This window comes from Tympanuchus pallidicinctus, unplaced genomic scaffold, assembly GCF_026119805.1.
Source record: "Tympanuchus pallidicinctus isolate F22 unplaced genomic scaffold, pur_lepc_1.0 scaffold1, whole genome shotgun sequence".
Taxonomy (NCBI): domain Eukaryota; kingdom Metazoa; phylum Chordata; class Aves; order Galliformes; family Phasianidae; genus Tympanuchus; species Tympanuchus pallidicinctus.
Window position 1 is genome coordinate 31,517,742 of NW_026294618.1, and position 144,179 is coordinate 31,661,920.

A 144,179-nucleotide genomic window follows, 5' to 3' on the forward strand; every position below is an offset into this window, starting at 1 on the left:
TTCTGTAATTCCTGCTACCTACCCTCATACCCTGACATCCACTAGAATTCTTGAATCAGCATTAGATTTGGAGAAACAAAGGCTGCTGGCAATACAAATTCCCTATCTTTTTACATGCACTCATCTATCAGTCAGCCTGGTTAGCACCACCATACCAACCGCACCCTCTCTATGCTGTGTAAAAATCCCCTAGTTGTATCTAGAAAAAAGCATATTCCTTTCAGACAGTTTAGAATCAAGGCTCCCAAAAGAGTAATTACATTTCTTGTCTCCCTGGTGGAATTATCCTGGCCTAGGGTCTGCCTCCAGCAGTCAGATCTAGCTTGACTTGTTTTAGATTAGAGATAGAAGTACAGATGCAGTTACAGTGAGAGATCACTTTTGAAGAACTCCCATTAGGGTGAATATATATATACTTCTTTCTTTTTTTTTCTTTTTTTTCCTTTTTCCTCTTGACAAAAGGGTTGCACAGAAATTAAATCTGAAACAGTCTTGATAAAAGCAGTGCTCTCTGTTTGTAAGTAATTTAATAACTAACTAAACAAAGCTCTTGACAGTTCACAGTGGGAAATAATTCTAATACAAAAAGGGTGGAGAGAATGGACTGACACGTCTTTATTTCAAGACATGTATTAAATTTCACCAAGTAAAAGCATTATTGTTCTCTGCCACCTAATGGTGTTAGTGAAAAATTACAAATCAGTAAGACAATTCTCAGGTTCTGCTCTTCCTAATAGACTTTAAGGAATTTAGTATGAAGTATGAAGAAAGAACAAGGGTATAGATAAAAGTCTGAATTACCACAATCTTTCAGTGAGGTCCAGACTGCCTAATATACTCTGAACTCTGCGTGTTGGTGAAGAGGTAAGTCTAAATTAAATGCCTGTGCTGCCTAAGGACTCACACACCGAGGCCGTGGTGCCTTCTATGCGATTTCATTCATAAGGTACAAACTTAAGCAGAATTTTATCATATGTCATAAAAAAAATCTTTATAAAAAGGTTAGGAAGCATTACTGTGCAGCAATGGTTGACTCAAAAATGTTAAAGCAAACTTTGATTTACTCAGAACTGATGAAATCCATAAGCCAAAAGGGCACATAGGAAGATACATTCTTTTTATGTTAAAAATTAATTCATCTACAGTTATTTATTTTTATTTTATTATTATTTTATTTTATGGGATAAAGGAAATGGATTGAGTGCAAAGGGGAAGAATTAATGATAAGTAGCACAGTTAACTTCGTGTCTGCATGCAGGTGACTGCATTGTGCAGACACCTACACAGCAACAACTACAACAGTGGAATCTGTCTGTGATCCAAAACCTCAACTCTCTATAAATCAACCTAGGAAGAAAACGCCTAGATCATCATGTAATGGCAAAGCTCATCAAACCAAGAGTGACTGGTACATAGAAAGGTAAAAACATCAACAGAAAAGGCATTTAGATTAGATGTTGGAGAATTGTCTGTCTTCATAAAGCCAGTAGCACAGGCATCATAGGATCACAGAATGACCAGGGTTGGATGGGACTTCAAGGATCATGAATCTCCAACTGCCTGCCACATGCAGGGCCACCAACCTCACATTTAATACTAGACCAGGCTGCCCAGGGCCCCATCCAATCTGGCCTTGAACAGCTTCAGGGACGGGGCATCCACAAGCTCTCTGGGCAGCTTGATCTTACTCTAGGCGTCCCTAGCGTAAGATCTATGCTTGGGTAGCTTTGATTACTCACACTCTGAGTACTTTTCTGGCTTCTCATGGAGTGTCGGCCTGAATATCACATTGACTCATGCAGTACTGCCTACCTGGCTACTGATACTGGTTGAAGAAGTGGGTAACTGATATACAGAAACTGATGTCTCCAGTGGAGTACAAATTGTATACGTTCAGTTTACAGAAATTGCTATTAGCATCATGGGGTAAAGTTGATTATTTCTGTAACTGATAGCAGCTTCTGCTCTAATCAGCAATGCAAGGTCAGTGACAAGGTGAACGGAATCTCAAACATTTATTTAACCTTATGGAACACATTGCTTTGTACACTGCTATCTCCAGTGCAGTACCTGCTGATGGCAGACAGCAATGCAGAGGAAAACTGCAGGAAAATCATGCGATCCAGAGGAGACTTCTTCAGACCACTTCACTGTTTTTTAATGCCAACTTTTGTCTGCTGACAAAAGACAATTCATGGGCTGTGGATTTCCCCTTCTATTCCATTTTTGTAATGCTCTCTTACTTTTTATACGTAGATGATATAAAGTTTACTGTTTTTATTTAAATCAAAATGAACACTAGCGGTCTGAATGAAATAAACCATTAATACTAACAACAGAAAAAAAATGCTGAACAAAGTTAAGATATCCATAGGGGACAAAATGCTCCACAAAGGCAGCACATTTAAACAGGCATAGGAATTGTGCATGGGAATGACAATAGGGAAGGGAAACATGGAAGCTTTGGCTCAGTGGATTCCAGGCACCAGTGGATCCATCACATTCTCTTATGCTCTCCTTTTTAACTCCAACAAACCATATTATAAGCAGGTGCATGAACTGGCCGATATGTGGTTGCATATAATAAAAAATATTAAAGAGGCATTCTAGTATGTTTGTGTATGTTCAGCCAGATCTGCAGCATGTATTCTACAAGGAAACCTCATTTCTATTTGAAGAACAGAAGCAATGACAGTCCAGCATGTTCTCTGGTAAACTGTTCCTACATTTAATTATTCTCAAGATAAAAATGTTCACTTTATTTTTCATACAAATTGAACTTCATTATCTTTTTCTTTTTTCCTTTTGTGAGCATGTGTGTGTGCGTGTATGTACTAGAATTATAAGGTGTCAACTACTAGAAATCATTTCTCTATGCAAGTACTTCTAACTGAGCCACAGTAACGTGTAGAGCTAAATATTCTCTGTGTTTTCAAAACCATTTAAACTGATTCAACTAAACAAGGAGAGTGGGGTTCTCCTCTGATAATTATGAAACACTACAATCTTTTATAAGGAAAAAAGCTGAATAATATCTCTGCAGGTAGCCCCTGTTGTTTCTAGTATTGCTTCACTTAACATTAAGAAATACTCATGTCATTTAAAAATGGAATTGCCGATTATAATTAGGGTAGGAGGAAGGGAGAAAACAGCAAAGAAAACAAGAGAACAGCAGTGTTGCCAGGACATAGCAATAGGGTGACAGAAATGCTCACCAGCACCTCCTGTAAGAGGGGGTGGATCAGTTTACTGGGGTGGAAAACATGTTACAAAATTCCTTCTATGACCCACAAAGCAGAGAGAAAAGCTTACAGCAAGACTATAGCATGAAAGACTGTACAAGATAAAAACACTGAAACTATGATCAAAGGAATGTAAGAGAAATCCTGGATTTCTCTTGCACCATTTACAGAGGCACAGTGTAAACAAAGCAATACATACTGGGAAATGTAGGAAGCTTGTAAGGAGTCTAAGATTCAGCTACAGGCTATGTTCAGATTTGGGAGATTTTGCAGTAGAATAACAGTCCTGGGGCCATACGCTCATGTTGGAGTCCAATACTTGCAATTAGTTCACAATTAGATTAATGTAGATCTTAAGTAATATCGTGGACTTCAAAGGTGTTACATCTGATAATCTGGTCAATGCCAGCAGAGCAAGCAGTCACCACCAGAACCTCAAGTGCATATTCGGAAATAGTAGTAATGACTACCAGAGTTCTTTTAATGGTTGTCAACAACACAAATGATGCTCATAACTACATATATGCACAGATGAAGAACACAGTTGATTTCAGCTCCTAAAGTCTGGAGTATACATTTAGCAGAAGTGGTCGGATGTGAGTGAATGACTTGCAATTAAGAGAGCTGATCGGAGTTGCTGGAATATATCAGAAATGATGTGGATCTTATTACCCTATCAGAGCTGAAAGTCAGGAATCTGGGACTTATCTCCACTAACATGCTGGTCAGCCAAAGTAGATTTGGATAAACCCCTTTGATCGTCCATTTCTATTTTCAGTCCAGTGTAACTTTCCAAGGCCATGCGAGTACAAACTATCCTTTGCACTCAAAAGGCGGCAATACTTCAGGTGACAAGCCTCATCTCCAGGCACTATTTTCTCTTTCATGCAGGTACGAATGGCAGTACACAGGTCCTGCTGCAAGCATTTCCTCTTTGTGTCCTTCCACAAGAGATGCCAGAACTTCCTCTGTTACACGGGGCTGCATTCCTTTTCAAGTTCTGTGTACAGCAGCTGTGGGAGACAACGGCCTCTGAACGAAAGCAGCAAGAAGCATCCTTTATCGGAGCATCCTTTATCGGCCGGTGCTGAAAATGGAGGCATCTCCTGGGCTGTCTAACCAAGGCCATTGCTCTGTGTTATCCACTGCTGCATGTAGACCTACTGATTGTTACGGCTCGTGGTTTGAATTCAGCTATTTGCAGGTCCAGCAATGACATATTAACAGATGACTCCTTGTAGTGTTTTTATGCGCCGTTCTCCATTTGCAAGTGTTGCAGTGTGCAAATGCAGGTAAAATTGCTCCTACTAGAATACACTATTTTCTGAAGGAAACAACTGCCTGAATAAAAAACCAGATCGGAATAACCTACCCCATTATCAGGCACACAGGCATAAGGTAAAAGCTTAAATATACCTTCGGTTGTTATATCTTTGATGTATTATACTTTTTCAGGCATTTCACTCTCCCAATTCAACTCCAACACTCTTATTTTCCCTCTTGTTTATTATATTTCTCATTAAGACGCACTCACACACCGCCCGCCTCACAACACCATGCTCCCATCCCCAGCGACCGCCGCCCACCCGCCACGGCGCACGACGTGCTGCGTCACAGCCCTGGCCCCGCCCCCCGTCATGGCCCCGCCCCCCGTCATGGCCCCGCCCCCCCGTCATGGCCCCGCCCTTCAGGTCCCTCCTTCCCGCGTGCCTCCGCGTATAAACATTTCACCCTCTCCTCACTGCCCTCTCAATCCTCCCCACCCACCACGGAGCGTTCTCTGATTGGTCCGCGCCCTGCCGTCGCTGGCCAATGATGGCGCCCACCCGGAACCCCGCCTCTTTAGAGCGCGCGGCGGCCGCGGCGCCCCCCGATAGCGGCGGTGATGGCGGCGGCGGGGCTGGCGTGGGTGCTGCGCCGGTCTGGGGGCAGAGCGCGATGTTGCGGAGCGCTCCGGAGCCGCCCGACCCCCCTGCCGGCCGAGCCCCGCCGGGCCGCTGCGCACTTCGCTTTTGAGCCTGACCCGGCACCCAGCGCTTACGGTGAGAGAGGGGCCGGGGTCCTCCCTGCGGGCAGGGCTCTGCTGTCGGTCCCGCCCCCGCCGCCTCTCTGCGGTGGAGGGGAAGGGCGGGCGGGGCCTCCGCAATCCCGGGTGGCTCGGCCTTGGCCTGGTCGCGTGGCTGAGGTCCCTGCTTTTGCTCAGCGTAGAGCAGAGGAGCTGAGGGGAGGCCTGATGGCGGCTGCAGCTCCTCACAGGCAGCGGGGGGCAGCGCTGAGCTCTGCTCTATGTGACAGCAGCGTGGCCCGAAGGGCAGCTGGGGGTTGGGGACAGGGCATGGAATGGGCTGCCCAGAGCAGTGGGCACGGCCCTGAGATGCTGGAGTTCGAGGAGTGTTTGGATGCTACTTTTAGACATAGGGTTTGAATTTTGGGTGGTGCTGTGTGGAGCCGGGAGTTGGGCTCGATGATTCCTGTGGGGCTCTTCGAATTCCAATTCAGGATGTTCTGTGTTTGTAGCTAAGTCTGAGACAGCTCTCAGCCGTTCCCACGTGCTTTGAGGAGGCACAGGCATGCAGGGCTTCCGAGAGCAATGTCTGTGTGCTGCCGGCTTCTGCTGGAGAGTGCAGCGAAGAAGCCCTTGTGGGGCAGTCAGCCCTAATGCAAAGTGGAAAGCTAGGTCCCTGACTTAAACAAAACTAGCGAAAAATAACCCTTGGAGTTCTGTGAGAAATAATGGAAGAAAATAAATGACAGTACTGGTCTGGTTTTGATATTAATCCTGGCTTCACAGTTCACACCTGAAGAGCACAATTACTTTCTACTCTCTTGCTTCTGTAACAGCCTTTCGTTAGAAGCGGGACCAGCAGGTTGGGACAGTCAGTGCTAGCAATTTGGCAGTTGCTGAAGGAATAGGCATTTCCTTGTAGAAAATACTGAAATGAATGTGACCTGCTGAACGGATAACCTTGTGTGGGTGATTGAAAAAGGAGAAACAGCTGCTGTTCCCCAATTTCCACTTTGCAAATGTTGATTGCTTATAGGTTTAATACAGTTTGAATGGTTCCCGTAATGGTTTCTTACAGCTTTCTCTTAAAGGCTTCTGTAAACTATAACAAGAGAAGCTATTGAGCATGAAAAAATATAGGAACACAACTCTCTAGCTCTGTTGTGACTTGAACCATTATCTTGACCAAGAAATGCTAATTTCCAAGGGATAATTGGCTGAGTGATTGTTGAGAGATACCGTTTAAACAGAAGTCAGTTCTTTTGGTTACTCTTATTCCTCACATATGGCTACCACTTTTGTTTTATTTTCTGCCACTTCTTTCCTTGCAGTACAAAAAGGGACCTGCATTAGATCTTAATTAAATCCTTTTTTGAAGTTTTTTTTTAAGCTGTTCCATATCTAACTTCCCCCTGTTATTTTTTGTTGCTTCTAACGCTTTCTAATTGCAATCCAGAGAGTGGGCAGGAGGCATAGAAAACTTCTGATAGCAGCAGATGTCTGTAAATAGTGAAGGCAAGAGGTTAAAAAGTAATGATTGAGACACAATAAAGGAAACTTGCTGAGATCTGGTAAAACGCAGCAGAAGGTATCCCTGTCCTCAAGGCAGTAATGCTTGACTATGGGTTCTTTTTCCTTTGAAAAATGGAATTAAATTTTGTTCCTAGTATTTGAATAAGCTTTGCAAATCTGCGTTTGCAGCCATGGCTGTACTTCTTTCAAAAAGGCTGAGTAGAGTTATAGTCCTTGGGATTGCCAAGTATGCTGTACTTGGTCCCATCTATCCCATAAATTTAAGTTTGCTCAATAAATGAATCTTTGAGGGATTGTGCTTATGACTATTGGCTAAGCTTTTAGCAATGTTTTGCACTAGTGTTTTCTAATGTGTTGCGTATTTTGAACTGAATTAAATATCAAAATATTCCCTTTCTCACAGGGCAAACTCAGAAGATGAATCTCTTCCAGTCCATAACAAGTGCCTTGGATAATGCTTTAGCCAAAGATCCGACTGCAGGTATGCTCTACTTGTTAGCATGTTTTGCTTTCCATCAATTGCATTTGGTATTTGTGCACAATAGTGAATGCGTTTCTCATTGCCTTTAAGCTTTGTATTATGTTATTTTCTACATTTTGATGTTAAAAAAGGCTTAAAAATGCACTGGGATTTAAAACATATAAATGGAATATTAACAGATTATTAATGGATTATGTATTCTAACCTGTAGTTGTCTTCTCTATCAGCTTGTATTTTGATTGAAAGTTGGGACAGAAATATACGTTTATTAATGCATTTCTGCTATTTTAGGGTGGCCTGAGTCCCAGAAAAAAGTAAAGGAGTGAACTAAAAGTGAGGCAAAAAAAAAAAAAAAAAAAAATCCTCAACTCTCCATGCTCAAAAAGTGGCACTTTTGAAAGACTGCATATTTCTTGCTCTGTCATTCTCCTTTCTCTTCTTCCCTGTTCCCTCATACTTCTTTTCAGCTTTACTGATTTTGGGTCATCATTGTACATCATTGTACGTAGGTGAAGTATTGAAGCCATAACTGAGTCAGTTAGATTAATACTATTTCAAGGCATAGATGTGTTACTTCACTGATTCTTTGTTAGCCTTGCTTCTTCTACACTTAGGCTGTGTAAAGGAAGCACTTAGATGTCTAGATAAATCTTGAACTAGAATGAAGTGTTAAATGCTTAACAAAAAAATTGCTTCGGCCTTCATGGAAAAATCAAACACACTGGGATTACATTAATCTTCCTTTACTTTTTTTTTTTTTTAGTAATATTTGGTGAAGATGTGGCCTTTGGTGGAGTCTTCAGGTGTACAGTTGGCTTGCGAGACAAGTATGGTAAGCCACTGTTTATATCTGGTGTTACCTTCGTATCAACATTTGTTTTTCCTACCCTATATGGTTTGTGGGAGAAGAGAAGAATATGTATGAGAGAAATCTTATAACTGGAGTACTTTTTTATTCTATTTGTCTTTGAAAGTAGAAGTTTTGAATATGCTATCAGTGTAAGCTTTCAAAGTTACTGAATTTATTGACATTTCAATTGTCTTCTGTTTCTTCAAATAACTTTATCAATATAACTTCACATTTTTAACTATTCTTGGACTAAACGTTCATCATTTGGGCCCCATTTTATTTGTCATCAAATTATAGCCTCTTATCAATGATTCATAGTGATGCTTTTTGGTCTAATCTGCCACAAACTGGAAAGGACTTAACTTGAAATAGGTTTGAGTACTTTGTTAAATGTAATATTTTCTGACATGCCCTGGAAATATAGAAAGAAAACACAACATAGAAATGTTTTAAGCTTGTTCTTCATCTAGAATGGAACTGGTTTACTTGTTTGGGAGATTTGTGTGCAGGCATTCAGAGAAATAATGACATTGCCATTTACATAGGGAAAAATATACATGCAAAAATATATGAAAAAATGTGACACAATTATCTCAGACAGTTGAGGTGGGTTCAGGGGAAGAAAAATGTAGTTACTCACAGGATCTTTTAATTTAAAAGGCCACCTTAATTTTTTTAAAGTGAATTTAAAATAAGGAACTTTCTAGAAAGAATAATTGAATTGGAAGAAACCTTCAAAGGTGATGTAATCCATCTGAATTTTAAAAGCTTGCAGGAATTTTCAATAATTTCTTGCATTATCTGTGGTTTAAATTAATCTTTATATTATGTTCATTGAAGAAGGAAATGCTCTTTCTGTGGTGTGATCTTCTGTAGCTTCACGTCAGTGGAGATAAAGGTGTGGACTTTGTTACAATGAATAGTCTGAAAGCAAATCAGTGCCATGTTCACAGTTTTTGTTGGATAAAGTGTGTACTCAGTGATATCTTGTTGGCAAATTTGGAGGAATTCTTGTCATCACTGTTTTTAACTTAGATGTGATTTCCTTCTGTGTGCTTTTTGCCCCAGGAAGTGCTGTGGAATGCTACAAAAAATCACTTTTTAATCTATGGCATGCAATGTGATACATAGTGGTTTACCCTCTTGGAAACTGGTTGTGGCTGCAGTAACATGGTGGCTTGTTATGGGGGGGGGGACGGACACCTCAAGGATCATGAGGCTTCAACCCTCTGCCACATGCAGAGCCACCAACCTCCCCATTTAATACTGCCCAGGGCCCCATCCAACCTGGTCTTGAACACCTCCAGAACACATCCACAACCTCTCTGGGCAGCCTGTTCCAGCACCTCACCACTCTTCCTCCTGACATCCAACCTAAATCTTCCCTCCTTGATTATGAAGCTGTTTTCTCATTCTGCTGCTTATATATTAATATCTGTTTACATAAAGTCTGGTTGAAACTATTAGTAATAGTCATTATAGTTGCATGTTGGGATTGAGTTGGTTCTGTAAGTCTAGTGGAACATGTTCTCTGCTCATCAGATTTCATGTGAATATGAAGTCTCAGAGACAGCTAGCTGCTGTAAAAATGAGCAGCACAAGAATTCATTTAGGAAGTAAGCAAGAGAAACAGACGGCTTCATTATCAACCTTGTTTTTTAGTCAGCATCTCCAGTTTAAAATGAAAAAACAATAAACTTTTTACCGTTAGGGTGTTGCTTTGAGGATAATTCGTTCATCTCTTCTGAGGTAAGAAAGCCTTGCAATACTGAAGGACAGATACTACGTGGTCAGATGTCCTGGTGCTGTTCGAAGACTGTGACAGCTCCTGCCCCAGGGTGCAGGGGTGCTGTAGAGATGGGTGCTGCTGAAGTAATGCAGAGTAACTTGGTTGGTGTGACAAACAGCAGTCTCAGTGTAGTAGCAACTTAGCTAGGATTGAATTTATTTTATGAGTGTGCAATAAAAAATTTTGGTGAATTTTTGGTGAAAATTTTTGAGGAAGATACAGCATGACTTTGGGAATATTTGAGTGGAACTCCTTTAAAGCTTGACGAGGAAGATGGATGAGAAATTGTAACAGTACTTATATTAATATATTCAATAATGGCCAATGAAAGTTAATATTGATTCTGACCTTTTCCTAGTGAAAAAGATGATAGATTTTTATGAGGAAAAATTAAGCTCATATTTCTTGTGATTAAAATAAAATAAATGGGTACATAAAGTGCTGGTGAAACCAAATTGGCAAGATGGGAAACTGACTCTTCATGTCAGTTCTGACCACCGCAAGAATTGTTTTGACTGCGGATGATGTTAGTTGAAAAAGAAATTCAGAAAGGTTTTCTGATGTGTTTGTGCCTTAAAAGAAATATAATCTCTTATTTTCTTACATTATAGAAAGATCTCAAGTTCCCTTTCTGTCTTGCAAATTCTAAGATTTAGGTGTTGTTGAAAAGTGAACTGAAGATGCTGATAGTGACTGAGATGGAAGGTGGTAGTAGAGAAGATGTGACAGGAAAAATAAATGAGTTTTTATAATTATGCTGTTGGCGAGGTCCCTGTGAGTACATGGTGACCATATCTGATCTCACATTTGGAGAGAAGGTGAAATACGAAGGAGTTGTCCATAAAATGATAATTCAGCTTGGTAAGACAGGCATGGTGACACAAGTAACTTTTGGTTTCTTCACTAACAATGAAGCGTTATAGAAAGCATGCAGTAGCTTGAGTGAAAACAGCAAAGAGGAACCTCATGACAAACTGAAGGTGTTACAGTGCTTAGGAGAACTAGGAAAACCTGGAAGCACAAAAATTGAAGGAATCCAAAATTTCAATTAGGATGCATCTGTCTTAGGTCAGTGTTGTCTGAGACAGAAGATAAGTTCCAGTTGCAGCACTTGTCTTATGCAGAGGCTGTATGTAGTCTATTTTAAATGAGCAATTCCAGACAGAGCTGATGAGCAGGCAACCAGCCTCGTTGATCTTGCTTGTACAATAAAGATTACATACTTACTTACTGGCCTTTCTTTCCACACTTCAGTCCTGCAATTATCATTAGCATAGTAACAGGGAATGCAAGTAGCACATTATGTTGATATAAAATTTGATGAAATTGATTTTTTTTCCCATATTCTGGAACTGATTTTCCAGTTTTGTAGCTAATCAAAATCACTAGGTGGCAGTCTATGCCTGTAAGTAATTATTTTGCTATGTATTATCCTCCTTTTAAAGTGCATTAAAGAGATTGAGATCTAATTATCTAATGTTATAGCAGTGAGAACTCTGCACTAATATTCAGCAGTAACTCTATGCAGATTGTGGTTGCTATCTGTACTGTTACTCAAGTCTCTCTGGACAGGTAGTGAGGAGAAAAAAAAAAAAACTTTTAGAATAAATCATAATTAAATCTAAGACTTTTTTTTTTTTTTTTTTTTTTTTTGCCAGGAAAGCTACTTAAGCCCTGTGTTTTTATTAAAACACAGATAGAGATGTATACTAATAAGCAAAAGCCCAGCTTTTAGACTTCATATAAAAAAAAAAAATCTTAGTTGTTGATTAGATGAGTATGTTTTGAAATTGTTTAATTGAGGAAATGTATGTAAGCATGGCAGTATGTAGAATTTTCTTTGCTATGAGAGCTGTACCTAGGATATCAGGTTTCTTCCTGTGCGTCTTGTGTTAACATCTCAGTGACGTCAAAGCTGGATTCAGCCTTAGCAAATCATTATTCTTCCATGGATATTAGTAACTTCTGCATTAACTGAATGCTTAGAAGTCAGTTGCTGTATAATCCTCCTTCCTGAAAACATGTAGATTCCTGATTATTACTACTTTATTTTTATGTGGAAAGTTCCTGTTGAATAAGGGAGAGGAAGTCTTGTTTGTTTTTTTTTTTCCTTTTTTTGCCTCTCCCTTAGGTCTTACACACTGGATGGTGTACTCTTATCTTACTTCTTCTCTCCTTCCCCATTACCTCCTGCCAGGTCACCATTTTGCAGAGGTTGCATGCTCTAACCTGCAGAATATCTTTATTGAAAAGCAACAAATACCTGCTGCTCCATACTCCTGCTATCTTTGAAAGGTTTCTTGTTCCTTGTCTCCAGAGCAAAGATGTAAAAACAAATATTTTGTATCTGGTTCTTTTGCCTACTTTATTTTTGTAGCCTAGGTAGTCTATTTTCCTTTTTAAAGGATGCGTATTATTTTAGACTTTGGAGAAAATAATTGGCTAAAACATCTGTACACATTTGTCTTCAAGCCTATGGATGGATTTAAAAGGATGCTGGAGGGTAGATAATTGTGGCTGCTTTCTCTGCTTGGAATATGAAATAAAATTGTAGCATGGAATAATTAGCATTAACTCTTTTGCAGAATCATAGAATGGTTTTCAAGACCACACCTGTTCATAGGTCTTATCACTTACACACAAATGCCTTTCACAAAAATGCACTTGTGTGTATGTATCTGGATACCTTGTTTTGGTGAAGTTATGTTTTATGCAAATATTGGAAGTTTAAAGTGCTCCCCAAAGTGTTGGTGGGGAGATACGGTGACATGCTATAATTCTAGCCCTCTGGAAAGGAGTCTGGAGGCTCTGGCTGATGGGAAGCTGCATCTGAGCCAGCAGAGTGTCCTGGCAGCCAGAGGGGCCAACTGTACCCTGGGATGCACCAGGCCCAGGGTGCCACACCAGGGTGTGAGGTGGATGGGGAAAAAGATTGTGAGTAAAAATCAGAATCTGTTCAGTCTCTCCAGGATACAAGATATTTTTTTGCAAGCTGGAAAGTCACTGAAGAAATAGCACTTGTATAGAACCCTGTGGGTGCAGGGGGAGTTGAATTAAAGATTTCTCCCTGTGGAAAATCTCAATCACATCAAAAAGCAAGTGATTTAACTGCATATGAAACCATAGAGCAAGAAAATAACATCCTTATGTGAGGATGACCTAGCCACATCATTCGCAATCAGCTGGATGCTTTAAAAATGATTTTATTTATCACTTCCATATTTGTTTTGCTCTTCTTTCTGCCTGCCTTACAGATTTGGATCTCTGAAGGACAGGGTATGTTTTGGGACAGATAACTGCCAAGGCTGTTCTTAGCCTTCAGATATGGAAATTCTGTGGCTTCCCTACGCGCACTGTCCCAGCGCAGGATTATGTTTTCAAAGCTCTTTCTTATTGATCAATCCTCTCTGGACTCTGCTTACTGCAGCTGAAGATTATGGGCCATCCAAAGCTGAGTACATTACTCTACTTGGATCTTACTGAGTAAAACATGATTGCTTACAGCTTTCTGCTGATGTATCTCATCGTAATGCTAGCTTGTCATGCTGCCCTGATGTTTATTTCCAATGTCTGATCCGCTGTAATCCCTGAATGTTATTTTGCAGATTCTGTGTCTAAGGTGTAAGCTTGTGTGCGAGTTTTCAGAGAACACTTCATTCTCAGTAAATGACTGGTTTGTATATAGTCCAGCAACATAATTCAGGAGGTTTTGTTTATCTATCCAGGAGATGCCTGCCTTTGTAAAATTGAGGTAGTCAACTTTGGAGAAAAGTGTTTACTTAAACACACAAAAAATACTGTGTTTATGAGCTGCAGAAAACCACTGAAGGCAGACTGTTTAAGTGAAATGCCTATGGTATGTATGAAACACAGCAATAAGCTGAGGAGGAAAATTCATCCTAAAGTAGCATGAGAAATGAGTGATTAGGGGTTTATTTTATAAACGTTGCTTGAGAAGTAGTCTGCAAGCTTATTGGAGAAGCACCCTGCTACCCCTTTTATGGATATCCTTGTCCTTACGCACACAGTGCGTGTGCTTGAATGAAGCAGCTCAATATTTTTTGATTTGTCAGACTTCAGTTGGGGTTGGAAAACAGGTTGGAAAATTTCACTGAGTTAAAAGTGGTTTATGTATCTAGATGGGGTAAAATTTAAGAAGCCTGGAGTTTGGTTATCCTTGTATCTTTGTGAATAGATTTTAGCAGATAATTCTGCAGGTTTATTTATTTATTTTTTTCCTGATTCTTCCAGAGCAATCTGGCAAGACTGTGATTTTGTTCTGATTTATATAAATGCCTTTGAATAGGAACATCTGGAGAACGTGTTCCTTGCTCATTACACAATTGTACATTTTGTTCATTTTCATCTTAATAGCCAATTCTTTTCTTAGGATTTTCAGCTGAAAAAAGTTATTTGAGAATTTGATAATGGCATAGTAATGTACTTCTACAATCTGTATCAATGGGATATTGACATAAAGTCAATGTTTTTGCTTTGTTTTTAGTGTGTCTGTTTCGAAAGCAATGCGTATTTTGTTTGGGACTTACTGGTTTTAATTGTTTCTTCTTATAGATTGTAAATCTGTTTGAGAAGAAATAAAGGACTGATGCTGTAATATGGAACTTAGAATTGTAGATTGTCATAGAATCCTTGGAGTTGGAGGGGACCTTTAAAGGTCATGTAGTCCAACCCCCTTGCAAGGAACAGGACATCCATAGTGTTTCCCAGGGCCTGATTCAGCCTGACCTTGAGAGTCTTCAGGGATGGGGCGTCTACCACCTCTCTGGGCAGCCTGTCCCAGTGTCTCACCACCCTTATTAAAAACAAACAAACAAAAAAAGGCTTTGCTAATATCCAGTCTAAATTTCCCCTCTTTCAGCTTGAAACCATTTCTCCTTGTCTTAAGTATGTGCCATTCCTTGGATCATTTTTGTAGCTCTCCTTTGGATATGCTCTAACAGGTCTATGTCTTTCCTGTATTGGGTTCTACATCTGGACTCAGTACTCTGGACGAGGCCTCATCAGCACAAAGTAGAGTCCAGAAACCTTAGAGACTCTGTCCAGAGCTTTCAAAAGCTACTGCAATACATTTTAAAGGTAATTAAAGATATTTTTCTGAGCATAAAGTGTTTGCTGCTGAACTTCATCAACATGGAATTTTCTGTTTGAGAAAATCCTTGCTCTGAAGTGTTTAAAAAATAATATTGTAGTAATGAAGCATCAACAAGGATGAAACATTCAAGTATTAAGAATGCAAGATGGAATTTATGAATATTAGCTATGTCTACAGTCTGTATCAATACAAAGTTCAGCTGCATAATTTGTATGCCTTGGTTTAGATGTCAGTCCTCAAGCCTTTACAATTCCTTAAATGGAATTAGAACATTCTCAATTGCCTTGGTTAGACCTGTGATCAGCCTGCTCTCTGTTTCGTTTGTATTCATTGCATGGGACTAATTTAGCACGTCTGCTATTTTTTCTGCCTCTGAAGTTGGTGATGAGTATGTGATAATTATCACTACTTCAGTTTAAGATGATGTTGCAGACTTTATTGCAGGGGTACAACATTGAGTTTTCATGGGAATAATTTGTTAGAAGTATCAAACTGCTCAAGTCATAGAATCACCAAGGTTGGAAAAGACCTCCAAGATCATCCAGTCTAAATGTCCTATATTTTCCTACTAAACCTTGTCCCTCAGTGCAACGTGTGAGTGTTTCTTGAATGCCTTTGGGGACTGAATGCCTTTGGAGCTGCATGAGCTCCCTGGGCAGTTCATTCCTGTACTTGACCACCCTTTCAGAGAAGAAATTTTTCCTAACGTCCAAGATGAATCTCTGCTTGTGCAACTTGAGGGCAGTCCCTCTAGTCCTATTGCTAGATACATGGGAGAAGAGGCTGACTCCCACCTTCCAGATCCTCTTTTCAGGTAGTTGTAGGGACAGTAAAGGTCTACCCTGCACCTCCTTTTCTCCGGATTCAGCAATTCTAGTTCTTTAAGCTGCTCCTTATAAGACTTCTCCTCCAGACTTCTCACCAGCTTTGTTACCCTTCTGTGGACCTACTCCAAGGCCTTGATGTCTTTTTTTGTAATGAAGGGCCAAAAACTGAAAACAGTGCTTGAGGCATACAGGAGGACAGTTGCCTTCCTTCTCCTGCTGGCATCACTATTTCTGATACCAGCCAGGATGCCATTGGCCTTCTTGGCTATCTGGGATACCTGCTGCCTCACGTTTAGCAGAGCGTCAACCAACACCTTCAGATCCATTTCCTCCACACATTCTTCCAACCACTCTGCCCTGAGCCTGTACTGTTGCTTGGTGTTGTTGTGGCCAAAGTGCAGGACTAGGCACGTGGTCTTGTTGAACTTCATCCCATTGGCCTAAGCCCAGAAATCCAACCTATCCAGATCTCTCTGTAGGGCCTTCCTATCCCCGGAGAGATCGATGCTTCCTCCCTGCTTGCTGTCATCTGCAAACTTACTGAGGGTGAACTCAATGCCCTCATCCAGATTGTCAATAAAGATATTGTACAGAATGGGTCAAATATCTGAGCCATTTTGGGGTCAAATATCTGAGCCATTTTGCAATGGAAGCACTTTGAGGAGAACGTTAATCTTAATTCAGTATTGTCTTCTGGTGACTAGCATGACTTAACAGACTAACAATTACTGAAAGTCTCCTTTATGTTACTTTGTTGAAACACTATATCCCTATAATCTGGCAGGGATTTTTCCCTATTCTATGGGAGCACTGCATATAGATCATTTTTTTCATTTTCATTTTCAAAGTATTTTCATAATACTTTGCATTATCTGAGATACGTGTTTTTCATTACTGCAGATTCTTGGTAATTCAGTACTTAATTTTTTTTAGCGGCATTAAATCCATGCTGTTGTGTTGAACGTGGTTGCTTCACAATGCAGACTAGAGCCAGCTTGCTTTCAGACTGTCATAAAGTATTTCTACGCTACTGATTCTAATGAGTAAAGAGAAGCTGCCTCTGTTTCTTCCCCAGTTTGTCACTCAGATAGTCTACCCAGCCTCTCGTAGCAGAGAGGCTATGATTTAATACTTAGCTTTGGTAACTGTTGTGCATTTTCCTGTTGGATATCTTGTAGTGCTATGTAATATCTCACATAGTCAGAAAATGTGTGGAACTGATCAAAGTTGGTATATTATCCCACATGTAAGTGTTTGGTGAGTGCTGAGTTTAGAGCTTGTTTTTTCAAGTGAACATTCTATCACCTGATAAAGCTTTCCTAGTCTCCGTAGTCAGTTAGGCTTTTCTGCAGGTGTGCTTTTTGTGCAGCAAAAGTTTGTGGTGGGTGGGCAAGGGATAGGATGAATCGTTGCTGTAAGAACACATGAATGCTGTGGTGTGGTTAGGCAGAGTGCTTTTTTCTTGAGTCTGGTATAATGTGGTGTATGAGCCAGGTGATCAGAATGAATTCATCGCTGAGTGGGCTGCCTGCATAGTCAGCAGCAGAAAGAAATTCTGGTGAGTAAATCTGCAGCTTTGATGTGAACTGTTGATAAAATGTTTTTCTAACAATTTGGAGCTGAATCAGCAGGGTAGGCGCAGAAAAGATGTTAGGACATCCAGCACGTAGCCCCGCGTGGAGCTGTTAATGAGCCATAGAATATTAAAGGTTGGAAGGAAGAGGCCTTGAAGGTCATCTGCTCCAAACCAATTTTCACAGTAAGAGTCCGTTTGGGTTGCTTGTGTTCTTATCCAGGAGAGTTTTGAATATGTCCAAGGAAGGAGCTTGAATAACTGCTCTAGGTAGCTTGTTTGAACATTTGTCTAACATCAGAGTGAATTGTTTTCCTTAAGTAATTATTTTTCCATTTTGCATCTGTTTCACATATCACCGTGCTCCTGAAGAGAACTTCTATGCAGTTGCTTGTCTGCTTTTCTAGTATGGAAGAATTAAATGACGTGCAAATTTACTGGCCGTTTCAAGTTAATGCAAAAGCTTTGCATTAGCCTCTTCTGACCTCTTCTGTTCCCACCTGCCTGCTGAGAAATGGAGAAAATTAGGTAACACATTTTATCATTTATGCTTTACTCTTTAGCTTTTGTGGGGATGCCAGTTTTTCGTAGATGATAGGAAATCTAGCATGGAGGACAGGGCAAGAAAAATAAGTTTAACTTCTGTTCTGTCAGTAGGCAGAGCTGTAAATAAGCAAATTTCCTGGGTGTTCCCTTACCCAGAGAGCCACAAGCCTGGCAGTTAAGTAAATGCTTAATGTTACTTCATGTTAGAAACAACTTCAAGCTTTTACTAGAAACTAAGTATCCTTTCTTTCCACACCTGCAACTCACTAACTGTGCAGACTTTAAGAATTGAGTAAGGTTATAAGAATAAGGTCATGGAGAGGGTTGCTCTTCATCCATGCTAACGATTTTTTTTGTGCTCCAGTAGTTCTCCTGATATTGAGATTCTTTGAGAATGATGATTAAATGGAAATGAATACTCTTTTCTCCTAAGGGACTCTTAGGGGAGAGGTAGAATTACAATTTGACTATAGGGAGCACTTGGGAATAAAACGTACCGCATTGAGCAAGGGAGCATCATGCTGAGAATGCTTTGAGCTGTTGCTACTTCACTTATTCAGATCTGTTTATATGTATGAATGCTTCAGAAATAGTAATCAGGGAAGACTTAGCAGCTGAAGGGGTATTTTTTCTACTTATAATTTCCAGTTTACCTGAACTACTCTTCTGAAAGGAACAAAAGAAATCTGGATAAACCTGTGAGGAATTCCTGTTCTTCATAGCTACCTGTCAGGATAGGTGTCCTTTCCTTTGAGCGACACTCTGGTGATCAATGCTTCAGAAGTATAGATTTATGTATTTATTTCCTAACTGAATCTTTTCTGAGAATCCTGTGAAGCAAATGAAACCAAGCAGTCATTTGATTGCTGTAAAGCTTTCATATGGAAGACGTCAGGATCCTTTGTTGCAGAGTAATGTTATAGCAGATTCTGCATCAATAGAAGAGGGAGTAGAAAATGTAGTTCAGTGCATGCAGGTTTCCTTTCTGACCTGGATTTCTGTCACTTGCAGTTTTCTTAATTTTTCTTTTTTTTTTTTCTTTCTTTCTTTTCTTTCTTTTTTTTTTTTCTTTTGACTTAGTTATGTCTAGATACCATGTCATGACTTGTTGGTTTAAGGGAAGAGCTGGAATATTGTTATGGGATTACCTGCTAATTAACCAAAATTCAAATGGATTTTACATTCATCCTGAGCTGTGGGATATATGTTTAGCTTTAGAATGTATTTAGCTTGTTGGACTCTTCTGACTTGTAATGGAGATTTTTAGTTGAAGCTACTGAGATCACAGGGCAAATAAAATGTTGCCTAGATAAATTGCCAATAATTTTATTATTGAAACAACCCAGTATTAATGTTTTTTTGTTTTTTTTTTAAGATGCCTTTTTTAACAAGAGTGATGTAGAAATACCCAAAAGAAAAGTGTCCTTAAGAAACTAACCAGTACTACACAAACTACTCAAATATTTGAACATATGCTCTTACAGAGCAAAATGCTCCAGAGTTGGAGCTTTGGGTCATATGTTAGTATAAAGGAGATTTCATATTGTTTGAACAACTCATTTTTAGAGATAAATTAAAACAGAAACATGTTTCACTCATTGTAGATATTGAAGGCTGAAATAGTTTTTTTCCTGACAGCTTGGAATAAATAAAGAAAAAGCAGGCCAAAACATTAATGCGTAATAATCGACTACATATGCCTGTAGACATGTGTTCTGTTAGCTTGCTATGAAGCTTTTCCTTTTGGAGCAGGAAATGGTTGTAAGGCTGAGTTAATTCCATTGCCCCTTAGGCAGAGTGTCAGTGACAGTTTGAGCACTGGTTGAGGTTCTTTTTGTTCAGAAAATGTCAGAGACCAATCTTGTTTTATTCAAATAAAAGCAGTTCACAGGTGGATGAAAGAACTGAATTTAAAAAAAAAAAATCAATCAGCTGCTACTTTTTTTTCTCAATTATTAATCTTTTCAGATTTACCTTTCTAGATGATGTATTTATTCACTTTGTTAATGTGCATCTAACCCTCCTTCTGAATTCCTGAGGTGGAGACATAATGAGAATCTTCCACTTTCCACATAGCTCTGTATGTCACTTGTTTAACTCACTGCATGGAGAAGAACACCAGTGTGTTCAGATGGCTGAAAGTAGGGATGCTGAGAAAGCTGGGCAGGCTGAATGAAAGTGGAATGTCTCCTCAGAGGATAATGTATGAGGGTTCAGATAAGGTAGAGGTGTCACTTCCTTCCATCTGTAGTGGAAATCTGAGTTTTTACTTGCTTGTTTTGAGCTGCTTTGCTTTGAAAGCCATGTTTTAGGAAATGTTTCTTCGTTGATACGAAGTGAAGTATGGAAAGATAAAATATCTCTGGATTATTAGTCTTGAGTTAAAGTTCAGCTGAGTGAATGGTTTCCAAAGGCTGATATGAATAACTCCATCAAAACAGACTTCCTTTCCGCATTTTGAAAAGTATGTAAACATACCTAAGCTTTTAGTTTTCAGTGTTTAATATTTGGTATTCCTTTTATTAATGGTTTTCAGATTGTGTAAATACAAATAAGAGGCTAAAAACATACCCTAACATTTCTAGTGTTCAGGAAATTTGCTTTATCTGATGACGTGTTATATCTTTTGTTCTGAAAGGCTAGCTTTTATGTAAAACAGGATCATAATGAAACTGTATCCAAGACTTGTTTTCCCATCTAATGAATAGAAAAGGCGTACTTTGGGCTTTGGTTGAAAGAGGGTCCTTATAATTGTTACACATCTAAAATTAATTCCTAAGTTATGAATCTCATATACTGAGAATTACCAAAATGTATTTACTGTTTCAAGCTGTAATACCTCAGGGTTACACCTTTACTTCTGAAAGTTATAATTTGTTTGAAGCACCTAATTACACTATAACTGTTGTGGTATATTTTATGTTTTCTTTCACTGATTCTTGTATCATTTATCTTATTGTACCCATTTATAGCATCATGCTGCCTCTAATTTAATCCCCAAATGATATTAAACAATTATTTTTGAAGTTCTTATAAATGACTACTCAAAAACTAATTTTGTGATTGTTCAAGTCCATTTAATTTTTTTTTTTGCATGATGATATTACAGTTATTTATAGGACCAATGCACAAAACTATTTCAGCTTACTCTGAAAAATCTGTTCTTAAAAGAGTAAGATCAGGTAAGCTTAGTATTATTTGATTGTTTCTGGGCAATCCATTTGTTTTCTTATGTGACAGTAAGCATTGCAGGCTTGTTTTACCTTTCCATCTATAGTACATCCATGAGATGGCTTCCAGTGCTCTGCCTGAGAGGGAAGAATTGTGACCAAAGGGAACAGCACATCTAAGAGAAACAAATTAAAATGCAAACTATGCCCTAATAACCCTTCACTTATGCTGCTGCTGGTTTTCAGGCCTTTAGAAGTGTGGTGAATTTAAAAAATACATTTGCTTGTATATGATCAGAATACCATGTGAGCAAATGAGGTGAAATGCTTTGAACTGCCTGTAAATGTCTATGAAGCAGACACGTGTAATATGATGTTACCACGTTGTAAGTTTGAGACAAAATTATTAAAAAAAAATAATTAAGAAAAGCAAACATTACATTTGTCATTGAAGAGAAGGGCTTCCTGACAGGCCCAGGTGGTGGTGAAGCCTTGGGCAGGTACACACATGTTCATGGGTGCTTTATGCTGCTTTTTCCTGGCTAAAAATTCTTTTGGCTGAAGAAAACTGGCTGTTCGTTGGATTTTACTGGCTAGAGGCCCTGAAAAATAAAAATACAAGTGCTAAATGGAGACTTGGATTGCTCAGGCCGCTACCAGTGGTACAGGCACCTGCAGCGGAGGCCTGTTGCACATTAGCAGAGGGGAAGGCTGTGGTGCCCCTCAGCAGAGGGAGACTAAGGGGGATGCATACAGCATATCCTCTGGGGTCAGAGGCAGCAGCATGTGCTTGCTCTAATTTAAAAATCATTCTATGGCTGTGTTATAGGGATTCTTTTGTCTTTCCATGGCATTTCTTTATTTCTCTCTCTTATGGGTTAGTTCACTGATCTACTGATTCTGCATTCTGCTAAACTGCTCTTAGAGCCAAAATTCCTTTTTCTGCATGTGGAAAGGAAAGTAGTGATGTGACTTAAACTGTCCCCATTAGTCAATTTCTAAGGGTAGACATAATTCCCTTTTGAAGCTTTTCAAACCATTTTTTCTTCTTGATAAATTTCTTGTCAATCATTGGCTTTATTGCCATCTGTCTGAAATTAGTATAATTTAATTGCAAGGACAATAAAAACAAACACTTTTATAAAGATCTATTCCGTGTGTGGATTTCCTAGTCTTTTTATGGGAATCTTTTTGGTTTGGGGCTATTTTTATGCAGTGATGCTGGTAGTACATGTAAAGGAAGAATAGAAATATGCAGGCTTGGTGTTTTACTGAGGCACGCTGGTAAGATAAATGCCCAGCAACAGTAAATGTCAGTGCTATGAAGTTATAGCCATTGTGATTTTCTGCATGTGACTTTTGGTCTGAAGAACTTTTAAACATGGTACCTTTAAGGATTATTTTTTATTCGGGACATGTGAAATGAAGTACGATTGACCCACATCTGGAAATTACTTTGGTTAGTTTGCTCATATATTTTGGAAATGAGAGCTGTTTGATCTTCCTACTTGTAAAATGTTCTGAAATCTGCAGGGTGATGTGATTCAGGAGTTGATCACGATAATATTCAGTGAATATTTGGCATATTGACAACAAGGAACTTATCTCAAAATGATTCTGTTAATCTGGAATTCAGTCTTACTTGCTGATTTAGCTATGGTAACATGTCTCCCATAAATGGCAATTCTTCTAAGTTCTAAGAAATTAAATCTTGACGTTTCTTGGAAATCAATTTCTAAACAGAAAGTGGCCCAGTGTGCTCATATCTTAAAAGTACTGTAGGTCACCGGGATTTGATACCCACGCTCATTTTTAAAGAATGAGTAGAAGTCATGGAAGTTCAGTAAACAATGCTTCCCTCCAGAAAAAATAATAATAAAAAAAATAAGGTGCTTGAAAATATTTTTTGTCTTGCCTGTGAAACTGTAACATCTCCTGCAGTTGTGCTAGGCGTTCAGACTTGTGATGACTTACATAGCCTCACAGACACTACTAACAATTTTAGTATTGTTGGATGGCATTCTTTTTTACTTGCCTTAAATGAGTTTGTTTGAGTGGCTGGAAAGCTGCCTGATGGAAAGGGACCTTGGTGTACTGATGGACAGTCGGCTGAATATGAGCCAGCAGTGTGCCCAGGTGGCCAAGAAGGCCAGTGGCATCCTGGCTTGTGTCAGGAATGGTGAGCAGGGTGAGGGAAGTCATCCTGCCCCTGTACTCAGCACTGGTGAGACCTCACCTCAGGTACAGTGTTCAGTTTTGGGCTTTTCAGTACAGAAAGGACACTGAGGTGCTGGAGTAGGTCTAAAGAAGGGCAACAAGGCTTGCGAAGGGCTTGGAGAATGTACCCTACAAGGAGCGACTGAAGGAACTGGGGCTGTTTAGTCTGGGGAAGAGGAGGCTGAGGGAAGACGTTATTGCAGTATTTGAAAGATGCTTACAGTGAGTGTGGGGTTGGTCTCTTTTCACTGATGACAGGTGGCAGGACGGGGGGAAATGGCCTCAAGTTGTGCCAGGGCAAGTTTAGGTTGGATATCGGGAGAAACTTCTTTACAGAAAGGGTTGTTAAGCACTGGAATAGGGTCCCCAGGGAGGTGGTTGAGTCACCATCTTTGGATGTGTTTAAAGACCATTTCAATGTGGTGCTCGGGGCCATGATTTAGCGCAAGGTTGTCAGTTAGGGTAGTATGGTTAGGTTGTGGTTGGACTTGATGATCTTTAAGGTCTTTTCCTACCTGAACAATTCTATGATTCCATAATTCTATGGTTCTATGATTCCTAGTGATGAACCAAATTCTTTAGGAAATGCAGTCTTTCTTTTTTTAAAAAAAAAAAAAAAAAAAAAAAGGCTGGTTAGACTAGGATCTGCTTATGGGGAGTGGTGGGAAAAGACAGCATACTGGAGACAGATGACGCTTGTAGGGCCATGTATGTTTGAGGGTGGACAGATAATTTTGATTGTCTGGAAAAAAGAAAGCAGTTGATGTAACAGTGTTTTTTCTTTGTTGTAACTTTATTAATGTTTGCAAGTATTTATTCCTCCTGTGTAAACATGACTACATGTGTTCGTTTGCATGTCATCGAAACAACTTATTATCCTTGAAGTGCTAATAAGAATATTGTAAATTACTTAAACTGTTCTTATCTTACATCTAACCCTAACCCTTGTTTTCCTCTGAATGACTGCAGATACCCATATCTGTAATGGATGTTTATGATTGATACACATAAAAAGCCTATCTAAAGAGCAATATGCTTAATTGCAGACAATTTAACTTGGATATTTCTGGTGCTAGGTTTTCCACTTTCAACTGATGCATTAAAGGAATTGTTCTTGTTTTACAGGCAAAGACAGAGTTTTTAATACCCCCTTGTGTGAGCAAGGAATTGTTGGATTTGGTATTGGAGTTGCTGTTGCAGGTGCTACAGCCATTGCAGAAATTCAGTTTGCAGATTACATTTTTCCTGCATTTGATCAGGTTAGTACCAATAATTTTGAATGAAGTAAAAAAGAAGTTTTATGAATTTGTTTTAAATATTCTTTTGTTGGCATTAATGCTTGGTAATACTTTATGCAAAAATAGCCACGGCTGTAATACTAATATTTATGCATGTACTATGTAAATAGGAAGGTACCAGTTCCAAGTTAAATGCTGATTAAATAATTTAAATTAGTTTAAAATGCCTTGAAATCCCCATCTGTGTTATTCCAACACCATCTCTTACTTCTTTGTGTGAGTGCAGGCCAACCATTTGTTAACAGGATAAACTGTGAATTTGAACTGAGCTGACTGTCTTCTGGGAATGGGGAAACCACTGGGCTATATGACAACTCTTGATAGAATCATAGATTCATAGAATCATAGAAGGTTGCAAACGACCTGCAAGATCATCTAGACCAACTGTCCTCCCATTACCACTGCTATCACAAGCCTCTAAACCATATCTCATAGCTCTTCATCCAGACATTTCTTGAACACTGCCAGGGATGGCGACTCTGCCATCTCCCTGGACAGCCATTCCAGTGCCTGACCATTCTCTGAGAGAAAAAGTTCTTCCTTATGTCTAACCTGAACCTCCTCTGGTACAACTTGCGGCCGTTTCCTCAGGTCCTGTTTGTTGCCTGGGAGAAGAGGCCAAGCCCCTCCTCATCACAGCCTTCCTTCAGGATGTTGTAGAGTGCATTGAGGTCTCCTCTGAGCCTCCTCTTCTCCAGACTAAATAATCCCAGCTCCCTCAGCTGCTCCTCATAAAACTTGTGCTTCAGACCCCTCACCAGTTTCATTGCCCTTCTCTGGACATGTTCCAGGTCTTCAATATCTTTTTTGTAATGAGGGGCCCAAAACTGAAGACAGTACTCAAGCTGTGGCCTCACCAGTGCTGAGTAGAGGGGGATGATCACCTCCCTGCTCCTGCTGGCCACACTATTTCTACTGTAGGCCAGGATGCCGTTGGCCCTCCTGGCCACGTGGGCACACTTTTGGCTCATGTTCAGCCGAGCATCAACCAACACTTCCAGGTCCCTTTCCTCTTCACACTCATCCAGCCACTCATCCTTAAGCCTATAACGCTGCGTGAGGTTGTTGTGACCAAAGTGCAGGAGCTGGCACTTGGCCTTGTTGAACCTCATCCCATTCACCTCAGTCCAGCGATCCAGCTTATCTAGATGCCTCTGAAGGGCCTCCTTACCCTCAGGCAGATTGACACCACCTCCCAGCTTGGTGTCAGCTGCAAACTTACTGAGGATACACTCAGTCCCTTCATCTAGGTCATCAATAAAAATATTAAACAGGATAGTGACCCACTTGTAATGGGTCACCAGCTGGACTTAGCTCCCTTAATCACTACCTGTTGGGCACGGCCCTCTAGCCAGTTCCTTACCCAAAGGAGAACATACCGGTGCAGGCCACGGGCAGCCAGTTTCCCCAGAAGAATACTGTGAGAGACCGTGTCAAAGGCTTTGCTGAAGTCTAGGTAGACTACATCAACAGCTTTTCCCTCGTCTACCAGTTTCGTCACCCAGTTGTAGAAGGAGATAAGGTTGGTCAAGCATGACCTGCCTTTCATGAACCCTTGCTGGCTGGGACTGATTCCCTGGATGCCACGCACATGTTATGTGATCTCACCCAAGATGATTTGTTCCATAACTTTCCCCAATACTGAGGTCAGGCTGACAGGTCTGTAGTTCCCTGGATCTTCCTTATAGCCCTTCTTGTGGATGGGAGTCATATCGCCAAGTCTCCAATCCTCTGGGACCTCTCTAGATAAGCAGGAGCACTGGTAGATGGTCAGTAGCAGCTTGGCAATCACCCCCACCAGCTCCCTGTTCTTGTGCCTTTAAGATTTCCATCATGAGAAGCATCCAGGCTTCCTGGATCCCTTTACCCTTAAGGAGTGACTCCCCAGGGACCTGTGCTACAAGCGTCCTGAACAGGTCATAGTCTGCCCTCTTGAAGTCCAGGATTGCAGTTTTGCTAGTCACCCTTCTGTCATCTTCAAGAATAGAGAATTCAACAATTTCATTGTTGCTCTGCCCAAGACAGTCCCCAGCCTTCACATCTCCCATCAGTCCTTCTCTGTTAGTGAAGAGGAGGTCTAGCAGAACGTCACCCCTGATGGGGTCTCCTGCTAGCTGCTTAAGGAAGCTATCTTCCGCACACTCTAGAAACCTCTTAGACTGCTTCTTCTGTGCTGTGTTGTATTTCCAACATATATGAGGGAAATTGAAGTCTCCCATGAAAATGAGTGCTGGCGTTTGCACGACTTCTGCAAGCTGCTCATAGATAACTGAGTATTTAACTTGAATCCAAATTAAATTACCAACTCACTTGCCTTGGAAAATGTTTGCCTTTCAATAGACTTAAAGGAGTCTTTTGCAGCTATTTTAGTCCTCTGAATTCTATGCATGGAGTAGATGATATAGATGCATCTTGTGTACTGTAGAGGTTTAATGATATATAACTAGAGGTATTGGACTAGATATTACTTTTTCTTTTTTCCCCAGATTGTTAATGAAGCAGCAAAGTATCGTTACCGCTCCGGAGATCTGTTTAACTGTGGAAACCTCACCATCAGAGCCCCCTGGGGTTGTGTGGGACATGGTGCGCTGTATCACTCTCAAAGTCCAGAAGCTTTTTTTGCTCATTGTCCAGGAATAAAGGTACAGTAATTCTTATGTTACAAAGATTGATTGTGAGTGAACCTGACTAATCAGACTAATAAATTTGAGTGCAGGCAGGGAAGGGAGGATGGAAGTCAATGTACACAGCAGAACATCTGAATGTGCTAATTAAGAACTCTGTTAGAAGCTTTCCATTAATAAAGCTTAAACTGTGTTGGAGAATTTATAGTCATAATTGAAACAACTTTTAGCAGGTATAGCATTGTGTTTGCTTTTTGCACTAAAAGCATACGTTTTATGTTTGCTCAGTATGCCCCAACATACTACAGAAATTAAAAACTAATGAATAGTGCTTTCCTTTTTTTTTTTTTCCCTGCATGTGTCCTTAATTGATTTATAAAATTCACGTATATAAATGACAGTGAATAAACAAGAGCTATTAGTTGCACACTCAAACGCAGGAGGTTCAGTCTGAAACAGCAGGAAGTACTTATTTAACTGTGCAGGAGACTGAGCCCTGGTTGCCTGGAAAGGTTGTAGAGTCTCCTTCCTTGAGAATATTCGATAGCCATATTAAAGTGATCCTGGACAACCTACTTTGTGTTTGAGCAGGGACTGTGCCAGGTGGATCCAAAGGGCCCTTCTAACCTCAACTGTTTTGTGATTATGTGAATGATACCTTGGGGCAAGCTTTCTGTGTAAGAAAGTGGCATTTCTTCAAAGTAAAGATTCTTAGTATTTAGATGGATATGGTTCTTAGTGAAGATGGAGTGGGGGGATCTGGTCAACTGAGATTAAGAAAACACTCTTTGCCAGCTTCCTGAGTAAATTCTGAATAAAGTACATTCTTTCTGAGTAAACTTAATGTCCATGGACTTGTACATTTGGATTAACTGACATCCAACCCATTAAGGGATGAATCATAGCTTGATTAATGGGATGGACTTGAATAAAAGCAGTATTTGTATGTGGAAGACACATGTTCATTATTTATCTTTTGTTTAAACTACTCCTTAATATGGTATTTGTGTACTGAAATGTCAGATATTACTCTTATACAGGGAGGCCATAAGCATTTATCCTACTTGTAAATAGAAGCTTCCTTTATTCACATTTTATTGTATGTTATTTGCATTGTATTTCATGATCCTTGAAAAAGGGAAATACATCTTTTATCTTTGGATATTCTTTATGGACTGTGAGGTGTTCTTATACTAAACTTGAAAATATTCAGAGATATAGACAAGTAGACTACAGAGTCTCTTGCCAGGTAATTGATTCTGAAGGTTTCTTGAGCTTTTTGAAAAAAATGTGAGTAGTTTATTATGATGTAGAAGAATAAAATAGTTTTATGATTAAGATATTGACACCAGGTCCATCTGCTGGCCTTGTTTGTCAATCTAAAATCTTCATATTGAACTAGCTAACTAAGTGTTGAGATTTTGTGTTGATTAAAACCCATTCTAATTCAGTGCAGTCTAATACTACTGAGTTTAGTCTTCTGAATAAGTTAGTCAAAATGTTATTTTATTTTGTCTTTGTTTCTTCTTCTTTTTGTTTTTTTCCTTTCTCTTTTTTTTTTTCTTTTCAGTATAAATGTGTGTATGGAAAATACTCTTCCAGGTCAATATCTTAAACTGTGTATCTTATCTATACCAAGGATGAGACACAAGAATGCATTAATGGAGGCAAATATGTTGGTTTATGGCTTGCTGGTTCTACTGAGAAAAAGTGGGTGGTGGGCATGGGGTTTGGAAGAGGCCTTAGGGACTGCACGGAATTATAAGTTGGTGAAGAGCTTAAAGGAACCCAAAGCAGAAATTCCCTGGGTAATGTGCTAAAAAACATTGTTACAGTTAATTGCTGCCATCTCAGTTAAAGAACACGTGAAATTCTATGAAATTGGTGGAACCATATATTAATTTTGGATGCACGGAGGAGTGTTTGTTTGAATTTTGTATCTTTGTGAAAACAGTGTTGCATCTTTGTTTTTTTTTCTGCAAAGCTGTTTATTAATACAGTTAATGTTTAAAACAGTTTTACTGCTTTACTGAAATTGAAACTCTCATGAATATGTTAGTAGTAGAATATTTAATGTAACTCAGTGAAGGCTTTGTCATCTGTGCATATTTTGCATGGGAAATAAGGCCATGATTTACAGGTTGACGAGGACAGGAAACGTCCCACGGGAGAATGGTTTGCAGAACTGCCCTCTTACTAAGCTGTGTAGTTGGTTTCTGACTGAAGGTTTTAACACTGTTTTTGGTAAGTGAAAGGTGAGATTCAGATTTCAGTAGCAGAAGAAGGTTTGTGTAACCTTGGTTGTTGAGGGGAGAAACTGTAATCATTACTCTTAAGATTTAAGTTTGTTGAAGTGAGGAGGACACTGTTGGATCATTGTTTCTTTTGTCTACCATTGTGAGGAGATGTCTTAGTGCATTCGTCTGTCTTAAGTATTGACTCTCTTTATTCATTTGCAAGAGTGTGCCAGGATCTTTGCCATTGCAGATAGAAATTTTCTTTCCATTTCCAGCCGAAATGTCTTTCTAACTTGAATCTTCAATTCATCTTTCCTTTCATGTACAGAGAGTAATTGTTTTCCCTTTAGTCATTGTTTCTTCTTAGACTAAACAAATCAAACTATCAAGGAGATATTTTTTGGCATCTGTTTTGATTCATTTTCTGTCAAAACAATGTACTCATGAAGTATTCCAACTGAATTTCTAGCAGTGATTTTTTCAATAACACTAATATTTCCTTCACTACACGATTATGTCTTTTAAAGCTAGTGTCCTAGTTATCTGTTGAGCAAATAATGCATTCAGATCTTTCTCTGAATGTCTACTGATGAGTTCTAAATTTGTAACAAAAATTTACTTTCTAAATGCTGACTTACCACTGTGTATCATTCAGTTTTCCTTCGATTTTGTCTGTCGCATCTTTAATGTGAACTGATCTTTTTTGTGTCGTCCTTCTACTGGTAGTGACTCAGCTTTTGAATAGTTTTCATTTCTGCATTCTGAGTTTGCATCATAAATGAGTAAGGTAAAAGTCTGTCTTAAAAGTGGTCCTGAAGGAGCTGCACTGCCAGCATTCATCAGTCTGAAAATTTCTCATGTCTGTTGTGAAACATTTTGTTGGAATTTAAATAGATTGCTTCTCCCTTGCTTAGAAAATTCACTTACTGAGTTAATTGGATGAGATAGATGATTTAGGTTGTGCTTTGAATCTTCACAGCTATAAAATGAAGTTCTGAATAGCTTCACAGCTACAAAATGTTTACTAGTTTTCTTGACCCCCAGTATATGTCTGATTTTTTATCCTTCTGAGTGCTCAGATTACATCTAGAGACTTTATTCAGGCCTCCAAAATGACAAGATTTCAAACTTCTGCCATAAGTAAAGTTCCTTTTCCAGTCTTTACTGCACCAAGTCTGAAGTTCTTCCATCCTCCTATGAGGAGTTCAACTACACAACTTGCTATCAGCTGCTTTTTTTGTCATCCATCTACATTAATTTAAAAAAAGTAGCATTTTGATAGTTTGTTGAATTGGACTTTTTTTTCTATTCTTTCAACATGAAAATGCTCTTCTTAAAATGTTAGCTTTGGTTAGTATTACCTGAGGAGAATAAATTAGTATTTATAACATGATGTAAGAGGAAACTATTCAAGTCTCAAGAATGAACTAAATAAAACATGAAATAAAATTAAAAACTTGGAGTGTGTGTTAGTGACGCAGCACTGATATTAATGAACTCTGTAACAACTCAGTAGCTATGGAGTTTTATTTAAAGCAAATAATTGCTTAGTTTTTGCAGTCAGTGTATTGTTGGGGAAGTTTGTACTCAAAATAAACTATTTAAAAATATTTCTACAGATTGTTATTCCAAGGAGTCCTCTTCAGGCCAAAGGATTGCTGCTGTCATGCATAGAGGATAAAAATCCATGCATATTCTTTGAACCTAAAATACTATATAGAGCTGCAGGTAAGGATGTATTGTATTTTCCAGTAAAGCAATATTTATTTTTGCCCATGTACTTCCTTAGTTACAGCTAAATTGATAGTGTAGCAAAAATCTAGATTTGCATTCATTTTGTCTTCAGCTGTGTTTGGGCTTATGTTTGTTGAGAAAATCTGAAAACTAGGTAAAACTTCAAAATTTGCATACAAACATGAATATTTACAGTCAGATTCATGTTCAGTGGGTGTTGGAATGCTTTGTATAGTCTTGAGTTTAGAAAAAAAAAAAGAAATGGAGCTAAACGGCATTGTCTCATGAAATTGCATGGTGAAATACAAACAAGACTGAGTCTGTTTAAGTGGTGTGTAGACTGTATAGTTATCAGTGAGAATTTGGTAGTTAGAATAACAAAACTTTAAATCATTTAAGGATAAACTGGCTGTAGTTAGCAGGCTGATTTATGGAGTTTCTCACAGACTTTATTGTGATAGGGCAGTGTAAGTCTGACAGAAGTGAAAGTGCTGTTCTTTTGGTAATTCTAAATGTTAAAATTAATTGCTAGAATTGTTTTTATTTTTCCAGAGGAGGTGATTTTCTGCAGTCACAGTTGTTACAAATTTTAAATTTCTTTTGAATGCTTCATTTCTAAAAGTGTAGAAAATCTGCTCCTTTGAATTCTGGTTTTGTTTGGTAGGAAGTGTGATTGCCTTAACTATTTTTCTTTGCTTCGGTCATAGTGACCTTTTTGCTCAGTTTTAGCAGACATCATTATGCATGACATAATAACACAGTAAATTGAAGATGGTAGTGCATATTGTATCATCAGTGTTAATTGTAACAATGCAGTTGTTATTTACTGAGGACAGGTGAAGCTGTATTGGAGGAGAGAGTGTAGGAAAAGAAAATTGCACATGGAGAGATAGGTGGAGTGTCTGGGTGAGCAACTTATGGCAATAGGCATTGTCATTCATCGTTCCTATGCTGTATAATTTTGTCTACCAGCTATTTGTGAATAGTGAAACAAACGTCTTCAAAACAGCAATTTCTTTCACTGTTCTTGGTATTTAAAATTCTCAGCTGCAGACCGCAGCTTTAATAAAATATTTACTTTCATAATGGAACGAATGACTGCACATTAAAAATATCACACAGCTATTGAGAGCACAGGGCTTATTGAGGGCTTTTCATGTATGAGGAATTGATCTGTGAAACAACCGCTGGATCTTCTGGTGAGTTCAGATGAGTCACGTGATTGAAATCTTGAGTGAAAATGTGCTGAAACAGTGGTTAGTTGGGTTTGTAAGTTGGTCTGTAACCAACCGCAGCGTTGTTACACGACTTCAGTAATTTCTGAAAGAACTTACTGATGATGTTGCTGTGTTGTCTCGTGGGCTGATTTCCAGAGAAATTACCTTAGATTTATAACAACATCAGTTTAGTGATGTAGGCTGAAATTTGTAGTGCCACCATGTGACAAGACCAGTTGTGATTAACTTCTTTCATTTTCTCGTTGATCATGTTTGTGCCCTTGGATATTGCTTCTTATGGCTTTCCTCCTAGTCTTGGTTTACTTCCTTTTGCATTGGAAAAGTCTTTATCCAGCTATTCTTAATGGGAACAGAAGTATTTACGTATGTTCATGTGCATTTTATAAAATTAGAAGCAAATAGATGCAAACATTTCTGAGAAAAAGACCGAAGTTAAATACAGAAATGCACATCTGCGGAGAGAATTCTGTTGCTGGTTAACTTACGAAGTTAGAACATTATTACAAGTGCCATGGTGATGTCCCCCTAAATGTCAGAGATGCTGAGAAAATATCTGAATTAAAAAAAAAAAGAAAAAGAAAAAGAAAAAGGAGGCTCTGATTTATAAATAAGTGGTTATCAGACTGTGTGTGTAGTGTCGAGAGCTCATAATGATTATGAATCAAAGGAGATGAGTCACCTTGACATTATCAGGTTTAGACATCTTGTGGAGAACCTACTCTGATGTTTTTTGACCTTTTCAGTTTCATTTCATTGTACCATATATGACATTGGTGCTGTAGAAATAAATACGACTTGCATCAGTGGTTGTTATAGAGACAAGACAGTAAGATTAGAAAACATATGTTTTCTTTCTGTGCTTCAGACTGCTCTTTAAAAAAAAAAAAGCAACAGATGGTGCAGCCTTTTAAGAGTGTGATGGTCCTTTTTGTCTGATTACTACTTTTTGTTAATTGCTTTACTTGAAATCTGGTTTTGAAATACTTGATTTAAAATATTTATAAATTCAGTAATAGATGAATGGAGTGCTCTGCATATAAACATTGTTGTCCTGGTTTGGTTAATTGTTGTGCAAGAAAATGCACAGGATAATTTCATGTGCTGTTTTATATCACTGTTAGTGGAGGAGGGAGATTTGTAAAGGTATTTGAATAAAATCTTGTCAAATCTAGACTTCACTTATAGTTTTTTTTTTTGACAAGCATTTAAGTATCAAGAATGGTTTAGCCATAATAAGCAATTAGGTAATTGTAATTTGTAATTGTATGCTGCATTTAATTTTTCTAAATGGCTGAAACCATTACACAGAGGAGCTCTATGTATCATGTGTGCTATCCAGGTCTTCTGCTGGTACATCTGCCTGTTTTCCAAAGTGTATTCATGTCAGTTGCCTCAGCTTACATTTGGATATATTGAATCTATTTCTATACTGCCCCTATTCACACTGAGATATATGTGACATAAAAGTAAGAAAAAACATTTTGTGTGAGTGGCCAAACAGATTGGGACAGATTGCCCAGAGAAGTTGTGGAGGTGCTGGAAGCCCTACTGAGCCTGAACCACACACTTGTGGTGAGAGAGGACTGTGAGCACAGGGCTTGGACTATGTGATCCCCGGAGCTTTCTTCCTACCTCAGCCCTTATGTGATTCTGTAGCACTTGGTGTTTGTATACCATCTCTGGTCTGGGAAAAAAAAAAAAGGTATATTTTAGAAAACTATTCAGGTATTCACTACTTGATTTATTAAAAATAGATATGTTCCTAACGTACAAGTCAGGAAAGAACTGCTTGCATCGGATCTGCTGTACGAATGAGAGAAAACTGAAGATGCTTAACTTTTCCTAAGATGTTTCCATCTAAAAATTGTTAATTGGGTACTAATTTGAGTGGAACCATCTTCAGAGTTACAGTGAAGGCAAAATGCTTTTTTCCCCAGGGAGGTGGGTGAGTCACCATCCATGGATGTGTTTAAAGACTGTTTAGATGTGGTGCTCAGGGACATGATTTAGCGGAGGGTTGTTAGATTTAGGGTAGTATGGTTTAGGTTGCTGTTGCACTTGATGATCTTGAAGGTCATTTCCAACCTAAGCAATTCTATGATTCTATTGGGTTTTTTGTTTTTCGTTTATTTTTCCCTAGTTACTTTAATGATAATGTATTTTTGGTGAATTGAATATTTGAGTCACTTAACTGCTATCATCAGAAGTTCCTTTGACAGTTTCTGTTCAGATTCTGAAAGCTGTTTTCATACCACTTCACTGGTAAACTGTGAAGTGTCATTCTTGGTAGATAGCAGGAGAGTGTGTTGAATATTGAAGTGTGGTTTCAAGGCTATGTTGGTGTTTACTCAAATCAACTGCAGTCTTTGCTTGAGATTTTAAACCATTTAAACCATTAAGGCAAAGTCCATTTCTAAATCTGATGTTAATATCACTGACTTGGTGAGCAGCAGGATCTACTGCTACAATGGTGTATCTGTGTACCTTTTTGTATGCTACACAAAATAAATGAAACATTACAGTGAATGCATTCAATACATTATAATTAAAATATTTTTAATTGTAGCAAAGCCTCTGAAATAAAGGATAATTCTTAACGTGATTTGATCTATTGCTTTAAATAGCATTACTGTTAAGAAAAAAGTTTAGTGTATGTTTTTATGGGATAGTACTGACTAGGAAGAGAATCTAATGCTTATTTTTCAGTGTTCAGTTTTTTATTTTTTCAGTGGAGCAAGTTCCTGTGGAGCCCTACAACATTCCTCTGTCTCAAGCTGAAGTCCTGCGGCAAGGCAGTGATGTGACACTGGTTGCTTGGGGCACACAGGTCAGTAAGATTCTTTGAAACTTGTTGTTGTCCATCAGAGCCCAGATTAAGGGCCAGGAGCTGAACTTCGTACTCAGTCTCAAGTGCCATCCAATAAACTTTGTATGTTTGTTTTTATGTATGTATGTAACTTTGTATTTCCATCAGTACATAGTTGAATGAATGATTCTCTTTATTTCTGTTTATATGAAACCTGCCTTTTAATGTGTAAGATTTCACTCATTTTTTGTTGAAGCTGACACTGAAAATGTGGAAGAAGTGTGGAACCTCTGCTGGAGGTTGATGATTTATGTATGGTTGTGAAAGTTACACTTTTAAGAATGTGGCAGTGGGATGTGACTTTCGAGGAAGGCAGTGGGAAGGAGAGTTGAAAGTATGTTGAAAGAGAAGTATAGATCTTTACTGCACAATTTAAAAATAGTGCAGTCTGGGGTTGCCTTTATGCAGAGAATTGAAATATGCAGAAAATTTAGGTAATTTAAAACCATTAATACAAAGAAAGATATTTGTTTCTGATGGTTTATTTTCAAAGCTGGTCAAGAATATGATTGAGCTCCCCCTGTATCCAGTTAAGATGTTCAAATATTAAAAAAAAGAAATAGTAAGAACAAAACCATACAAAGAACCCAAACACATTCATGTTGAAGAATGATAGAAAACAAATTTTAGTCTAGACTGGAATTACCAGAAAAATCTTTAAATTGCCTTTAACCTGTAATTTAGTAAACTGCAATTTTCCTGGCTTAATTATGTATCTGGGTAGCTGTTAGAGGGAGGGAGTGTTGTAAATTTCATCACAACAGTGTTGATCTGTGGAGCTGGTTATTTTTTGCTTTTTGTTTGGAATCTGTTATCCTCTTTGCTTTCCTGTGATAGGTCAAGCAGCCAGAGGACAAGAAAACTTCTTTATAGCTATGATTATTCCTACTAGTTGTTATAAAAGACTACTTCGATATTTTTACTTGTGCTTATTTCTCCAGCAGAAAACAATTTAGACTTTTATCCTTGTTCCCTTTTGAAAGTGAGTGCACATTTTTCCTGCCTGCTCCATTTGGATGGAATCTCAATATTCATTAGGCTCCCCAAAACTGAAATGATAAATACCCATAAAGATGTTATACTTTAAAGATCACTAAAGTATTGGCTATTGGTAAAGTTGTCGAAAGCAATTAAAATAACATCCTACAGTTGCATGGAGTGGACTTGGGATGACATCTTTTCAAAGAACTGTGCTTTAGAGCTTGTGAAATGTAAGCCGAGTGTTGAGACAGGCAGCTGTTTTGATGTACAGCCCTAATGTGGATTTGGGATCTGACTTAACCGTGGGTGTGGCTGTGTAATGCAGAATGAGGGACTGTTACATAGAACTAATCCCTCTTTCAGGATTTTTGGGCATGTGCATCACATGAAGGATGTACAGTGTTGCTTTATATGAGAACTGTTGAGTGTATCTCTGTGTAGAGATAGAGGTACATACTTAGCATGTAAGCAGAAAATATGGCATGTTTTGTATCAGAATTCTGCAAGTGAGTTTTTGTTGTGAGTGTGTGCATAACTTGGAACTCAATAGCTACATGGACAGTGGAACCAGCAAATCCATTTCAATAGGCAGAGAGTGGTCACACATACGAAGAGGTTTCTTCTCATGCGTTTTGTATGCTAGATAGTTGCTTGGCAGCTGCTGCCCTAGTGAGGTTACCTGATGTGTGCTTTCCTGAGTTATACTAATGAAGGGCAGTAATGGCTTTTAGTTCCCCTCCAGTTGTACTCAATGTTTTACGGTCATTAACTAATCCTTATGCCTTGTGAACTAGGCAAATATTTTCACTTATGCATCATAGAAATGGCAAAAACATCGCATGTGTTACACTGAAATCTCTAACCATTGCAGCTGCTGATGCATTAGAAGTTTAAACAAAAATACTGCAAGTTATTTCTTTTTACTGTTACAATAGTTGTATTGTGATTTATCTTTTAAGCAGTCCTCTGATGTTTAGCTATTCCTATTTGTGTAATGCAGATTCATGTTAAATCTTTAATCATCTTGTTTCAGTGTAGATTTTTGCTCTGTGTAACACTGACTACAGCCCTTTGATCCCTGTAGTTAACGCCATCTCACCGTGTCCATATTATTAAATGCTGTTGTCTCCCTGACCGAGGTGACCTCATCAAAACTTCTTGTTGGGGGTGGTCCTTGGCTTCCATCTCCTGAACTGTGCCTAGCAGTTGCTCAAGGGAGATACCTCAGTCCAAACCTGCATTATGAAACATTCCAACCCTCTGACAATGAGGGCTACACCAGAATTTATTGACAACATCGTGTCAGGAAATTCTGTATTAAAATGCATCACTGATATTTGGGTCTTGGTTTTGATACAGCCTTGAGAAAAATCTTATCCTAAAACCTAAACTGACTGGAATTATAAAATATTGAGGCCTGATACTGCTCAGTGAATGATACTTTTCTAGCAAGTAGTGTTTTTGTTTTCAGTGATCCTTCACTGAAATTTGTTTTTCCTTTCTTGAAGTAATGCTGAAATGCAAAGAATAGTGTAAAGAGTAAATTAGAAGAATGAAGTGAGAAATAAATACTGATGAAGTTACTAAATAAAACATTTTCTGGTAAAAAAAAAAAAAAACAGGTAACGTTAAATCATTATATGTATTTAGTATGTGCAATTTAGAACATTTTAAACAGAAATGAAATGTTTACTTGTAATAATACTTGTAATAATACATTTCTTTTTCAGGTACACGTGATCAAAGAAGTTGCAGTGATGGCTCAGGAAAAGCTAGGAGTGTCCTGTGAAGTTATAGATCTGAGGACCATCTTACCCTGGGATACAGAGACTATTTGCAAGGTAAGGCAATGATGTATGTGAATTAAAAGAAAAAACAAAAAAGAACCCTAAAACCTATTGGTAAAAGCAATTTAAATATTAGTGACTTTGTATTTTATGGTTTGTTTTTTTTTTAAAGGTCTAAATTGTTGCGTATTTAAACATGGAGTTATATCTTGCTTCTTAAAAGTTTGATTTTCAGTTGAAGTGTTCCCAGTGTTTGTTTCCAATGTACTTTATATTACTTGGATGTGCTTTCTATGTGTAAAAAATGAAATGAGTTGTCATGACCAATATGAAGAGAAACTTCTACCACTATTTCTGTTATTTCTACTAAATCCTTTAGAAGCCCTTGTGGATAAATCAAAACCAAAATGTGTAGTGTTTTTTCCCTTTTTAAAAAAACTTGAGCTGTCATGCTGTGAAATCAAAGCATCTCTCTGAAAGAGCAGTTAAGTTCTGTTTCATTGGATTGGATCTGCGCTGAAATGCAGTCAGGAAAGAAATCTGGTTGTGCACAGGAAGCACAGAGCTATAGTTCTACAATAGTTTGCAAAGCTGTGTTTCAGAAATAGATACTTTGTGAAGATCTTCAGCTTGTTTTCCATCCTAATGATCTTTTAAAGTAATTGTTGCATAAATAAAAAAGGTGGAACAGATAAATGTTGCTTTAGATTTTTTAACAAGTTTACTGTTAAGAATTCAAAGTGAGTTTTTTCTTGAGGTATAGTGCATGTTGGTTGGGTAGTTCCTACATTATAACAAATGTCTAATAGTAAATGTTTTCAGCATTGCTTTTATGTTAGTATGTGTGCAGGCTGGCCTGTCTAGTGAGAGAAATGTTAAATTATCTCTTTCTATCTGTCTTGTCTGCTTGTTCAGCTGGAAATAATCAGGAATTTGTATTTGGTACTATGCAATGCTGTAAGTTTTAAACTTCAATTGTACCCTGTGCAGTAATATCTAACATAAAGCAGAAAGATAGAAATGATAGCTGTAGCTGCTTGCTGTTGCTTCATTCCAAGAGAAACCCCTTAGTGCAGTTGTAAATGGCAGTGGCTTTCAAGGTCATTTCCAGGATCAGGACTTGCTGTACTTCAGTTATTCCCTTCCTGAGATGCCATCACCAAGGATGAGAGAGCAGCAGAAAATTTGGTGATGCTAGAGTAAGTCCTCAGCTGCTCATGGGACTGCTTAAGTCCTGTTTTTGGGGCCTCATAACAAAATTGGTCTTGCTCCTGTCCAACCAACAATCAAATAATTGGTAGCTACCCGTCTGTCTTTTGTTTGTGTCTCACTTGTGTCATAAATCGTAGTTTTTGTTTTTTCTCACATTATGTATATGTTTGAAATTTATTTATGATCTTTCTCATGGTGGATGCTGAGGAAAAGGATGGTGTATGTGATAAGCTGCAACCTGGGTGCCATTCTGCTGTGCTGGCATGCAGAATCTTCTGCTGATGAGCAGTCTGTACTGGGGGCTTATCAGACTTTGTGTTTTAGTGTAAAAACACATCTCTGTTTTATTGTGAGGAGTGGTGTACTTTGTTCTCAGTACAGGTTGTTAATTCAGTCCCTGGTCTGCTGCTTCCAGTTCCTATGCACATATTTCCACTTGCATTTTGTTCATACAGCCCTTAACATTTCCATATTCTCCTTTCTGCTGCCTCTGTCTAGAAGGCAGGAAGCTTATGTAACTTCTTGTAGGCTATATTCAATCTGCAGGTTTATTTTATTCTTGTGCATATCCAAGAAATGTTATGTTTTTATATTGAAATATTTTACTGGATTTTCCTAATCTATGTAATTTTCTTAAACAAAATTAAGGAGCCTTCATGGTGTGTCTCAGGGAATAAGCAGGAATGAAATGCTTTACTTAACTGAAAATAGATGCATTTTTAAGACTGATTCGACAACCGTAGCATTGAAATGAGCATGGATGGACTGAGGTGGTTACTGCTTTGGAGATGAGCAGGAATGTATCAAAATTTTTACTGGGAATATAACAGCTTTGTATACTTTCTATATAAAAAACTGAAAGTTTTGTTACCAAAATACGTATTTCTTGAAACTTTGAGTAGCTATACTTTGCAACTGCCACCAGAGGTCTCTTTTTAGCCAAGTTAAACTGCTGTTTATACTTTACAATGCTCCTCTGAGCATATTTATAAGCATATAGCCCTGAGTGAAACATAAATACAACATGGATAAGTTTAAGGAAACATAAATAAGAATTTAAGACAAATTTTTACTGATATTTTCTTTGCATTTTCAAGGTTCTGATGTTATTTTTAATTTTGAAATAGGTTAACATTTGTCATCTGCGTGAGAAGGAGATGAGAGTATTGAAATCTGAACTAGTGACAGTAGCTCATAGAGTTAATCAAGAAAGATATCTCCTGAGAGTCATTCATCTCAGCTATTTCAGCAGCCTATTGTGGGGTGAAATAGTCTCCTGTAGAAATGTCTTGGGTTTAAGAAAAAATAAAAAATCAAGGAGGCCTCGATGAAGTTTGAAGTCAGGAAGGATAAATCCTACCTTCATTATTAATCTGAGAGATGATACTTACTGCTGACAGAAGGGATTCAGGTTTTTGGCTGGTTTAAAATGATCTCCTTGCTAAGATAAAGAATCTATGTGCATGTGTATAAATACAATTTCTTTATATAAGGCTTCATTGCTGTTTAACTTGGGAAAGATTCTTGAGAAGTGATGGTGCTTTTTTACATAAAGGCAATGGATAGAGTTCCTAGCCCTTGAAAACTGATGTAGCTTGTTCCAAGATTCCATAGCATTCTTGAGGAGTAACATTCTCTCTCTGGATCAAGAGAAATAATTGATTTTTACATGTTGGCAACTTAAAAGAGATGCAGGAAATACTTTCTCTATTGCTTTTCACAGAAATGCAAACAAGTAAAACAAAGTCAAACTGCATAAAATGCAGTATGTCCCATAGTTGTCTGTGTGTAATCAGAATTTGTCATTTTGAACAAATTTCAAACAGCTGAAGTTATGACTTCCGTGGCTCTGTTGTTTGAGATGTTCAGTGCCACGAATGGCTGATGTGATGCCTTTTCTAAACTTCACTTCTAAGTTCTCATGTGCTTAGAAAACTAATTCCTGAAGTGATATATTTTCTGAATTTTATGAATTTAGTTCCAGATAAACTTTATTATTATTATTATTATTATTATTATTATTATTATTATTGAATGATTTTGACTTTTCACTTGCCTTTGATGACAGTGATATTTCTTAATGTGTCATTTTTATTTTCTGGTTTAGAAATAGGTTTGAGCTAGCATGCTTGGATGACATGATCACATAAACGCAGACTTAGCTTCTCAGAAAATTCAAATCACAGTGGAAATGTCACTAGTTGAATCTGCCAGATAAATTTGTATGCCTTTGCACCCTTTTAATAATGAATAGTGTTCTGAAATGAAGATGAGAAGGATCTATTCCTTTTAATGTTGTCCTTACAGGAGTGATGACATTCTTTTTGCTTTCTTTCTTAATGTACGGAGTGTTCCCTGTGCTTATTCTAACATCAGAGTCCTACTTTTGTGTCTTTAACTTGTGTATGAAGGAGCTGGGGTCAGCAGTGATCTCTCCCCTTTATACATTCAACTGGAAATGCAAACTCATGAAGTCAGGGTGCTTCTCAGCACATGCTGTTGCTAACCACAGCTCTGCCTTGACTCTGCTCTGCTGCCTCCCCAGCTGTTGCATGGCATGTAGGCTTCCAGACAGCGAAGCTAAAACAAAGAGGCTGGTTGCTCTACAGATTGGTAATGCTTTACTACTGCTTGACTGAGCAGCTGCCTTATTATTTTTGGAAGAGCAATCTGCCATGAAGAGTGCTGTTCCAGAAACCAAAACACAAAATGTATATGAAATATCTATAAAATGTCTATGAGATTTGTTTCTTTACAACCTACAAAACTGTTTAAAGATACTTTGCTTCCTTGCAGAAACTGTACATTCAGACATTTTTTTTTTCTTCGTTATGCTTAACAGATTTGCTTTGAAGCTTTAGAGAAATTAGACTGTGTGGATTTTTGTCTCGGAACTGTTGGATGATGTGGTATTGATTAAAGAGGCAATGGCACACCTCCCAGTGCTTCACTGGTCACACTTGGGGTAAAATTCTGTGGTGGTAGTGTTGTTTTTTTTTTGGTACTGGAATGCCTGTGTTACTGGAAGTAGGAAATCTGGCTCAGAGTTAAATACTCCTAAGGGACTATAAGAGTTTCTATATTTTATTCACCCTGTATTGAACCGAGAATGTTATTTAAACTTTGAATAGATTAGAACTGAATTGTTCGGTAAATTTCACTTTTGAAGTGCAAATTTTTAACTGCACTTTTTTGTACTTATGTATTATTTAGAAGGCAAGCATTTCTTATGCATAGCAATGAAGATTTGCATTTATTTCCAAGTTAGTCATATCCTAATGGTCTCTGAACCATTCCTACCGTAATGGGAGGAAATGCTGAGTTATTTCTTTATGACTTAGTAATGAAGGCACTGTAGACTGAACTGCAGTTTAAAAGACCTGTGGTTGTTGAGAGCTTGTGTAAAGCGATACAACTTTGTGCATTTTGCAGAAAAAAATATGTTGTCTTTGCAGAAAATTAGTTTATGGATTGACATTATCAACGGATGGCAACTGTGAAATTGATTTTCATAGGACAGTATTCTACAGAAAAGAGAAGGGCTTTATGTTCTTCTGGGCACTTGGGGTTGCTTCGCTATTTTATTGAAAAGTTTTTGCAGAACTCCCATCAGGTCAACATAAATGCTTAGCAGGCTGAAAAAAGACATCTGTACTCGCTGGAAAGAGAAATTTGAGCAAAAGTGAAAGCAGCAGCAGTGGGAGCTTGCGGATAATCCAGCACCATGGAGTGGATTGGAGGAAACTGTGAGCATGCTTTCCACCAGGAGTATTTGATGGGAGTGACTTGCTACAGTATTCTTTTAAGCTTTCACCTTGTTGTTCAGGTAGTATTTTCGTCAGTCACTGTCATCAAAGTGATTGAATAATTGCTAACAGTGGATTCCCAGTTCTTTTTATCTTATCGGCCCAGCTGATTTAATGATCTGCTGGTCCTCTAGCTTGTTCTTCACATCCCTTTATGTTTACTTCATCAAACTGGATTGTGAATAAAGGAAAATCAGGATCAGCAAGCCTGATTTATTTATTTAGTTATTTATTTAAACTACATGCTCCAGGCACTGAACTGCATAATTATAATGCAGGTATCCTGGGATCAAATTTGTGTTTCTTGGCCATCTACTCTTGGTATTTTACCATTTTACTTGTTGCTCCTCAGATTTCTTACTAAATGGATGCTCATGCCTATAAAATGTGATTAAAATTGTATTATTTACGTGATGACAGTTGAGTTTGTCACTGTTTCCATGAGAAGCTTGTTTCTTTTGGTTGACTTGTACTTTGATTGAGAGCACATTTTAGGCTATCGTTTGGCTGAGAAAAGAACTCTGGAACCATGCCTTCAAGGAGTCATTTCTGAATAGTGAGAATATATAGAGCCATTTATAAATGAATTATTCACATCTTTTGCTCTTCTGTATTTCAGGAAAGCTTAAAATGGAAACCTTGTAGTTACTGTTTCAAGCAAGAGCCTCAAAGTTGAGATACTTGTATAGCTCTACTCTTTTCTCCCTTCCAATATAAAATTCATGTCTAACTTTCATATATGTGTTGACAAATGGTACTAGAATAGGAATCAACTTATTTAAAAACAAACAAACAAAAAAACAAACCGCATAACCCTCTTGAATAAATAGAGCAAAGGATTGAGGCATGTTGTGACTGTTAACATTGAACATTCCGTTGATAATGTGGTCCATGAATTGCTTGTGAGACCTTTTCACTTTTGCCCACATTCTGTATTACAAGCTTCAAATTTAAAGGGGCTTAGCAAGTAAATGAGTAATGATGCTTAGTGTGTAGTTAGAAGGTATTTTATAGCTCCTGTGTGTGTGTGTTTTTTCTATAGATGCTGATTGAATTCTAATGGATGTTGGGATTAAGTTCCACAATAGTAATCATATATGAATCATTCTTCCATGGAGATAATTATTACTTCTCTACAGTATTGCCTTCCTTTAAATGTCTGCAGCTATTTATCTTGTTATTATCACTCAGTTGAGCCAGCTGCTTTTTCTAAACTACTTTTTGAGGATTCAGATATTACAGATTCTTACTATTTGTGCATTATTAAACATAAAGCTAAACTATCTGGGGTAAAGTATTTCTGCAATACTTCTGGAACTTTTAAGGTAATTTGATGATTCAGTCTGATTTTTACAGAATTACTGTGTAATAGCATAATGCATTATATTTGGTTTACTGTAAGTATTTTTCTTTTGACAGTCAATATTGATTAGCTTTCTATGGAGGCAATCAGCACTGATCATAATTGTACTAGATAGACTGCAGAGATTTCCAAATGAAAATATCTTTGATTTTATATTAAGATAACTGTTAACTGTTAAGGTTTACTAAAGCTCTTAGAGTTCTAGCTGGTAGGATGACAGGCTAAACTCTGGTTGGAGAGATGTATTGATTACACTTGTCATTACGCTGTTAGTTTCCACTGCTGATAACGTTGGGCTGGAGAAACATTTTTCCTTCTCTTATGCCTTTGTTTTGAGCTGAAGAGCCTGCATTTTTGGACTGCTTTCAATTTTGGTGTGCTACCCAACTTCACATACCAAAATCAAAAGATTTCTTCTAAATAAATTCAGTATATTTTATGGTAACTTGTTCTTCTAAGAAATTACTACCAGTACAATTAAAAAATTCCAGGTCTCATAACTTAAGGTGTATTTCATGGAAGTTACCATGTCTGTAGTAGAAAAAACAAAAACAAAAACCAGTTCAGATCTCTGTAAAAATGCTCATTTAATGCACTTGTTGTCCTATGCCTTCAAGAAGAACTAAAAATGCTTGTTACTTCTAAAAGCCCCGGAGTTTTTGTGACTTTTTTGAGCTTACTTAACTATTTCCTTGCAGAACTCATAAGCATCAATCTTTATGCATCAAATCCCAAATGTTTGACTATGAAACTTCCTCATGATGGTAGAAAACAATTGTTGCTCTATGTACTTGACTGTATCAAATTGTCTTGTTATGGATCTTTGGAAGGCTGGAAGGCTCTGACACGCTGTAAGAATTTAATATGTTAATAAGTTATTTTTTGTATCTTTTATGTAGATGTGATTTGCTTTTCATTGCATGTAACTTACATTGTCCTCAAATATGGTGTTAGGAATTATTTCACTTAATATGATGGTGTGGAACAGAAATTACCTTCACTATGCCTGTGAACTTATGAAAACAAACAAAAGAAGTTACTGGCTGGTCATGAAAAATATTGTAAAATGAAGTTTGTGAATTGTAATCACTACGTGTTTATGCAGTGATTTAATGAATGGAAAAGGTGACATTGGAAATCTTTTTTTCTTCTCTTAAACAATTGTGACTGATTTTTTTTTCTAGCTCACTGTGCTTGGAACATAGTCTTTTTGATACTTAAACCTGTTTCTACTAGCATAAATTTAAATAACTGTAAACTGAAGTATATGTTTCAGAAATGTAGAATTGCACTATTTAAATGTTTTAGTGGACATTTCAGTAGCTACAGTAAGGAGAATATTTAACTGGAATTTTCATATATAGTAGCACATTTAACAATACACCAATCAATTTGCTCCCTTTTTACTTTTGAAATATTTTGCCTGTGTGACAGCATAGCATTGATAGGTGTCATTGCTATACAGCACATTGGTCTGTAACTCACCTGTTGTACAGTAATCCTTATTGCTTCTTAAAAACAGGCAATATGCAGGGATTTAATTAATTTGGCCTAAATTCATCCAGAGGAAAGAGTGCCAGCATTACAGAATACTTGCAATAATGTCATTTTCAGATTTTGTGATTCAGTCTATTTTTTTCCACTTGAACCATATGTGAGGTACTCAAATGTCGGAACAATATACTGTCTACATAACAGTCACATTACTTAGACCAGCAATGCAGCATGACATGAGTCAGAACAATACTTTGGTTGATGTCTCCTACCTTAAAAGTTATTGTTTACAGGGACTGCTAATCAAACTTTCCAGATGAGAGAAACAGTAAGTGGCAATTTATAACCAATATAAATACAGTATAAGTAAGTTATAATTCTGAATTGATTACAGTATAAATAATGCTCTTGCTGTTTGCATTATGATTTCTACATCCAACTTAAAAAAAAAAAAAAGCAACAGCTATTTTTAGTAAAAGTTACATGGTCTGCAAATGACAAAACTGTAAAACCACTCTTTTTACATGTGGTCAGAGATTACCACAGAGTACCAGTCTATACTGTATTATTATCTCCAACATTTGTGGTGCACTTACTGACATGTTACCTATATTCTAAAGTTCCCCATAGTGCTGTGTTTGGAAGATTTACAGAAAAAGGGCTTATAAATGGCTTTACTGAAAATTTGAAGTTACTTTGAATTTAAAGAGTAAGTGACTTTCTATTTCCCACTTGCCAATAAACTGATTCATTATTTTAGCACTGAAAGCCAAAGATTGGGATATTATTTTTTTTTAATTCTTTTTTTTTTAAAAAAAGATTCCTCTTTAATAAATAACAATAAATGTAGAAGGTGAGATTCTCATCTGCTCCTCCCTGCAGGGAAAATAGAGGTAGAGTTGAGAAGTCTAGTAAATAAATAAAGAAATCAGTTGGGCAGTCCTGACTTTTAACTTTCTTTTTGTAAGTGTTGAGTTGTCTGCAATATGATGGCGACAAATGTTGGTCTTTAAGAAAAATTAATTTCTAGTTACCTACTTCAATGTTTTGTTGACATTAAGAGTGTTTTGTTTTTCTATAAAAGAAAACAAATCCATCAGAGTAATACATCTAGTGTAAACTGTCCTTTCTGCTGAAAGGTCTTAGGGGTTTGAGTTGAAAGGAACCTTAAAGATGAAAATATATATTGAAGTTGTTAATATATATGAAGAGAATATAGAAGTCCAGATTTAAAATGGATCATTGTGGTTGATAAAGCTTTTTTGTAGTTAAACTTTAAAGATCTTGTTTGCTTTACCTAATTACATTTGTTTACAGTACTAAAATGTTGAAATTTAGAGATTTTATCAAGGCAATTATTTGGTAACTGAAATTAAACTCAGAAAAGTAATTGCAACGATAATACATGGAATATTTTCATTTCAGACACTGACTTATTTTCATGTGGAAATTTACTTTTTACATAAGATAAATTTACCTGTGTGCTGTATTTTTGTTTGTTTGATCATTGTTCCTTGTTTAAAAATATATCTTTCCTTAAAGCATCAGTGCTAAGTAGCTTACTGACTTGTATTTTTAATGCACTATAATAAAATACCAAGAGATATTTTCTTCAGTGAGGCAGAAGTTGAAGGCAAGACTCACATTTCCTCTCCCTCCCGTATTTATTACTTTCATCTTTACTTCATTACCTAAATTTATTCCAGAAGCAACGTGATTGAGCAAACCATTTACTCAACAAAGCACCAAGTGTGATAATTGCTGTTGTGGGGAAGTGTTGAAGCTTTCGCAGTATGCATTCTTTAAATGAAGAAAAACTCTGAACAATCTAAATTTATGTATGTTGAGAGACTCAAAGCTTTTATAAATTATTATTGTTAGAAATGAAAGGATATAGAGGAGAGGGGATGGTTTTGCATCAGTCAAGTGCCTTAGTGAGAAGTCCTTATGCTACACGCTAAGTATATTTGGCAAGTCATTTAATTGTGCTGTGGTTTTACTTTTTGTAAAATATCTATTCATCTGTCCTTTTTTGTGTGTCATTAAGGCAAATGCAAGTTCCTGTCCTTGTGCTTTAAGTAGCTTTTAAAGATTTAGATCTTTAAAACTTTTTCAAGGCATTACAATATAACCACTTAGTGCCTCAAACCTCTTTTTCTGGATGCTGCATGCTAGCTGTTTAATGTCTACTTAACTGATTTCTCTGTGAAAAAAAAAAAAAAGGTGTCAACAAAGGCTAAGCAGCTGTATCTAAAATTGATATTGTATACAGAGACTATACCTGAGAAATATAGAAACTCGTGATATGCTTGCATATCAAAAACTTTCTGCAATATTAGAGCTTCAAAGAACAAAGATGTTGTTATTGAGCAGAAGTTAAATGAGCTTCTGTGAAGCTCATTGGGATTTTGGAACATTTTGCCATTCTGTGAAGCTCATTTGGGATTTTGGAACATTTGTGCCATTTTTAAGAAAGTCTTTGCTTATTGACACTGTAAGAAAGTGCAAGCATTTGGAGCAGGAATATGGAGAGAACATCTACAATGCTGCTAATTATTACTCTCCAAGAAGGAATCCTGCTTGCTTGGAAGCATGTAAGTAAAAGAGTCTTGGTGAAATTTAATGAGAGCTTTATGGTGTGCCACTGTCTGTAGTAATGAACTGACATAACAGTCTATATTGTTTTGTTCAATTGACAAGTTTGATTGTTCTGTTTCTTCCATTGACACAACTCATCGGTATTCCTAGGGATCTTGTACTTAATGTTTTCTCTCTGGTTCTTCCACCGACAGATGTTGAGTATGAGGAGTGCTCTGCAGGCATTGCAGATTACAATGATGCAGAATTGATTTCTGTCTTGGCATGTATATTATTCAAGAGCATTACATCAGGAAATCAAAACTTCAGTCAGTAAAAGCTCATTAGTGCTTGTATGGGTTCCTAAGCCAAGCTCTTGTTTTTTTGTCTGAACCTTATCTACCACATAATGCAAATGCTGCCTTAGTGAGTTGGGAGAAAACTCTTGGTGTGACAGTTAGCCTGAGATTATCACACTTTAGTGTTTAGATTAACACTGTCTCAGATATGTCAACTATATGTAGTAAGAAGAACAAGGGAACAAATACTCCATTATTTGGCAATATTCTCAATGCCAAAGTGAATTTACAAGCTTTGATTAGTTATTCTCTCATTGCAAAGATGACAGCTATCTTCTAGTTTGGTAAACGTGTAAAGGTTTCATCAGGCCTTCTGGGCTCTTGCTCTAAGTAATAATGCTAATATCTGTGTATTGTGTTGAATTTTGTTGAGAGAAACTGAAGAGTTGGCTCTTTGAGGATTTATACACTCATTTATAAAATAATGATTTGTAATTTGTTCATGCTGCAGACTCATTTTGATGCTATGGTGATCTGTACAATGGAAACGTGTAACAGGCTGTTTTTCCTGTTGTCACTTTCCTGAATTTTAGGCTTATCAGGACAAGGTGTTTATAATGACTGGCTTGGTCTGTAGGTAGACTTCATAGTTGCTGATGTTGTTTTACCTTTATTGAAAGTGTTGTGGCTGCAGTCACTCCTCTAGAAGAGAAAGATAAAATCCAAATTACTAGATTTAGCAAGACACATCAAGAAGATCAATCTAAAGCTATTGTAATAAAAGCATCAGAGTTGTTTTCAAATAGAAGTCAACTATTGTTTTGCATTTCATGTTGTTTTAATGGAAATTTGAATAAAAAAGTTACAAGCCTATTACTGAACAATAATCACATATTAATTAAAAACAAACATGTTCTAGAATTGTTCAATGAAATGGAGACTTGGAAAAAAAAAAATCAGAGAATTCTGAGATAGTTCATGGGCTTTGAATTTGGCCTTACCATCTTTTCTCTTTCCATGCAATCCCATGACAGTATAAAAATGAATTTACTTTTTTCCTTTGGAGAACAGAATGAAAATGGATTATTGCATAAGTAATGAAAACTGCTTTCTTATAGAGTTACGTTTCATATTTCCTACCCTCCAACATTCTATATTACTCATTTACCTCAGTAGATTGTCTTTCTAAATGGCTGTCTGGACAAAAAGTAGCATTGAAAACAATTTGATGCTTATTGGTTGTTGGAAGAGCTGTGGGAAAAATAGTACCCAGAGCATCTTTTATTTTAGTATAGTGAATTAGAAGGGCTACTTATCTCATTTACCCAGACAGACTGCATTTTACCAAACTTGCAGGAACTTTAAGGCTTTATCCTTAATCTTTAAGACTTGCATTTGGCTGCAATGTGGTTATCAGGAGACTGACAAACAGAAGAAAATCAAACCAGCTCACAGAACCATCATTTCCTTGGCTAACAGGCTGAAAATGAATATAACTATACTTTGAAAATGACTATTCATTTTTCCATTAGTTGAACTAGGTCAGAGTTTGTGACTGATAAAGAAAGGAGACTGATGAAATGAGGGTTGCTTAGACAGCTTTGATTGAGAGGGCACAATGAACAGAAAAGATAACGGGGAAAAAGAAGAACACTGCAAGAATAAAAAGGGAAAAGGAGTGTGTTGTTGCTTTAGAAAAATAAATTTAAAGAGGAGGTAATACAGGAAAAAAAATATTCAGAAGAATATTATCAACAGTAATAGTGATTTTTAAAAACAGTTTTGCAAGGTATTTGGCACAACATTGTTAGACGGTGTGTCTTTCAAATAGTAATCACATCTATTAGACTAGACTCTTTTTACTTTTTAAAGGGGTCAAAGATAGTGCAGGTGAATTTTCAGACATCTACTTGCCATCTTGGTCTACTTAACATTTTTTGTATATTATTTAGTGATTACTTAGCTCAGATTTTTCCATTTTATTACCTCATGCTTCCCATGTAGTCCATATTAGTAATTCAGATGCTAAATCCAATGATTCCTAGCTGTGAGTGGGTTCAGCAGCTGCCATGAAACAGATTGGTTTGCCCTGTGATGAGTTGTGTGAATTTATGTGAATCAGAACTGGGTTAATTTCAGGAATTGAGATGAGGCAGGTGCTGGAGCTTCTGTTTCTCATGGAATTTTACATTTTTAGAATTGTAACGTAGCTTTCCAGAATGGTTATTCACATTGTAAAATGCACTACCTTTCAGACTTAGTATACAGGCTGTGGTCTTATGTGATTCTTTTTTTATTACTTGAAAGTCACTGCTGCTGATCTGTCTGAGGAATATCAGTGATTTTTTGTTTTGTTTTATTTTTTGTTTTATTTTTTGTTTTTTCACAACACTTGGAAGACGTCTTCACAGATGTTTATTGCTGGCTAGAAATGTGCTGTTTTGTTTTTCTGCATCGAAGATGTTTTGTGAAGGTATGGCAACTACAGAACTCTGGCTCAGGACTGGCTTCATTATTTCAGCCAAACTCTGGATCTAAGGAAGTTCGAATACCTAGAACAACCTTTTAAAAATATCATTAGTCTTGGGATGAGAAACATCATTTCAACTTTCAGTTATTTATTCCAGTTATTCCAGCTATTCATTCCATCACAGGAGTAATTGATAAGATGTGTGGGTTGTTTGCAACAATCTTAGGAGCCTTTGTTAGACAGATTGTGTGGGTGGGAATCAAGAACTTGCACAGAGTCTGCTTCCTTGATGAAGAAGAGTCATTTTCATGGGATGCCAAGTTTCTGGTGAAAAGCAATGCAGTGTTTCTTGTTCTGTTTTTTGATTGGAAAAAAAAAAAAGACCTCCCTTTGCCTAGTTCTGAATCTTCACACTTGATTAGTTGGGTTATATATATTAGTATGTTCTAACTGGCATGATTAGCTTAAAGATACACTTTATTGTATTTCAGATGGTATTCATGCCCATCTTATCACCTGACATTGTTTTCTTTTTGTTTTCATATGTTGGTGTGGTGATTGGTCATATCATCTCAATATAATAGTTTGAGGATGCCTGGAATGCCTGTCTCCTGGCAATATCAGGCTGCATTCAGTGATTAACAGTGGCACAGGGCTGTTCTCAGTTCCTTCCTCTCCTACACTTTTGTTTCTTGCTAACATTCTGTGCTTTTAAGGACCATATTCTGTTTTTTTTGTTTGGTTGGTTTTTTTTTTTCCTGTTGCAAATCAGGATCCATATCCATTCATCTTCACATTCTTTTCAGTCTGGGAAGCTAATGGACTGCTTCCCCTTAACGTATAAATTGCCTGTTGGAGCCACTGTCCTTGCTGTATAAATTTCTTACTGTGTTTCGTTCCATTCTGGGGTGGCTGGCAGTGTCTCTGAGCTCTGCCTGTCCTGGCTGATGACAGCAGCAGTTGCTGTGGTACCTGCAGCATGTGGTTACCAGCCCCCTGGGTTGGAAAGCTGCTGAATGAACCACATAAGCAGGTGGTAATGGATTAAAAGCCTCTGTGTTGTTTAAGTATTAGCAGGAAGAGAAGGATTTCTACTCTGCTGTTGTGGATCATTTAAAATGACTGATAATGTTTTAGCAATCTGTTTAAAGTTAAAAAAAAAAAAAAAAAAAAAGAAATCGGATTTTCTTTTGTGCTCACTGGCTGTTAATCTGCATACTCACCTATTACAGAATTTTGTGGTTTTTCTTTTTTTCATTTTATTGTTTGAAAAGACTTAAAAATTTCTCTCCAATCACCTTTCTTAATGATGAAATATGAATTTCATTTTTTCTTTTCCAAGTAGTTTTATCATTTGATCTACCAGCATTGCTACCTGTGCTCAGCTAGAATTCTCTGCTTTATTATTCTGCTACATGCTTACACCAGCCTTACAAATCTTAACCACTTGCACGTATGCTCAACTGTCTCATTACCAACAGTTAAGAAATCTTATTCATACTTTGAGCTGCTGTATTTGACAAAATAGTATTTTTTCACATAATATATTTGTCTTTGCATCTTCAGGTTTACTGATAAATGATTTTCAATTAACTTTGTAATGTAATATAGATATCTTAATGTAGTAGATCTTATTTTGATCTCTGGAAATTTAGTACCATTCAAAACTGGACCATTTGTTATTTTCTTTTAGATTAATAGGGGAAATTTAGATCAGATGTTAGGAAGAAAAATCTTTACTCAGAGCGCAGTGAAGCACTGGCACAGCTGTCCAGAGAAACTGTGGATGCCCCATCCCTGGAGACATTCAATACCAGGTTGGATAGGGCCCTGAAAAGCCTGATCTCATGGGACTGTAACTAAATGATCTCTAATGTCCCTTCCAACACAAGGCATTCTGTCATTCTCTGAGTTTCCTGTCATTTAATGATAATAGTTATTTTTGGAGCTATTAAAAAAATGTATACAATTTTTAGCTTTAAATACTTCTGGGAGCAGGTAGTTCATTAGAGCAGCTTGTAGCTATGATTTACAAACTGAATTGTGACCATCAGTAAGTCAGAGGGCTCTTATACGTCCAGGTTTCCCAGGGCACTTTCTATTCCCTTTCATTCCTTCTTTAGGTATGGCTTTGGGAATTGGGAACATAACTACTGCGTTTGTTAAGATTGTTAATATGTCACATACAGTGACAGTTCCTTGAATCAGGGATGCACTGGTCTTAGTGTCATGCTACCAATCCGCACATGCATAATAAATGTAATCCACAGTGATTCATCTGGCAGGTTATGTGGCACGTTTCTCTCTGGGAAATGCTAAATAGAAATCTGAGATCTTATTTCTATGCCTATGATGCTTACGATATACAGCACCACAAATACAGCTATGCAATTTCATTTGTTATTGAAACATAGAAAGGAAAGTAGAACTAATTGGATCTGGGGAATGTGGCCTCCCTCAGGTTTTCTAGACACATATTCATTAAAGCTGGTCTAAAATGGAAAAATATTTTTCAAGGCATTTATGGAAACTTTTTCACAGATTTATTAATTTATTTTAAGCTTCCATGTGCTGACTAGTTTTCAGTAAAGGCATATCTATTAATGGGATTTTTATGTTGGTTTTATCATAGTTTGCATACATGTTCATCAACAATAGAATATTTTGATACTTTTGCCAGCTTCATTGAAAACTATTTTGGAAAGCTAATTTGCTAATTATGCAGGAATTCTTTATAGTTTGTGAGGAGTAAGATCAAAAGTATGCAGAACTTCAAAGGGGAAGGTGACCTCCAAAATAATTTCTCTAAGAGATGGAAGATTTTCTTTTCACAGGAATAGGCAACATGCCAGTGTGTTGCAATAACAGACATTTATAACATAATTCTAGCTTTAATAATTTCTCTAAGGGCAATTGCCATGTAAAGAAAGCAGCTGACTGCAGTGAAAATAGTGCTGTTACCATGTATAGGGGTAATAGTGTTGGCTATCAAACTCATTTTGATTTAAGTCTGCTTTCCCATAAGTAAGGGCCCAGAACATTGCTGGTAATGTCAGCACTTAGGTTTCAAAGCATTTGGAAACGCCAGATGTGTATTATTTTATTCTGTCATAAGAACCTGTGAAAGAGGAGAAAGTAATCAAAATGACAAATTGGGAACTGAGCAGAAAAATGATTATGGAAACTCTTGGATAAAGAGTGCAGTGAGGGAGATTGAAAATAATTCACAAAGCTGCTTCACTGCAAAAACATTGGGCAACTGTTCAGTAAAGCTTCAGCTGCAACCTAAAAGTCCGAGTCTGGCAAAGGCACAGAGGGTGGTTGGGGAATCGCACTGCCATCTCTGGCAAAACCTCACTTGTCATTGCTGTGTCCTACACCAATGTGAAACAGATCTGACAAGCAAATTGGGGTGAAAAAGCTGTATTCGATATTAGTTGTTTTGGAGTTAATTTAGTAGTTGAAAGCCTTGAACTCTTAAAAGCCCTCTTCTCCATTGAAAGCCCTATCCTCCATTGTCCAAGTACAGCACAGGTAACAGTGGAGTGGCAGCTCATGCATGGCTTTTGCTGACGGCCTCGGTGGAGGAAGCGCTGCTGAAGTGTGCTGGAAGCTTCTGAAGGAGGTGATCTGGATCTGCCCTATCTCTGTGCCAGTGCTTGCTATATCTGCTGACTGTACAATGCTGCAGGGTAAAGGAGATTATCTCCTGAAACTGGCTTGCTTCACGGCCCTATAGGTGCTTCAGGAAATGCTAGGGTAGAACGCCGAGTAGAAGACCGCCCATCTGAGTGCAGCCAGGCTTACATCAGCTTGGCTGTGAAAATGTGGAATGGCTGAGGCCCCTGCTCTCTGAATAACCAGATGCTGCTTCTCACTTTCTTCAGTGAACTGCTACTAAAGCTAATAAGCGAAAGCTCCCAGTTCCATTTAATTTAAGATAGGAAATGGCTACAGATACGCTTAGCACCTTCAGAAGTATGTCTTTTTATTTTAGAGATCAGCCAGCAACAACTTATGATTATAGATGTAAAGAAGAAGCATTTTGTATCAGTGTCAGTCTCCAAAGCCACATAATATTCTTTGGAGATGTGTTTTTTTAAAATCCTTTACATGAGCTGCAATTAAAATATTTGGATCTCCTGCTGAGGTAGGACTAAGGGTAATGGCTGGGTTTTTTGAAAGATAGAGATCTGCTGGGGAAATTGAGTCAGGCCTTCCTGTGAATACAAAAAGTGTCTGGGTTTAAGGGGACAAAATACTTCATTCCTAGAAAAATCATCTATTTCTCTAGCTAATCTAAATGAAAAAAAAACAAAACAAAACAAAAAACCAAACCAGCACTCCAAGTGCCTGCCTCTTTAAAAGGTGACAAAATTCTATAGTAGTTAATTTATTACATTGTGCCAATTTAACCACTGCTTTCTTCAGCAATTTTTGTCCTTTTTAATGCCATTGTTATTTTGGATTCAGTTTGAAGAGTGAGGACCCCATTAGTCATGTCTACTGTGCTGCAGACAGAGCTGCTAGTGGCAGTCTGATAAAATATTTGGACTGCACATGTTGGGTTTTGGTTACCTTAGAGACTGAATGCTTGACTCATGATGTGACAGGCAGTAACATTTTGTAGTTTAATTTTAAAATGAAATTAATACTTTATAGAAGAACATTGATATCTGCAAACAATATTAACAATTCATGTCGTCTGTGTTCTACAGCCTGCTATTAGTTTGAAAGTTTTCCCTTTAACTTCTTAGCTACCTTGCTTCTAGGAAATAGGATTAAAATTCCGTATGAAAATGTAGAAAATGTAGAAATTATTTAACTTAGCCATTCCAGAACATAATCAATGCAGGAAAAAGGAAAAGCTTTATTTTTATTTTTTTATTTTTTAATAAAAATCATAGATTACAGCTTTCTTCTAAACTATATAGTTGAAAAAAGTTTTTACATGGCAATGTAAGAAAAAATTACATCTGTTGCAGTTATTACTATGTAGCACTATCATCTTTGATAGAGAAAACAATGTCATAATAAAAATGAAGAAGGCATACAGAAACCCATATTGTTTGTTGTACCTTTCAACCAGTAGTTTATTAATTACTGATATCTTATGGAACTTCTTCATTTAAAGCAAACTAAGAAGACAAAACAAAACAAAAAATAAAACCAACAAGCTAAACAAAAAAACCACCCCTCCCAACCAAATCATGTACTAAATAAATTAAAAGGAATGATCTATAAAATTATGAATAAATTAGCTATGAATAAAGCAAGTAGGGAAAACTAACTTAAAAATGTATGATCAACAGTTAAAAGTTGAGATCTTTAATAGGTGCTCAAAAACAATTTATTTAGTTGAGAAGTAAGGCGTTAGTAGTGCCCTGACTGAACGCTGCCTTTCCCTGACATACAGTTTAATCAAAGAGAATAGCAAAGTCACTGAGTACTTGCAGAGTGGACTGTGTAACCTGTTCAAAATTTCTATCAGAGATATGCAAAACATTTTAAACACTTTAAAACTATTACTGATTAAAAGAAAAAAAGAAAAAAAAAGAATGTAGAGCTAGGAAACAGTCGGAGGAATAGAAACTCAGTTACCAGTGAAGAGTTGTGTTTACTGACAGAGCTGAATGCAGACATACATTATATTTTCAACATATTCCAGTATTATTTTACATCTTGAAATAATGAGTGCAGACTATATTCCATCCTTCTTGCAGCCAGCAATCCTTTGTTAAAGAGAAACAAGCAAAAAAAAAATCCCACCACCAACAAAAAACAAAGCATAACAAAAAAAGCAAAACCAAAAACAACTAAAAAATAGCACAACTCCCAAAAACCCCACCTCTTTCCCAGAAACAGGGAATCACAGTCAGTTGAATCTGGATTTGTGCAGTTGTGCTTTGACCCAAAGACCTTCTGCATCCAAGAACTACAGGACCAATGTTACATTTATCTCTGCATTTGGCAGTGTTTTGAAAAAGGATGGAATGCTGATTCTAGATGGGTGTAGGACACTGTAAACTGGAGCTGATTCAGGAAAGGATTGTAAGAATGATGAAGTGATGAATTGGAAATGTGCTGCATGATGAAAGATTTAAACTTCTGTCTGTTTGTTCAGCAAAAGGGTGGTCAGGAGATGATTTGATCCCAGTCTGAACATATTCATGTGGGGAGCGGAGATCTGATAACAGATAACTTCTCAATCTAGGAAACAGAAGAAAAATAAGAACCTGCAGCTTTAAGTTAAGTCAACCAAATTAGTTTAGAAATATAGTGCAAAATTTTAGCGATGAGAGCCGCTGGAACAACTTAGCAATAGCTGTGATGCATTTGCAAACACTGAAAATGCCATAATTAACATTGCATGTCTTTCTGAAAGACACTGTAGTTTCGGAACAAGTGCTAAACTTCCTGCAAAAATTAATACAGTAGAGCCCTTAAGATTCATGAATTGCAGTACTTGCATCCTTCTTTAAAATTCAGGGCAGTATTTGTGGTCAGTACTGTGCTCATTTTGTTTCTTTTTTAATATTTAGAAGAATTTTTAAGATATTTCTGCATGGCACAATATGGTGCAGATATCCATGCCTGCCAGGAACAAGCTGAGTTGGGTACCAAGTGCACTCATGCCTTGCTAGCCTGGTTGCCATCTGGGTACTTTTTAGTTGGGCTGAGAAGTTTGGTGATCATGTCTATGTGTTCACTGTTAGCAAATTAACAAAGGCAACAAATATTTGAAGCCCTTGGGAAAATATGTAAAAATATAGTTCTTTTCAAAGGAGAAGGGGATTTTAAAAAATGTGCTGTTGTTTGTTTTCAGAAGTTCTATTTGAGAGCAGACTCTTTCATGAGAGAAAAGTTGTTAATAAAAGAGACCGTACTGAACCCAGAATGTAAAAATAGTTGAAGGCTGAGAAATTCCCTGTTCTTATCCTTTTCTAAACATCCAATGATCTCAGTTTTGGACTCGTGATAATAAACTGCTGGAATATTGGTTTGGTCCCATGCAGATTTTCTTACATGTTTTCCAACAGTGTCTATGTTTCACATTAATATGTTCTGAAAGATGAAACCTGTAATTTTAATAATAGCTTGTAATGTTTCAAGCTGTGTATTTCTCATAAAAAATATATGCAGAAGAATAAATACCACTGTTTAAAATAAGAGGATTCTCCAAAAAAGACACTATCTTAAATTGACTAATCCTATCAGTTTTATCATGTAAGATTTAATCTGGAGAGTAAATTTTGTTTGTTGAGCTGTTGTTTTGGTATATTTGGCAGATTTGTAGTGCAGTTAATATCTTTGGTCTTTAGATATGAGTTTCCAGTGCAGGTCTCAGAAATACAAGAAAACAGCTTACCAAGCTATAGATTTCTTTCCAGCTATTGAGCTGCCTTTTCCTGTCTTTCTTCGATCTGAATCTAGTGGAGGTTTCAGACACAGTGCATTATACATTTTGGATTGCATATGGCCTGTCACCTGCTGGCAGCTCTGCGGAAGAGCTACCTAGGGCCAGTCTGGCATATTAGGAAAGTGAAAGGGTTTGGAAAGTACTGTCATCAGAATGAAAATTGTGTTACTAAGATACAGCATTTATGTATTCTATTGAATATCCTATTAAATTCTGGAATATGTAATAGAATAGAATGTATTCTGAATATTCTGTTTGTGGGGCATGGAGGTACCCCACAGGACAATGTACTGGTGTAGACTGAAGATCACCGCATTAAGAAAGATTGACCTGATAGCTAGCACTGTCCTGGGCTTTCCCACTTAATGACTAATGATACACCGACAGTACACTGGATAATTATCTTTACAATCTCACTGTAACTGACACTGAAATAATTATAAACACGATCTTCTGATGACTTTTTTCCCTAACCTGCCTCTCCAGAATCTCTTAGATTTTTTTTATGCACCTTGTAAATGGTAAAGCGTTTATTATGAAAAATGAGGCTTGCTGCTGTATTTCTAATATTTTTTTGAACCCTAGGCATTTTACCTATTTATGTAGTTGCAATAAACTTCAAGATATTTGAGTGTATTGAAGTTTTATACTCTAATCAGATTAAAGTGTTCTGCTTTAATTGTTATGTTTCAGCATAAATACAATTTCTTTTTGATTAAAAGTAGTTTATGTCACATTCTGTATATATTGTACTATGTAGCTGTTTCTGAAATGAGTCACACAAAAACTGCACACACATTGAGATTTGAAAGTAAAAAATGTTGCTTGTAATTGCCAAGTAAAACTTGAATAAGAAGCGCCGCACGATTGTTTTCTTGCTAAACATATACATTTATATATATATTTAATAACTGTGCTTATTGAATAGTTGTGATTTATGGGTTTAGATTGGCTCTGATGAGGCAGATTTATATATCACTGAAGGATTTCTTTGCATGTAAGCTTCTCAGTGTTTTCAGAATCCGAGCTGAGCTCTATCTGAATCCGAGCTCTAACTGAAATCTTATTTTCCTGTTACAGTTTACGTTGATAGGATAAATTCAATGGAAACTGTTCTTCATATTTGTTTTAAATAGGATAGATGCTATTACCACTTCTGTAGTGAATGACAATACTGTAATAAATGTAAAAATGTGTCTATTAGTTATTTAGTTTAGATCTTTGGGGTGATATACTGTTTTATTGAAATTGCAAGAGAGAAAAAGTAGCTACATCCAAATACTGCTAATTATATCACACAATTCGTATATTTAACACACAACACATGAAAGAAATCACTAGAGCTGTAATTTGATTGCATTTTGGGGTTTGTTTTTCCTTTTCAGTCAGTAGTGAAGACCGGGCGGTTGCTGATCAGCCATGAGGCTCCCTTAACAGGAGGATTTGCGTCTGAAATCAGTTCCACAGTTCAGGTAAACAGATTAATTTCTTTATTAAGTGTCTGAATATGTTCACCTATACATGTGTTACTACATTAAAAATTGAGGTTTTCATATTTTTTAAATTAGTTTCTGTAATATTGTAATTTCAGTTTTGTTGTTGCTTGCATTACTTTATCTAGAAGATGATAAGCCATATAGTTACCATGCATTGTGCTTTGCAGCTGCTAAACTAGAAAACTTAACTTTCAGTGAATAGCAGGGAATATGTACTGTCGGATGCAAAGGAAAAATATTTTCTATGATATACTTTTAATGTGTTTTTCTCTCTTTTCTCATGTCCTGTCCTTATAACTTCTTAAAATTCTTTCTAGGAATGTGGAAATTAGAAACAGAAAAAGTGTCAAAATCCAGTAAAGTACAGTATGGTGTTAAATGTAGTGTTTAGAGACCTTATTGGGAATGCAGTCTACAAAAGTGGTTCCGGTAGAGATTTGGTGATTTCCATACATCTGTTGAGCTTGTCTGCACAGAATGGCTTTGAAAGTTTGAGGTATGCATCAGTATCAACTGTCTAGAGCACCAGGCTTTAACAGAAGTCGTTTTGAGTTTTCTACCATGTTATATATCTGAAATTTCGTGTAGGTTTTCCCATTAACTAAATTTCCTTCCCGTGTGTGTCAGTGATACAGGTTTCTAGAAAAACCTAAACGAATTGTGTCCATCGCTGTTAGATTACTATTTTCTGATTACTCTGTTCTCAGAGGAGTAAAATCACAGTGATTAGAGAGAAAGGTGATTCTAAAGTTCACACAAATAATAATCCATATGGACAGTAGTTGAAGCTTAGGAATTAGCTTTTTTTTCTTTCCCTTTTCCCCTTTCACAGAAAAGACTCGAGTTAATTGGTCTCAAAATGTAACAGGTGTCAGAAAATTTAAATTTCTTACGATATGTGAAACAATTTTTTTTTTAAAGAGTAATTTTATTAATTTTAACATTACTGTGAAGGTAATTCACTTTTCTTCTTCTATGAAAATTTTCTTTCCAAGAGCAATTAAATATTTATAATCTTTCAAAATAGTTAGTATTTGACCACTGTTCCATCTCCCTTTTATAGGTGACCTTGCTGGTTAAAACAGGACTAGTAGAGTCATAAAGCAATGCCAACCATGAGTCTTGAAAGTGGTGATTTCTCTTACATTGATATGAAACAAAATCAATGGAGCATGTTTTTTAGTGTCTTATGTGTTATTATCAACAGTTCTGGAGAAAATCATTTTAATTCAGGCAGAAATCTCATAACTTAGTAGAATAGAAGAGGAAAGCATGTGTGTGGGAGAGGAAAAAGAAGTTGAGATGAAAACTAAATATTACTGGAAGATTAATTGCCTGGGATAGTCAATGTACTGCTGGAACTACAAAATGAGTATTTTATCTCCTCAGTTCTCCACTAAGAGAGATACTCACATAATTGATCCACCTAGGGTTGTTTTTCATGCAACGGACATATCTTGACAACTATGACTTTCTTAGAAAATGAAGTTCTAAATCCTTAATACATTGCTGTTTCTTTTGGTCCATACTGAAAGCGTATATTATTTTAATGATAGTAACTAATAATCTTACATTCATGTTTTCTAGAAAGTGAAGATTTTCTTCTTGAGAAATATTAGTTAATTTATCACACATACTACTTCAGAATAAGTAGAAATATAACTTTATATTGAGTTTATCTGTAGCGAGTTTCTTTTATACAAATTGGCTGACTTGAATCTGTCATACAACTCTGTTATCATTACTCTTTGTACCCATTCTTGAAGATTTTAATATCCTGTCCACAATTTTTGATAACTGTTAAGAAAATCTATATTGAAAAAGAGACTAGGATAAAATTTACAAAACACAACGGCTTTTTCAAGAGGAGTATCACTTTAGGCATAATAAAGACCTTGCTTTTTAAAATGTAGTTAGATGCATTTCCTAAATAGTCAAGTAAAGTGAGTGTGTCTGATACCAGTTTGCAGTATAAATAAAAATGAAAAGTGAAATTCATTTTTTTCTGGATGCGATGCATACTGAGAATGCCAAAAATGGAGGAGTGCAGTTGGCTTTGCTTTCCTCTTGCATATGGAAGTAATAAGACTTCAATCAATTGTGTTCAGTTGAATTGGATGGTTAGTTTCCATATTGTTATTCCATCCTTGCTGTGAGGTCTCTCATCATTGAAATAAGGTGAATAAAAGTACATAGATTATTTCAAAACAGTTAACTGTCATAAATATTTTATGATGATGTAGACTTCAAGGAAATGATTATGAATGGCAATGATAGCTTTCACTCATGAGTTATGGGACAAAATTATATTGAATAGTTTCCTTTTTGGTGTTTGAGGGATTAAAATCAGTGTTTGGAGAGCATATTAACCGAGTTCTCTGTCAAATGCAGAATATTTAAAGGGGGTGTATTATTGCATTAAATAGTTATTCACTGATTTCTTAAACACATAAAGCTAAGAATGGGACGAATCACTGTAGTTAAAACTGCATGTACTGTAACTTTGCCCTCAGTATTGAAGTTTTTGTGTGTGCTCTATGGATATTTTGAAATGAATAAAAGATAATAAGATACACTCAATACAGGTACTGTTAATACTACCTGTTGATTATATTATGTGTAAAATCTTTCAGAAGAGTTCAGCAGTAAGGGCACTAAAATGCCTTAAGGGACACAATTGGAGTGTTGTTGGAGGAGCCTTGGAGAAAGGACGACTGAGATGTCGGCTCCAACATTGTGTGTAGAAATGATCATTACATTATTAACTTGTACTATAAAGTAATGTAAACCCAGCGTTTGCTTCCCCATTAAAAAATAAAATGAGATAAATGGGTTGTTTTCGAAGAGTGAAAGGCTCCCTTGTGAGTGGATGCAGAAGTGGGTTATGTTAGGTTGCATGACAAAGCACTGGTTTCCACTTACACATACCAAGAAGCCCAGTCACAGCCCAGGCAAGGGAGCCACGGTAGTCCATCCTTGGAGATGGAGCTCTGATCGGGCCGTCTCTGTGGGCTGTGAGAGGACAAGCCAGCATCAGGAATCGGGGAAGGCTGAGTGAAAAGGGCTGAGTGTGCCCAGTGGTAGCATGTCAGTGACTTTCACCAACCAACATTGGGCTGGACAAGCTGGGATTAGGTTAAGTGACCTGGGAGCCAGGAATATTTGTCTGCACCTCTGGATGAGAGTCAACTGGAGGAGTTGGCTGCTGGAGGAAATGCGAGATGTAAGCCAGCTACTGGCTTTGCAGCCTTTGGGCATGTTAAAATGACAGAAGAGGATTTATGTCAGAGTAATGCGAGTACCTGCTGTGTTAGTTTGCCTTTTCATTTTTGCTGATCTTGTAATCATTTTATTTTAATTAACTTGTAATGCTTCAGTTTCTAAATGTCTACCATTCCAGAGCTTTAGGTGAGGCTCAATGAAAGGTGTTTCTCTAATTAAAACAATCAGGAAGCCTTCTGAATGTTTCTGAAATTGGGTTAAGCTCTAATTCAGGCATCTCCAACCTGTGGCCCACGTGCAGCCTGTCACAGCTGGCACTTTGGCCCAGCCCCTGCCCCATACCATCTGCTCCACTGCCACTCTGACTCTGCCTGGCTGAATGGCTCAGCCCAGCCCCAGCAGCGCACACACTGCTCACCAACAGCCAACTGGTACTCTATTAATGCAGTCTGAGCTGAAACCAGGGCAAAAGGAGAACGCAGTGCAGTGCCAGCTCAAGCTGTAGCAAATAATTGGATGTGTTTTAATTCATTGGCTAAGCGCACTCCTGTGAACAGCAAAAAATGTGCAGCCCTGCTTTCCATTCTGATAAAGGAATTTGAGTACAGGTTTCAAGATTGCAATAAGAATTCATCCTTTTTTTGGTGTACTTGCAACTCCATTTTCATTTAACATAAATACTTGGGAATTCTCAAATGGAGTGTACAGAGTTGCAATCAGGTATTCAACTCAAAAATTTGACCATGTCTTTTCACTTTTATAAGTCCTGTCTTTGCAAAGAAAAATATTCCTCAATTCTCAGTCATACCTTATTCATGTCATCGCTTTTTGGCAATACACACATTTGTGAATAAGTGTTTTCGGGGATGAAGCACAGGAAGAGCAAAATTTCATCAATAAACTCTGATGAACACTGAGAACTCAGTAAAAATTGCTGCTACTGACATCAGAACAAAACTGATGCATTGGTTTTGCAAAAACAGAGTCACATCTCCCACTAGTTTTGTAGTTCTGTTGCTTTCTTTTTTTAATTAAAAAAAAAAAAAAAGTTTTGTTATTTGTATAAATGAACTATATTATGTATTTTATGAAGGCTACTCCAAAAGTAATGTCTCCTGTTTTATTATATTGGCCCACAGTGTCAGAGGTAGATATTGGTGGTATGGCAGTACAAGTTGATGCTTCCCACCAGTATGCTGTCACATTTTGTTGCTGTGTCACAAATGGCAGCAGTGGGGCAGTCTGAAACAATATTGTCCTACAGAAGTGTATATGGAGCAAATTGAATTCCTCTATTCAGAAATAAATGGCACCCATTGACACTCACTGATTCTTGCTGAACACTGGTGGAGACCAAGCAGTGGATAGGAGCACAGTAAGGCTGTGGGTGGTGCTTGCGGCAGTGCTGACAATGACAGCAAGTCACCACTGCAGGTGCAAAATTTTTATTACTGTTGCATGCAGCTCTTGTTCATCACTGGCAAAAGCGCAGAGCTAATGGTGGTGACTGTGTTGTCTTGGAGACTATCTTATTTTGGAGCTGAGACTTTGCTCTGTCAAATAGTGGTGTTGTGCTCTTTGTAGTTTCCATGGAAATAAATACTTTTGGAGCGACCTTTGTCAGTCCAGGGCAATTCCTCTTTACTCAGTATGGCCCAGGCAAGCTAAAAGGACATCCATGCTCTTAATTCACTGCTGTCTTTCTATAGTGTGTCTGTGATAGAAACTGCCTTACAGTGGCAGGTTGCAGTCCCACTTTTTCCTCATCATTGCTGCCTTACTGACAAAATAAAGATAGTGGATATACTGTCAGAAGGAAATGGAGGCTTAATAGAAGACTATGAAACAAACAATTGTACAAGAGAAATTCAACTCACTTGCAGGAAAAAATGATCCTTGATGTTAGAAAGCTTTCATTCTTGCAATAGTTGATAATCCTGTTGTCAGATCTCTGTATTTGTAGCTGCCGCCTGTGTTCCAATTTAAATTGCTTTTTCTTGAAAATGGTTTTTTATTCAAGATTGCTTTTGAGATCAGCTGTATTGATCTCTTGTAAAAAGTTGAGGTCCTTACAAATGGAGAGTTCTGCTGAGCATGCAGTGTATCGGGGAGAAATCCAAACCCAAAGTAGTAAACCTGCTGTAACTGATCACCATCACTTGAAAGAGGGATGAAGTTAATAAAGGTTTTGATTTCAACTGTAAGATGTTACTGAAAGGCTCATCTAAAACTAATACAAAAGTGGTCTTTTCTTTAAGATGTTGTCGTCATCTCTTTGTTTTACTCCAAATTTGTCTTTCACTTTGGGATGTAACATATTACAGAGCAACGTTAACACCGAAGGCCTTAAATCTTATTGTGCTCTATGCAACATTTCAGAATTGTCAGAGAATGCGAGGATTCTGTTTTTAGGGAACGCTTGCATTTAATTCCCTTCTCTAACAACAGGTGCCATTTTAGTATGAAATCTCAGGCATTTATTTCTAGTTGTTCATGACATGTTAGAAGAGAGTGTTTGAAATGTGGATGTGGTTGAAAATGTCATGACAATCTGAAGAATATTTACTTAAAAGCCTTTTGAATGATACATTTTTGAGAAAGATGTCGTGTCAATCTAAAAAAAAGTAGCATTTGTTTTGAATTGAATTCTGATTTGGCACTGGTACAACTTGCAGTTGTTGCTTTTTGCTGTTTTTATGTAGCTTCTGTGTATGATAGAATGTGCACACTATTTTGAACACTAGAGACTATTCTGCTTAATTTCTGATGCACTTGGGTAAATATAAGCTGCTTCACTGCAGAACTTAATCAGCACTGAATTGACATAATGCAGTGTGTGATGTTCTTTTTTGTTCAAGTCACCTTTCTTCTTGTCCTTCTTTATTGAAACTCTTTTGGAAGAGCTGTACTACTACTGTTCTGAGAAGTGATAGCAATTTGTCAGAGAATGTATTTAGAAATTGGAAAGCTGGGGAGAACAGAGTTAAAATTGCCAGAGAAATTTATTGGTGGTGTAGGAGATGTTTGTGCTGGGTAAGGTTTATGGCATGCGTGCTGAATAATGGCTTGATTTTTTTATTTCCTTGTTTTTAGGACTTGTTCGTCCAATGCATAGTTGATTCCTGCTTTCAATGGGACTAGATGTGGGAAGATTGTGTTATGGTTACAATAGTGGTAGTTACTGTTTTCTTTTAGGACTAAAAATAAACATAGGAAATTAGCAGAAACCATCTGTCATTGATCTTGCAATCACAGAAAGTCTGTGACATGTGATTCTTTGTGGTTTATCCCCCATTCTTTATAGACATTATTTAATTTACTGAAAAAAAAGGAAAATACTAAATTAAGAGTGATTTAAGGTTTTTGAAATTTCGTTTAGGAAAATGGTTGTGTACATCACATTAAAAAATTACATTTTTGGTGTGTGTGTGGATAACAAAGATGGCTCATTGCTCTCTATAGAATAACAAGATGGCGCAATGTGTTTTATTTTGTAGGAGACTTGCACAAATATGAAAGGGAAAGTATTCAGTCCTGTAAGAACAGAGGAGATTCTGGTTTAATTGTGGGTTTCAGTTTTAGTAGTGTGGCTTCTTTCCTTTTTGCCTGGCAGCTACTCTGACCTTGGGCATCTGATTACAGGAGAACAGAGCTCGCTCCTCTGGAGCTCTTCCAGAAGGCATCAAGGCTTCTCCAAGTTGTACCATGGTTTGTCTTACAAAGATTGACATTAATCAGGGGCATGGTCCCAGCAAATTCAATGAAATAACACGTATCAGAGGATTGAATTACATGATCTTATTTTTTCAGTTGTTCAGTTCTGTATGTAAAATTGGATATAGTAATCTTTCTCTGTTTGGATTGGTGGTGCTTTTGATTTCCTTCTGCCTCTGCAAAATAAGGCTTAATCTGTAGTAAGTGGGGTAATTTCCCGCTACTGTGTAACACTAGGAGAAACTATTAGGTGAGCTATTTTTGTGAGAAGTACTTCAGTAAAAAAGAGAAGTTGATATGTCCAGGAATGCCTTTCAAAGATGTAGCAGCTTCAGAGCAAAAGAAAAAATCACCATCCCAAATTGTACTTTCAGATTCTTTGAACTGAATACCGTTGCATGGTATGCCTTTGTAATATCTAAACCCGTATTCTAAACAGTTCCATTACTTCATTCTTCTCATAAGCTGAAGCTGAACTAGTTTTTCTCGGTGAAGCGATAACAGCTTTCCATGGCTCTTTTTGGTTCTTAGAATAAATGATTGCAATTCAGTACTCCAAAAATATTTGAGAGGCCAAATTCGAGTTTCAAATCACGCATTTATGTCTGCATTAGGGATTTACGTACTGCAGTTGGAGCTAATTAATAACTTGAGGTGGTCTGTGGGGGTTTATTTTGTAATTATGATAAATAGCATTGAATCTTGAACTGGTGCCACTTAAAATCTAGTTTTAATGAACAGGTTGTAAACCTCTCTTAAAGTCTGTCTGTGTTGAAAGCGATTTTTCTGGTGTGATTGAAATTCATTTGTATTTAAATTATTTCATTTTCATGATACGTATTAAAACAAATTACCTACCGAACTGATCATTGGGATATAGTGGAATGGGTAAGTCTTAAGAATTTGGAAAAGCTTGAGGTACAAAATGTTAGCACTACTTAATTGTGGAAGTGAAGGATTTGGAAGAATTCTCTATTCATTCTGCGATATAATAGAAGACGACTCAAACTCTGTTTTCCAAGTAGACTTCAAAGATGACTCAGGACAAGCCAGCCTGGACAGCTTTCATAATGTGCAGGCTTTTTTGCTGTTGAGGGCCATTTGACAGAGTTAGCTAAATGAAGAGGTCCTGGACTAAATATAACATGGAGGCTTAAGAAGACAGCACACTGAAACATGTAGGTACAGGAATGTGGTCATTCAGCTTGCATACATATAATTTCAGATTTAATAATTTATGTTTTTAACCTTGCTTTGCCATAGTCACAATAGGCAGTAAGAAAGCAAATAAAACACTATGTCAGTATTTCAGTTGTATCCTATTAAATTTTATTTGCCACTTCCATGCTTTTAGTCTGTGCATCAGAAATCACAAGCTATAAAAGCCTGGTTTTATAGGTTAAAACATCAATTTCTGTCATGAGGAGTGTGATCTAGGAAATATTGGCATAAAACATAAAGAAAAGCTGGAATAAACACACGTAAGTAAATTGAAGATGAGAAGAAAATACTTTATAATGCAATAGAAGAAGAGCAGTGACTTGATGGAAAAGAAAATCAGAACATATAGAAATGATCCATAATATTGGAAAACTAATATTTTTTCTTAGTAAGACATTGAGCTTGTTTTTATGACAGTTCCCATATTAAAGTTCTTATTCAGTGTCTTGAGTGAAAAGTGTATGTGGCAGGTGTACGACCTCATTGCTCATTGTGTTTATGAATATAGGCAGTTCAGTGAGCCCCCTGCTTATGTTGCATTGTGAACTAGAAGCAATTGTTGTTATGCAAGACTGAATTCTTGGAATGTTTTGTATGTCTTCAGCAGATTTTGATAATATAGAAAATAAGTGATTTTCTTCTAAAACACAAGCAGAAAAAGTGTTAATGACATTTGTTGTCTGCTAAGTCTACAAGGGAGTGTTTTGTTTTTCTAAGCGGGAATAAATTCAGTACAGAAAGTAGTGGTATAATTAATTGAATGTAGCCAAATAGTGAACTGCAGACACAGTAATCTATTTGTATTTTGTGAAACACTCAAATCCTTAAACATAAACAAATCCCAAATTCTCAAATAACATGCAAAATAAAGTGCTTAAATAGTGGGGTGCATTTTTATAAAATCCACCTCCAAACATGGTCATTATAATTGTAAATGCAGGGTAGGTATGTCCAAGTAGTTCAGTTTTTAAGCACAGTAAAAATCAAATACCTTATTAATCTGCAATTTGACTTGAAGCTCCTTAAACTTCCGTAGAACATTTCATGAAAAGATCTCTGCAAGACTGGACACGTTTTAAAAGATGTTGGTGTTGTTCTTATTTGTATGCACTCCTCTTGTTTTTAGGGGACAGCCTAATTTACTGCATGAGGCAGCACAAAGCGACTCCACCATTCCCCACGCACTTACTGCAAATGAGTAACCCAAGCCTGAATCTCATTCACAGTCATTTGGACAATGATTCCCATCCTGTAAAAGTGTGCATTACTAACCAGGTGGTTTTGGGTTCATGCTGTCTAAAAGCTGTGGTTTGGACCAAGCTTTTCCCACACACTGTGAATATCCTGCTGATGGAGGTTAAAGCAGTTCCTTTTTTTTTGTCTAGAGAAATGGAGGCAAGAATAGGCTTGGCAGTTTCCATAGGCACTGAAAGGCAATAAGATCTGCCTCGTTACAAGTACTGAGTAAGCGAGGGAGCAAAGCTACCAGTAGAGCTTTGAATGATTTTTCCCAGTGCTTGTGAATAAATCTGCCTTTGTGGAGCTCACACACCGGCTTCACATCTCTCCCATAAGTGTTCTGCTCTACTGCTCTTCTTTCCACTCCAAGATCAAACATTGCTGTATGAGTGCAACCAATTCTTACAAAATAATCAAATTTATTAATGTGCCCATTGTATTTTGCAGGTGAAAGTAATTTCAGGTAAATATTGATCTGTTAGTGATATTAGGTGTACATCCTTGACGTTCTATGGCTTCCAGGTGAGATACAATTTTAGAAGTCAGGATAATTCTGTCATTTTCTTTTCTCTAGTCCAGCACCGTGTGCCATATGAACTCTTATAACCGTTTTGATTCAGTATTGCCACGGTATAATAAAGTGTGCTGCAGTATGGGATTCAGCAGTAAATATCAATTAAGTCATGCAGTTAGTAGCTTGTAATTCTGGAAGAGAGACAAAATGGCTGAGTTTGGACTTAGCAGTTACATTTGAATTTGTATTGTGGAAGAGATCATAGAAAAATCTTATTAAATCAGTTCTTAGCACTAAAATAGCTGAACATATTGGGACCGTTTTAATAGCTTATTTAAATCTCATCTTTTTCACTGATGCTTTTACTTTTCTGCAAATAACAGTAGTAACATCATTTTCTAAGCTTTCGAGATGTTTGAGCTTTATAGCATTTTGCAGGAAATCCGGAGAAACTGTTACTATCCTTGTACTTTTAAATGAAGGTACTCTCCAGGGAGGAAATGGCTTTGTTGATATGTGATCAATGTTCACTGAATGACACAGTGGCTGAGGATGACAGACATGTGCTAATTTAGACAGCCCGTCTCTCCTGGCAAACAGTCATGGTGTGCATTACCCAACAAGACCTGTCAGTTTTTAGGAAAGCATTAAACTGAGAAGAATGATTTTACAATTTAGTTTTATCTTGAATGCATGCTGTAGAGTTATTTATTTTTTATTTGTTTTTGAATAGCATGAAATTTGTTGAGCTTTTGTTACTGATGCTCAACAGCCTCCTGTCACATCACTGCTGCTGTCCTGCTTTCATCTGTGCTGTCTGTTAGGCAGGGGGCAGCATTTCTTCCAGATGGAGCAGAAACCTATTTGATAGTCTTCTGTATGAGCTGGTTTTCCTGCATTGCATATCTATGCAAGAGTGGAGCTGCATACTTGTTCAGTCCTCACACAAATTATTGGACAGGCACAAGGCGTTTACCCCAGGACGATATATAGTGCTATAATACATCAGGAGTAGTAGTTCAGGCAAATGGAAGGTTTGGTTTTGGCTACTGATCAAGTGTTGGATTCACCTTAATCAATAGAATGTATAATGTTAAGTATTCTCTTAGTGTTTTTATTGAGGGCACTTTTCCCATGATCTGATATTTAATTTGGCATGCAATCATTCATATGCCTGAGGCTGAACTCCAGGATTGTCTTGCTGATGGATCTGTGTTCACTCATTGTGATTTATATATTTGAACAATGTGTTTGGCCTTCCATATGCTAACATTGAAAAGAGCCCCAAATCTGGCCACTGAGGCAGAATTAAAATTCTCTTTGCTGTGCACTAACCCCAGTTTGCATGTCACTCTCTAGCTGTTAGACACTACTTCTCAAGGGAAATACGTACTCTAAGGTACAGTTTGCACTTGCAAAAAAACAAATTTAATTCAAACTGCTTTGATTAGAACCATGTTGTGATACTAACCATACACTTCAGATAACCCACAGAGTGATTATAATGAGGGGGTTTCCCTCCAAGCAGTGAGGAGGGAAAAAAACCTTCCATGACTGCATATCTTGTGTTTTCTCCTCTGTGATGTGGTGGTACTTTTTCCATTTTTTTCCCTCTAATAGTGTATTAGAGTTCAGTTACATCAGCCTTTTTAACTAGTATGTAAACATAACTAATGATGTTTTAGGAGCACATCAAAGCCATGAGACCTTCTATAGTATTTTTAGATAAATGTTAAAGCTATTACTGAGCAGACCTTTATATTATACTATGTCAAACTGCTGATTCATTGCTTAATTCAAATTAATAAAAAGAAAATCTGTGTCTTTTAATGGACTTTACAGTGCTTTGAAACTGTGACTCTAGTCTGATAAAGACAATCTGTGGCAAGATTCTTAATGGAGGGAATTGAGGGTGTCCAGGTTGAGTGAGTTGGGCTTGGTTAGCTTGGAGAAGGCTCCAGAGAGACCTCTTTGCAGCCTTCCAGTACTTTGAGGGAGCTTATAAGCAGGAGGGGGAAGGACTGTTTACATAGTCTAATAGCGATTGGAAAGGGGAATGACTTCGAACTAGAAGAGGAGAAATTTAGGTAGGATGTTAGGCTGAAGTTCTTTACTCAGGAAGTGGTGAGGTACTGGAACAGGCGACCCAGAGAACCTGTGGATGTCCCATGCCTGGATGCGTTCAAGGCCAGGTTGGATGTTGCCCTGGGCAACCTGATTTGGTGGGTGGCAGTCCTGCCCACAACAGGAGAGGTGAAAGAAGATGAACTTTAAGGTCCCTTCCAACCAAAACAATTGTATGATTAAGGCAGATTTGCGAAGTAATTAATAACTTAGAGGGTATTTAACTTCTCTGCTTAAAAAGCTAACAATGCTATGTATATCTTGTATTATTGTATTTGGCATTATCTTTTCTTAAGAATGAGTTATGAATTGCTCTTAACAGCAGTTTATAATGCCATACCTAGCAGTCTGCAGAAACAGCACAATAATGAATATTCTTCCATTTGCCATTGTGTTGATAGCTATAAGAGTCTTCTTGGGTGCTTGAAGTCTCTTCCCTTCGTCATCAGCTCTCAAAACACTTTTGTGGATGCTAAAATTCTTTATCAGCCACAGGTTATTGCAGCATCAGTACTAAGGCACCCTGGTAAGACATGGTGGAGAATAATGTGGAGTTTGGTCATTTTAGTGTTTGAGAGGAGACCTCATTTTGGCCTACAACTCCTCGTGAGGTGAACAGAGGGGCAGGTACTGATTTCTGCTCTCTCGGGGCAACAGCAGGACCTCAGGGAACAGCATAGAGCTGTGTCAGGGTGAGTCAGGTTGGGCATTAGGAAAAGGTTCTTGACCAGAGGATGGTCAGGCCCTGGAACAGGCTCCCCAGGGCAGTGGACACAGCCCCATGCTGCTGGAGTGTTTGCATAATGCTCTCAGGAATAGATTCTGATTTTTGGATGGTCATTTGTGGAACCTTGGTGATCTTTGTGGTTCTCTTCCAATGTGGGATATTCTGTGTTTATATACTTTAATGAGTGTGTATGGGATTGTAATGGGTAGGTTTGGGGTTATTGAGGGTTGATTCATAAGTGCACTGTTTTGTACTTTCCATTCATTGACCATTCATACGGTCATTAGAAATGACCTAACTAGATAGTGATGAGTTTACAGCAATGGTCATAGCTCAGGGTAGCACAACTGAAGTAGAGTGGTCTGTGGCATACAAAAATCCATGCAGGATTGAGAGGAAAAATGTTCAACAAAATGAAGAAAAATCTGTACTTCCATGTTAATGACTCATTAAAGGTTTAAAAATACTATATATAAGCAATATTGTTTTTTTTTTTTTTTTTTTTTCCTGTTCGTAGGGGTCTACTGTAATTAATACACAAAAGGCCTTTAAAACAGCATGTAATTATTGGCGTTTTATGTATGCTCACAAGATCAAATTATTTCACATAATCGCAGGATCACAGAATGGCCAAAGTTGGAAGGGACCTCAAGGATCATGAATCTCCAACCCCCTGCCACATGCAGGGCCACCAACCTCCCCATTTAATACCAGACCTGGCTGCCCAGAGCTCCATCCAATCTGGCCTTGAACACTTCCAGGGATGGGGCATCCACAACCTCTCTGGGCAGCCTGTTCCAGTACCTCACCACTCTCTCTGTAAAGAACTTCCCCCTGACATCCAACCCGAATCTCCCCCCCCTCAACTTAAAACCATTTCCCCTTGTCCTGCAGTTATCTACCCTTTCAAAGAGTTGACTCCCCTCCTGTTTGTAGGCTCCCTTTAGGTACTGAAAGGCTGCAGTGAGGTCACCCTGCAGCCTTCTTTTCTCCAGGCTGAACAAGCCCAGCTCCCTCAGCCTGTCTTCATAGGGGAGGTGCTCCAGTCCCCTGATCATCTTCGTGGCTCTCCTCTGAACCCTCTCCAACAGCTCCCTGTCTTTTTTATACTGGGGGCTCCAGACTTGGACGCAGTACTCCAAATGGGGCCTCACAAGAGCAGAGTAGAGGGGGACAATCACCTTCCTGTCCCTTCTGGCCACCCCTCTTTTGATGGAGCCCAGGATACCATGTGCCTTCTGAGCCACAAGGGCACACTGCTGGCTCATGTTAAGTTTTTCATCTATCAAGACTCCCAGGCCCTTCTCTGCAGGGCTGCTCTCAAGGACCGCTCCTTCCAGTCTGTATGGATACCTGGGATTCCTCCAGCCCAAGTGCAAAACTCTGCACTTTGCCGTGTTGAACCTCATCAGGTTGAACCTCACTGGGCCCACCTTTCCAGCCTGTTGAGGTCCCTCTGAATGGCATCCCTTCCTTCCACCATGTAAATTTCAGTTCTATACTGAATATATTAATAGGAAAGGTGTAAAAAGATCTTCTTGAGCTCTTTGGCACTTTGGTACCTTTCTAAAGTGCTGTCAATTTTATACTCTTGCTAGCTTTAATGTCTTTAATGTAGAGGGAAAAGCAGAAGCTGCAATACTATCTTTAAAACCTAGACTGGCAGCTTCAGCTTCATCCTTGTGTAACACTATCCAGCCACTGCTCAAGTTAGTGCGCAGATATTCCCCCAGCTTCAAGTCTCAAGTAGGGATGTATGATTGTAGGATAAGTGGTGACAGGGTTTAATTTTCATATAGAAGCTTAAATAAGCCTGGAGAAAGAACATATGGAATGTCTTTTTAGTCCAGTAGGGTTTCTGAGTGCAGGCATGCATTCATCACCATTGTGTAGGGATGTAGCAATTAAAAAGCAATAAAAGCAATTAAAAATTCCTGAATAGCAAATGTAAGCCAACAATTAGTTCCCGAAAGAAACAAATTAACCAATTTCAGTTGCATGACAATAGCATCACTGGGAAATAGACCTGCATACACCTCTGTTCCTGTCACCTTATTTGTAGCTATCCTGTAGACAGCCTGCAAGATATCCATTATATACTCAGTGTAATACCAGCATGAACAAATGAATGTGAGTTACTATCCCAGAGGTAAGCGTGATTGACGTGCTATGTCTAGGTGGTGCCTGTGATGCTTCTTGTAGTTGTGCTGTTTGCTATGGAATTAGGATCTTGTAAGGCAGCTTTATTGTAAGCAGTGTTTGTTACTGTTACAGTGCTTAATAGGGGACATATAAGCACAAAATAAGGTTGCAGGCACATACAGCATGGATTGTTCTGCTTGCACATTTCTCACAATGAACAAAAATTGATGGGTGTTAGACACGACTGAGTCAGGAAGGAAAGTAGGTACCAAATATTTAAATGCATATTTTATAAAATGCACAGTGTGAAATAGTTTGAAACTGGAAAAGTTGCTCTGTAAAGAGCCAAACACGTATTTTCCTTCTATATGGAAGATCTGAGTTTGGAAAAGTGGATGCATGCATCTGGAATTGTTCCTGAGGTATGTGAGCTTGCAAATAATACTGTGCTCACTGTGAATGAGCACACTCACTGAGTGGAGAGCCTTTTGTGGAGTTCTGATCAGTGACTGCTTTTTGAAGAAGCACTAAGTATGAACAAATGACTGTGCAGTCCCTTTGGTGTCTGAGTGTACGTATTGACTTGAACAGGAGTCAGAAGCAGGGGGCATTTCCCTCTCTCCCATCATTTGGTGAAAAACTACAATTTCTCCTTTCTTTTAAAAGAAATGACAATTCTATATTAAGGGAATTGCTGAAGAGAAAGGAATTTGGATAAAATATAGCTCTTTACTAGACATTCAAAACATTCAGAAACACTCCTAGGCAGTGAGGTGGTAGGAAATGCAAATTGCTGAGCTTTCAGAGCCATTACCTGGACACTGCATCCTCTTCCTCCTCTCTGTGCCTCTGGCACTACAGACTTGGCTCAAATTCACCAAGGTTGAAAGCCTAAGCCCTGCTGGTGAAGTCAGTGGAACTATGATTTCAATTTGAATACTTTTCTTTTGTATTAAATATTTTATAAGTTAGTGCCTCGGGATGGTTGGCAGCAGTTGTCACCTCTGTTAATTTCTTTCTTTAAATGACTGCACATGTATGGCATGGAAAGCTAGAGGTCTTTACAGCAGAAACTACAGTGGTTTGCTTTTCTGCACCTTCCTTGGTTCACCAGTTGTGCTGCATGCCAATGAATAACCAACAATAAATAAATCCCTGAAAAGTACAATGGCTTTGGGCAAAGAAAATGCCAAGAATGTACTCTAATTACAGTATTGTGAATAAAATCAATATACTTTAAAAAACAAATGTTTCAAGGTCTTCTAGAAAGGAGACATCCAATTTTATGTTCTTCCTCTGGTTTCATTGTTTTTGTTTTTTTCAGCATGGTTTTCAGAATCTTCTATGGCTTTGTACTTTATATAATAAGAATAATCAGAGCTTATTGCATATGAGGAGAGGTAACCGAAGTCATTTAGCATTCAGCTATTAAAATTGTAACTTTGACTAATCCAGCTTAAGATAATTGTGTCTTAACATATTGCTACGTTTTAGGGCACAGTGATTCATTTCAAAATTGTACCCATGCCACATCAAAAGGTAAAAGCTACAGTAAAGAAGGAATCTCATTTTTGAATTATACGTAGAAAGTGAGATATTCACTGTCCATTAGTACTTCACAAATGCAAATTATTTTGTGTCTTGCCTTACTGGAAGTTGTACAAGGCAATGCATTTACAGGCCTCAGGAAAATGCATTGCACACTCCTCAGGAAAATAAGCCACAGTTGTGGTGGCTCTGTTGCAGAGGATCAAAAAAGGTCATTTTATTTTTTTTAACCTTTAATCTTAAATGTCATTTGTATGACTATGTAGTTATATGTATTTATCTTTTTTCATTCATTCTCCTAGATAGCTTTCCTTAAAAAGGACCTTTTTTTTTAAAAAAAAAAAGTATTCTATATCTGTTGTGTATATTTTATCATTCCAAGAAGTCTGTATTTGATCACTTCAATATATGTCCTGAGTTACAAAACTGTTCATGTTTCATAAGACTTATTCTAACAGTAATGCAGGCTTCTTTCTCTTTCAAATGTTTCATTAGTGAGAAAGAAGAATTATAAGCTAATTGTAAAAGGTAATTGAAATATCTTCCAGATTTTCCTTCTAACATTCATACTTGATAGATCGTCTGCTTAAGAAATGAGGGAAAGTACATAATCACAATGATACTTTTTCAAAAGTAAAGTAAAGTGCTGAAAGAAAAAGAATCATCATAGTGCCAGTGACATTAGTAACTGGTATTAATCTGTTCTGAAATTTCCTGGGTGAAGAGTAATTGAACCATTGAGATCATCAAGCTATTTAGTTCACTTTGGAAGGACAGGCATTTTAAAATTCCTCAAAGAAGCTGTTCTAGACTAACTAAAATAATCAGCAAGCTACTTTTGAAGGCAAGAGAGATCAGGTTTTTATGCAGAAGTTCTTTAGCAGCACTGCGTAACCATGTAACTGAAAAGGTTTTATGCTCATCTATCCATGTATTGATTTGAGAACATCTTCAAATTGAGTTGCTATGGAAATGAGAAATTAAAGCTGGTGTTTAAAAGATTTTGTTAATATGGGCTGTAACTTTGGGATTATTTTATTTTTTCCAAGATTGCAGTGCTTTCATGGTTAGCAGTGATATGTTTCATCGCTTCAACATTAAATGGTCAAATTCAACTTTTTAGAGAAAGAAATTGATACTTGACTTGCACGTACATTACACTATTTATATATATAAATCTATTAATATGTGGATAATTTATTTTGAAATATAATAAAATTAATTTTTATTTTATTTTAATTTTAATTTTGAAATATAATAAAGTTAACATTTGGAATGATTTTTTTTTTCCTTTCCTTTGATTCTTTTTTTTCCCCTTCCGTGAGCTGAACTTGTCCAAGAACAAGCATTGTTAATGGATGGGATGGCTTGCTAGAAAAGAGCTTAGAATTAGCATAAACCATGCTTCAGTCATCTTTTTACTAAATTCAGTGTTTTCGTATGTCAGCGATGTACAGTTGTAACTCACAGAAAGTTGTCTGGCTTCTGTGATTGTGTAAGCTCATAATGTTGGCCTCCTGTGGTTAAAAACATAGCTTGTTCAGGAATTGATTTAGTTAAAAGATGCAGATGTAATATTCTGTACCATGCACAAAGTGTTGGTTAGGCAGTGGAATAACTGCCATGACAAAGTCATGAAGTTGAGCAATATAATAATGCTTTTTCTGTTAAACTGATAAAATATTTTGTATTGAGCATATTCAGACATTCCAACAAAAACAAATGCAGGAATAATTAAAGCTCCACTGTAATCCCATGTTGATGATATTCCTCATTATTGCTTCTTCCAAGCACCACAGTTAGGTAACTCAAGATGGCGTAGTAATATCAACTGCTAGAAATTTCTGTGAAGATAATATGTATCTGCTTTTGAGCAGATACAATAGAGAATTGCAGTGATGCATGCTAGAGCTGTACAGTGAAAACTCCTGAAACATTTACAGACATGCAACTTGATACTGCAAAAGTGAATTTCTGATGTGTGTGGTGGTAGTACACACTGCTGTCTGAATGACAGGAGGAAGAAAAAACTGCTATTGAAATGTGCACATCAGTGTTTGTAAGTGATGCTGAGATCACAGTGAAGTGTATTTCTAACTGTACAAGTATGCGTTGCCAAAGAAAATCTGTTTACTCATCTGACTGCTGCCAAGTAGTTAAAATTTCAGAATGTCTTAAATAAAACATTTTTACAGTGTTACATAAAATGGTGGTTTGGTTTCCTGTTGAGATTTATAGGCAGTACAGTGTCATAATTGGGTAGCTCTGCTTTAATTTGCTCATAAAAAGACAAGGATCATTATTAACATTTTCAGCATAAAGAAGTAAGTCCTTTTCACTGGTATTTTAAAACATGTTCTAGAAGAAAGTCTGCTAGCTTGCAAATGTTCCACTGCATTACTGTGGGCTTTAGTTCTGCATGCTGTTACTCCTACTCTAATTCATCAGACTGGAGCACTGCTGGAAAACATGACAAGGGTCACTTATACCCATGGAAGTAATTTGGTTTTATCAGACCTGAAAAATATTTGTGGTATTGAAAATTTATTCCTGTCTATTTATGTGCTAATAGCTTTGTGCTGACCTTGGTTAGTATTCCTGTGCTATGTGCCTTGATGGCTGTTTGGCACTTCAGAAAGTCTGAGGTATGAGTGCTAATTTTCAGTCTGCATAATGCAAGTCTTAATCTGGTCTTAGTTCTGCAGTAGTTATTGAGTGGCTCAGGTGGGTATTTATAGCACAGATTTTGTGGAGCATGAGTTTATATACATATGTATCTCTCTATATAAATATTGTCAGTGATTGAAGCATTTCAAAACAAGGCTGAAATAAATTCTCAGACAAAAGGGCCAATGTATAGGTTTGTTCTGTTCCTCATGGACTGTAATGAGAACCATATTTCAGGCAGCAGCAGAGTGAAAGCACTTAAAATGCAGCTCTGAAATAATCAGGAAGAAAAGCTGAAAAGCCCTAAAAGCTTAGGAATAGCATTAGGAAAGGCTGCTGCTTTATTGCTTATTGGTTGTGCAGATTGTCTTGCTGGTGACAAGCTATGGAGCTGCGGTAGCTGAGTTAAGCAGGCATATGTTTCCATTACATTCACACTCAGCGCAAGCAAAAGGAGGGAGGCCTTTTCAGATTGTTCTAAATTTATGTAGTGAAAGCGTAATCTGTCCATACAGAATGATATGAAGCATGTACTTCCTGTGAAGGAAAGTTTATCTTTACCAGCAGCAATGACAGACCAAGAGAAGTCATTCCAAGTATTAACCCCTAAAGAAACAAGAACAACAAACCAAAACAAAAACCCAACCCAAATCCTTTATGTATCAGAAGTAAAGTCACCTCCGGTATAAATCCACTGATGAAAATGGAGTCCCAGGGGACATTAAGCTTACAAATATTTAACTTGAATACAGTGTAATTGGGCATTGTTTTGGACAAAAAAACAAAGACCATCTTCCCCCTAGCTTTGATATCTTTTGAGGGATAAAAGGAAGGCCCTTGTTTTAAGAATTGTCATTTAGATCCACTTCAAGTGCTGGAGTCATACAAACTTGCTTGCACAAGGCTATATTGTGCAATAGCTTTAATCCTTATAACACTGACAGATTATGCAAAGGTATACAGGCAAATTCCTTGCTACGTTCTGGGCAGCTCCAGCACTTAGAAACATTGTACGCATTCATCATTGCTTTCCCCAGACAGTTGCAAAATTTTCTAATCTGTGTTCACTTTTTATTTTGCCAGAATTCTTAGCATATTAAAAAGGCAAAGCAGTTGAGAAATGTGGGTTATGTAAAGAGTTTTCGAAGTTGTTAGAATTTTGCCTTTACAGCTGTTGTGACTAAAAGCAATCCTATTGCAACATGCCTTTTTTCTCTCCTGAATGAAGTGGCAACACGTGTGCATTCTGGAACCTTAGGGATACATAAATCGGAAGGAAAAACGATGGAGAAACACGGCTGCAGTTTTGAAGTTTGAAAATAAGCAGTGAATAAATATGGTTTTAATGCGCTTCCAAGATGGAATAAGATTTATTTTTTTGACTGTGTAAAGATTACTTTTTCCTTTGGGGTGGGGTGAGGAAAGGGGATGGAAGAGTCTTGTTCTTCCCAAGATTTCAAGCTGGAATTAATTATGTAAGTGGTGCTGAACCGCTGGTATCATTTGATCACAGAAGATGATGACAGTCATTAGCTTCACATGTAGGTGATTTTTATTGACTGAACATTTTTTAGATAAGAAATAACAGGAAAGCTAATTTTCGGAAGATGTGTGCAAGCATGCTCCCTTCATACTGTTTTTCTAAGGCTTGCAAAAATGTTTGGTGTAACTGTTCTGCTACGGTGTCGTGTCTGCTGTCTGTCATTCTGTGCTAACGATAATATTGAATCATTCCTATATGGTTTCTTTGAGGGCCAAATGAGTTGTGTTCATGCTACTGTTTGTTCTGGCCTGGTTGAATCCTTTTCCCCACTTTCTCATCTGCACCATGCAGCATGAACTGCATGATCATGAGATCACTAACTTATCTAGGCTTTACAGCCATAGCCACTTTTTCTTCCATTTCTGCATACCTTGGGAATGGATGTGGGAGGCAAATAGTAGCTCTTTACTAACAAAAAAATGCATCATGTTGTGCTCTGTGTTTTTTGGTATCAAATTGTCACACACTGAAATTCAAGAATATTATTTTAGCAGAAGATGTGAGCATTTGTTGCCTCTATCACTCGACACCTGTACCTGTGCCTGCCACACCAAGCAGCATTAATTAGGGAAAGCAGGACAACAGGGGCTGGAACTGTCTCAGTTCTCACAGTTAATCCATGCCTGTTATTTTAGAAAGGTTTCAAATCATAAAAGCTTTTTGCAAAAGGCTGTCCAGTGCCTAATAAGCATACAATACTGATGTCAGTGACTACGCAAGCAAGCTTTCTAGTTTACTTTGCACTTCCCCGTATACAATGCAAACAGATAGCTAATGACTGGGTAAATACAATGGGAATGTACTTTGTGCACTGTGTGTTCTGAGCTTGAGTGTTTTGGTCTTTATTTTGTTTGCCTATTTTTATATTCTTTCACAAGCACATTTTGTAATGATGGAATATTACAGAGTTCCTAGTACAGTACAGAGGAATAACACAAGGAATGCATTGTGCTCACTCTTTTTAAATCTGAAATCATTGATGCTAATTATTTTTGGCTTTTATTCTTTTGAACTAATATAGTATGAATGAAGGTAATGTGCTATGATTCTTCTAGCACAAGAGTGTTCATTCAAAGCAAAAAAAAAGAAACCAACAAGAAAAACTCTGCAATACACAGAAATGTAACTTAAGACTTTGGTGTATACTTTTTTTTTGCTATCTTTTTTGTTTTGTAAGGAAAATCCATAAGAAGTTTAGATATATGTCAGAAATGACTGTGAGACCTGAGGAAAATGTCATTAGCTGAAAACTGAAGGAGAAGTTATACATTGACCCCCAAGGATTACATTCAAGCCATGTAATGGATATAATTTGTGAAACTATGAAAGACAAGCATTAAAAGCAAGGTCCTTGAAACCAGACTGATTTTGACCTTGCTGGTACAGCCCAGTGCTTCCCAGCATTCAGGTTAGTCAGGCAAGCTTTGCCCGTGTTAAATTTGTGTTGGCCATTCCCAAATAGCTTATGGTCCTTGATGTTCTTAGGCACAACATGTCGGGTGCCTCGCTCCATTATCTTTCTAGGAACTTGGGATTATGCTGACTGCCTTATGGTTTAGTAGATGTTCTTTCCTCATCCTTCCTGAAAACACAAATATGTTGCTGTGCAGCTCATACTTCTTCTTGTTCTTTCAGTCATACTAGCTATGAGGAAGAAATCAGCTACTATAAATCATCCTCTGATGCCAGAGATTCCTTCTAAGAAAAATAAGTAAATCAATCCTGTATCAGCCATCTGATTTAACTGCTGCACCCAGTGGCCTGAATGGAATGGATTGGCACGAGTGTAGTGGCTTCAGTCTGTTCTTATATAACTAATTTTTCTAATTAATTTAGAATTTTACAGGAGAAAGGGAAACTAATTGTAACATACTGCAAAAAGCAAGTGCCTGCCAGTTATTATGTAAATTTGCAAAGCTGCAGTGCCCATATGAGACCTGGATGTTTTGCTCCATATTGTGTTAACATATCTCACTACTTAAATTACCTCTCATTTGGTCTGTCAAGTTTAGTTGCAATCAGACAGGTCAATTAGATTTTTGTTTAAACATTCACCTGATGTACTTGTCTTTAAAATTTAAGCAATGATAGTTTGAGATATTTGCAAAACATAAGCTAAGTGAATAATTTATTGTTTTTGAGAGAAGAAAGATATTTATTTTGGAAATCTGGTAAGCTTCATATCCCAAAGGGATGCATGGTCCTCAGCATCAGATTTCTCTGCAGGTTTTTGGCAATGTATTCCTTCTCAGCATCTGGAATTGGCCTGAGAAAATGGACAAACGGAACAGTTATCTGAGAAAAATTTGGAAAACTTTATCTCCTAGGTTCCTGTTTTGCATATTGTTGGCTGATTTAGAGAAAGCTAAACTTCGGTTTGGAAAGTTTGGAAGCCCGTGCTGTGTTTGTGTGGGAACAATTAACATCAGAAGTGCAGTGTTGCAGCCTGGGTGTTCATCTGTTATCTGGTGCATATCTCTCCAGACCAGTTCCCTGCTGCTGGATGAGCCTTAGCTGACTTCTACTCTTACTTTTCTGAGTTGAATCGTTTCCGTAGGGTTTTAGTGCTTGAATCCATTTATATTTGGGATTGCTGGAAGATATCTGAGTGAAGCCTAATTGCTTATCATTTATGGGACAATGTTCTGAAGAGCCCTTCAGATCTCCACATTATCAAGTTAAACTGTCACATTATTTAATTAAACATCTTAATTTTTTTTCCTGGTTTTGAATGTACCTTGCTTATTTTTATTATTGTACTATTTATGCACAAACCTGAGCAGCTTTCTAAAACATGTTTTGAAGGAGTGCAATCATATGGTCCTATTTCAGAGGAAATATTTAAATTGATCTAATGAAAACTTTTTGTGGTAAACTGACTTGTTTTTAATTTGGACCATAAAAACAATGAGAGAATTGTTACGAATTGTTACAAATATTGGGCTATTTCAAAGGGCATTTTTGTACTTTGAATACTCTCAATATTTTGAATAAGGTGAGGAAGGCATTTAGTGAGATTAACACGTTTATGTATGATGATATGGAGATCAGCTTTGAACTGTAGAGGGAATTAAGAATTTTACATTGAAAGTGCTATCTAGTGTCTAGTGTGAAGTGAGCTACAACATGAGAAACATTAATAAAATGCAATCAGATGGGAGCAGCTACCCTTTGCAACACATATGTACCTTTGAATATATCTGTATACATCTAGATTTGTATAAAATAATCATTTGCAGTTATAAATCTTGGGTAAAAATGCTTTCAAAGTTTATAAACTAAACCAAACTACATTTCTCATCCTTAAATTATTCTCACAGAAGCAATACTGTACCTTTTCAATCATTACTCTCTTAATGAATGGCAGACTTCGAAATCATTCATGAAGAATGAGCTGTAGTTTTTAGCAGTATGCAGCAGGGAAATGTGGGGATTAAATGTTTTTGGAAATGAGTTAAAAGATAATTTCTTGTGTTTAAGTTTCTGAGAACTGAAATGGATCTGTCAGAAATCGGACCGGTTTAATGTAATGCTATAACCGAAATGACATGTTACTAAATGAAATTAAGCTTCTGCTTGAATTCTTTAGTCACCAGTTAAGAATATGCTAAAGAACGTGAGCTTGATCAGCCTGGTTCAGCAGATTCCCTGGTTTTCAGATACCATGAAAATCCTGAAACTAACACAGAAATCTGATTATTATTATTATTATTTTTGTGCAATGCAATTACTTCTAAGTAGTGTCAGCTTCAGTGAAAAGAAAAAAAAAAAAAGAGAAAATCAGTATTAGTTCAATACTTAAAATTTGCTAATATTATTGGAAAAAAATACTACTGGAATTGAGAAGGGAGTCAAACAAAATTGGCTTATGAGGAACTCAGTAGTGCTTGTGAAATTGAGAGCTCATAAGAAAAAGTGGGGAGGGTGCAGTGTCAAAATGCTAGCCTTGTAAAGGTCAAATAAAATTAATTCTGGATGACAAGCATATGAAGAACAACAAAAATGGTGCTGAATGAATAAATAAATGCAGTTGAAACTATGATATAAAATTGGCTTTGCCCTTGGCTTACTAGCTTTGGTAATACCCTAGACTTTGTGTGTATTATGTGCACAAAAATATTCACAGATCATAATAAAAATTTGAGCAGGACTACATTGACAAAATCTATGCTGTTGTTAGATATTCTTTCACATCAGCCAAGCTTTTTCACAGAAATATTTTGGTACAGAGTGTTTTTTAATAGGCTTACAATTACTGAATTAAGTGGACGCTTTTCTGGACTTTCAATTCCTTTTTCTTCATTAGAAATTGGAATTTTTAACAATATTTTCATGTCTGGGGAAAACATATATTGAAACATACTATACCAGAAGATAAGATTAGGTATAAAGGCTGTTAATAATTTTTTTTCCTCTGGAATCATTACTCATAAGTTCCAAATTGCGAAGTGTGTGCTTGATTTTCAAGTGGGCAGCGTTCTGCAGGTTTTTGAGAGTGAGCTTTTGTACGTGAAATTTTGAAAATCAGTGTATGTGAAATACATGCACTGCGTGTGGGTTTGGTGATTTGATTTGTTCATGTACCGTAAATAAATGCTCCATTTGTTGGAAATGCTGTTGCAGACTTTGCAGAGCAATATAGTCGAGCTCCTTGGAACCACTGACAGTTTCGATTATGTAGCTGGGAAATGTTGAGCTACCAATTACTCATACATCTCGTGTGAGTCTTCACCCTGGAATATTAAGGAAAGGAAATTTCATGTCAGCTCAGAGCTGTTACATATTTATGGTAAGAGAGTTGAAAAACTAAGGTTTGCAGCTGTAAAAGTTGGGTATTTGTATTTTAAATTAATTGATGCTCTTAATCCAAGATATGTTCACCTTATTTAGGCACAGGGCAAGGTCATGAAATGGTGAAGTGCTGGAGCCAGAGCCTGGCACTAGTGAAGCAGGGGAAGATGTGATCTTTAATAGAAAACAAATTTATTAAAGACACAGCTCTGCAGATAAGTATGCTGGTTGTAAGTATGTGACAGAGAAATAAATGCTTGGACGTTGCAATACCATGTAAGTATTTTTTTACTTTTGTTTACACTAGTGAGCTTTTTTGGCATATGGTAGTTTTTTGTATTGATGTTTCACAGTCTTTTGGCTGGATCCTTTTTTTTTTTTCTATTCCAAAGTGGCTCTTTTGATTTAAGACATGCTTTTCAGTGACATCTACCAGCATGTATTGATTTATTGCACTGAACGAAAAATAAAGATATCACTTCATTAGGTATGGAGCCATTGGGATAACTGAGTCTGAACATAGGAAAAAGAAACCAAACAACACTTCTAATTTTCCAGCTTCCTACTGTTCTTTATGGCTTTAATAGCTGAAATTTTCAGTTGATTTTTTTTTTTTTTTTTAATAGCAGTTAATTTTTGATGCAATTATTTCTTGTTTTGATAGTTGCCTCGGTCAGGTTAAGTGAAGGGGCCAAGAAGTTTTGCTGCTTTAAGCTCTGCCTCTGATTGAAAGGCAGAAATCTTGGCAGCACCAATGTCCCAGGGCTTGAGGAATGTGTGCAGGTGGGCTCCCACTCTATCATGTTGTATGGAGATCTCAGACAAACAGCTTAAGCCAGCTCCTGACTCTCCAACAGCCAGATGAGAGTAGAAATAGCCCTCTGGAGTGGCCTGGTCTTGAATACTTCGTTGGGAGAAGAATTTTACATTAAATATTTCACCGTCCAAAGTGCATTTTTAAGTTCTTTGAGGTAACATTCAGCTGCAGCTGCTGTCGTTTCCCATTGGTAATGTTCACAGCAAATTAATACGCAGTCCATATTTATACAGTGGCTTCTGAGTAACAGAAGCTGCCTTTAGCTTTGTAAAACGACCAGACTGGGGGCTGCCATTATCATTTCATCACCTGAGGGGCTCACCTGTGCTGCCAAAAATTGGAGCATGGTAGCTGTGCAGCACCCAGATGCTGAACAAGCCCTCCCTGAACACCAAAACTTGAACTTAAGTTGGGTCCATGTGCCTGTAAAGTGGTAAGGCCTCACTTTTCAGAAAAGGGAGCATGGTGTTGCGTGCAGAAACTACCATGTGTCACTTTTTGCAAGCTGGACATTTTCCTTCCTAGTCTGTACAGAAGTACAAGCAGAAATAAAGCATAAACAAATCTAGAAGCCAAACTGGGGAGCTTTGCCATCACCACAGTGCACTTCGTTATTGCCATTTATTCTGACCACAGTGCAGTTGGGAGTGCTGCTTGTGTCAAGAGTTTGTAGAATGTGTCTGCCACTTGAAGTTAAAAGTGCATATGGAAGAGTGCACACTGAACTGATTGATCAAAACAGACTTGTGGTGAATACAGCAAGTTCTCATCGCTTTCTCAGGTGCTGACTTTCACACAAGCAGGTAAGTTTAGGTTGGACATTAAGAAACACTTCTTTACAGAAAGGGTGGTTAAACATTGGAATAGGCTCCCCAGGGAGGTGGTTGAGTCCCCGTCCCTGGATGTGTTTAAGAGCCTTTTGGATGTGGTGCTCGGAGATATGATTTAGCAGAGGGTTGTCAGAGTTAGGGTACTAGGGCTAGGCTGCGGTTGGACTTGATGATCCTTGAGGTCCCTTCCAACATGAGTAATTCTATGATTCTATGATTCAATCCAGTTGAGTTGCTATAAGTATAAAGGAAAATCAGTTGTCTTTTACGAATTTTGAAATAGTAGTATTTGATAATGCATATGCCTGTCATTTTGTGTGGCCGAAATACCCTGCCTGAGTACAGTAGGGCTGAACCGATGGAAAACAGAGTGGGGAACTGTTTTGGTTTAAGTCCACAGGTCAGTGGGCTGCAAGTAGTTTGCTCAGTAAAGTAAATACAACCAAGGAAATTTAGTGTTTTTTAGCTTGTTCAGCATTGTTTCTTTCACAAAAAACAAAAACAAAAACAAAAAAACCCAAGCCAACAACAAAACCAACCCAAACATTACCTACGTTTACAGTTTCAGATTGCTACAATACTTGTACCCAATAATACTGTCAATGCTGTAACACAGTGAGATCATTTCCTTATGAAACTATAAATACCAATCTCTGATTTACTTTGTGCAGTTTTCAGTTACTCTAACCTTTGGAGATAGCATTCCTTGTGCAGTTTGCTTCTGTCATCTCCCACTGAAGTGTAAGAGTTTTAAGTAAAACTGAAAGCATTTTGCAGCTTACAGTACTGGTGTTTTTAATCTCAATGTAACTTTAAGCTCTTCTGACTATTTAAACCACCCTCTTTGTTTGCATAGTAGAGAGGAATGGTAACTAATGAATATTAGAATGAACGAATTTAGCATGTCTTTCTATTTAAATGTTAATCCCATTTCCAAATCAATATTTCAGAGAAAAAAAAAGCATATTTTTGGTATTACCTTGTAGTATATTCTTTTCTTTCTTTCTTTCTTTCTTTCTTTCTTTCTTTCTTTCTTTCTTTCTTTCTTTCTTTCTTTCTTTCTTTCTTTCTTTCTTTCTTTCTTTCTTTCTTTCTTTCTTTCTACATAGCTTGATACTAAAAGATAACAAATTATCCCTAATTCTCTTTAAGTAAACCAGCGTATTTGCAAAGTATCACCATTTCAATTCAGTTTTTAAAAATCTTTATTTTCTCTAAACACAGCTTAAGTTGATTGCCTTTTGAGTTAATTGCTTGCATGTGCTCTAGTTTGTAGTAGGTCTACAGCTTTGATATTTGAAAGCTACTCTGCCTATTTCATAGCATGAGATTTTTTTTACAGTACATTGCAGAGTATAAATACAGAACTGAAATACAGAACAGTAACTTAAAACAGTCTTTCTTCAGTAAAATGATCTATTTATCTTTTGCCATTCTCTGCAGACTATCAATGTTCTAAAGATGAAAAAAGAATATGTTATTAGAAACCATGTTATCTGTTGAGAATTTTTTTTTTTAAATTAAGAAAAATCTGAGAAATCTGAAAAGCAGCACACTGTAAATCTGAAACTTCAGTTTTCCGTGTGTAGAAATCATGGTATTAATTATGGTATTGTATCTGAAACTCAGTATGTTCAAGCTTTTTTTTTTTAATCAAGGTGAAAAATTTCCTTTTTACAGCTGTTCGTAGGTTTCACAGTCAAGAACAGCTTTGAGTAATACGACGGAAATTTCAAGGGCTACATTTGTACTCTTGCCAAATGTAATTAATTAAGTGTAAAAAAAAAAATACCTCAGAGGCTAATCTTACAATAATTAAAATACGCAAACTGCAGTCATCGTATTTTTAAACAGTTTACTGAACGTGAATCATCTGTCAGTTGAAGCTGAAACACAGGTCTAGCTCCACATGCTTTATAATCTGATCCCAGCATATAAAATCTTTGGAGCAATATAAACGTTTGTGTAAATGAATTGTTTTAACTTTCAATTCTCATAATATAAATGCCTTGAATCGTGAAACCTCAGACCGAAGATATTCCATCAGGGAGGCAGAAATGCTAGTAACAGTGAAATCCAAAAAGCGTACAAGAAACAGCTTTTGGGTTTATGAGTCCAAAGACAACTCACGTGGTGTTCCTGCAAAAACTTAAGGAGAAAAAAAAAAACAACAAAAACCCACTGCTTAAATCCCACATCATAATGTGAAAGCTCCGTGCTTTTGTTGGACAGCTGAAATGGATGAATCCTAAAGTATTTTAAGATTGGCTGCTGCTCTGAGTACAGTTAAACTTATACTGTGCAACATTGTCACAGAAAATAAGTTATCTGCAAGCCCAAGTTTCTGTAATTAAATCCTGGAAGGCCCCTTGGGTGGCTAGCATTGACTGGTGTTATTCAAGAGAAAGAAGCATTGCATTTCGTTTACGAAATACTCAAATAGAAAAATAATGCATCTGCCTCTTTACCTAATATAGTTTCAGTGTTTTTCTCTAAGATGAAGTGAGGAAGATGTGCAGATTCTTGTGTTTGAATGCGTTTGTAAGGCATGGATAGGTCCAAGGAAGTAGTAGGGAAAGCAGAGAGGTGAATATCAGTGAAGACTTGGAGAATAAATGGTCACCTAGAACCACCAGGGCTGCCTGTACATTCGTTGTTCCAAAAGTAATGCATTCTATTTATTTCCATGGAAACTGCAACAGATACAAAGAGCACAGTAACACTGTTTTATAGAGCAAAGTCTTAGCTATTAAACTTTTTTTTTTTTTTTTTTTTTCAACATAGTCACTTAGAGTAGTTCTGCATTGTCACCAGCAATGAATAGGGGCAGGCACACCAAACTCATAAAAATCTGCAACAGTGGAGGTGACTCACTCTCACCACTGCTGTAATACACCACTCACTGCCTCACTGTGCTCATAGCCACTGTTTGGTCTCCATAAAGATTCCGTAACATTGATGAATGTCAATGGCTGGCATTTTTTCTGCATGGTGGAATTCTATTCCATACCTTTGCTTCGTATGCCCTTCCATGTCAGAGTGCTTCTCTGCTGCTACTTGTTGCATGGCAATAGAATGTCATGGAATATTTGTGGGATGGTTCCACTGCCATACTACCTCTTACGTTGTGGGCCAACGAAATAGGAGGCGTTACTTTCGAAGTCACCCTAGTACTTAGTCCCTGTAAACCTATTATTGCAGTCAGGCAGGTAGGTAACTACATACATCTTTTTCATCCTTTAAACAAGAAAAAGGCAAAGTTCCCTTGTATTTTGAACTAGTGTGGATTTTTTTGACAAAATGCCTTTCTGTCAGAAAATGCCATCGTTAGATCTTTTTGCCATTTTTGCCATCTTTTTGCCAGACAGTTTTGTCAGGCAGCAGTTTTGTCTTTCCAGATGGAACTTCTGACATGCTTGATTGAAAATCTGAATCATTTCCCTGGTCTGTTTCCACATTTTTGCATTCATGACCATTGGATGAAATGTATGTACGAGGAGGAATACAAAGGAACACAGGAGCTCCAGTCCCCAAGGTGAGCACCTTGGCCATGGAGCAAAAGTGCCGTATTCATGCTTGTTTGCTTGCTGTTTAGTGACACTGCTTCTGGGGTGAGAAATTAAGCACTGTTTTTGTATACTGCATAGGATGTTGCCTTGTTTCCTAGTACTACTTTTTGTCTGAAGAGCAGTTTTTGCTTCAGAGAGTTCTCTTTGATATTCAGATCATCAGAACCAACTAGGTCATTTCTTCAGCTCTAAGTTGAATTTACAGCATATCTGTTGTTCTATTATAACAGAATTGCAGTTAATTTTTCTAGATGGAAAAATGGATATTTTTTTTTTGTTTATTTGTTTCCTCAGAGATTAAAAAAAAAAGTTATGTGAAAGGGAGCGAAATTTTTTGACTGACGAGAAAAGAATGAGATTGGATAGGGGCAAACCGTTTCTTGACCCCTACAATTTACATTGGTTTCAGGGTGCCCTTTTTTAGAGCCTGGTTAATTAGTTCAAAGCCCTTTACTCTCTCCCTCCCCGCCAAAAGTGAGCAGCCTGTTTTCTCCTGCATGGCTTGGAGAAGCTGGCCATTAAGCTTTGCAAACTGGGTTTTGAATGTTTATAACATAACTATAATTCTTATTTTAAAGTAGTCAAAACTCACTTCTGATGAGATTACATTACTTACTGGTTTGGAAGCTGCACTGAAATGGAGATATAACTGTGATGAAACAGGTGTGAAGCCAGAAGCTTAGTTGCAGCCATGTGTATGAGGACAAGATTACCTTCATGGAACAATTGTATGAAAAACTCAATGGGAGCTGCCCCAAGACTTATTTCAATTTGACTTCCCAAAACATTAAGCAGTTCTTAAGCTGATCAAAGCTGAGTATTGCTTTGGGTGTTTGGGCTTGCAAAGTTCACTAGTTCTTAGCTACAGCATGTCTTCCTCATATCTGGTAATAAAAGTGATCCTCAAGAAAATGAAGGCTGCAAATGTATCTGATAAAAAGTCTCTAATAACAAATAGCTTTCATGTCTGTCATACCTTTCTAATTTCTAATCATGTTTAAAATTTGGTACATTCAGTAATTTCAGTCTCCAAGTCTATATGTGAAGTTACTACCAATGAGAAGTTAAAAATCTTGCATAGTGATGCAGGATCCTAGTTCCATAATAGCAAGAATCCTGAAATATATGCTTGGATATGTTGTGTGCTGCTGCTATATCTTGTTATGAACTTATTTCATCCTCTGTTTTATGGTGATCATCCAGATGAAATTTACATTTATCACGGTTTGCTAAGAAATACCAAATGTTTTAAAAAAAGCTAGCACTGAATTTTCTTGTGTACACTATAGGTGTCAAGATCAAGCCTGCAATGTGCACGTGTCTGAATCAACCTATATATATATTTATATTTTGATAGAATTAATGCAATTATTTGTGATAAATATATTGATAGAGTTATGCTGTATTTAATCCCAACGGGCAGAAATGAAAGAACAGAAAATGCCTCTGAAAACGTCAATTGTAACACTATATATTGCTGTGCTGAGGAAGCAAAATGTTCTTATTTATTCAGTATGATTCAGAGAAGCAATTTATCTTGAACATGTTTTGGGAATGCTTCAGATGAGCAAATAGCTTAGTAACTGATACAGAATAAGCAATCCAATTTTACTATAAGATTACTTTATCAACATTGCATTTCAAAGTCCGTTTTAACAACTTTACTTTAGAGGAATTCTGTTTGATTAAACTAAAATTGAGAAACCTAATTTCCTTTGAGGCAAAATCCTCTAATTCTACGTATTTAATCACTGTCTGTATTTAGAATGCTGAGAAAAGGCTTTCTTGTATTAATAAGGATGACAGGATTAAGAGAATAAAATGTGGATGTTTTTTATCTTTCCAAGAGTTATAAAGAATGATAGAAGTTCTCTGATTTAGCACTGAGGAGGGAGAGCTGAACTTCTCCCATTTTCATGTTTTTTTGAGCTAGTAACCATCTGATTTTGAATAATACATATAATATTACCTACAAGAGCACAGTTTTATAATGGTGGTACAGTATATTGTTAAACATTTTCCTTATCAATTCATTCAATTTCATTACTTAGGGAAGGTTAAGAAATTCTAATTGGATTCTATTGTGAGGAAATGATAATTTCCATCAGCCACTTCATTTGAGAAGTGAGTTACTCTTAAACCTGCTGACATGAATTTATAGGAACATCTTCAGAATTTGTCAAATCACCTCACAAATGCCATGTTTTCTCTGTGATGCATTTGATCACTTGCAATCTTCAATCACCTTTAAAACTGAATATTACACTAACTTTAAATTCCAGCACATAATCAAGAAACTTGAAAGTTTTAAAGTAAAATAAATGTTTTTGCCCCAAAGTATTTATTTTACATTCTAAATAGCCTATAGTTTTTTTATACTGTTATTCAGATTTATTAGCTATGACTTTAGTAATGTTCTGCAATTTACATAATTAGAAACACTCACACTATCTGAAGTGACCCATTACAAAGCAAAATGTTATAATAAAGGAAAATTACTCAGCCTTAATCACTGTTTGTTTCCAAAGATGCTGACAAACTTAACATGACATGTAACAGCCCAGAGTGAAAAGACTGAACACTAGTTGATTAGAGCTGAGAAATTCTGATATATTTTTCATATTCCCATTTTTTGAGGGGAAACAAAACAGGAATAAAGAAGTCTTGAAAACATCTGTTTTAAGACAGCAAACAGTAGTCCTTTAGAAAAGTTACAGCAAATAAGGATGAAATCTTTTAAAAGATAATTGGTTATTGGAAACTATTATACTAAGAAATAACATAAGAAAACTGCAAAGCAGCAGCTTAAGTTTCGGGATGCTTTGTTCACCACACTGCAGTAAGCCTCAGCCATTGCTCTGCTTGGTCAGAGGGTCTTCTAGACTGAAGTTGTTTATTAACCACTAAAAGTTAAGCTTTTCTTTCTCTATAATTTGCGGTGACCAGTAAAATAAGTAGAAACATCTTGAGAAATTATCTGCTGTTCAGAGAAAGCTGCTTAAACCTCTTATTTTTGTAGAGCATTCAAGATAATATTAATTTTTTTACTATGGATAGGAAACTATGCAACCAATGAAACCCATAATTTCTGGAATATCCCTGAATTCATATGGGATACAAACCATGAAAATAATGTGTTACATGTGAGTTTTATTTGCCTGTTTTTTTTTGTTTTTTTTTTTTTAACCTAACCACTAAAGAAGACATTTGAAACACATTTCCTGACTTGATCAAGACACAAAGGACAATGTTAAGCTCTTTAAGCTGGATCTTCAGTAATATAAACTTGTATCTGCAGTATCTGAAGGATTCTTCCTAACAGTTGTTAGCAGAACTGGTGGGCTGTATTTCTACCAGCTGATATGTGAAAAAAAACAAACAGAAACAAAACTGAGAATTAATGCAGTAACCAAATGCAAGGAGAACAATTTTTGTGCATACCGTTTTTTTTTTTAATTGTTTTTTTGTTTTGTTTTGTTTTGTTTTGTTTTGTTTTGTTTTGTTTTCTGCACTGGTTTCCCATCTTCGTGGCTTTGCAGAGGGATAAAATACTGGTTTTATTCAGTTATTGTATTCTGATACAATTTTTTGTCAGACTAATGTTTTCTTAAACTAAATTTGTTACTGAGTTTGTGAGGTCTTAAATAGAAAGTCTGTATTGTGCCAAAATCAACCTAAAGGATCCTGGTATAATAAAATCTTGATGGTAAAAGATCTGCAGGGTATACGATGAACTTATAAAATTTATTTATTACTATTATTTTTTACATAATCATGTAGCTTATTAGTTGGGCAAAAGAGGAAGAGGTGATTGAACTTGGATCAGTTATACTCTGCTCAGTTACGTACCACCAACTCCAGGCAGCTGGATGAAAGGACAAGTGCTTTTCCAGAGAGTTTTACAGTAGAAGTAGTGTTTATTTAATTGTACAAGATACTGGTAGGATCTTCTGTGGAGCAGTGTAAGAATCATAGTTGTCTAATTTTAAGAAAAATGTATTGGAACCAGACTGTCTCAGTGAGGAGCTGTGAGGGAAGATGGGCAATGTGGAGAGCTTGCTTTGTGAGCTCCTTTGCAGTGCCCAGGTCAAAATAAGGGCTAGATAACCATCAGAAAGACAGTGTTTTACTAACACTGGGCAACTAAATGAATTTGGGTTTAAAATTTGAAGAAGAATTGTAATATTTCCTGTTAGAAAGAAAGAGCAGGCTTTAAAATCTGGTAAGTACAGTATAATACAATCTGTTTATGATAGAAGCCATGGCCGTCTGTATTGGCTGAGATTTGACTTCCATTCTGTGACCTCATCAAGTCTTGGAACCTCGTGCTTTCTCGGAAACTCCTAAAAGAAAAGCTGTTCAGGTAGACATGCCACAGTGGCCTGATTTATTGAGCAGAATTAAGACACGTAGGGTAGTAGAAGCAGGAATTTCCCTGAATGGTTGGTCACTGTTTAAAAATGTGTTTTGGTTTTGTGGTTGCACAGCTGGAAGAAAACATCAGTACCAGCATACTTCATCTCCGACTTCTGCCATCAGAGATGATGTGATGGGTCAGGAATTCTGATTAGGGCAATGGTGGGTTTGGCCACCAGCAAAAGAAATGAACCTAAAGAAAAGCTCTGATTTCCACAGAATTCTGCTTTTTGGTTTCTCTAATGTTGCTTCTTATTATATGTCATATATCCCAGTCTCTGTGTCTGAAAATGGCTGGAGGTTCTGCTACTGTGTAATTACAGATTACTGGGTTTAAGCCCAGTGTTTTTCCAAAAATATGTTATACATTGAGGAAATCAGTTACATAGAGACAGACCCTTGATTCTTAAATGGTCCTGCTTTAATGTAACAACTGTGGATTTTGTTTCAGAGGAGAGAGATTGACTGCTGTTTTGCTGATTACCTTTGCTGAATCAGACCTTCTGAACGTTAAAACAATCCTCATTCACATCACAGTTCTGATTTATACTTCCTTCTGTTATCCGGTTCCTCTAGCATGCAGTTTGTGTTGATAAATTCATTTCAGCAAAATTTGTACTTACTTTAGAAATTGAAAAATAACTTTCTGAATTGCTTAGATGAGGGAACTGTTTTGATTTTTACCATTTAGCAGTCATTTTGGGGAAAAGAAAACCTGAGCTTTCACTGTGTTGCAATTTGCTTTTTGCAATATCACCGGTAGCTTATTTTTACTTTCCTTTCATGGCAGCTCTAGTTGAAGTGATGCTTTGTGGAGCTGAAAAGAAGAAAAGTCTGCCGGGTGCTTGATATTAACTGAGATAACGTTATAGATAGTTCACTTTTTGCTCTATGTCTTCATTCTTTGTGCAGTAGATAATATTGGTAGGAGAGAGAGGTTAGGTTGCCTAAACATTTATAGTTTTCTCTGCAGCAGAAAGTTCAATAGTGGAGGGAAATGTAGTGTTTTATAGTTGATTTAATATAAAAGTAAAGTTCACATCATTGTAGTATGATTTTTAAATCTTCAGTAGGATTAATTCATTGTTTCTCAGTATTTTTCTATGGCAATCCTTACTTTTTGTAAAACCTTGTTGCATTTCTCTCCAGACAATTTTTTTCTTTTCTTTTTTTTTTTTTTTTCTATAGAATAAAATATATGTATATAAAGTAAAAATCACCTCACTATTGAGAAGTTTTTCTCTATATATGTACCAGTCAGTTACAGCCACTATATGGGAGGATATTTAATATATGAGTTCAAACTTTGCACAAGAATACTTCTGTCTGTGGGTTTGAGTCGTCAAGCAGGTTCCTATAAATTAAGTTAAATACACCAGTAAAATGGCAGTTTGTTTTAAGGAATATGCTATAAAATTTCTTATACAGCTGTTTCGAGTAATCTAATACTCCCCCCTTCTCTCATTTTACAGAAATGGTATGTTAGAAAATGCTATAGGAAAACACTAGAACCCACTTCTTCATGAGTGGAAGAGATCATTTCCTTTACTTGCCTCTCCACTGGTTTGCAATACAGAAGTGTTCAATGATGGGCAGTCAGAATGACAGCGATGCTTAAAATTATGCTGTCACAAAAATGAAAATGCTTTGATATAAAATGTCTTAAATTATTTAATACCAGCAGATAAAATTACATTTCCTTAGAATTTAATTAATGCGTTGAGTGAAGTACTTCTGTTTTACTGTTTTGCTGGGCTGAATGTGTAGATTGACAAGGCTGTTTTTTGCAAGTATGTCTGAGCTGTCTAAACAGCTGTAAAACAGCTGTAAAAACCACTCACTAGCTGTTAAAACTCAAAGTAGTAAATCCTTTCAGTCACTTCTGGCACACTGAGCTTATCTAAGAGATGATTTTTCAAAATATTTAAATAAGTGATTACAATGGTAGGTGATAGTGATTCAGAAGTACAAAATGGGATTATATTGATAGAGTATTACAAGCTTTGTGTTTAAAAGGTGTTTTTTACAATTAGAAGTCAGATGATCCTTACTTAAAAATATTAAATATTAACTGTGTTGCTTGTTGATGAAGAGAAACAACTTGTGATCTGCAAACATTTTTATGTGCAAATAATTTAATGCAGATAATTTAACTCCATTGTTTTCACTTGGATTTTTCTCCAGTATTAACAGTATGACAGTTTGCAGGATCATTGACTGAACAGATGAGTTAGTAATGTCAACTAATTAAATAAAGCAATTATCTTCTGATACGTTTGAGCCTAGAAAACCGTTATAACTGTGGGACTAAAAGACAAGCTTAGAAAGTATGTGGTCCCACTGCAAAATATTCACATTTACTACTAGTTTTAAGACTCTGAATAGTAAACTTGAAAATTATTATAGAAAATACAATTTGTGGTAACCATGCTATAAGGTTGTTTGTTACTCTGCAGAATAAGTAGCGTCTGTAATTTGTAGGAAAGACTGTAGATTGTTTCAGATAGGGTGAAAAATACAGAAATAGGAAAAAATTGTATTTCTAGAACTTGTAGAGAAAAGGCAGGAAGTGATCATTTGGTGGAGTACAGTTAAATATAGAAACCCCTACTTGCCAAAAGGCATTAGTAGGGTTCATTTGAGACAAGAGCATATTCTAGCAATCTTCAAGTACTGTTATATCCTCCTGAGCTTTTCTGTTGTGTGCTGTGTATTTTGTAGAGTCGCGTCTGTTGCTGCATCTCATAAATAAAAATAAAATTGTTTAGCAATAAAGTTATGAATTTTCAATGAAAAACTTCAATTCTGTCAATTTGTCATTCTGAGTTGAAAGTATTTAAATTCTGGTCTTGGAGTCTGTCACAGTAGATATAAATTGTGTAAAATTTTAAAGGAAAATCTTTTTGGATAAAGCATGATAGGATGGAGAGGAGTTAAAATTACTTTTTGTTTTTGTCTCCACTTATGGGAAGGATAAATTGATACAAACAGATTTTTTGTTGTTTTGTTTTTTAAATACCTTAGAATTATGATGGTGATTTTTGTTTTGTACTACCAGGACTACTAATTCACTGACTGAGTCTTTGGTCACAACAGCTTCCAGTTACTGCTGTTATCATGAACATTTCCTGGAGTGACTGTGTTGTAAATTTGACCAATAGAACTTTAACAACCCAGTGCAAGACTGATATAGTTTGTTAGGATTATTGCTGTGCAGTTGTGAAACCAGCTGTAATTTGGAGTTTGGAGGCAGTCTTCAAACCATTGTGTGTGCAAGAGAATCTACCTGCATCAGACGTTTCTTCCATAACTGATGTTGCAGCTAATGAAAGTCAAAAAAGTGGCATGATAAACAAGAAATGAAATATTCTTGAGTCCATATGAAAGTCCTCCATGTGTAACAGGGCTATGTGATGGAAATGAATAAAGGTAAAGAAATGTGTCATTGGTGACTCCCACCATCCATAAACTATTGAAGCTAGAGAAATTAGTTTACATTTTCTTGATGAAATTGCAGAACTTGAAAAACTCACAGTTAATATTTCATGAGCAGCGTTGTTTTCTTACTGTAAGGAGCTCAGTAATTCTGTGATTTCAGTACATGAGCTACAAAAGGTGTGACTCCACAAAAATAATGCACATGGATTTATTTCAAAAGTTGAAATTCAGCCCGTAATAAGGAGTATGTCCTGAATTTCTGATCAATTCTTCTTTCTGGATATTTACAGCTCCCAAAGGTACAAGTGACAACGAATACGACATTCTCCTCATTTGTTTTACTTGGCTAATTATGCACATTCTTTTCTGTGAAATGGAAGTAATGAGCTTAGCAGAGTAAATTGGTTATTTTTTAATATAAAGAAATTGCAAATGGTCTGGAAAAATATGCAACAGAAACATTTTTCAGGGACATGAAGAATAAAAAACATCCTTTCAGTGTCATTATTTTCATCAACTAATAATATGCCAGAAACAAAGCATGGAAACATGTATCTGCAGTGTATCAAGGATAACAGAAAATTAATGTATTGGAATCTCTAGACAGTGACTTTCCAGAAAATATTTGTTTAATATTTCAATCTTTTTTTCTTTTTTTTAACTTATAGAACCCAGCATTGACTTGCAAGATAGCTGTTGGCATGTAGCCACCCAATAGTTGCTATAAGAGACCTAATACCATTTTATGGGATTGCAGTTATGTCTGTAGCACCAGCCGTTTGCATCCTGTCTGAGGGGAGCAGTTTTGCAAATACTTTATTTACTACCTGCAGATGTTTTTATTCTCACATTTAATATGTCGGGGTCACTACCACATGTATTAACCTCATTTTACTTTTTGTTCAAATTCCTTCAGCATTTATTGGGAAACGTAGAAATACATTTACTTTATGTTTGTATGTTATGTTTATAAAAGAAATATATGTGTCCAGTAACCACTTCCCTGTCTCTTGTGTCCCCTTCCCTTCTCTTGCTTTTGGATTGTATGTATTACATACATATAATTTGATGGAGACAATATTTAAAATGGACATGCTTTGTCCCTTTCTTTTCTGGTAAAGTTCTTAATATAAATAAGTCTTTTACAAAGCTTCCTTTCTATTTTTTTATTTCCTTTTTTTCCAAGTTTGAGATAAGTATGATTAAGCAAGATTGTTAAAATGCTTCATTATGGTGTATGTCTGGATTCTAAACATTCTGAAATCAGTAAATATTCACTGTAATTAGATCCACTCTCGTTAAAAATAGCTGGAGTAAATTCTTATGTTAGTATGATAATGATGGCTATAAGGGATTGGAATTAATTGGAATTAAGCTTGTGCATTTCATATTATAATGCTTTATCTTTTGTGTAGTAAAATTGGGCTTCATCTATAAATATTGTTTTATGTGATTCGGTCCTCTAAAGACAATATTTGCCATTAATTGCTTTATTGCTTTTTTATGGTAACAGGTCAATAAATTATACAAAACAAATCCCCCTCCCTCGAGGACTTCTTTATTTCTAATTGCCAATTTGTTTTCCAATTAAGATGTTTTCTATTTGGAAATCCAAAAATAAATAATTTTAGCAGTGAACTGTTATCTGTGTTTTTCAAGATATTAATTATGTAAATTCAAAGAGCTGGTAACAAATAAAAGCAAGCATTGCAAGCTGTACTGTGTTATAAAAGAATCATTGCGACGTGCTCTCGTAAAAAGCAGAAAGCTCTGTGGTGGAATTAAATACAAAAAGGATAACCTCAGTGCTCTTTGAGGAAAAAAACTATCACTATTAAAGCTGTCAGGAAGAGTTATTAAGTTATATATAACTTAAAAGCATTATTTTAAGTCGAGTCAGGCTAAACGAGTGGAAAAAAAAAACGTCCTCTAAAAATTGAAACAAAAACATTGCTTCAAAATATCCCTTGGATGTACCGCACTTACGCAGCTCATGGAAGTGGCTGTTCAAAAGGATGGAACATATATTTTGTCAAAGCAAATTCTGTTTAAAATTTGCAGCGTTCAGTGCTTGCAGCTGTCGATTACTGGTGCTACAATGGAGACACATAACAACTGGCACTGCTTGACGTTTCCCTTCTTGAAAGTAAACTGTGCAAATTAGGGAATTTTTAGAATCAGAAACCAAAGAAAGGCTTCATCCGTACTTGGAGTTTGTATCCATAAATCCTCCTTTTATGGAACAGATATTTTATTGACTACTTCTTTTGAAAATCTCTGTATTTTGTTACATGTAAATATATATTAAAATGAGCTTATTATTTATCTAGAATAGGATTCATTTCATTCTTACAGTAGTAGATAATACACAGTTGAAAATTTGCAAGGGGAAATAATAGCTAATGTAAATGTAACATTCCTCTACAACATGATACAGAATAAGTTTTCTTAACTGTTTGAACCCACACTTAAATTCAGGACAATGGCATATCTGAAATAAAAATAACAGAAAAGAAAGTGAATCTCTAAGGTAATAAGTATTTTCTCTGAAGTGTTCTTTGAATGTATATGTTCTGAATTTTGCCATTTTATCATCTATATATATATGTATTTCTTATAGTACAGTCTGTAGATATGATGCAAAATTCAGAATTCTAGTTGACAGAAATTTCACAACTGGATTAAACCTTTGCAAGCAGTCACTGAGTTCTTGGGTGTAAGTTCTGCAATTACTGTCTGCAGAAAAGCAGTCCTTCGTGAAGTTTTCCTACCGTTTGTCTTACAAAATGGGCCTTAACTTATTTGTAATCTTGTTTCTATCACAGCAGCTAAACTCCAAGAGAAATACTGAAACTGCATCCGATCATGTTAGTCTTTAAAGTTGACTTTTGATTTGTCACAACATCTAAATTCCGTGAAAAAAGAGTTCACTGTTGTCAGATAGCAGCTCTGTAGTCATGTGATATTGTTTAAGCTCTCCATCTCTTCTGGGTATCCGTAGTGTTGCTAAATAAGAGTAGCATGGGAGAGGAACATAAAATGTTGCAGAAATAACTGATTTTTTAACAGAACTTTTCTCAGCTTCAGGAATAGTCTACAGAGAAGAATAAAAAAGGTTCCCTAAGCAGCGTCAATGATCAGGGAAAAATGAACTAGATCCAAAACATATGGAAATGAAAAGACTGAAGTAGATATATAATTATTAGTATTATTTCCAAATCATCTGTCTTACTTAGTTACACATTAAATAGCGTCATTTACTGTTACTTATAGGAATGTTTGCATATGGAACTTTGTTTGCTTTATTTAAAGGATGATGCAGATTCCCTTTTGCAGAAGAAAGAACTGGAGCAATGAACTCTTAAGTATTTTCTTACTGGCCAGATGCCTACAAGTTCTTTTTCTGAACTATTCCAGATTGCTTCATTTCTCTATAAGATGCAGAAAGATGAGTAATACTTTCTTTCAATAATGTCCAAAATGAGTTTGTTTTTTCATCGCTTTTGTACCATTCCATATCTCTATAAATACCCGCCGTTCCAAGTTCTACATGTTTTCAATGGTTTTGCACTGATTTAGCAACACTAAAGTCAAACCTGAGAGCCTGTTTCTCTGATGAGAGTAAAGCACACACTTCAGGACCTTATTGAATGATAGCGTGAAGCTAAAATTAACTTGGGTGAAGTTTTTCACATGAGCTAGAATACAATACTTTAAGGAAATAGTGGGTCTGTACCCAGTAACAGAGACTGTGTTTTAAGTAGAATCCTGCAATATCCGCAAATCCTTGTTTTCAACATTTATTCTAAAAATCAAGGCACAAGATTCTTCTGTGGTGTCATGTGTGATACATTTGACTGATTGTTCTGAATTTCAGAAGTTGGAACTGTACTCCTGAGTAGTTTTGAACTCTTCCTAAATTCATGTTAAGCATCAAAGGTCAAAAGGAAAGAATATTTCTAACTAAAAAGACTTTATGGAATATAACCGTGTATGTTACCAGAGGCACTGAGTGAAATTCAGGGAAATGAAGGTAATTGGCAAAAGTCATATCGATTAACTGAGGCCAGAATTTTACTTCTGCAGTTCAGAAGCAATGATTTCCTTCTGTCTGATCTCTTTAAAGTTAGGACAATTTGGATGTATTACACTAATAACCTTGTTTCCTTCTGACCATTTTTCTCTAACAGAAAGTTATTTTTTGCTTCATTTGAATTTTGGAATCTAATATATACTAAACAAGAGTTTTTTTTTTTCATAGCTATTTTCAAAATTGAACTTTAAAGTTTGTACTGAATCAGAAAACCCATACCTATTTTGCTTCAAAACCATTTAATTTTTTAAGATTTTTCCTAACTCCTTTCCCTGGATGATATGAGATTTTAAAGTAGACTCTCTTAAATAAACAGAGATTTACTGAAGGCTTTCAGTTTGCATTCCTCTGTAGTACAAGAACACTTTGAGCAGTACTAGCTGTTAGATGTGCAAATGGTATGGAGTAAATCCACTAAATTTATAATTGTGCTCTTATATCACTCTTTTAAATGCTACACTATACTTGCGCTTTTAGGCTTGTACAGTTGATGTCTTCTACTTTGTCCTTAAACAAAGCTGGATGAGATATATTTAATATTCTCAGTTATGTTTCTCTACAATATGGTTGCACAGGTGCGAAGGTGCAAATTTGATTTTGGCACAAAAATCTATGCAGCAGATGTTGCAGCATCCTGTTCTTGATCAGGTGAACAGTTGTTTCTCATACAGTCTGGCTTTTAGCAGCAGCTGTGAACAAAAATCAATTTAAGTTAGGCTATTTGATGGGCCAGTCACTTGTTTGTCAATCTTAAGAGGGGAGGTGGTTTAGGAATTTGCCTAAAGACTATAAATTTGTTAAATTAGCATATAGGACTTGCTGGCTGTATATATTTTTCTGATTGTAATGCCACTGATTAAGCACATCATCTTGTTTGCACGCATTGAAAAGTTCTGATTTCTTTTTTTGCAACCAGATACTTAGCATATGACAAGTGTAACTGCAATCTCAGAGCCACCTGAATGTTTTATTTCCTTCGAAGAAATATGCCAGTTCAAATGCACAGAAGTAGTAGCTGGAGAAAAACTGTTATATTCGTGGTGTCTTACAAATACTTTCTGTGCTGCCATATATCATGATGTATATAAAGCACTGTACAGTAGAGTTTGGCCACCATGAATTGCAAGGCAACATTCATTGGAAATAGGGATGTCTTTAGTTTCTTCATTTGTGCCCTCTGGAAAGCAAATCGATATGCTAAGGCATGGTAAAAAATGAGATAATAACTAACATCAACATTAGTTTGATGTGACAAACTACATTCTCTTGTTTCTACATGCCTTTGATCTTGTACTTGAGACTAGCAATATTCAAACCCTATTATATATTCAGTTATTAAATACTGTAACAGTTTATATGCATTCCCACGGGTTATTTTTGGATTATCGCGGTGCAATATTTTGTGCCCTGGTCGGTTGAGTAAAGAAACTCTGTTATTGCCAAATCTGATCTCTGAATAGAATAAAGGTTGTGTTTATTTGTTTAAAACATGGGTTTTACTCATGGGGTTGGAGATGTGGAAATGCATTCAAGTTAAAATTCATAATTTCCACGAGTGCTTAGCACTTCTCAGGCAGAGTCTTAATTGTAGAAAGGTACAAAGAAATTTAAATGTGATGTTCGTTGTCCAAGAAATAATATGTACTGTTAGATTACATAGATTTTCTATATGTTTAAAAGTGGTGCAGGAAAGAAACTCTTACTATTTTGTTCCTAAAATATTTGTTTTTTGGCAGCATTTGTCTGGATGTATAGCAGATGTACTATGTATAACCTGAGTACAACTTAATGCAGCACACATGTAGCAAATGAAAATAACATTAATAGAAGTTGTTATTTTAATATGGACCTTTGGGCAAAAGGAAGCAATGTTCTGGTCTGGGCTACTTATGCTGTGATATAAATAGAAGGTTTCAGTTTCCAGGACTGTCAGTCTGGCAAAGTTCATTTGACCTCAATTTGTGATGCAAGACTCCTGCAAATAATGGCCTCACTAACTTTTATTCTGTTTCTGTTAATAGGAGGAATGCTTTTTGAATTTAGAGGCTCCTATTTCAAGAGTCTGTGGCTATGACACTCCTTTCCCTCACATCTTTGAGCCTTTCTACATCCCAGACAAATGGAAATGCTATGATGCCCTTCGAAAAATGATTAACTACTGAGCAGTAACACAGGTGAGAAATACTGTTCTGCAATGGTAGTTTGCTTGTAAACTGTTTTAATGGGGTGATAGCAGGGTTTGAGGATAAAATATCACTCCTTCATTTATTTTTTCTTTCCCAGGAATTGCTTGTAATGGCTTTGGGCCTTTAGTCTGAAAAGTGTCTGAATATTTTTTAGTAGTGCCATTGAAGTCAAGTAAGATCAGATATATTTTCACCTGTATTTAAAGACTATTATTTCACAAGAAAATCGTATTGTTAAATTACATTTTTCACTATTTGGGGTGGACTTGTAATCCTGTACAAGTCCTTTACAATGAACATGACACAGGCACTGCATGACAAAGTGTAGGAAGTGAAAGTGTAGGAAGCATTTGTAGTGTTCTACTATTCTATCCAAATATAGCCATAAGGCTTATACTTTGTTCTAAAATATTTGTTCTAAAAAAACCATTCTTCTATATAACTCTGCCCTGGTAAGGCCTCCTCTGCAGTACTGCGTCCAGTTCTGGGCTCCCCAGTACAAAAAAGACAGGGATCTCTTGGAAAGAGTCCAGCGGAGGGCACAAAGATGGTGAAGGGCCTGGAGCATCTCTCCTATGAAGAAATTCTGAGTGAACTGGGTCTGTTCAGCCTTGAGAAAAGAAGACTGAGAGGGGACCTGATCCAGGTCTATAAATATCTGAGGTGTGGGGGGCAGAATGGCGAGGCCAGACTCTTTTCAGTGGTGAGTGGAGACAGGACAAGGGGAAACGGCCGGAAACTGCAGCACAGGAAGTTCCGCACAAATGTGCGCAAGAACTTCTTTACAGTGAGGTGACGGAGCACTGGAACAGGCTGCCCAGGGAGGTGGTGGAGTCTCCTTCTCTGGAGATGTTCAAGACCTGCCTGGATGCCGACCTGTGCGACCTGCTGTAGGGAACCTGCTTTGGCAGGGGGGTTGGACTCGATGATCTCTGGAGGTCCCTTCCAACCCCTACAATTCTGTGATTCTGTCCTTCTGTGATTAATGTGATCACAGAGAGATTTCTATGTGCAGAGCCTTCAGGCACCCTGGCCTATGAAGTAGTCTATTTTTATCACTTCTCTATTGTCTTTGTCTTTGATTTCATTTTAATACCGTACCAGCAGTAGTTGGCTGTGCAGTGGCCAACCACAACTTCAGAAATTATTGGGTGTTCCTACTGTAGAACTCTTGGTATTTAATAATCAAAGTTCAATAGTCTGTTGTGTTCTGATCTTTCTTTAGTTAAGTAAATCAATAGCTTTTGAGATTGAGTCTCAATAAGAAAAAAAGCATGCAGATGACACCTTAACTGGCCGGTTTTGTTTTACAACAAAGAGATCCTCTAATAGGTAAAGGAATTTGTTGCTGTTGATGCTGAGGGCCATGGGTCTCAGGAAGGCCCTCTTATTAGGAAGGCTCCCTCTTATTAGGAGCGCCCTCTTGTGTCAGTTTTACTCAAAAGTTTAGCTGTGAATTAGATTTAGGGCCAGGGGAGAAAATTATCAGTACCTTAATGTTAATCTCGTTTGCATATTTACTTTCTTCCAGGATGACTTTTTGCATTTCACCATCTTTGTTTCTCACGGTAGCTGAAAATTGAATTTCTGTATGCAAAATGGGAAATCTACTACATAGGCAGCATCTCCAAAAAATAATATAGTTCCACATACAACATGTCTCCAAAATCACCCATTATTGACATCCTATAGCATTTCTTAGTAGAATGTTGTAAACCCTTTTGTAGAGTATGCTGTCTTTTGCAGAACAGTTATTCTTGCCTTTTATCTGAGTTTAATGTATTTAACCTGTGTTGACAGTGCCTCACTTGCAGATAGTTGCTTATCTTGAGGTTGACATTACATACATTACATATTGTTTTCTTGCTCAAAGATAGAGTTTGAGAATGCATACTGTATAGCTGCCAGTGATAGAGGCAAGAGCAAAATCTGTATCTTTCAGCAGTCTCTTAGTTATTAAGATTTATAGCTAGGTTAGGTATAAGACAAATAGCTTCGAGGTAGGCATCTAGATTCCAGACAACTCTTTGTTGCTGGGAAAAAAGATAAAGAGAGAAGAGGCGGTGAGATTAAGATGGTTGTACTGTTTCTGGGTACTGGTGTCTGCCACTCATTTGGGAAAGCAAAAAAGAAGAGAAGAAAGAGAAGAAGAAACAGAGGAAAGCAGACAACAAAGTGTATAAAACACACTCTTGAACACAAATATATTGAGGGGAGCTGTAGAAAATTGCCAAGTGGTTTTCTTTTACCTTTGCAGCTTTATCTACCATGTTTGTGTGTTCTGATTTATTTTTAAATGGATTCTATAGCTGTTAACAGATGACCTTCCTAAGAGTTTGTGTGCTTATGTAAGGTGATAATGTTTCCATTACAAATTTAGCCTCTAAAATTATCAAGTTATCACACTGTTAACTTCATTATGGAGTTTTTTTCATTGTTGTTTTGTTGTATTACAAAATTTAAGCATGGTTATTAAAGGTTTAAAGATGCTGTGAATGAAGGAAGGTGTTTTGCATTTATTTTGCTTTTCGAGCACGTGTTTGAGGTGTTGTCAGCACCAAATGTCTTTTGCTGAGAACCAGTGCTACAGCTGGAAGAGGCTTGCAAGTGGCAGCAATACTTGTCCTTTCTCAGCCACTAACTTGTGCTGAGAAACAGCAAGAGACCTTTGAGATAGATAGTTTAGTACCTGTTCTCTGCAGATAATTATTATTACCCCTGTTCTTAGGCAGTACCTCATAAATGTTGAAGCACAGAAAAATTATCACTCTTATCCCCATTTGTTGAATAAAATGAAGAGACTGGACAATACATACATACATACATAACTTGAGACTAATAACCAGTTCTTTTTCAACACAGAATCCCAAATGTTGTAGGCTAGACAGCCTGCCTCTCATACTACACTGTCTGTAATCCATAGGATAAACATCCTCCACAGGCTTGAATAGATCACAGCATTTCTGACTGATTATGTTTGGATGACCAAACAATGCTGGATGACCAAAAAAAAAAAACAAAAAACCACAAAAAAACACATGGAAATGGCCTGTAAATCATATCTTATTTATCAATCCAAATAAAAGATAACACGGGTCTACTAGTGCTATGAGTTAAGCTGGCTTTTTGCTAGATTGTACCTAAGTATCTTAATCTTGCACTCAAACCTTCCTGAGAATCTGTGTCATCTACTACAGTAAAGGTATTGACTGCAGTTTTTTACAGCACCTCTCTTAAATGTAATAACAGATTAATAGGATATCTAGTAGAGCTCTAACAAAAAACAACACACATGACTCCCTGCTTAACATTCACATACTAGAGTGGGATGGAAGATACTTTATTGCATAAATGGCAGGAATTAGTATTGTCTTCTCACTAGACATCAGCACTTAATTACAGCATTTCTAATTTTTGCTCTCTTCTTGGGCAGCATTAAGAATGTAATGAAACTTTTAAAACATTAAGTAAGTGCACTGTTGGAGTTTAGACACTTTGATGTTCTGATGGTGTTTACATCACATTGCGTAATTAGGCACCTTGATGCAAAGCATCTCCATTCACTTACCTTTACCTTCCTTTTCATCAATGGTTAGAAGTGGATTTAACCCAAATGTACACCTAATAAAGGATTTTTTTTTTTTTAATATACGGCAGAGAGCATTATGAGTTTAAAAAGGAAGAATACCTTGAAAAATGATAGGTGTTTAAATTGTGGATATTACTTTCTGCCTTAAGATAAATAATTTATTTTGTCATCTTCTTCTGCAGAGCTGAGAGGAAAAACAGGAAAGTACAGAAGTCTTCAAAACTGTTGGCACTTACTAAAAATGATTTTGGAATTCACATAGCAGACTGTTTTCTCTGAACTCAACTTATTAGTATTTATCTTGGCTGTTATTCAGGAAGTTCAAATCCTCGTTAATTATGAAATTGGTGATGGACAGGTGATTGCTATAATAAGTAGTGTCAGATGTATTTAAAGATATTCCAGATGTTTTATGAATGTTACACATTGCAGTGGTTCACAGGGTTACATCTCTAAACTTAATTGTGTAAATATTAGAAGCAGGATTTTATTCAATAAAACATATTATACAGACGTGGTCTCTTGGTTTTGTTATTGTTTTGGGAAATCTCAAAGAATCTATTGGAACTTTGACTGTATTTTCAACAAAATAAACCTTGGACAGCCAGACCAGCTGGTGCCTCTGGTGTGACTAAGACCCCCTTTAACCTGTTTGGTGAGCTGCCTTTCAGCTGACTGTACTTCATATGTAAAATGGCCCCAGATACCAATTTTCCTTCCTACAAAGGAAATGAGAACTCCATTTTTTCTTGAGTAGGGAGGAGAGATTGTGATGCATCATTGCTCTAGTTGAGAAGCTCCATTGGTTCACCCCAGTGCAATATCTGTCTTTGATATTTTTCTTCTGGAAGTGGAATGTGTTTGCATGTGAGAGATTTTTTTAAAAACGTGCTGATACACTGCAAGATTCATGCTGGTGGTGGGAGAGGAGACACTGCACGTAACATTTTCTGTCGGTGAGGGCATAGAAATGCAGAATTACCAAAAAGACTATACAATAAAATTAAACCAGAATGCTTTTTTCCTACTAATATAAGCAGCACCGAACGTCACAACGTACGAAAAGAATTCCAACCTTCCAGGATGAGAGCTTCTGAGATCAGTGGAGGTTTGCCAAGTTTTTGATAGTATCCTTTTTTTTCTGTGTGACATGCTAAGGACAGAGCAAAGATGCTTGCTATGAGACTTGTCCTCTCTTGTCCTACATTCCAGGACTGCTGAAAAGGCAGCAGATCTGGCACAGCAGTTTCACAGCCTGTTAGTGAATTCCTTTGGTAACAGATTTTCTCACTTTTCTAATCTATTATCTCTGTCAAATGAATCTATGTGTAATAACATATTGCTTCTTAGTTTTGGAGAGAAGGAGGAGAGGGGTGAGAAGGTGGGAAGAAGTTTGCCAGTAGCCATATAACATCTCGTCTCTAATTAGGGGAGTTCCTCTGGGGAGAAAGAGGAACATCTTTTGTGTTTGTTCAGGGCAATCCCCAGGATGGTGGTTGAAACACACCAAAGGTGAAGCTCAAGAGTGTTGACTTCACTCTGAATGTCAGTGGATGTTCTCTCCCCTTGCCTGTCCATCATCCATTCTGATTATCTGGGGGATTGGAGCAGATCCACTAAAATCCAGGAGAAACTTGGCTTTTGGACCAGCACTCTCAGGAGTGTTATACTTGTGCCCACATCTCAAAGCAGCTTCATGGGGCTACCAGGCAACTTTCATCACACTCTCCCAAACCTCAAGAGCAATCCTTGTTGTCTACTTTGTTGTTGAGATGGGCTGATGCTTGCTTTCCAGTAGAACTCAATTCAAAGATCCAGGTTCAAAAGATATTTACCAATGGAAGGTGCTTAATTATAATGCTTCTGGTCCTGCTGCCATGTTGTCTAAGATTCTGCATTCATAGTTTGTTGCCCACATTATCTTACAGGAGAGGAAGGAGGAGGAAGGCATTTTGTCATAACACAGCTGAAAAGTAATTGGTTAATTAATATTTCTGCTCAAACTTATTAGTCAAGTATTATTAGTCAAGTCTTCTCTAAATGTCTTCTGCCTGTAAGTCTTCTGTAAATGCTGTGCATAGAATTTGTTAGTTGTTTTAAATACAATGGGTGCATTATGTATTTCATATTTTGTCCCATGTGATGGTAAATGTTTCATTTTTATGAAGAAAAACAAATTTTAAAATTTCTCTTTGTAGAAAATGAATAGATTTTTATTAACTGTCTTTTTAAAATATGCTGTTAATGCATTTTAAAACATAAAAGATAGATACAGTACTGCCAAATTAAAATGTGCTCTTTAATAGCCTTAATACTATATGCCTTGTATTTGTATTTTTTGTCACTACAAGCATTTTCTAATGTATTGCAGAGTTTAAAATTAACTTACATATATGGAAATGCAGAAACAATGTATTTCTCAATAAACACGCAGAAAATATTTTCTCAGTGCAGAACACTACACTGTTTGAAGAGTATTTTTTGTATTTTTGGCCAATTGTGATGCGTCATTTTTTAATCATATAAAAATTGTTCCTCTTTCCACCACGTTTTTTTGATAACAGAATCTTTTTTCCAGGCAAAGACGGTTCGTATTCGAAGGTACTGTGCTGTTCCCACAAACCTGCCTAGATGGCAGTGTGCACTCGTGTAACCTCACAGGTGCTGCTGTTGAAAGAGTGTTGTGGAAAAATAATTTATGGCTCTAATTGGAAAGGAAGGTGTATGCTGATACATACAAATAACTGTCTCATTAAATTCCTCACTAATGTAAACCAAAGCCGATTCGTGGTTGTTGGTTTTTTTTTCTTTTTCTTTGCTGCTAAGGTTTTTTAATTAGATTAATTATATCATGCAAAAGATATGAGATGGAATACTGTCCAGTTTACCCTGGAATACCCTGCTAGTAGTTTTGCTATGACTGTCTCCTTCTAAAGAAAAACCTTGTTGCTGCTCCTTTCTCTTTATACAGAACCTTAGAAATCTATCAAGTGCTGCTCATTCAATATTAATTGCTAGAAATAAATAATTTCTGTATGTAGTTCAGTGTTGGATCCTGAGACAGCAGGCTGAAATTCAAGAAAGACATACAGAGCCTTCATGGGACCACAGATTTACTGACTACAAAGACATGTACGCTTGTCTCCATTCATGCAGCTAAGACTGCAGTGCCGTGAAAACTTTGCAGTAATAAGCATTGCACCAAGTAATAAGAAAATGATTTTAATCACTTGAAGTGTTCTTGGTGTAACTGTGTGTTTTTAGGAGAGGATTACATGGTAGCAGATTTTCACCATGGTACCCAGGAGTCTTGGCGCAATGACCTTCCACTCTTATGGTCTGATAATCAATTCTGTGTTCATGAATCTTTCCAGACGGCTATCTTGCTTCCGTGGCTAAAAAACAGTTTTCACAGTGCTCGGGTATATTGCTGAACCTCTGTTCTAGCAGCATACCTTCGGAGGCAGCAACTGAAAGGCATTCATTCAGCAAGCTGGCAGAGATTGTTATCATAGCAACTCATGGGGTTCAGCGAGCATTTTATGTTCATAACAAAATAAGCTGACACAATCTGCGAGTCCTGCCAGATTTCAGTAGACCCGAAATGAGGATGCAGTTCTTTTGTAGCTCTTCTGCTGCCTAGCAGCTCCACAAGGTACGTGTTTGTTAGATTCAGGAGACATACATCTGACTGCAGTATAAACAAGAATTTTAGAACTTAATTCATTTGCGTATGTTTTGGCATTAAGTACCTTTTGAAACACCCTGGGGAATCCTGCAGGGTCTCCGACCACTGCTTCTGTAGGTCCTATGTGATACCTGCCAACCCCATGTGTATCTTGGGTGCTTTAGGGCATCTCAAATGGCACTAGGTGCTTCTGTTCAGGCATATAAATGGAGCCCTTTGTTTGCTGGGGCTTGGATAGCTGATACCTGGCTATTTTTCTGCAAGCATATGTAAAGTGCTAGTGCTGAGATCAGTGTATGCCTGAATTTTCAAAATAAATTGCTGAAAACCCCAGTAAATGCATAAGATGGGATGCAGGACATGTTGTGCATGTGAAAGAAAGGGTTGTTATCTGGGTGATGAGCTGACACTGTCCTTGGGAGTTGGTTCCTTTAGGAAAAAAAATTAGAGCAAAATTCCAATCCTATAAACATCCCCTGGCTTCAGCTCTTTAAGTTTCTGCTGAATCTCAGAAGACAGCATGTGGGCAGGATCCGGTTCAAGTTCAGCAAAGCCGTGAGGAACAGTGGTGAGTTAATGGGATATGTGGAAGGTGCAGTCCCACTGCTTCCTGCAGGAGCTTGTGTGTGGGATTCAGCTTAGGGTGAAGCCACCTATATTTAAGTGCTAAACAATATATGTCTTCGGCTGAGCAGAGCAGTTGAGCTTGCTAGTCAGATTTTTTAGGGTAATCTGACTCATTCTGTGAGCTGAATTGATTGTATTGACCGCCTCACGTTGTTCATGCTAGTGCCAAATGAGAGGCTGTAATGTATCCTGTCTGGCCTCCACTTGGAAGTCTGGAGGGATTCTAATCTCCCATAGCTCCTCAGTCACACCTTCTAGCTCAAGTCTTGCATCCCGGTCATTCCCAGCATCTCTACTTGACAAGATCTAATTCTTAAGTGGCTGCAATAGGATCATAGCCCAGAAATGAATGTTGGAGTTCAGATGTTTAACTTCAGCTGAAACTGTCCATTCCATACTCTTGGCAGAAGGGCAAGAGAGCAGGTGGGTGCTGGGTCAAGAGGCTGGGAGAAGATGGTCTGTCCCTCAGCCTCCTGGTACTGGCTCCACTGGTATGTAATGTTGTGCTAGTTGTCCCCACTCCTCTACCAGGGGCCTAAATGATCTCAGCCACATTGATTAATTTGGTTATCATATTTGAATATATTTCATATATTGGCATTACAAGTGCAACAGTGAGTCATTTCCAGCTTTGGGTTTATGCTATTTGCTTTGAAATGTTTGTAAGTTCTTTTGTTGCCTTTTTTAACCCAATTTTCTCTTTTGGAGAAAAAAAAAAAAAAAAGCCAAAACAGTCATAGTACGTTATGGGCAGAAACTTGAATCTGTTCTTGCTCATGTAGGTCAGTGGATAAGTATTCCACAACTGACAGTAATGTGCCATCAGTGTTTGAAAAGGATTCCCTGTTGATTCCCGTGTCTAGTTAATTACTTTTATATGATAATTAAATCATTACCATTTACTCTCTCTCCATTTGCTTGCAGCTGAGTACTTGCTGAAAACAGAAATTGTCTGAATTTGTTATGCCTGTGGTTGCACTGCTTTTACAGTGTTTGCAAGCTCTGTAGTGTGTGAGCTGCTGCTAGCTCCAGTTTTGTGCATCCCAAGCAGATTTTAGCTAAGTGACCTGGGCTGCAGATGGACAGCTTCTTTCCAGTCATTTCACAACAGCCCTTACCAGCATGCATGCAGATGAGCATGGCTGTTACACTCCAGGCAGAACTTTTGGGTTGACTCTGCTGTGCTTGTCCCAGTAGAGAGTCTGGTGCTGGAGGAGGAGCACAGCGGGGAGTGCTGGGATCTTCCTTCGGCTCTTGGGGGGAGCTAGCAGAGACAACACTGCTGCTTCTACCCATGCACCTGGGTGTCAGCAAGAACCTCCACTGCACAGAAGCAGTTTGGCTTGCCAGGACTCTGGCATAAATCAAATGAATGGTAAAGCCATTGCCCTCTTCCCTTCATGCATAGGACCTTACTGACAAATGACTGATGGAAGATAACGTCAGCCTGTGAAGTGACGCTAGAACCCTTAAAAACATTTTTGCTTCACCCTGGGTGAGGTAAGGAGCACTCGCACAAACAGTTCCTCTGTCTGAGCTGGGCAGTGAAACTGTATGTGTGATGTAGGGATGGCGACCTTCATTGGGTGACAGAAGCACTTTGCATAACGACAATGCAGGCAGTGGCCCAACAGTGCCTTTATCCAGCCAGCTGAGTCAGAGCAGCCTGATACATGGGAGGCAGGAATAAGCTGTGATGGAGACAGATGGAGGAGCCAGCTCATCTCTGCAAGCTTGGAGATGGGGCCTGGCTGGCCTTGAACAGCATATCCAGGTGGTAGGTCTCAATGGCAGGTGAGATGCGATTGCACAGAGGAAACATAAGGGAAAGATTGCTGCTCAGTGGCAACCTGGGACTTGGCAGGCACTGAATGACTCAACACCTGCACACATTTACAGTGCAGTACTGCAGCTTTCTGTGAGCTCAGATAGCTCAGCTAACTCAAACTCTCTATTTGCTAACCTAGGGCATTGTAATAGAGGGTCAGCTTAAATATGGTTTTTGCTTATTTGTTTGGTTGGTTTTGGCTGGTTTATGCAGAAGATGTAGGCTTTCCTTGCCTGGTGCAGAGCAGTGCCTCAAGTCAAGGCAGGACACTTGAAAGGTATGTGTCACATATTAGTGAGGTTTGGCTCAGTTTTTTTATCCCATAATAAACACCAAGCTTGTGCCTGCTGTGATGCTGAAGCGCTAATGTCTACAGGCATGACGTCAGGGATGCCCAAAGATGCCTCTCCAATGAGCAGTGAGGCAGTGGAAGAACAAAACATAACCTTGCTCAAGTGCACTTTGAATGGCATTTCTTGTTGTAACCCTCCAGCACTGTGCTTTGTTTACATGATTTAACTTGGGCAGGAGAGTGTGAACAGGCTGCCATGCAGGTGTTAATACCTGCAGAGTAAAAAGGAATGAGGATAAGGCTAGAATAATCATAACTGTTATTCCCTTTTAGTCATCTTTTCTTGTCCCCCCAATTCACCTCTTCAGCTAGGTTTTTCCCTCCCTTTTTTTCTTACATTCTAGCTACTTCATCTACTACAACATTTTAATACTTTTAAAGTGATTTCTATCTCATTTTCTTGTATAAAAACCACTATTTTGGTTATCGAGCTGTTCCTCATTTGGCGTTTGCTTCACTTAAGGTAGCTGCAGCAAAGGATGGTGAATGTTGAAATATCAGAGACTTGAAGAGCAGAGATGATCTGCAGCCATTACTTCCTTTGACTGTCCCTTAGTCCTTTCCTTGCTGGCTTTGTTCCTTGCCACAACCAACCAGTGCTCTCTGTAGCATGGGGGAAACTTTGCTTCTCCATGGAGGGACTGCTGGTCTCAGCCTCAGCCCCACTGAACCAAACAATTCATTGCATCATTGCAAGAACTGCCTGTGCTCAACCTGCTGTTTTGGAGAAGGGGGTGCTCAAGTTGTTGGTATGGTTAAAATAATCTCAGTGAAGCATAGCTGTAAAAGCAAACTGAAATTTACATGTGTGTGTGTACCTGTGTGTCTGTACACACTGAACAGAGTAAGACTGCTCTTGAATCAATCTGGCTCCCCGAGACTGAAGTTCAAAGTCCTTTCCCAAATGAATTTGATTATTTGTATTTTTAAAGACAAACAGTCCTTGGGTTTTAATTATTTCCTTCCTCTGTGTTTGTAACGTCTGTCTGTATCCATAGACGAATGCTTATGATCGTTCATCAAGGTATGAAAAATTGAGCCATTTCCTATGCAGGTTCTTTGGATTTATCTGGTTATTTTTCAACCAGTGGGAACTGATAAATTGTTCTCTTACTGCTTCTTTATGGGGCTCTTCAGTTCCTTCACTAACTGGTGCTGTGCTGAGCAGCCTGCTAGCCAAGCCTCTGTGCAGTCCCTTGTGGTGAGGTGAGCAATGGGATGGGGATGGCCTTGAAACACTGCCAGGGAGAATGAAAACTGTAAAAACCTTACAAATCTAAGAGACAAAGTGATGAGTGTTGTTTTGTGCAGGGTACACTTGGAGACCATTAGTGCTCCCAGCCCTATAACTGTGCCCACACTGATGGCGGCTGGGCTAGTGCAGGCCTTGCCACTCTGCCATGTGTCTCTTGAGCTGGGGCAGATGGCTGAGGGAGCCCAGTTTGCAAATGCTCCTGTGCTTCTGCCTGGGAATAAGTGCTCAAGGACAGGACCTTCAACAACGAGCTGTGGCAGCCTTGATCTGCACTCAATCCCTGTGAGCTCACCCATAGGGCTAGCAGAATTTCAGGTTTTTCCTTGCACATCAGATATCTTTCCTTTCTGCGGCTGACAAGTCATGGGGGTGGGCACTCTTCTGCCTCACCACCTGTTGTTTCCTCTGCCTGCAGCCTTTTCCATCATGTTGGAACACTGAGGTGTCCCCTGCCCTGAGGTGTAGGCTCCTGACCTGTTTGTTTGGCAGCCCCACCAAGAAGGAGTGAGCTGACAGCCATGAGTCTACTATAGTGGCATTTGGCAGGGCTGGCTGGGACTCTGTGCACTCTGGATAAGCTGGATCAGAGATGAAGATCTGTGGTATAAGCCCCATCTGCCTGGTGTGTATTTTAGGCCTTTGGCATGTTGACTGCTGATGGCACGTGTGTGTACTATATATATATATATATGCTTTGGAGTACAGCGTGCTACAGGTACCTGAGTACCGTGGACAAAAATAAACACAACAAAATATTGCTCATGCATGTTTAGAAGACTGTATATAGTCAGGCTCTCTAGCTGTGTCTCATCATCTGAAACGAGGTGTTAAGAAACATCTTAGTCGAGATTCAAGAAAGTGACAAAATGTGGTGAAGGCTATAAATCATAAACTACAAAGCAAGCCCACATCTTGCAATAAAAGCTGCTTTATTCAGGCAAGGAAGTGCACTTAAGAGTAACTTTAAATAGCAGGCATCATAAAAACTCTCTCAAATTCTATATAATTTGACATAATTAAATGTAGATATTTCATCCGACTACAATTTACTGCCTTGCCCCTTGTGCCTACAGTGCTGATATTCATCATAGATTTGAGCTGTTTATTTCGGTGAACACTAACCCACCCTTGCAGAGCTCAGATTATAATTATGCTGTTCCCAAATGTCAGTCACGATCACTGCAGTTGCCTATTTGTTCACAGTAAAAGCCAGCCACAGGCAGAGAGGCACCCAACAGCACACTAGATGCAAGGGCACACAGGTAGATCTCTGAGCAAGCTGAAACCCACCCACTGTCTTTGTTTTCCATCTGGACTTGTGTTGGCTGGAATGCTCAGTTTCCCATCTTGTTTTGTTCCTCCTGTCCCTGGCCACAGCCCTGACATTAACCTGGGAAGAGCTGCTGGCCACAAAATAGAGCAAGCTGTCCCCACATCATCATGCCTGTGGATTGTCAGATGGTGGGCTGCTCAGGACCACTGAGGGCTGTAACTGAGGCAGTATCAACTCATCAAGAGATTTGTTTGCATGTGGGGATCCTCAGTAGCTATTGCTGAGCTCTTCACTGAGTTGCTGAAAGCAACCAGCAGCACTGCTCTGCCTTGGAGCTACAAACAAAAGGCAGTCATCTGGCCAAGACTGTGGCTCAAGGTTAATTGCTGTCACCTGCGCAGTGCTGCTGGCGTGCTGGAAATGTTGCAGAATGTGTAATGATGTTGCTGACTGAGATCCTTGCCTATGCCCGAAGAGCGTAGTCTGTCACTCCGGGAGAACAGGTAGACCTGAGAGTGGCTGAGGATCTTCTTTCTCAGTAGGGTCAGCTCAGTCACCTCAGCACTCATGATCTACTTCAGGCTTGAAATAGTATAATCTGTACATTGTATGCTGGTACATATTTGTGTTACACGTGTTCAGACTGGTATATACTACCAGAAACCGACTATTCTATAGTTGGGATGTAGTCTACACATATTACCAACATTCAGCTTAACCTTGTTTCTCCTTTCCTTTCTTATCTCATCGTTGTTAGAAGGAAAAAGGTGAACAAGAGGCTTCTCCAGTGATTTATGTTGAGAACATCTAGAAATGTGGCCAGCAATGTACTAAACTAATTCTTTGATGTCAACTCAACACCAAAGTTGTTTTAAGTTCTGATAAATCAGCCTTCACCTCCAAGTCTTTTCATTTCTGTTTTTTACTTTTTTCTTTCTTTGAAAATATGTGAAAAAAAAATGCAAAAAAATACACTCAGGAGAAAAGTGTTTCCAAGTTTCTGTTGGTGTGCCAAATGCTGGAAATCCAACCAGATAAATGAAGAGAGAAGAGAAAGGTTTTACTTTTGCTATTCTTAAAGTCACTGCATGGAAGAGTGCTTCCACATATAATAGAGCAAGAGATTTATTCCCAGAAGATAATTGTGCCAGTTTTGTTACTATGAATGTGCACACCACAAAGGAAGACAGTGTGATATTCAATGTTAATAAGGGATGGAAGTGTAGTTGAAGTCAAATTTACAACACAACAGAAGCCAACATCTGTCAAATAATCACTGATAGCTTAAGTGTCTTTTTTCAAAGGCTAAATTAAATGTCATCCAAGTCACGGACTTGGATTAGGGCTCTGTACTCATAAGATGAACGTGAAAAATGTTCATTTTGGTACATTTTAGTTTGCTGGGATCCATTTTTAGCTCCAGCAGCTCAAGGCAAGACTCATAGCAATGGTATCTAAAAATACTTTCATGTAGATGTAAGATTTCCAAATTGACACAATTTCTTTAACAGAAAAATCTGTCTAAACAAAGCTTGATTTACTTTTTTCTCACCGCTGTCTCTCAGGCTTGGCTGCCCTCAGCTTGCAGCATAGGTACAGCTAAAGGCAATCAAAAATATGCAAAAAAAATGCAATGGGGGTTAGCTGGCATGCTTGGTCATTTTCTCAGCAACACTGTCTGGGCTTTTAGGGAGAGACTGTCATATCCATACATTTCTATTTTTACCACCTGCAGCAAACATGTTATTACAACTGAATTCAGCAAGGCCAGCTGAGAGGGCTGTAGTCCCTGTGGACATTTATGGGCATGCCCAGTGTGAAAATCAGAACTGATTCCTTGTTTTCCAACAGTGGGAAGCTGCAGCCAGTGTCAGGGCTCAGACCTACGTTGTGCCTTCAGGGCTTTGCAGAGAAATAACTGTTATCAAGTCCTTTTCAGGTTTGATGGTTTGCAGAAGTTAACAGGTCAGTGGTTTCACAGTTACTGGGATTAAAGTCCTGAGAGCTCTACTGAAGTTCCCAAATAATAATAAGAACTGAAAAAGTAAGAAGGTTTCCCATTGTATGTAAAATGCCAAAAGATACAGGAAATCTATAGCAAGATAGATAAATTTTTTCACTTTGACAGATCCCTTAAGATTAATAGATTTGCTGAAAAGCCCTTTTGCAAGCAGTATTCATGCCAAGCATTTCCTTCTGAAGCTCACAAAATACCTGAAAGTATTAAAAACCCCACGTTCTGTACCTGTACAGCTTCCAGTTATAATAAAGTCAGTCATGTGGTGGATATGATCAAACTGATCTTTTGTAGCATTTTGGGATTGTTTACATAGTTGAAGTTTTCTAATTCAGGTCCCTGTGCCAGGAACTTGTAGCAACTTTCCATGCTGAAATTTTTTAAAGCATTATTTTTCATTATGTTCTCCCACAGTCCTGCTCTACAGTTTAATACAAAATGAGAAAGGCGTTTAGGCATTACCTAAATGAAAGGTAAAACTGAAGCTCCAGGTGTGATCCTCACCACAAATGTTTGCTGAGGCACGCTGTCCTATATGAAGCATAGCAGCTTTTGCTCTTGAGACCTTCTTTGGGCAAAATTACATGAAAACATGGGGTAAATTATCAAGAAAACAATTGTAAGTCTCAGAGGGATGACTTCTGCAATGGAGAACACTGTATCTTGTTTAGGATAGGGGCAACGTACACTAACTGCAGCAGTAGCAATAAGTGGAAATGCACACAATTCCAGCAAGATTTCAAGCCTTCAGGAATAGCTTGTCTATAGGAAGGGACAGCAGCTGCTGTCAGGGAGGAAGGTGGGAGAGATTGGAGATCATGTAGGGAGCAAACACATGTTGGAAGTGCTCCAGAAAATGCACCAGAGAGCCACGGCCCATCCATGAGCCATGCTGCCTCAGAAGTGGTCTTCTCACAGTGGTGGCAACATGGAGAGAGCCTGAGGAAGGTGGCAGCACCTTGCTAAGTGGCAAAAGAAATAGAGAAGCAAAACAGCGTCTCTACACAGACAGTGAAGGTAAAGTCCCATCCACAAACCTACAGGTATGTTAAAAGCAATGACACAGATTGAGTTAGGATGATGGACTCTGCATTTTGGCACTTGCAATGGGGATGGTGTGGGTGCTGCCTGGCATGCAGGCAAAGGTGCCAAGCAGTGTCTGAGATGGAAAGGAGACCTGAATATGTCTTGTTTGCTTTTTGTGGAGGAGAACGGCAGCTGCAACAAGAAGCAGAAAAAGTCAGTAATGCTGAGGAATTTCATTTCCTTGGTGATCCTGTATTGGTATGGCAACAACAGGCAGGTCAGAGAGAAAGCCAAGGAGGCAAGGCAGTGAAACCCCTTCAATGGGCATCAAGGTGAAGCAGTGAGATAACAACATAATGCTTGCTGGTGGTAAAGAGTTAAAACTTCAGTTTGTCTCCTAATGTTGATAGAGGATAAGAGCTGAGGGAACATGCTAGATTATGGGTCTGGAAATGTAAGAGAGAACTGGACAAGAGCCAGTAAGAAAAAAGAGCCAGCAAGGTAGAAAATCTGGTCAGGTCACAAGCACACTGAGCTGGAAAGCAGGCAAAATCCTACAGCCAACACAAGTCCAGAAAATGCTTGGGAATGGGAAAATGTTTGGCCATGGATAGCAAAGAGCACTGTGTCAATACAGCATTAACAATGACCTAAAAGAACTGAAGATCAGCTGTGAAGAGGTAGATGAAAGGGCCAGAGGTTGCAGTTTTGGAGAAATCATCTGTTGGGTTTATGTGTCATAGTGACTAAAACTAGAAAGGAACCAGAACTGTGCAGTCATAGTTATGTCCTGCTGGGTCAGGATGAACCACTAATTTAATGTGCATGTGCTGTGTTGCTGATTCTCTCCATTTCTGAATTAAATAATAGACCTTTTTACACCCAGAAAAATGAGTAATGCTTAGAAGCTTAACTCATACCACTTGCATTGCTTCTTTTGCGAATCTAGTTGCCAGTGATTGTAAGCATACATGGGAACGTTAGCTGTTCCCTGGCTTTCATTTAATCCCTTTACTGCACTTCTGATGAACTGGAACATTGCAAACCAGGTTGCTTTTGCTGGATCCCACTACACTTCATCTCCAGTTATTTTCCTTCCCTTTGAAACCACTGTGCATCCTGAGTCCTTCGTGCTGTGGAGCAGAGCTTTCTGTCCCCATGCAACAGCTGGAGTAGTGATAGCTGTCACACGTTCATGGCCAGATGTGTATTCATGGCTGCTCGTGTGTCTGTGATAGAATGGGATGCAGCGAGAGTTATGAACTGTGTTTTTATGATGTGCTGGTGCTTGCTTGGAGTCTGGATGAGGACAAGCCTGCTATATCACATTCCTGAGAGTTTGTGGAAAGATTTCTAAGGACCTTTTATAGGGTGTTACTAAAGGCCATAATAATTTAAGCGTGTGACACTGACGGTTTCTCAGTCACTAGCAGCCTTCTGGTGCCTGGCAGATGGGGACGCCAACAGAACTGATGGATCTGGTATTTTTCATCACTTCTGATGCTCATTCACTTGAGGAAGAGGTCTCTGATATACTAATGTTTCCCCCCGTTTCTGTACGTAACAGCATATATGATTGTCATTTCTTCTAACAACAGTAAGACCATGCTACAGAAGAAGACCAGTGGGGGAAGAAACAGCAGTGGTCATCTATCTGAGCTCCATTTCTACTGCTCTAGTTGATAAATTCAGAACTCCACTCATCATAAAGAGCAGAAAGTCTTGGCAAAACTTGTGTTACTTGAAAGAAGATGTTAGGTCTCAGGACACCATCTTGGTTTTTATCCTGAGCAGAACTTTCAAGTGATCAACCATGTTCCTGGTTGCTTCAGTCCCAGAAGTGTAAGGCAGGTTCCTCCCTGGATCAGTTCAGATAGTTCATCTGAACCCAGGTTTGACTTTCCACTAGAAAAAGTTGTTCCCACCTCATTCTAAAGCAATGCCAAGAAATGCTACTAAATAAAACTGACTTCAGAATAATTTTTAACTTTGTTTTCTGCATAATCATCTCCACTTAGACCTTTTCTTTCCCAAATCACTGATTCCAGATTAGAGACCACAATACATTTATTCACAAATGCAGTAAAATCCAGGCTAGACTCCCAGATCCTGTTTAGTGACAACCTTACACAAATCTCACCAACTCTGCCTGTATGTAGCTCACTAAAGAGCTCATTTTGATTAAATTTTTGTAATTATCTAAGAGACACAGAATCTGTTTCTCTTCAAACACACCTATTTTTCTCCATATCAAAGACACATATTTCCTTGTTAAGATCAAACACTTTACAGTGTTAGAAGTTTCTTATGTTAAGAACTAAGCCAAACAATTACAACATGCTCATCTTATACCTCTATCAAACAATACTTCAGTATGTCCATTGGTTTTATTTTGTACACTCTCTACTGTGCTTACTTTTTTGTTTGATTCTTTTAACCTCGGGAGCCCAGAAAGACTGGCATCAGGCATCACATCAGCTTTGCTATTCCTGTTACAATACAATCCTTGTCTTAGCTTTTTAAATTTCATAAAGCACTTGGGTACATTTTCCAGGAAGTTAAGCAGGCCTACTTAGGACTGGATTATGGACTCCCATAGAGAATTGTATTAATGAATGAAAGAAACAAATTGCCCAGGCAAATGGATTTAGCAGACAGCACAGAGCTTCAGGGAGCTGTTTCTTATCATACTTATGCACACTCCTTGGAGCACACGGAGGACAGAGAAGAGTACCTCCAGAATGGATGAAAGTCCACAAGCAAAAGCTTCAGACCCAGGGAAAACAATTTCACTATTTTGAACTCCTGATTATTTACAAAAGAAGATTCAGGTTGAATATTAGGAAAAACTTCAGGTTGAATATTAGGAAAGAGTGGTTAGGCACTGGAACAGGAAGGTGGTGGAATTGTCATCCATGAAGGTGTTCAAGAACCTTTTGGATATGGCACTGGGGGACATGGTTTAGTGGGCAATATTGGTGGTAGGTGGACAGTTGGACTAGATGATCTTAGAAGTCTATTCCAACTTTAATGATTCAATGATTCTATTCTATATGTTTCCTTGACTTGAATTAACAGCAAAAATGAGGTAGATCATAATTACTTTGGGGGGCAGGGAGAGGTTCCTGCAAAAGGCTGTAGTAGCTTTGATCAGAAGCACAGCCAAAGGAGAGGAGGTGGCTCTCTGTTTCTTCTCTTAGTACCCAGGGATGCATTTCACAAGGACTGTAGTGAGCAAGGCCCCAAAAGGTTAGCATGAAGTAAGTGCCAGCTGTAGGACTGCTACACGTAAAACAAGAAGCAAGACCTGAGGCAGGCTTGCCTCTGCTTCTCTAACAGTCAAAGCAACTGATCCCAGCTGCAGGAGAGCTTCCAGCTGCAGACAAATGTGGTTGAAAGGATCTAGTCAGGATTTAGGATGAGACAGACAACTTCTTCCAGTAGAGATGGGAAGCATTAGCACCACTGTGCAAGGCTTTACGTATGATTTTGTTTAGAAAATTGTTTCCAGCTCTGATCAGCTGTGTTTTAAAAAAGGATAAACTGGAACAGATGTGGTGAAAGGCTCTAAGGGTGATCAAGGCAATGGGAACTCTATCATCCACATGAGCAATTAAAGTGACTTGCTTAAGCTTAGTAAAATGAAAGAAAAGCAGGAAATTCATTTTAAAAAAATATGGTGTGAAATAATAGGGAGAGAAAATAATTACTGAGGTGAAATGATAATGCTGATAACAGGGGAAAAAAAAAAAAAAGCTGTAAATTTGTGATGAGTAAATTATGGTTGGAAATGAGAAATCCTCTGTTTGTCCAAAATATGGTGTCAGGAAGGGGCATCCTAATCAAACAGCAGTGGGGAGTTGAGACGGCTTCAGGAGGAGCTCGCTACCTGTACTGAAAGGTGTGTGTGGCACTGGGCATGACTTCATGTTACTCAGAAGCCTCCCTGCATACTGTAAAACGAGGGGGTGAGCACTACCCTCATGCTCTACATTCTGCCAGGTCCACAATGCATTTGCATGCTGCTGAACAACCAAATACCTCAGTCCTTTTGTGACTACAGCCTTTTGTCTCTGCTGCTGCTGTTCGCTGTGTGCCGTGAAGCAGAGCTGTTAAAGCTGTACTGATCAGTTGAGGAGCTGGTAAACAGGAGTGTGGTAAAGGCAGCAATCTGCAGTAAAGAAGATCTGTGAGCAGCTGAGGCAAGAGGGTTGGGATTTCAAAAGCCTCAGATAACGTTGAACAAGCCTAGAATCATAGAACCACAGAATGGTTTGTGTTGGAAGGGACCTTTAGATCATTTTGTTCCAACCCCCTGCTATAGGCAGGGACACCTCCCTGCAGACCAGATTGCTCAAAGCCCCTGCTATAGGCAGGGACACCTCCCTGCAGACCAGATTGCTCAAAGCCCCATCTAGCTTGGTCTTGAGTACCTCCAAGGCAGAGGCAACTTGATCCAGCGTCTCACCACCCTCACAGCAAAAAATTTCTTTCTAATATCTAGCCTAAATCTACCCTCTTCCAGCTTAAAGTCGTTTTTGCTTGTCCTGTCACTACCTGCCCTTATAAAAGCATGCCCTTATAAAATCATACCCTTATAAAACCTGAGGCTTTCCTCAGGTATCCATTCACAGTCCTGCAGGGCTGCTTGGAGAACACACTACTCAGACAGCTGCTGCCTGCAAAACAAAGCCAGTTTCTGTCCTCTGCCTGTCAGAAGGTTGCATTAGAGCCTCTCCACTTTCCCAGCAAAGTCCAACATTGTTACTGTCCAGATGTTCCCTCCCTATAGCTTGAGGTCAGTCCACAATAATCAGCTGCTCTAAGTTTATCTGTGCAAATGTATACTTTCATGTAAACAGGAAGAAAAAGTGACACAGCATTTGTGTGGTTTGGATACTATTTGCAGGGCTCCTGAGAACCATTAATGCACTGCTGCCAGAAAGGAGGAGGACTGATTGTTTCAATCTGTAACAGTCTACGGGATACCTATTTGGAGGTTATGTTGTTCATCACTCATTGTCGGCAGTTGCTAGAAGTCATAAGGAAATGAAAAAAAGGACCCAAACTACATCGTTCCCAAGTGAGAAATGGAGCAACCTAGCTGCCAGTTCTCCTACCCACAGCCCATGGGCTGCATAACAAAAGAGTTTGCAAAGATCACTCCTTCCCCTACCCACATCCTTGGGCTGTCTGCTTTTGTTTTGCTCTGAGAACTAGTTAATGATTTTCACCTGGCTTCAGATAGAAGGAACAGAGCCTATTTGTGTGGCTCCAACTTGTGTTTCATTTATCTCTGCATGTGCTGCATCTGCAGCTTCACAGAAGTTGTTTCTCAGTGAATACATCCTGCAGTGCTCTAAGGGTTACCTGAGCACAACTCTAAGGAATTAATAGACTCAGAAGATCTGGTCAATATAACAACAACAACAAAAAGACCAATTTTCTCCCAGGCAGCAGCCTAATCAGTTTTATCACAGCTCATGCATTGCTGGCAGTTGTTCTTTGAACAAGGCACACTTGGGCTTAGCGGGCTGTCTTTGCAGCATGTCTGGTTAATTGAATTATTTCTGAGATCATTTCTGCACCTGTAGATTAAATTCCATTCTCTGAGACTTGGACACAGGCATGGAATGCATTAACTGCAGAACTCCCCTCATTCTCCATAGGGAACTGTGTATTTGTTCACACACACATCAACCATATTGCAGTCGCTCCCTGCTGAGCGATTTCCAATGCAAGAACAAACTGCCACATTGTCCCATGTACTCTGGCTACATGCCAGACCTGGTGTCATTGACCTCTCCCAAGGACTTCACTTGGACCCCACAACTCCACTGCGTTGCTTTTGTTGCAGCTGCATGGAATGTAACATGGATGCCTGGCCTGGAGTGATGGAGATGAGCAGTCAGCTTTCATTCCTGACAGGGCAAACAGCAAAACAACAGGTTCTCTCAATGGTCTACAGGCTCATATTTCACTAAGATTCCATAAAAAAAGCAGTTTATGAATACACAGCAAAAGAGTCACATGGAACAGCAACACATTTCTGCAGAAGGCACAAGCTGCTTTCAGGTAGCTCCAGCTTTTTTTCTCTCTCGGGGCATTTGGGAGCACGAGACCTTTCTGTCTTCCTTTTGAGATTACCCCAGCCAGATATCTTTGGGAGACAGCTAGTAGGCAGTGCTTTGTTCCCTTCACAAGCTTAGGAGACCTTTTGAACTACATGGCAGAAATACCATTTTATTGCTTGTTTGTATCTTCAGTCTATAGGGCCTGATTATTTTTAATTAGAAAAAATCCAAGGCTGAACTGTAATTATTTTCTGTAGTCTGGTTATTGAATCACTGTAATGTTGATGAAGGTGATTTTTGAAACCAACATGGAGGGTACTGCAACACATTGCAGTGAAGAAATGCTATGAGAATGTGTAAAAATAAAGCAGGATATACCTGTATTAAAAATATGTTTAACGGGCTAATTCTTCAGCAATTGTCCCCGTTTCTGGATATGGTACTTCCTCACTTTTCCTAAGCTATGTAAAAACAAGACAAACAGGTGTGCTGTTAGCTATAAGAAACATCCATTTCACCTCTTGATGTATGCTTAAAAAATCCCATGGTTTTCTAGGGCAATTGCTCTCTGTTCAGCAACCAGTAATTAAGTGTCACTTAATCTCCAACTGACTGCTGTCAGCAGAGCCCTTACTTGCAAAGCCAGCCCACCTCCCCCAGCTGCTGACTGCCCAGCATATTCCTCCTCTCATCTTCTCACTAAAGATCCTGCCTCACACTGAATCTGTCCCTGCCTTTTCATCTCCCTCCCATGAATTTCTGGTCTATCTAAACCTATCTAAACCCTATCAATGTCGTCTGTAAGAGGCTATTTCTTCTGCTCCTTCCCAGGGCCTGGATTAACACTGGTCCCTCAGATGTGTTAAGAAAGTGTCTGTGGAAGGTATGTTTTTTCCTGCATGTTTTTTTTACTACTTAGCATGGAGAGCCCCATTTTAGCTTGAACTCAGGTAAACTCTGGAGCTGTAGGCAGGATTTGGCATGATTCAAATGATACTTTTCTTCTACTTTCAGCTGGCAGCACCCACCATTTCTATGGTAAGTTGCTTCTGTGCCTATTTTAGTTCATGCTGAGTGAAGAATATATTTAAAAAATGTGGAAGAACATCAAGCCATAAAATAGTCCTCCGGTGAGTCACGAGGCCCAAATAGCTGTGCAGAAAGCAAAACAACCCCTGGGCAGCCTCCCACACTTCCCACGCACACCAGCGCCCATCCATCCTTCTGCCAAAATGTCCTTTCCATTGAAACCCCCTCAGTTGTAATGACCAGATTTAAGGGGTGTTACACGTGCTTAATTAATTTGTGTGTGGAAGAACTTTAGAACCAGAGTCACAAGGTGTTGTACGTGTCTCAGGCAGCTCACTCTGCACGTCTTACTCAGTTTTTCTTTTGCAAAGTAGCTTGTAATGCAGTGCAAAGTTCCCTCCATGAGATTTTAATGATGAGCTCATTGGCGTTGCCCTAAGTGTTTTCCAATCTCTGTGTCACCTTGTGATAAAAAATATGGTTTCATCTGATGATACCCTTCAAAAAGGGGTTTCATCAGAATGTTTATCTATTTTTGGTCTATTTTTACATTTCTTGTGGATTTAACTTAAAGAAATCCTTTTTTTTTTTTTCCCTTTTCAAATCCTTAAAATCTATATTTTATAATAGATTCTGTAGGGATGTCAGCAAACTATTGTCTAAAAATGTAGTTTAGACATATTCTTAATTTTAAAAAAATATTTGGAAAACTTTTTATGACTAAATAAAGAGTTACACAACATTATTTATTCTGGAAACATTTTTTCCTGAGTCTTCTACATACAAAAATAGTTCCTACTTTAGTGTTGAGCTGGAGCAAGTTAGAAGATTGTACTCATGTGGCAATAAAACACACTTTATCTTTCACTGACATATATCATCAGGAAACAATATGGAGATGAAAATTCATCTGACGTATTTATGATTTTCAGCCCCAGGTTCAAGTTGTTGAAGTAACGTAGAGTATATGTTTTAAACATGCCACAGTGAGTATCCTGATAGCCCTTGCTTTTCCAAACTCATCCACTGTCTATCATCTTTATCAGACTTCTGATGGTCTTACAGAAATTGCACCAAAAGCTGTAGGGGCAATGTAAGCACTGTAACACTTCTCACAAGAAAGTTATGACTCCTCTCTGCACATATGAAAGAGAAAATTACAGTTGCAGTGGCAGGGAAAATTTGTGACTTCTGCATAAACAGGAAACAGAGCAGCACCACAACTTGGGGCTATCTATTGTGGATTGATTTCCATTTGAACATCTGGATGCATGAGACATTTCAAATGGTCAAGTTTAGCACTGAACACTAGGCTAAACCTGTGTTCTCCGCAGGTCCCACACACCATTGCCCCGCTTGCCCAACTCTGCCACCTGGGTGAAGGGATGCGTGCTCACCCTTAGGACAGTCTGCTTAAAGCTTACCTTACAGCACTAAAATTTCTTAACTTAATGACAAAAGCAGTTGTGAGAATTTGCTCAAAAAGATTCATCTAGTCCACTTCTCTGCTAAAGCAGATTCCCTGCAGTAGATTGCACAGGAAAGCATCCAGGTGGGTTTTGACTATCTCCAGAGAAGATTCTACCACCTTTCACCTTTCAGAGCAGCCTGTTCCAGTGTTCCGTCACTCTCACATTAAGGGAATTCTTTCTCATTTTCAGATGGAACCTCCTGTGTTCCCATTTGTGCCCACTGCTCCTTGTCCTATTGCTAGGTATTGCTGAAAAGAGGCTGGCCCCATCCTTGACTCCTTTCCTGTAGATATTTATAAGCATTGATAAGATCTCCCTTTGGACTTCCCCAGACTGAAAAGTCCCAGGTCTTCCAGCCTTTCCTCATGAGGGAGACTCTCCATGCCCTTAATCCTTTTTGGATCCCTTTGCTGGACTCTCTCCAACAGTTCCCTGTCTTTTTTGAACTGAGGAGCCCAGAACTGGCTACATTACTCCAGATGAGGCCTCACCAGAGCAGAGCAGAGGGGAGGATCACCTCCCTCGACCTGCTAGTCATGCTATTTTAGTGCACCCCAGGATACCACTGACCTTCTCAGCCTCAGGGGCACACTGCTGGCTCATGGACAGCCTGTTGTCCACCAGGACACCCAGGTCCTTCTCTGCAGAACTCCTTTCCAGCAGCTAAGCCCCTAAACTGTACTGATGCATTCAGAATCGCTTAAGCATTTTTCCAAATCAAGGAGCTAAAGCAGATTTGAAGCAGATTTCAGATCATTTTTCTTCTCTTCTAAAGAAGAAAACTATACCTGAAGTCAGTTTATTGTAAAATCAGTGCTGCACATTGCCTTGCAAATAGAAATAAAAGATCCCATTACTTCCTATTAAACAATCATTTCTATGGTGTTGCAAAATTGAAATGTCATAACCCTCCTGGCTTATTTACTATTATACAATGAGGGATGTTGTGCAATTCACCTGAGGCATGAACTAAATAAATATCCTTTATAAAGGGCAGATATCATCAATACGCAGCCTTGTTTGCTGCTTTTATTCAAAGTAGAGCTATGGGCTATTTAGAAATGTCTTTATGGAGCCAAATGTCAAAGGTAACGGCTATTTACCTGGCTGTCACTGTTTCATATACACACAGTCAGTTGCTGTATCACTTTCTGTATGCTCATCTTGCTCATAAACACATTTCTCTGCCTGCTGTTCCCAAGGTCGAAAGTGGCCCCAGTGCGCAATGCACGTGCTGAAGTTTAATGGCAGCAGTTCCCAGGGCTCTACCTTGCCATGACCAGCACCCATTCACTCAGCATTCCAGTTACTGAGCTTTGGTGATACTGATTATGGAAACAGCAGGCCACAGAAATTGATTGCACTTATGGACATTTTACTGTAGTCAAAATGATACTGAAGAATTGTCCTCTATTTGTCCTGATGACTTCATTGTGCTAATGGTTGTCAGCACCTCTGATTTCAACTTTGATTTAAAACTGCCTTTAACTATACAAGTATTTTCTGTGTTTCCTTGTACCTCTTCCCACAGATATCAGTATACACCAAAAAAAAAAAAAAAAAAAAAGTCAATAAATCGTATAAAGCTAAGCTTATAATTCTAGGTTTGATGAACTTGAAATGAAATGAAATGGTTTAGGACTTATGAATGTGCATTTATGAGTAAAACCTGCACAATCACCAGATGTCATAGAATTGCAGAACATCCCAAGTTGGAAGGGACATACAAGGATCATGGAGTCCAACTCCTGGCTCCACCCAAAAATCAGACACCAAAAAGATGTCTTAGATGTGCTGCCTGCATCCCCATCTGCAGGGCTGCTGTGGGATGCAATTCCTGCTCAGGAGTGTAAATTCTGACCCATGGTGTAATGGGGAAGTTGGGACTCTAAAAAGCAGGAGGGCAGGCAGGGGATGGCTTTTGGCATCTCTCCATCTAAAGCTGTTTTTGTAGCATCTCCTTGGTACCCTACCTCTCTCATCTGAGTCCATGTTATATGTACAGTTGTAGCTTGAAGTATTTTGAGATGAAATTGAGAAAAAAAATGTTTTAATCTAGAAATCTGGAGTATTCTCATTAGTATGAAGGTCTGGATGGGGCAGTCGTTTAATTTCTCACAGAGGGATTAGATATTCACCTTCACAAATTATATATTCACCTTTGACAGTTCACAGAGTTTTATTAGAAAAATAATGGAATATTATGGAAGAGGGAGCTCCTCCTCAGTGTCTTCACTGAATCCCATCAAAGGATTCATGCCTTCAACAGAATCTACCTTTCCCAAGGAGCATGGAGATTGCAACAGTGTGATTGCATGCATTGTGATGCTGTAGCCAAGGGCAGTGGCTGAGAGCAGAACCAGACAGGAGAGAGCAGAAGAAGCATTTCTACCTGTGAAATGAGCGAAAAGGCCATAGCGCCTCAATTAAATGTAACCTCCCTATGGCATGATGATCAGTGCTGCACTGCCTACAGCATCAGCTGAAATAAGGAATGAGCTTCCTTTGCAAGTGGCAAGAAAATTAAGAAATGGTTGTTCTCTATATTCTGTCCTGTTGGAGCGGTTGTGAAGGTGCCAGTGGGTCACAGGGCACAAGGATGGCTGTGTTGTAGCTCAGAAAGGGAAAGGGAAACCTGACAAAGTAGTCAAGGTGTCATCCCTGAAAATAATAAATGATAGCTAGCTGTATAAATGATAAAAATAATCAGCACTATCTGCAAAGCGTCCTACGTTTATACATTATCAGAGGTGACCTCTCCAAAACCTGTGCCGAGTGTGCTGCTGCTGTGCAGGGAAGGCAGCTTTGTGTGGGTATGTGGGGCAGCTCCTGCTCACCCCACATGGTCCAACCAGCTGCACTCAGCCTCGGGCAAGTGCTCAGCTCCATGCATGGTTTCAGCATGGGGATACCCCAAAGCGCTGCTCCAAACCCCAACCCCAGTGCAAGTGGAGCCTTTGCAGGCTGAGCCTGAAGATGTTTTCAGTGACCTGAGTCAGACTTTGAGCTGCAGTTCTGATGGGAATTCAGGTCCCTGCTCCACTGGCAGACACTTAAGTTTAGGCGTCTTAGCACTGCATTGCATCCTGGCTGAAGTGTTCCCACTGGGAGAAACAACAGCTTCTTGCAAGTGAGACTTTTTTTCTTGCTCTTTTAAAAATGCCTTTAAGCACACCCAGGGGTGAAACCAAACAGCAATTAAATAAAGCCCAACAGGAAGAACTAATCGTGAACAATGACTCCTAATGACTGCCTGCAATCAAACAACTGAGACTCTGAGCCAGGAACTCCTTTCAAGCTCTTCAGCGTGGCTCTCCTTTGCAGGAAATGAGAATAGAAATGTAAAAACTTAAAAACTTTTTGAAAAATCATAGAATGGCCTGGGTTTCCAAGCTTCTGTTTGATGTGAGATTAAAAGAAGAGAACTGTGGTATTTGGGCTGCAAGGAGAAAGCAAAGTACCTGATAGGCCAGATGAAGTCCAACAGGTATCTGGTGGCATTCATTTTTTTGCAGAGCTGATGCTAGAAGTGAGCAGAACCAACCCTATGTGCCAGCATGTGCTGTCTCAGTGAGATGTGAGCAATGCCACAGTGCCTTCTGCCAGTGCAATGCACCCTGTAAGCTGCCGTACAGAATGGGGAGAAGTTATGTCTTCTGATAAGCATGTTCAGTGTATCTTTTTAACACTGCATGCTTGAGGATCCTCAGATGCAGAGTAACTAGCACAGCCACATGCGCAGCACAACAAAACTGAGAAGATGAGCTGTGTTTCTGAGGAACTTAAACTGAGTCCTGCAGGGGAGATGGCAAGAGCAGAGAAATGGGGATGGAGGGAGAGGAGAGTGACCATGAAAAGTTTCTGCAGTTCTTGGCTTGGACCAGTTTCTCCCTCCTGTCATCAGTGACCATTGCTGTGGTTTGTCCCCTTTCTGGGAACACTGGAAGACTCTGAGGTATTTGAAGCATCGCTGTGCAGTGTGTGGGCAGTCTGGATATCGAGAGCCTGCACGCTGCTGGGGGACACAAGGGGAAGAAAACTGGGAGAACATGGGTCAAACAAAAAACTGCAGCTGGTTGGACAAGGGAAGGGAGGAGAAGACTTGTCCAAGCAGGAGTGGAGTGATCCTGCAACAAAGGGATCAAGACTGCTTGGGCTATTTTAAGACAGATGAACAAAGCTCAGGAAGCTTTATCCTGTAAAACCTGTTGGTGGCTCCTGGGTGTGGTGGGAGATGCCTTTTGGCTTGTTTTTCCAATGCCACTAAATGCAAACAGCCCAAAGTCTTCAGGGGCGTCCTCTCCAGTCCAAAAGCAGACACGCTTGTTCCCAGATGCTGAGGACTGTGGTGGGCTGCTTCAGTGGCATTTACCTGTGCAGATAAATCTGGAACAGAATAATGTTCAGAGGTCAGCCTCTGATAGTGTATAAACATAGGACGCTCTGCAGATAGTGCTGATTATTTTTATTATTACGGCAGCACTGCGTGTGGCTGTGCTTCTCATGGACATGGCCTTCTCTGCGCTGCAATAGACATGCCTGTCTTCACTACCTGACCTCAAATCCCTCAAAGCAGGACAAAACCCAGACGAAAATATCACCTTGTTCATACATAATAAAAGAGTCATTTTCACCCTAAACCAGGGCTTATTTTGCTCTAAAACTGGCATGGTCTGAATGGAAAATGGGCCTGATACTGCTCTCACAAAATATGCAGAGGTGAACCCATTTGTTTATACTGAACTAGGAAAATCCCTTTACTTTGCTGCAGTTACAAATGCTTTTCATACTACTGTTTGAGACTTCTATTTTTTCCTCTGGCCTGGAAGACGTTTCTCTCAGACTGTCAAGTACTTGTTAACCCCATTTATGGGAAATGAATGGCTGACTCAGAGGGAAGGATGACACTTATTAGATCATCAGCATCCCATGGGTTTTCTTTGGAGGCTTCTCAACTAAATATTAGCTAGGAAAACACAAGGCCATGAGGGCTGACACACCAATGCCAAGCTCTATTTCACCAACTGCAGCCCCATTGGTTTCAGCATGCATGTACCCCACTGAGCCCCACTTCCTGTACAGGAGATTTCACACAGACCTCGCCTCTTGCCACATGCTCATTCTTTCTGAGTCCCATTGTCCCATTCCAGCCACAGCCTGCAAGTCTTCTTGGTGCTGTCCAACAGCAAATTGAAATGCTTCTGGGCAATGTTTGCAGCCTCTCCCACCACGCATACTCCAAATCTGGTGGGGCAGTGGGTGACAGCCAGCTGTGCCTCCCTGTCCCTTCAGTGGACAGCTTGCCCTGCTGCCTTCTCAGGTCTTCTTCAGGCTGTGGAACCCCATCTGCACTTTCCAGAAGGCAAGGTACAATACCCAAAGCCAGGGGAGGAGGACAAGGACAGCTGCAAGCAGAGCTTGGCTATATCTGAGACCTCAGGTGGTGAGTGATCATGTTGGAGCATTTGTGCTCTAAGATCGGTTGCATACCTGATTGACCTGAACAAATCATGACCAAGAGGGGCTCATGGTGTGTCCCAGAGTCCATCACATTTTCAGCAATCCCAGATCTGCCACGAATGTGGGCTCCTAAATTGGTCTCCCAGCACAGGTCTGGAGTCAGCTGGAGACATGTCCAAATGGAGGGAAGCCACCCAAATTGTCAATGGATGTAGCCATGTGAGAAGGCTGGAAAGCTGCAGAATTTGGAACACAAGCAGATGCTTATTGATAACTGTCCAGAAGAGAAGCTTTTGCCTAATCTGAGATCACAATATCATGTTGATTCTCTGAAGAAATTTTTATCCTGAATTACTAAGTGGAAAACATGCCTTAAAATAAAATACTAGAACTTTAACGTTATTGTTCTCTCTATATAACAAAATGGGTTGCATTTTTTTTTTTTTATCCTTCTGTTGCACAGATGCTTTCATTAAATTTCTCAGAATGCTGAAAAGTTTTGGTGACAGAAGACATTTTATACAGTCTGGATACATCCATTACACAGGAGATGTATACCTGTGTAGGATTTGCATTCTTTGTTTCACTCGAATGTCTTTTATTCTGTGTACTGCTGTATAAAACATGTTCAGATGCTACACAGAAAGTACTCTGTGTGTGAAAGACAAAGTGAAATGGAGCAAAACCACCATTCATCACATTAAGCAGATGTGAAAACTGCCCAGATCTCTGCCCAGCCCTCCTCTGTCTCCCAGATCACGCCAAAGCATCACCCAGGACACGAGCCAGGAGCACTGAAAGAGGCTGTGGACTAGAGGACACTATGCTCTTATCAGCCAGCAATGGATGCCCGCAGCAGCTTCTCTAAATCTCAGCAGGTGATTTCAATATGTGGTGAATAAAATTTTGTTGCAGGCCACGGTCCCCATAGTGGCTGACATCCAGCTCCAGTTGTATTCCAAACTTATGGCAAGTTGTTGAATGTGTTGTTGCATTGAAACTGGGTTGTTGCACCGTACCAGGTGAAAGTTATCCCAGAACTATTCCACATGCTATTCCACATGCCGAGATGACTGCCTTTCCTCTTTGCTTTAAAAGCCATTGTTTTTAATGGCTTTTAGTGTTAACCATTCAAAATGGCTTTTCCAGTCCAGCTGAAAACTGGACACATGCTTCAGTGGTCTGTCAGGCTCTTTAGTACACTCTTTTATGAGGTCTTGTGCTTAGGTAATAATAATATAATTAAATTTTAACCACTGGTTCTGAAATTTTCCAAACCTAATGCCTTTTATTTTTCTTTTTGACTGTGATTTTAGGCAGGTGGAGGAGAATGTATCATGAGTGGCTTTGTGTGGCAGAGGCAGGTGGTCCAGCACAGCTACATGTCTGTGCCAGAGGCATGAGTGCAATCTGGTTCCTGTATGTAGCGCCAGGTTATATAAACATACCCACCTCTGCTTTTGCTTTAATCCCTGCCTCTTTCCCTGTTCGTGTTCTGGTACCTGCAATCCTACATGCAGCAGAGGCAGTTGGGCTCTGGGCTGTGGTGTGGAGCAAGATTGGTGCACACAGGCAAAACCCAGCATCTTGAACCCATGGGGCTGAGGAACATGCACTTTTTTTTTTTTTTTTTTCTAGAAGGCTTAAGTCCAGTTATGCTTCAGAGCTGCTCAATTTTACAGCCTTTTTTTTCCAACCTCAGGTTTGAATAGCGTATTCATAGACGCTAACTTCTCTCAAGCCAAGGGTGGTGTTTTCATTGATTAAACATAGCCAAGGTTTCAAGCCAGGTCCCCAGAAAAAAATAAGAGATGACTTTCTTTCAGTGCAGCAGGGACTAAACTATTCGGAACGTTCCTCTCCTACCCCTCTCTTGTCTGAAAGATTGAGCAATTTAAAATTTGTGCAAACTTTATATCAGTCAAATGTTAATAAAAAATTGGTTGTGCTGCCAGTTGCTGGAGAGTAATAATGAGCATTGGGTATGTAATCTGAGGTGAGAGAGGGTTTGTCAGCACTTTCAGAAATCTGACCTGCCTGTTTGCAACCACTTATCTCTGGTGGGCAAGCAATAACTGTTTTACAGGGAAAACTTTCATAGCGCTCAGGAACAAAGAAGCAGTTTCAGGTCTTCTTAAGCAGGTTAAGGGAGAGCTGTTCTCCAAGGAGCTGCAGCTGTGTTGACATGCTCTCTCTCTGTTGATTTTATTTATTGATGTATTTATTTATTCTATTTTATGTGTCTCCAGAGCACCAAGGTCCGGATGCTGGACAGGACTGACAAGACCATGGCAAATCCTGTTGGCTTTGCTTGACTGCTTGACTGCTGCATGTCCATCTTCCAATCATCTGAAGTTGAGAGCCCATCTTCCCCATTTGGTTTTATTTTCAGCAGAATGGCAGGGATTTCAATGCAGTATTTCAACTTTCTGGTAGCTTGAAACTTTATTTAATGTATGGTGCTATCTGAGATTTTCTTGATCTTTTTTTTTTTTTTTTTTTTTTTTTTTGGCTACGGTAGGAGGCTTGTGTATCAGTTGCTTCAAGACATTTCCCTTTTTCTCCACATATCTTGCTTTTAACTTCTTATAAGACAGAAATGATTTAGTTCAAGTTATTGGATGTAATGAAAATCTTAGTATGATCAGAAATGACTAGAGTACACAGCAAATCAAATCAAAATCTCTTCTGGGGATATTTTCAGTGGAAGTGTTCACATACAAGCAATCAGGCTGTACATAGACTTATTTATTTATTTATCTATCTATTTGTTTATTTATTTATTTATTTTGCTGGTGCAAGCAGATAAGAATAGGCTTACTGGTGATGCTTTTTTTGTAGGCTGGAGACTCTGCTGGAGACAGGGTGATGCACCATACAGATCTTTGGACTGGCCCACTGTGAACAAGCTCGCATATACTTTAGCAAGCCCAGCACATTGAAGAGAGGCCTTCTGCAGCTCAAGGCCATGCTGTACAAAGAAATATTTTCTTCTGTTTAGCTTCAGCCTATCCCTTGTCTCAGTCAATTCTCCTCAGGCTCACAAATTTACTGAAAGACATGGTAAAAAAAATTGCCAAGTCTGGAAAGAAAAAACATCAACTATTCAAGAGGTTTAAACATAAAAGAATTGTTAACCTCTTGTTCTATTGAATTTTTGATAACAGTATCATTTTCATCAATATTCCCAGAAGCACGAACACAGAAACTTTTTCAGAACTCACTGAAATCTCTTCTACTCTGCACGGACATCTGGGTTGTCTGCCTGCAGAACATTAATGCTGGTAGCCTGCAGGTGGGCAGCTTGCGTGTGGCTTGGTTCTTTTTCCCCTGCTTCATTACATCCCCTGCTGAAATGCACTTCTTGCAAAGGGAATATAAGGTACAGGAAAGTAGATTGCATTTTGGACTGAACTTAATTGATGATGTGAAATGAACTGCTGTGGACTGCACAATTTTGAAAAGCTTTAACAGATATTTTATATTACATTTCTTGCATATAATGGAAGAGTATATCCTATCTTCTTTAATACAAAGCTGTTCTACAAGTCTGATTACTTTCCTCACTCTGGGTAAGTGTTTTGGGAAAGGTAAGTAAAGGTTATGCAGTTTATTCTTCCGTTATACTCTAGATTAGGGATTCTCTAATTTATTTGAGAGTAAGTCTGCATTACTTTCCTGTCACTCATAAATATTGATAGGTACTATTTGGCTAAATAAATAATTAGAACAATCAATTTCACTTGGGAAATCATCTGAAGCTGCTCTGTCTGATCTCTCATCTGCTAATAAATACTGGCCAGCTGTGTCTGGTGGTGTCTTAAGAAATTCAAGGTTGGGGGCACTTCAGATTTAATACAATGTGCTTTTATTATTCCTGTTTAATTATTAACTTCCTACACAGATGCTTTCATCAATCAGTAGGAGGAAAGCTTATTCATTGGCATTGCCATTTGGAGTACTGCCTGTCATCAAAGGGAGCCAGTGAAAGAGAATGTAGGTGCCTGGGGCTAGAAAGCATGCAGGTTCCTGAGTGCTGTAACAGCAAAGAGGAAGAGATAGTTCCTTGTTAATTATTGTTCTTTTCAAGGCTTTCCTTGACCTGCAGTAACCTGCACAATTCAAGAGGAGGCACATATCTAGGCGTTTTGGGAACACGGGCACATTATGTCGGAGTAGACAATAGGGGACCTCAGTTCACATTACCTGCTCTACAGCACATATGCACACTTTTGCTCTGCCTCTAATATAAAAAAATCATCTTTACCACAGAAAATAAGCAGAGACCAGCTTATGTACTACGTCTTCTTCTCCATAGTGGCTTGACAGCATAGCCACAAGCCCTCCCATTTGCTAGAAAAGAGGCTTACATTTACCAATTTCAATTTCACATGTGTACTATCAAATGTGAAACTCTTGGTCTGTTATTCTGGGCGTAACTTTTCATTGAATGAAGGCAGTACTGAGCCCAGTAAATTCTACTCAACTAAAAAGTATTTTCCAGCACCCTTTTTATATTCCTAGAGATGGGGAACTTCCAAATCACTTGCAACCTTTGTTTCATTGAAAAGAGTACATATTTTGCTTTCATATTCTAGCAACTGACCATGGAGTTTTGTTTTTGGATATTGAAATACTCTTGTTTATTCCAGCCCTTTGTCTAATTGGAGCCTTGATTGAATCTCCAGTTGTAGACACCAGTTGCAGACCTGCAAGTGCAAAGTTCTTTCCACATTTAGAATATGGCCAGGTACCCACGGCGATGTAAAGGAATGCACCTTGCATTTTCATACTTCAAACCTGGGTAGATTTTTCTTGACACAGAACTTTCAAAACACTAAAAAAAGATTGCAGACCTGGAGTCCAGTGACTACAGAAAGTTAGTTCCAAGAGTCTTGGGTATAGAATCTACTGTGCTCTTAATTGCAGAAAATGAATTTCTCGTTGGGTTTTTGCAGCCTATACACCTTAGACAAACAGTTTATGAGTAATTTACTTGCAGAATCAGGAACATCGTAAGAAGATGTGTGATTTTACTGATCTAATCATTATAAGGCAGAGTGAACCAGCATTATCCATGAGAGCTTCTGCTGTTCTCTTTGGCATACTTTCTCCTCCATTCTCTAATCAATCACATTCCATCTTCCATGAGCGTGTTGACATTGCTGTAGAGTTTTGAAAAATTAAGGAACTTTAAAAATATTAAATATGAAAAAAAGGAATAATTTTGTCATGTACTACGAGCTCTTGGTGTACATTTATCTATTCTCTAGTTTCAGCCTTCTTTGAATCAGACTGAAGCAGAGTTCTGATGATCAGCTCAGGTCAGCTCTGAGGAAATGCCATTTCTCAGCTGGGCTGCTGTCTTCCTGAAATAAAAATTCCCCTTGCTATTTTGAGATGGAAAGCAAATATGTATCTTTATTGTTTGCACAGTGAAAGCTTTCATTTAGCTAGCATCAGATGTCTATTTTTCTAAAAGAAAAAAGACACCACCACTTCTCCATTAAAAAGACTATTTAAATAAAAAACAAAATTATTTACGCAAGTCATCTTCCTAGTCATTCTATACCAGAGTCAAATTTTGAAGGATTCAAAGCATATGTTTTAGCCTTTGCTGCCTTGGCAAAACCTCCCTAGAATCCATGTTTTATGTTTGAAGGAGTGCAAAATGGTATACTTACCTCAGCAATGCCTTTTGTAAATCAAGATGGTTTTACTGTGATTAAATTTTCTGCCTGAAGAATTGGTTGTAGAGGTAATATCTGTTGTAATTTGAGGTTTAGTAACCTGCAACCACATTCATACCAGAATACACACAAATACTTTGTCTCATCTGAGCTGCAGAGCATGCTGTTGCTCTTTCCTGTCCTTGATGCTGCCAGTGGGTAAAAAGAGATTTGGTGTGCTGGAAAGTCTCTCTTTCCCACACAGAACTGTGCTGGCCAAATTCTTCTAAAACCTTGATTCAGAGCTTCAACCTATTTCTGTTTAAATACCACAGTTGTGACTGGCTACATCTTTGTTTTTGGAAAAGGGAAGGTGGCAATTGTGCAATGCCTGCAAGGTTCTGGAAGCAAACAGTGTTTGCTTTTTAAAACAACCATGAAGCTTATGCATGAGTCTCCATTCCCACAACTCAGTCTGGTTCTTCTCTCCAAGACATCTCCTTGGCCACCTTCCTCCACAGCCCTTGGTGCTGTCTCCTGTCCTTGCCCCAGAGCTGCTGTGACAATCTCATTCAGCTGGGTCACCTTCCACGGCTTTTGAAACAACTACTTTTGTGTACTCTCCAATGATTGTGGCAAATTTAGGAGAGAGAACAGGAGGGAGCAATTGACTTCTGTCATATTTTGTGTCTGCTCCCACAGTGGGCTCCAGCAAGAGTCACAGCAATTGCATGTAAAGTCCTGACCAAACATCATCAACACAATGTGGAACATGCAAAGTGAAACACATTTGGGGATAATTTTGCTGCCAAATACTGACAAGTATTTGCATTTGAATTTTTTTTTTTTTTTTTTTTTTTCAGAACCACAGTCAGTTTGGGGCAGATTTTCTTGGATGTATCATTCTTTCTCAGTGATATAGTGCAGACTTTCTGCCAAATTTCATGACTTTGGTTCTAGCATGGGAGGTCAGGCTAGCTTTTCAGCAAAGGAGCAAATTTTCATAGAGTAATTCCAGAATAGATACAATTTCCAATACATCTGAATGACCTCAAGTGTTTTTCAAATCTTTTTTTGTGGGATTCATTTACATCTTTTTCATTAAAAAAATATTAATTGTGTGCTTAATTGTGTATGACTGTGTCTGGATAAAGTATCATAGAATCATAGAATCGCCGAGGTTGGAAAATACCTCCAGGATCATCCAGTCCAACTGTTCACCTACCACCAATATTCCCCACTAAGCCATGTCCCTCAGTACAACATCTAAACGTTTCCTGAGCACCTCCAGGGACTCCACCACCTCCCTGGGCAGCCTATCCCAGTGCCTGACCACTCTCACTTGAAGAAGTATTTCCTTATATCCAACCTGAACCTTCCCTGGTGCAACTTGAGGCCATTCCCTCTAGTCCTATTGCTAGTTATATGGGAGAAGAGTCCAACCCCCATCTCACCACAACCTCCTTTCAGGTATTGCTGGTATATCCATGTTCATGTTGTTTTTCAGTTTTGGAGGAAAGAATATGTGATTACAGGAGTTTTATTTCCTTCACTGTACATTTGAGAAAGCACTGCACTTTTTTTGTGTGTGCAGTGAGGTGACAGACATATATTCTGTTACAGACATAAAAACTTTCCAAATGTGTATGAAGGAAAGCATTGTCTTCACTGTAAATATTGTGTCGAGACTGATTGTATTTTAATTTGATGTTTGCCACCTGCATGTCTCATAAAAAGCACTGAACACCAAACCAAGAGAGAAAGAAAAACAAATCCCTGACTTCTTCCCTTGTCATAATAGAGCTGGAGCTATTTCAGAAACAAGCTGGATTGGTTTTCCCTGAGAACTTAAAAATATATGAGAGACCGTGGTTTCCAAAAAAGAATCAAATGAAATGAAAAGCCAGCACTGGAAGAGAGAGAAAGCCTCTTCCCTGATGCTGGGTTGTTTTTCACTGGTTTATGCTTGACTGGATCTTGGGAACATGGCATTCCACCCACTGTGACATCTCCTCCTGTGACTAGTCACAAACCCACATCGCCCAGAGAAAGGAAGCCCTCAGACTGAGGAAAATGAATTCCTGAAAGAAACATCTATATTAAGGAAGCACAACCTAATCAAGCAGGAATTTCCCACCGTCAGACATTGCAAGCAGTGCTGTATCATTGTATCTTTCCACCAGGAAAGAAGGGTTGATAAAGATGTATCAACAACACCAGATTCAGAGCATCATCTTTTCCCTCCAGTGAGTGTGAAGGACAAACTCAGGATTGCTACCTGCAACGTAGGATAGTCTCTTCTATTAGGGATAATGATAAGCCTTTTCTTGTTAACAAAAATAATAGAAGAAGTTTATTCCTTGACTTTCCTTCACATTGCTTAAGTGCATGCATTTGAGATGATCAAAATGATTTACTGAATGCATCAAAACCGGAGGGTAGTTCTGTTCCATAAGAATGTAAAACCACGTTTTATGAGCTCAGGTGAGTTAGAAAACTTAAGATAAACTTAAAATATAAGGACTGCTCCAGAAGTAATGCTTCTTATTATTATTATGTTGGCCCACAATGTCAGATACAGATACAGATGTTGATGCTATGACAGTAGATGTTGAACCTTCCAGACAATATTCCATTACACTTTGTTGCTGTGTGACAGACACAGACTGTGTGGCAGTCTGACAAAATGACATCTGACATGGAAGTGTGCTTGAATGAAAGGTAATTGAATTCTTTCATGCAGAAAAAATGGCACCCACTGACATTCATCAGTGTAGTTGAGCATTTATGGAGAGCAAATAGTGGATGTGGGCACAGTGAAACAGTGGATGGTGTGTTTCAGCAGTGGCGACAGCAACCTGAAAGACAATCCATATTCTGGATGGCCATGTCACAGTATGAAATGTGGAGTGTCTCCATCAGCTCATGGGTGCAAATTGATGAATTAAGGTGGATGTGTACAGCTCTGTGTACTGAGCTGGATATCAGCTTCAATGCATTGTAAAGTATGGAGGCAACATCGGAACGCTGCAAAGTTTGCACCAAGTAGGTCCTATCAGTGCTCACACGGGAACAGAAAGAACACGTATGCAAGTTTGTCATGACCTTGAATATTGAATCAATATAAGGCTGAAGGAGATGGTTTCCTGAACCGTGTTGTTAATGAGATGTGTTGTCACCTCTCTGAGCAAGAGTGAAAAAGGCAGTCCATGGAGTGGTGACGTGTGAATTCCCCATTGAAGAAAAAGTTCAAGACTCAGACCTCAGTGCGTTAAGTGTTGCGCGTTGTCTTTTGGGATAGGAAAGGGGTGATTCCTATGGATTTTCTGAAACGTGGACAAACCCTCAACTCTGTTACATTAAAATGCTGACTAAGCTGAAGGCTCAAACTTCTAGTGTCAAGCCAAAGAAGCAGGCAGCCTTTCTCTTGTAACATGATAACACCAGGCCCCATATCAGTTTGAACAATGGGGAACGCACTGCCAGTCTTGTTTGGAATGTCCTACCACACCCACTGTACAGTCTGAATTTCACAGCTCGTGACTTCCATCTGTTTGGGCTGTTGAAAAATGGACTACCTGGGCAACATCTTCTTAGCAATGACACCATCATAACAGCTGTGAAACAGTGAGTCACCTTCACTGGAGCAGATATTTACAGATGCAATGTACAGGCTCTTGATCATTGCTGGTGAAAATGCAGAGCTAATGGTGGTAAATGTGTTGAAAAATAGTGTTTTGTAGCTGAGAATATACTCTATCATATGGTGTT

General features: G+C 38.1%; 1 protein-coding gene across 4 annotated transcripts; it reads left to right on the top strand.

Annotated features, from left to right (window-relative positions):
- The first annotated feature begins 5,086 nt into the window (after nt 1–5,086).
- Nucleotides 5,087–109,151, top strand: BCKDHB (branched chain keto acid dehydrogenase E1 subunit beta). 4 transcript variants are annotated; one of them, XM_052696612.1, is made up of 11 exons: nt 5,087–5,284; nt 7,184–7,261; nt 8,025–8,093; nt 24,472–24,605; nt 27,131–27,286; nt 31,125–31,233; nt 35,207–35,304; nt 38,055–38,165; nt 60,138–60,224; nt 90,746–90,882; nt 96,123–96,147. In XM_052696612.1, exons 1-11 carry the CDS (start codon nt 5,128–5,130, stop codon nt 96,130–96,132), a joined length of 1,146 nt encoding a protein of 381 aa, XP_052552572.1. In that variant the 5' UTR covers nt 5,087–5,127; the 3' UTR covers nt 96,133–96,147. The 4 variants fall into 4 exon arrangements, with proteins under 4 accessions (XP_052552572.1, XP_052552581.1, XP_052552590.1 ...); XM_052696621.1 differs by lacking the exons at nt 90,746–90,882; nt 96,123–96,147 and adding exons at nt 104,885–105,037; nt 108,823–109,151 and having other exon boundaries at nt 5,093–5,284; XM_052696630.1 differs by lacking the exons at nt 90,746–90,882; nt 96,123–96,147 and adding exons at nt 104,885–105,037; nt 106,581–107,549 and having other exon boundaries at nt 5,093–5,284.
- Nucleotides 109,152–144,179: the final 35,028 nt, after the last annotated feature.

Coding starts and splice junctions, on each gene's coding strand:
- BCKDHB (XM_052696612.1), top strand. CDS start 5,128: ATGGCGGCGGCGGGGCTGGCGTGGGTGCTGCGCCGGTCTGGGGGCAGA. Junction 24,606..27,130: donor TTTTTCCTGCATTTGATCAG/GTTAGTACCAAT, acceptor TTTTTTCCCCAG/ATTGTTAATGAAGCAGCAAA. Junction 38,166..60,137: donor ATACAGAGACTATTTGCAAG/GTAAGGCAATGA, acceptor TTTCCTTTTCAG/TCAGTAGTGAAGACCGGGCG.